This window comes from Zalophus californianus, chromosome 6, assembly GCF_009762305.2.
Source record: "Zalophus californianus isolate mZalCal1 chromosome 6, mZalCal1.pri.v2, whole genome shotgun sequence".
NCBI lineage: Eukaryota > Metazoa > Chordata > Mammalia > Carnivora > Otariidae > Zalophus > Zalophus californianus.
This window is the reverse complement of record NC_045600.1, coordinates 103,582,400-103,726,047: the sequence shown is the minus strand read 5'-3', so window position 1 is coordinate 103,726,047 and position 143,648 is coordinate 103,582,400. Positions and strand designations below refer to the sequence as shown.

The following is a 143,648-nucleotide window of genomic DNA, read 5'->3' as shown; positions in this document are numbered from 1 at the left end:
GCAGGAAGTCTGCTTCTCCCTCTCCCACTCCCCCTGCTTGTGTTCCTTCTCTCTCTCTGTCAAATAAATAAAATAAAATCTTTAAAAAAAAAAAAAAGAAAACTGGAGTGATTATATGAATATCAAACAAAGTAGATTTCAGAGAAAGAATATGGCTAGGGATAAAGAGAGTAATGAAATAAGGAAGGGATCAATTCAATTCAATAATCTTAACCATTTGTACAGCTTATAACAGAGCTTTAAAATATATGAAGCAAACCTGATAGAACTGCAAGGAGTTATAGACAAAGCCACAGTTATTGTTTGAGGTTTTAAAACCCCTCTCCCAATAACTGTTAGAATAAGGAGGCCAATACAAGATGGATTCAGTAACTCTGGGGCCCAAGAGAAAGGAAGTGTTTGGTAAACACGAAGCTCTCCTATTACTAACCATAGTCAGGTCAGAAGATTTCCAGTTTCCATAGTTTCAGGCATCCTTTTTATTTTTATATAAATAACCTATAAGGTTTTGCCAAAGGAATATTGTTGCTCTTGAATCACAGAGAACCAGTTGGGAGCAGAATCCTTTGAATTTTATAAAGTCAGACTGAGAGAACAGTCTATGACTGTTTACCATCAAGACGCACCCAGATCATTGTCCCTTCGGGGACACTCTGGCAATAACAGACATCCATGGCCTAGTTTGTCAACTCAAGCCTTCTCAAATCAGGCCCCCCAAACCCTGGGTCACCAGGAATTCAGGCCCAGTGGGAGACACACCTAGATCAAATCGTGTTGAAGGGAGAAGGAACCAGCTGGACAAGAGCAACCGAGATGGGTGGGAGTGGGCTTCACATCCTTCCCTCCATTTTCTCCATTCCTCTCCTGTTTTGGTCTCTCCCACTCCCAACCCAAAAGCATCATTTGGTTAAAAGCCAACTAGCCTTTTAATTGGTAGATGTGTGAACCTCTCTTGGAAAAATGCCAAAATCAACCCCCCTTAACCGGGAATGTGGAGTCCTGAAGAGAACATCAGCTTCGGGGTCTAGAAGCACCTAAGCCTGCCACTAACACTCAGCTCTAACACTTAGATGTTGTATAACCTCAATCAAGTCATTTAACTTCTCTAAGTTTTGGTTTTCCCATCTGGAAAATGGGGGTGATACCAACCTTGCAGGGGTGGTTGAGAGGACTAAACCAGCTAAAACGTGTGTGGGTATCACATTTCCTAGGCTACAACTTTGGATATCCAAAAAAGAAAACCTAATTTTGTTTTTCTGTAATGTAACTTTCAACACTACCAGGAGCTCCTATCTTGCCTTCTAGTGAAATACAACAGTAACACCAAGACAACAGTCAATTCAAGGCAAATTCAGACACTTGAGGGTTTTCTGGGTCTTTTTAGTTTTAAGCTCAGTGAAGTCAGTATTTTCTCCTCTCTCTTCTTTTCCTTAGGGTGTCCATCCTCCTTCATCCTGGGGGCTTATGTGTCATCACCAGAGTGGAGGGAGACACTGCCCTTGTTTACTCCCTGAAATGTGATCCATTTTGAGTAGGCTCTGGTGCAACACGTGCTGGCTTCTGGGATATCACGTCTCTCATCTGTTATCTGGTCATCAAGGCCATTCTACCTGAGTTACTCTGCACTCTCTGTGTCCTCCTGAGGGCCTCTGGCCTTCCTAGGCTTACTGCCTTTGAAACATTTTAAGTGTACCTTAAAAACCCCAATACATCCACACTGTTCGACATGCAAAGGATACAAAAAGAAAAACAGAAAATTCTCTCTCTCATCCTTGTCCTCAGCCACACCTCCTCTGGAGAGGCAACGATTTTTACCAGTTTTTTATGTGTGTTTTTCTCTTTCTTTTTTTTTTTTTTAAGGTTTTTAAAATTTATTCATTTGAGAGAGAGAGAAAGAGAGAGAGCCAGCGAGAGCACGAGCAGTGGGGAGGGGCAGAGGGAGAGGGAAAAGCAGACTCTCTGCTGAGCAGGGAGCCCAACATGGGGCTCGATCCCAGGACCCTGAGACCATGACCTGAGCTGAAGGCAGACACTTAACTGACTGAGCCACCCAGCTGCCCCGTATGTATTCTTTCAAAAATAATTTACACATTTATAAACATATCCCTCCTATAATCATATAATGCATATATATACATATATATATATATATATATATACATACATATATATATATATATATATATATATATATAAAATCATCTCCTATCTTTCATGGATCAAAGTTCACCTCATGTATACATACATACACACAAATATACATTCATATACACAAATGTATATATATTATACCTATTACCATCGTTTATATATACACATAATACACATAAAATATATATATAATATTTTTAACTGCCTTAGACAACAGAGCCTGAGGCAAAACTTCTGTCCTAACACTTTATGGAGGGACATAATCCCAGGACACAGCAAGAGCAAATGAAAAATGGTAGCAAGGCGAGGCAGTATATTAATTTCTTGAGACCACTGTAATGAAGTACCACAGACTGCGAAAGGGCAGTGTAAAGCAGGAACCTGCCTCTAATGGCCTCTGGGCCCCAAATCATCTTTCTTCTAAAAGCCTGGACTCTTTATTTTCCCTTAATTTCTGTCAGAAACTGCAGGGAACCACCAGGCATCCATCTGGCACTTAGAGACAGTCTCTGAAAAATTTAATTACTTTCAAGTGTATGGGAATATTAACCCCAAGTATTGAGTTGTTCCATCAGATTTGTTATCTTCTTTATTTTATTTTTTAAAAGATTTATTTATTTGAGAGAGCAAGAGTGCGTGTGCACAAGTGAGTAGGGGAAGGGGCAGAGGGAGAGAGAATCTCAAGTGGACTCCCGCTGAGCCACCCAGGCGCCCTCAGATTTGCTATTTTCACAGTCCTCAGCAGATTCTTACTGAGCACCTACTATTTGGCAGTAGGAATATAGCTGCCAAAGGCAGCCTGCCCTCCAGAAGCTGGTGCCCCAGCAAGAGGGAGAGAGACAATAATCAAACTATTCAGTGCAGTTATAATAGGGCTCTGAACAGGGAAGGATGGGGAGTTAGAGAATCCAGTTTTGCCTATGTTGTTATTTATGTTTTCCCTCTTTCTAAACTATTAGACAAGAAAATCTGGAAGGTACAGAAATGCACAGGGGCCGTGCTGGATGCTGGATGCTCTTTTATTAGCTGGCAGACAAGAGCTACACGAGGGAAGGGGATTTTGTTCATTGGAGGGGAGGTAGGTAATCGATACTTGGTGGCTAGCCCAGGCCTGGATGGCTTAAGGCATCCTAAATTCAGGGGCAGCCAGTCCTTCACAGAAGATGCAGACTTTCTTATGCATTCTCATCTCTTGGAGGGTTTGTAAAATATGATAGATTCCTGGGATCTATCCCCAGAGATTCTGTTTCTGAATATGGGACAGGGGCCGAGAATAGATACTTGGCTCATAGCAGCCCTCAAAATGCTTCTGTTGAGTGAATGAATTCTAATGCGGGTAATCCAAGGATCCCACTCTGATCTAGAAAGAGGTGCAGGAGGGAGTTTTGCCCATCCCAAAGATGTTACTAGGAGCACCCTGTACAGGAGAAAGCAGGAGGAAACCTTTCCCTATGTCCCTTCAGCATCCCATGGCCCCCTCCTCCCAGGACCCAAAGCTCAGGCTGGAAGAAGTATTTATACCCTAGTTTGGCTCTGCTTGGGGTTAAATAGGCATTGGGAGTTGGCCTGGGAACTTAACCATGATTTACAACATTCTTTTGGGAAGCGTAAGTGAGGTTCAAAGGCCAATTCAAGATGGCAACTTTTAGGATAAAAGCGTCTGGTGTGTTGGGAATTGCAGAGTGGAAAAGGAAAAGACAACATGTAAAATGTTGTAAAAAGTAACTCAAATGTAAAAGACTATATTATATGACTCCATTTATAGGAAATGTCCAGAAAAGGACAAATCTAAAGCAACAGAAACCAGATCCATGGTTGCCTCAGGCTGGGGGAGGGGGATGCTCTGCAACAAATGGGCATCAGGGGTCCCTTTGGGGTGATGGAAATGTTCTACAACTGGGTTGTGGTGAGGATTGCGCAACTCTGTTACTTTACTGAAAAAATCACCGAGTGGTACACTTCCAATGGGTGAAGTTTATGGTATACAAAGTACACCTTGTTAAAACTATTCTTTAAAAGTGACTTGATAAGATCTCCAAATTACCCAGCAACACTCCCTTACATCTGTGAAGCACTTTATGGCGTAAAACGTTTTCGTTTACATTATCTCCACGTATGCATCACAGTATCCCTGCGAGGAGATCTCTTTTTGTTTTATAGTCAAGAACCTGAGGCTCAGAGTTGTTATGTGACTTAAGTGGCAGGTTTCAAGACCTGCTTCTGCACAATTCCCTCACCCACGAAATTCCAGGTCTGTAAACACCTTTGTCGAGGTATTATCCACAGGAATGGAAGCAGGGGCTGAGCACCCATTTTTCTCGTCTGTTCTTCTGTCTGGTCTTTAGCCGATCTTCTCTCTGGTTGCTTCACCTTGTTGGTTCTGTGTGCTTGGTGGGGCCTCATGGGTTAAGCCTCCTGCAGTAGCTGCTTCAGGCCTAGATCCTTTTACTGGGGGGAGGAGGTTACTCCTTAATTAGAAACATGCTGGGAATAAGTTGGGCGCAGTGGGTTGAGGCCAACTTAAGGAGACTTTTTAGGTGGAGAGGGCATCCAGTCCTTCTGAGTTCCACTCTGGGGACTTCCACTGGGTCCAGGGATATGCTTATTGGTCCTCTGGGGCCAGGACAGCCAATGCTTCTCCCCTTGGTTTCCCAGCTGGGCTGGCATTGGCACCCAGTACTAAATATCGCCCTTGGATCAGGCAGTCAGGGTTCCTGTCCTATAGACTCTGCTTTACAGCACCATCTGCTCAGGCCTTCCTATGCCTGGGCTCTTTCCCTCAGAGTGAGAAGGAGCCAAGGGGGCCAGGGACAAGAAGCACCTTCCAGATCAGGCTCTGGGTGCCCGGGGCCCTGGGACTCTCTGTTGAAATGACCCCAAGCCCTCTTCTAGGGCCTTTGATGAAGTCTTCCCCAGACCCGTCCTCCCAAAGGCAGGCAGTGTGTCTGATTGCACACCAAGGGGCTCAAGAGGTTAGCCACGGGGCGCTCTGGTGGGAGCATGAGAATGAGGTTTGGACAGGATTATCTGCATACATGATACAAGGCCCTCTGCAGTGAGGAACAGAACAGAGGGTGCGCAGAGCAGCACCATGAGCTGTGGGCCAGGGAGCCCCCATTTACATCCTTGCTTTAGCCCCTGCAAATATAAGCAGAAAGGCTGCCCGAAGAAGAACAGATGGGAAATATTCAGAGAACGTACAAGAATCACGTAGCCAACACATTTACCAGGGCTTGGGTTTTGGCAGAGGGAGAAAGGTATCCCCGTTGCTTCACTAAACGTGGACATAAAGCTTCATTTATTTTTCATTGTAAAAAAAAAAACCAGGTAAGATGTTGATTATTCCAACAGCGGAGATTCATTTGTTTAAAAATGGCAATAATAGGTCCCGCCATTATCGTCAGGATAAAGGCAGAATGCAGGCGGTATCTAGCGGAGGGAAGCACTGAACACATGCTAATATGATTGTTCTTTTTTAATTTTCCTCCAGCTGGTCCCGAAGATAATGTTCAAGGCTTTACCTTTTCCTCCATTTGTCTTACATTGTCTGGTGGGATATAGTTAATAAAAAACAGATACCGAGATGTTTCTGAAGGTCAAGTTAAGACAAGTTAATAATTGCTCTCCCACAATAGGAGAGCAAACTGGAGGCCAGGATCAAAAGCAACTGTTTTTCTACTTTTTGGGGCTGCCAGAATTCCCCCTTAGGGGGTGTGCGCCAGGTAAGTGTGGGGACAAGCACGGAATCTGAATGATCTCATCAACACGGCTTACGCCAGACCCCAGCTGGGGGCACCTATCCAGTTTGATGAGGATGTGACTGAATCTGCCCCGTCTGAAAAGAAAGGAAGTGCTGAAAAACCGTGCTGGTGAACCATGCAATCTGCTGAAATACCACAGCACACCGCCTGCGAGAGTCTCTGGAGGTGAAGCCATAGGGGTGTGGCTCACGCCAGAAGTCACAGTTGGGACCACACTTGTGTGGCTCTTTGTTGTTTCCACAGTGCTGCCCCAGACATGATTTCACACCCTCCTCCAAGACAGAGTAGTGCTTGTCCACACAGAGCACTCCGGGGGCAGAACCCTCAGCATTCCCCCTCCCGTTTGGAGAGCCCCGGGAGAGAATGACATGGGTCTGTGGGTTGAGCAGAGCACCCTGTGCTAAGTTGCCCATCAGTGGCGCCTGAGATTGGGCTGTCCCACACGCCGCAAGGCTGTGCCACACCTAACCGGTGTGGAAGCCGAGATGCCTTCAGGGAAACCCCCACCTCAGGCCCCTGGGGGCAGCCCCTCCCATCAAGGCCCAGCTAGTGGGAGGGTTGTTGCTCTTGTGCCCATGGATTTGGTTTTGTCTCTTCTCTGCCTGCCCTGAACAAACAGTTGCTACTAACATGGGTGGGCATCCGCAGCCCCACATTTTGACCCACCACGGGTGTCTGAAAGGAAGCTCTGGTCTACAGATCTGGTTGGAGCGAATGGCCCTGGGCAGGTGGGCTATCTGAGGGCTTGGGACCAGATGCTCAACAACCTCATCATGGGTGTTCAGGCTGGTGCACGCAGAAGAGGCACAGAGGGAGGCAGGCAGCTGACCAAATCCACCCGAATCATCGTGACTACCATTTATGGAGTGTCTCCAGGCACAAAGGCCTCATATACATTATTCCATTTAATCCTCTCAACATCTTGCATCAGCTTTGTTAGTCCCATTTCACAGATGTGGAGACTGAGGCTTAGTGGGGTGAAGACGTTTCCTAAAGGCATGCAGCTGGAAGCGGTGGAACCAAGGGCTTTCTATCAAAAAGTCTGCTTATAGAAAGTCAAGAAGTGCAAGCCCTGGGTCAGAGGGTGCTCCCAGGCCACTGTCTAGGGAGGCTTATTTCACAGCTGGGATTTTCATACTTGCAAACACTATCACATAAGATTCCACAAAACTCAGGAACGAAGGCCTGGGTCCTTTTTCAAAGGATGAAAGCACTCCTCTCCTCCATAGTTCTGTTTCAGGCTGCCCAGTTTTCCTGGTAGACACCTCTTGCAGGACAGAGAGAACACGTCCCTGAGGGGACTGGGGTGGGCGCAGCAGGAGTGCAGAACTGGGGATCCAATGCTGGCTGCGGGGCTGGGCCAGATGGATAGAACCCACGTTAGAAGTAACGTGAGCCGCTCCGTGCGCTGAGAAGGAGCGTGGGGCGGCCCCCGAGGAGGCCAGGGTTCCCGGAGTATGAAGCTGGAGGAGGGGAGGCAGGTGGGCCCGAGTGAGGGAACCAGCAGGCCCCAGGTGCAAAAGAAGGGAGGGAGCAGGAGTTTGGCTCGAGGTGACAGGGGCACGTGGAGCTGGCCGCTCTGGATGCTGGTCCCGTGGATCCATCAGAGTTAAAAGAGACCATCCCAACTGTTTGCTCTTATGAGGCATTTTGTACAAACGAGACTCAAAACCCCACAGGATTCAAAGCAAACTTTTGCACACGCTGGACTCCGCTTTCCTTTCTAGCCTCACCTCCACCAGTTCTTTTCTTGGTCTACCTCACACGGCCCCCAAAAAAGGCCTGTGTCATCCTTCTACCTCTGCGCCTGCCCGAACCATGTGTTCTCCCCAGCGGGCCCTTTCACCGGCTCTCTGCCTACAGAATCCTGCTCCCCAGACCTGAGCAGGAAGTCACTAAGGGGTCCCACCAGGAAGGATATGGAAACAGAGTTACCACAGAAACGTGAATGAATGAAAATAACAAGGAGGCATCCCAGCATAGCTATGAAATCAGCAGATTAAACAAACAAACAAACAAAATCACCCAATGCTGACACATTGGTGAAACAGGTTTCTGGTGACATTGTAAATGGGTCCAACTTTTTTGGGGGGCAGTGGGGACCACAGAATATATTTCGAGAGAGAGAGAGAGAGAGAAATGTTCATGGTCCTTGACCTCCATCAATCCCACTTTGCAGACCTAAGCTTAAGAAATTGATACTGAAGGAGAAAACAGATGCATGCATAAAGATACCCTTTACATCATAAATTGTAACTGAAAAAACTGGAAATAGCCCAACTATCCTACAGTGGGGGACGGTAAAGGAAATTACATTCCCCAACAGATGGGAATTATGATGGAAACTATTGAGCAAAAAGAAATGCATATAGCTTGATGCTTAGGAGAGCACAAAACTGTATTGGGAATATACTATAAAAAAATCACAAAAATGTATGAATTTGGGATGTGTAAGGGAACACAGAGCAAGGAAAATCAGTACTTATTAGGGCATTATTTTGATTAGAGTGTTGTTGATCCGATAAAAATCTAGAGAAAATGCTACCCTTCCTTCAAAACCCCTGGCTTACTTTGTTCCTACCTGGTTGGTGGTCCTTGAGTGTGACTGTATCCTAAATTTAGCTCCCTCTGGACCGGAAACTCTCCAAGGGCAAGCACTGTGTTCTACTTTTCTTTGTCTCATCTGAGCACTTGTATTTGCCTGGCACATAGTCAATGTTCCATAAATGATTTAAAAAGTTAATTCAAGGATGACATTATGCTTAAAAGTAAAACTCAACAGATCATTTTCTCTACTCTCTTGTCTCCTGGCAAAAGGCACTCAGAGAAATAGATAATCTATATTATTTTTGAAGGCTTCGTGTGAAGGAAAATCCACATGAAAAAAGTTAGCATTTTACATCTGGAGTGACGCAGATGCAGAAATGCAGGCAATGGGGGGGGGGCGGGAATCTACTGAGGCTCTCAGGAAGTATTTACCTTTGCCTCTTTTTCTTTTTTTTTTTTTAAGAGAGAGAGAGGGTGGGGGAGGGGCAGAGAGAGCGAGCAAGAATTTCAAGAAGGCTCCACTCCCAGCCTGGACCCTGAGATCAGGACCTGAGATGGTGAACTGAGCGGAAATCGAGAGTTGGACCCTTAACTGAGGGAGCCACCCAGGCGCCCCTACCTTTGCCTCTTAAGGCAATAAGATGTTTAAAAATTGAAGCCATGCTGAAGTTTGCGCCTCTGGGCCCACTGGATCCCTACCAGAAGGAAAACTAGTCACCACTCCTACGGGGCGCCCCAAAGCTGCCCGAGTCAGGGTCCATGTAGTATGAGCTTAAATGTCAGGGTTGGTGTGGAGACAGGACGTGTGACAAAATGGCAGGAGCTGAGCCCTCCTGAAGAGAATAATGGGAATTCACCATGGAACAGTTTTTAAGCACCCAGCCTTCAGTGCGTGCCTGGCACGCTATGCACATCACCTTAGGCTCCCATTTTTACAGACTAAAACCTTGAAGTTCAGAGATATTACATTACTCACCCAAGGTCAAATGGCTAGGGAGCGGTGGCCCAGGACCCCAGAGCCCCCAACAGGCCTTAACTAACCTCTCTCTATCCGGCAGGCCTCCCAACCCGCTCTGAACAGCCCCATGTTGGCTGCTGGTCCTGGCTGCTGACGTCTCGGGGTCTTCCTTTTGCTTCCCTTTCTCCTTTTCCCCTTTTTTAGAAGGCCAGTTCACATGTTGCAGGATCACGGCGGGGAGGAAGCGAGCAGATTCTTGCATGAACAGCAATCTCCCTTTTCTGGGAGCCTGCGACTCAGATCATTCTCACCTGGTAAGCCAGGTGGTTCTCTCCTGTTTTCAGCCCGGCTCCCCGGGCCTTGGTTTTACTCCATACTCTGTGAATCGCTGTGGTCATCGGTCATTTCTCCCCAAGAAAATCGCCCACTCCCTTCCGCCAGTGACTTTCCCTGATGCCTGAGTGTGTACATCATCTCTGGGACATGTTTTAACTGAATTTAACTGAATACAGTCTCCCATATCGAGGAGGTGGTTTGGAGAGGAAAACAAGTGTTTTTCCAGGATAATTTCTTCCAAAATTAAATTAACTTTCTTTTCTCTTGGAAGTAAAGTTTTTCACAAACTGCACCTTTGAACGTTTAAGATTCTCCTCTCGCTGGTCCCCTTTCCTCTTTTCCTTCCATACATTTTGCCTGTGGGGCAAACCTGACACTTTCAGGCTCTCTTAATGTAACAACCCCATCTCATGAATACTCAGCCACGGGTAGAGCCCCTCCCACCTGCTGTCTCTGCTTTGCTCACTTATATTCCTCTTAGCTTATTTTGTGCCCTTCAAATTGTCTTCCGAGGGCGCCTGGGTGGCTCAGTCATTAAGCGGCTGCCTTCAGCTCAGGTCATGATCCCAGAGTCCTGGGATCAAGCCCCACATCAAGCTCCCTGTTCAGTGGGGAAGCTGCTTCTCCCTCTCCCTTTGTTGCTTTGTCTCTCTCTCTCTCTCTCTCTCTCTCTCTCTCTCATAAATAAATAAATAAATAAATAAATAAATAAATAAATAAAACCTTTCAAGTTGTCTTCCTAAAATACAGAATTCCACATTAACTAAAAACGAGTGTAGCAAATTGATGGTGCTTGGTGAGGTTCAAACTCTGAAATCCCACCCATTCTCATTGTCTGGGCTTACACAGTTAAATATTAAGTGGTAGCAGATGCTCCTGCTGGGACTCAACTTGCAAGTCTGAGTTTCATCATTCTCTCTGCAAGAAAGACACTTGCTAGTCCCCCTTTATTTTTCCATTAAAAAAATAATATTTTTAAAAAAGAATATTATCAAGGCTTAAATAGAATTAAAACTTTTGTGCTTGGATGGTTTAATGATAGATGCTTTTTTTCTTTTAACCAATTAAGGGAAATGGTGGAAGTTCAGCCAATGCTTTCTAGGTGTGTTGTGTGTTATGTATATTTCAAAATAGTAAATGAATATTTTAATACGTGTGTGGTGAGTGGAATCCAGCCACAGACTCTTTGCAGCTCCTCCCACCAAGAGGCAGAATCTCTTTTCTATCTTTCAATCAGGGACTTGCTTTGACCAATATTAGGTGGCTAAGCTGGCATACCGTGAGATCAGGGCCTAGACCTCAAGAGGACTTGTAGCTTCTGCCTTTGTTACTCAGAACGCCCTGAAGACGCCGTAAAAGGAAGGCAGTCTGCTCTCCTGGAGGGTGAGAGGCTGCCTGGAGGACAGCCCAGCACCACTGCCTGACATGAGTGAGGCCATTTTGGACCTTCCAGTTCAGCTGAGCTCCAGCTGAAACCAGCTGCTTGCATAAGCCCAGGTGAGACCAGTAGAACCCACCAGCCCACAATATTAGGAAAAATAAATCATTTTGTTTGAAGCCTTTAAGTTCTGGGAGTGGTTTGTTCTGTAGCAATTGATAAGTGGAATACTGTGGCATCCCCAAGTCACTGTGAGTGTGTATATAGTCCATATATGTGCCTTTTACAGGAAAAGTAATTTAAAGGCAATTGCTTTCTTTGGAAGTTCCCCATATTAGAAACGGGCTCCTGAGGGAATAAATAGTGGATAGCCTAGGAATTTGCACTAACAATATTAAGCAAATAAAACACATACTCACCAAAAATATATGTTGCCTCTACCAGTGTCTCACTAGTCTGTGAAAAGTATGCACTTTGAGCACTTTTGTTCTGAAATATTTCTGGTCTACACAAAGGATAGAAAATAAATATCAAACAATGCATAACACCACCTAGCTAAAGAAAGACTATTATAAGTACAATGAAAGCCCCTCCCCAATCACATTGTCCTTCCTCCCTCCCTAGAGGGAATCACGCTGTCCCTGTTTGGTATTTATCATTCTCATGCATGTCCATATGTAATATATTGCTTTGCCGTTTTATAAATTTATGTAAAGGGAATTATCTGTAGGCATCTACAACGATGTCAGATTTTCGAGCTCTATCCATGTTGCTGCCGTGCTCACCCAATGGGAGTCAAGCATGGGAACTGGGACCCCAGTGTGACACAAAGTCACCTGCTTTTTTCCCTCTAGCTCCCTTCCACTAGTGTAAGAACATTAAATGTGTGTACACCAAGTGATTCCACCTGAATATCAAATGAATGCAAAGCAGAAGGCAGGGTCTATATTGTTGTCCAACAGAAATGTAATGTGAACCACGTATGTCATTTTAAATCTTCTAGTAGCCACATTTTAAAAAGTAAAAAGAGGGTGCCTGGGTGGCTCAGTTGGTTAAGCGACTGCCTTCGGCTCAGGTCATGATTTCAGGGTGGTGGGATCGAGCTCCTGTGTTGGGCTCTGTGCTCAGCGGGGAATCTGCTTGAGATTCTCTCTCTCTCCCTCTGCCCACCCCCACGCATGTGCGCACTCTCTCTCTTGCTCAAATCTTTTAAAAAATAATAATAACTAAAATAAAATCTGACCTGAAAACACACGCCAAGTAATCCTCAGTGTGTCAATCTTCATATTAAGGAGTGGACACTGTGAAGGCGTTCACAGCCTTCCATGAGGCTAGAGGAAGTCTTTGCACGGAAGGCTTTAGGGATGCTGAGATGGTGCGGGCAAAGCAGAACTAAGTGGTTGGGGAGGCCTGGCGGGAGGCTGCTGCACTGTACTCCCCTTATATAATCTTAGGAAGGTCACTTGACCTCCCAATCTTTTGGGGCCTCAGTTTTCCATTCCATAAAATGAAGGATGGACTGGGAGTGTTTTAAGGGCTTTTGTAGCACTGATGATCCGGAGTTTTCCATTTCCTACAGCCAGTCTGCCTTGGGATAAGGACCATGCTGGTCCTGCGCCTAAGGGATGGGAGGCTTTTTGTCTTTCCAACACAGAGCACCATTAGAGAGGGACTCCTGCATGTCCCACGGAGCCAACACATACACCTCTGTTCTTTCAGGAGGACCACGATTCCGCCCCAGGCCAGGCTGGCACCACAGAAGTCCCCAATCAGAAGGAACCACAAACCAACTCCCCTGGGTGGCATGGTCTAGGCGGCACTTTATTTAGAGGAATCCACACAGAGATGTTACAGTTTGGTCTGGGCATATGATTATAAGGTTTTGATGTGAACTGGCTTACGGGAAGTCAAAAGTCCTGGCTGCAAATCCCAGCTCACATCACATTTACTGTACCCTGCCTCAGTCTCCCTTTTTCTCAAACTGGCAGTAGAACTGTTACTTATCTTACAGGTTTGCCGGTTCTGTCCTGGTTCCCAAATCCCCTTTTTTTTTTTTAAGATTTTATTTATTTATTTGAGAGAGAGAGAGAATGAGAGATAGAGAGCACGAGAGGGAAGAGGGTCAGAGGGAGAAGCAGACTCCCTGCTGAGCAGGGAGCCCGATGTGGGACTCGATCCCGGGACTCCAGGATCATGACCTGAGCCGAAGGCAGTCGCTTAACCAACTGAGCCACCCAGGCGCCCCCCAAATCCCTTTTTAAAGAAATACAAGTCTTGAGGCGCCTGGGGGGCTCAGTCGGTTAAGCGCCTGACTCTTGGTTTCAGCTCAGGTGGTGATCTCGGGGTCATGGACTGGAGCCCCGCGTGGGGCTCTGTGCTCGACATGGAGTCTGCCCTATCCTTTGCTCCTCTCCCCACTCGCGAGCGCACTCTCTCTCTAAATAAATAAATAAAATCTTAAAAAAGAAAGAAAGAAAGAAAGAAATCCAAGTCTTTACATAAGTCCTACATAAATCCAAGTTTTGAAGTAGTTTCTGGCTGAAGCCAGATTTGAAGTCAGGCAAGATCTCAAGATTCATCCTCCTTTCTTCCTTGAAATCCAGTGGTTCTAAGGAGGACACGTGGCCATACCTAGCCAGGGGAGCAGAAGAAAAGGAAGAGAGATGGTAGCTTTTACTTTGTTCATCAAGCCCTTACTGAGAGAGAGGTGGGGACCTGAGCTGTTAGCATTTTCCAAGGTCCCTTTTCAGGTGGGTGCCAAAGCGACAGGCTCTCAGTCATTCCTCTCTAATTAGGGGTGGGAAGGAAAAGGAAGGCTTTCTTCCTAATATAAATTTCTTTCAACAGTCAAGAGGGCCACTGGTCAGTGCATTCTGATTCTGGGCAAATTGCCATTAGACATAAATCTAAAGTTAATGCAGTGTGACATCCCTCCCACCCTCCTTATTTCTTTAAAGAGATGCATCACCACCCAAACATTGCAGGCTCATTCGGAAATTACCTTCTCTCCAAGAGCTCATTTTTCCTGGAAAGTCTTTGGTTTGATCCTCTCAGGGTTGTGACATTTATTTTCAGATATGGTTTTAAATTTCAAAAGTAATTTAGAATTCAATTTAATTTAAAAAGTTATACATGGAGGTAGATACATACACAGATACATATGTACACATATACACACATGCATAAAAATCTGGTAAAAATTAAAATATTATAAAAGAGTATTCAACAAAAAGTTTCCTATGTATTTCTTCAAAGCTGTTCTATGCATAAAAAAGTATTTTTTCAGGGTGCCTGGCTGGCTCCATTGGTAGAGCATGCGACTCTTGATCTCAGGGTTGTAAGTTCCAGCCCCACATTGGGTGTAGAGATTACTTAAAAATAAAATCTTAAAAAATATTTTTTTTCAGGCATTAAAAAAAAAGATGTCCTGTTTAACTTTAAAGCTACTTTAACTCAAGACAAAGGAGAAAGGCAGAAACCTGTGGATTAAAAAACAGAAGAAAAAAAAAAGCCTGGGCTATAATTGTTTCAAATGATGCGTTGATGTGTTGAGTTTAAAAATATTTTGGTGTTCCAATGCATGGAAAACAAGATGCTGTGAATCACTGGCTGTCCTGAATAAACTATCCAATATGATTATATATTTTTGTGTTCACTTGGCGAGGCCACCCTGACGAGTTTACATAATAATATACAGAAAATGGAAAGCTACCAAATAAACTGGAGTGGGAGAGGGAAGGAGCAGAATCACCACTTAGAGAAGAGGCTTCGAGAATGGACAGAAATGGAGGATGAGAGAGGTAGTAAGCAAGCTCCAAGCCCCGGCTTTCCTGTAGGGTTTTCTGCAATGATGGAGATGCTCATGGTCTGCATGAACAGTGGCCGCTAGTGCTGTTGAGGACCTGAAATGCAAGGGACCGAATTTTTCCTTTCATTTAGTTTTAATTCGTTTGAATTTAAATAGCCACATGGGTTGGCTATTTTGGCAACAGACAAATAGAAGAAGCAAGGGAAGGAGATGGGAAAAGAGTAAGACACACGTGGAAAAGCTGAGGACAATTGGCTTAAGAGACAGCAAGGGACCCTGGACCCCTGGGAGGGAGCTTCCTACCACTCTGGCCTTTATTCTGAGGCCCCTGTGACGGCAGCGCTGGAATGGCCTCTCCAGGGCTAGATTCTGGAACAACGAGCATCCCACCTGTGCTGACCATGGAGGCCTGTGGGCCTCGACTGCCTAATCTGTTAATGGACAGGAGCCCACCATCTCAAGGACTCCTCTACCCTAATGTATAAAACAAGAGTTTACTCCAAGGAAAACCCACAGTTTTGATGTACCACTAGGTGTCACCATTAACCAGAATGAATTATTATTATATTATTATTATTATTATTATTATTATTATTATTATTTTAACCAGCAACATTTGGTGAAAGTTTTTTCTCTGAATCTATAGCTGATCTACACAATTTATTTGGCTATTTTCTCACTTTTTCACACCAAAAGCAAAGTGGTTTGTGCTCTGGCACCTCACTAAATAGGGATACTCATGATAATTTGATTTTTCTTTCCAGTTAAAACTCTGCTAGGTGCCACAAACATGATGTATATGCCTGCACACATGCTCACTCACTCGCCTGCTCATTCATTCACTGAACATTTACTATGTGCCAGGCAGGGACCTCATGTACAGCCGTGTATGTTGTGTACTGCACAACCTGGGGGCACTATTCCCATAGACCTCAATGTGAATGGTGCTCCGGAAGCTGTTCAGCTCTGTGGCTCTGCTAGAGTCCGTTTTGTACCATGGGGACAAAAACATGGCCCTTGCTTTTCCTTCCTTTCTGTTATCGCAGGATAGATTGTTAGTCTAAAACCTTCTCTGTAACTAGAAATATCTGTGCCCTATATAAATTTTGACAGTTATACATACCACATGTAGCTTTCACCTTCTATCCTCATAAGAATTAAACTTCCATTCCCTTTCAGAAAAGTAATACTCTGTACCGAGCATATTTTATGAATAAAGCAAGGTACTAAGCCAACTGGAAAAATAAAGTCATGGCCTTTGCCCTTGAGGAATTCAGAAGAGGCTTGATCATACCTAAGATACAGAGGTTTTGCATATCTCACCTTGAATTTTGACTAGAAAAGCAGTAACAGCAATTAAACATGAGCCTGGGGACCAGGACATCTAGATTCTAGCCTGAATAGGCTTTCTTGGGGGAATGTATTGGTTAGGTTTTGCTGTGTCAAGAACCACCTTGAAACTTAGTGGCTTAAAACAACAACATTTATTATTTTTCATGATTCTGTGAGTCATTTGGACAGTGCTGATCCAGCTGATGTGATGGATCTCTGAGGTTGGTAGGTGGCTCCTCCAGCTGGGCCACCTACCTGGAGATGAAGAGGCTCTTTTGTTGCTGGGATGGCTTGTCTCTGCTCCACATGCTCTCTCAGCCTTGAGCCCAGGCGATCTCATTATGGGCGTGCCAAAGAGCAGCAAGACAGGGGAAGCTTCAATAAGCAAGCACTTTAACATTTCTGCTTGGGTCATATTTGCTCTTGTCTCTGGCCAAAGCAAGTTACATGGCCACACCTGGAGTCATTGGGAAAGGTACCACCCAAGGATGTGGCTGTAGGGAAATGTGAACAAATTGAGGGCCACTGCTGCAACAATCCACAGAAGAAAATGACTTTAATTCCTTTTTACCTCAGCTTTTGTATAATGACGATATATTCTATATAATAATGATATGTTATATATCTCAGCTTTTATATGTAGATAGATAAATAATACCTTCTTTACCTATTGCCCAGACATGCGAAAGGAATAAAGACACAGACAAAAGTGCTATGTATCACTCCAAGAAAAGCAACAATATAAACGTTATTGGGGCGCCTGGGTGGCTCCGTCGTTAAGCGTCTGCCTTCCGCTCAGGTCATGATCTCAGGGTCCTGGGATCGAGCCCTGCATCGGGCTCCCTGCTCCGCGGGAAGCCTGCTTCTCCCTCTCCCACTCCCCCTGCTTGTGTTCCCTCTCTCGCTGTGTCTCTCTCTGTCAAATAAATAAATAAAACCTTTAAAAAATACGTAAACGTTATTAATTTTACTTCACTTTCTTCATTTACCTTTCCCACATCTCCTATACAACGTGACAAGTCTCTCCCACTTACTGGAAATTTCTATCAAAAGCAAAGGCCATATTTCAAAAGAAATTCCATTTATCTTACAATTTTCACCTATAAATAGGTACACTTCAAGAGCTGTGTCTAGCACACGGTGTGAGTAGGAATATCATTCAGGAGCGGAGAACCAGGAGCATCTGGCCACATGCCACATTCCACAATTGCCCCGAATGTTAGGCTTTACAGGTACAATTTGTTCTTTCTTTCTTTCTTTTTTTTTTTTTTTTTTTGAGAGAGAGCATGCAGAGTGGGGGGAGGGACAGAGGAAGAGAGAGACTCTTCAGCAGGTTCCACATTCAGCACGGAACCCAAAGCGGGGCTCCATCCCATGACCCTGAGATCATGACTTGAGCCCAAAGGAAGAGTCGGATGCTTAACCAACTGGGCCACCCAGGTGCCCCAGGTACAATTTGTTCTAAATAGTTGCTCCACACCGCATAGGTTGAGCCTCTGTTACTACAGTGCCCGAAGGGTTTATCGCATAATAATGAGAATGACGAGGCATTTTCTGTGTCTCTTCTTGTTCCTATTTGCATATTGCTGAGTATTACTGCAGATAACAACACCTCTGCAAATCCACATTCGATCCTGCTGGAACGAAGATTAGGCAAGAACATTACTTCATCTTTACTAATGACTTCTTTTCCCTATAATTTGTGATCTCCGTCCTCTAATTTGATGAATAAGCATTTATTGAGAGTTTACTAGGTGTGAAGAATTGCTGCAGAGATAGAGATGAGTAAAGCACAGTCCTTGCCCTCTTCTAGGTCTCTAATGGGACAGCGGAGATAACTAACAACAAATTGTAAGGCAAATCTGACAGATAAGTGCCCTGGGAAGCCTGGGGGAAGGCAGGATTTACACCAATGAGATAAACTTGGGAAGACATCATAAGACTGATGACTTTTGTTCTGAGCCTTGATGAATGATTAGGCTTTCTCATTGTGGAAAAAGGGTGGGAGAACGCCCTGCGGAGGGACTTGTATTGTAAACAGATAAGATTTAATGCACACACAGTCAGAAAAAGATCACCCAGGATGGTCTGAGTGTGGGGTATGCTGTTGTAAGAGGAAAAGGGGGTGAGGCCAACTTGTCAAGTCCTTGAATGCTCTTATTAAAGAGTTTACAAGAGGGCCTTCAACGGCCTATGATTAAAGCATTCTCATGATGGTAATTATTTTAGAAATGTCACTCTGGCTTCTGGATCCCGATAAAATGGCAACCCATTTTAGGCTACTGGCTATCTTGCTCAACCCAGTTCTGGGAGTGCCTCAGAAATGGGGCAGCTGATGTATCTGAGTCCTCTAGAAGCTTCTAGAGGACAGCAAATAATTGGGTCCCAGGGTATGTGTGTGTGTGACTCTTGTCTACAGGAGAAGGGGAAAGGTGTGACAATTGGGAAAGCTTTTATCTTGGGCCCTTTCTCTCCCCCATATTTCCATGGACAGATTATAGTTTATCCCAACTCCACTGCAAGACAAAACAGAATCGCTAGTCCTGCACCAGTAGGAAATAGAGCTTGTAGCTACACGAGGGCAGGCTTAACCCCTGGGGATAGGAAGAAGGTAACAGGTGCAGGTAGATCCACATTCCCTTTAAGAACAGGAACTGCTACTACTCCAAAGAGTACTGGAGGTCTTGGCCAATGTGTTAAGAAGTAATAGGTATAAGGATTCGAAAGGAAGTGACAGGTGCCTGGTGGGCTCCGTTGGTAGAGCATGTGACCCTTGATCTTAGGGTCATGAGTTCAAGCCCCACGTTGGGTGTAGAGCCTACTTAAAAAAGACAAGACAAGACAAGACAAGACAAGACAAGACAAGACAAGACAAGAAAAGGGGCGCCTAGGTGGCTCAGTCGTTAAGTGTCTACCTTCGGCTCAGGTCATGATCCCAGGGTCCTGGGATCGAGCCCCAAACTGGGCTCCTTGCTCAGCAGGAGCCTGCTTCTCCCTCTCTGTCTGCCCCTCCCCTGCTTATACTCTCTCTCTCTCTCTCAAACAAACAAATAAATAAAAATCTTTAAAAAAATTTTGAAAGAGGGCGCCTGGGTGGCTCAGATGGTTGAGCGTCTGCCTTTGGCTCAGGTCATGATCCCAGGGTCCTGGGATCGAGTCCCACATCGGGCTCCCTGCTCCTTGGGAGCCTGCTTCTTCCTCTGCTTCTCTCTCTCTCTCTCTCTCTCTCCCCCCCCCGTCTCTCATGAATAAATGAATAAAATCTTTTAAAAAAATAAATTAAAAAATTAAAAAGTTTTGAAAGAAAGAAACAACAAGAAAGGAAGTGACAAAACTGTCATTATTTACAGATGATCTAATTATCTATATAGAAAACCCCACAGAATTAATAGAATCCTGGCAAGGATGTCAGGAACAAGATCTGCTTACAAAAATCAGAAGCGTTCTTCTATATCAGCAATATTTAACCAGAAAATGTAATAGAAAATAAGATACCTCTCTTGAGAGCAACAACATTATAAAGTACCTAAAAGTTAACTTCATGAAAAGCTCAAAATGATTTTTGGAGGAAAAATGTAAAACTATTAAAGGACACAGAATAAGACTTGAATAAGCAGAGAGATAGGCTATAATGATGGACACGACTTCCTAACATGTAGAGATGCCAATTCTCCCAAAATTAATCTAAAAATGTAAGGCAATTGCAACACATTCCTACAATTTCTTTGGTGGCATGAAAAAGGCATATTCAGAAATTTATATAGAAGAATAAAATCAAGGTCCCTAATTAGTTAGTTTTGAGTAAAGAGCAAAGAGAAGGGACTCGCCCCACTATACTTCAGTGCCATGTGATAAATACCACGATGCAGAAACATGCACATAGACTGAGGGCCATAAAGTACCCGGAAATGGATACACGTGCATTTAGGCTTCCAGGTGTGAGTGTACCTGATGGATGGGAAAGAGGGCACCACAGATCAAGAAGACAGGGTAAGTTGCTTAGTAGACAGGGAAACGGAGCACTACATGGAGAAAAATGAAGTTGAGTCCTTGACACCCATAAACAAAGGTGGACTTCAGATGCATTAAAGATATGAACGTGAAAGGCAACCGTACAAAAAAAAAACACACATAGAAATATACATAGGAGAATATATTTATGATTTTATTTTATTTTTTAGATTTTTTTTTCTTTGACAGAGAGAGAGACAGCGAGAGAGGGAACACAAGCAGGGGGAGTGGGAGAGGGAGAAGCAGGCTTCCCGCTGAGCAGGGAGCCCGATGCAGGGCTCGATCCCAAGACCCTGGGATCATGACCTGAGCCGAAGGCAGAGGCTTAACAACGGAGCCACCCAGGCGCCTCTGTTTATGATTTTAAAGTGGGAAAGAGTTCTTTTAAAAACAAGACCCTGGGTGGCTCAGTCGATTAAGCATCTGTCTTTGGCTCAGCTCAGGATCCTAGGGTCCTGGGATGGAGCCCCGTGTCAGGCTCCCTGCTCAGTGAAGAGCCTGCTTCTCCCTCTCCCTTTGCCCCTCTCCCTGCTCGTGCTCTCTCTCTCTCAAATAAATAAATAAAATCTTAAAAAAAAAAAAAAACCCCAAGACCTAAAACGTACAATCAGAGGCCAAAAAAATTGAGGGATTTGACTATTTCAGAATTAATGATAATGATGGATATTGTTAACAGAATTAGCTGACAGGTGATATAGACTGAGAAAAAACTATTTGAGACTTCTAAAACCAACAGGGATTATTACCTAGAATATATAAGAAAGTGCTACCAATCAATCAGAAAAAGACAGAACCCAATAGAAAAATGGACAAAGAATATGAATATGTGACTCACACAAGAGAGTCCACTAGTTTTTCTCAACCCCACCAGTTACAGATGCATGAAAATGAAAGCAGAGCAAGAGATCTCTTTTTAACCCCGAGGCTGGCAAAAATCAGGAAACCGGGTAACACCAAATTCTGGCGAGGTCTGAAACTCTTCTGCCAGCCCGCTGGGAAAGTACACTGCGGGCACTGTCTAGGGCAGGGCAAAGATAAGCAAAGCGGGACACTAGCTCAAGCAGTGGGGACAGGTCTTACTCAGTAACTATGTTGCAAGAGGGAAAAAGAATCGAGGGAGAATGGGACTCCACTTCCTCCAAAACAAAAGGCTGGCAACAGTTTTAAGGCAGGGAGATACTTAAAGGATGTGCAGAAGAGAAAGGTATTGAGGCGGGTGTTAAGAGGGCTCAGTCTCTGTGACGAGGCCGCCTGGACTGGCTCATCGGGGCTTATCTAGAGGAGAAGCAGATTCTCCTGTGTCTGTGACAGGAGCCGCCGCTCCAGGCTGCGGCAAGGTGATGGCTCAAGGTAGTCCCTGCCAGGAGAGGAGAGGAAACCGTTGGGGGTGGTAGATTTGATTTCAAAGGGCAGAGAAAGAATTTATCATTGCAAGAGTTCTAAAGCCACTGCTCTAAGGGGAAGTTCGGGAGCCTACCTGCTAAAACACACAGCAAATTCTCCTGGCCACACTGAGCTTCCATTGCAGGTGAACACTCCAAGGGGGCTGGGGTCACCCTAGGGATGAGCTTAAGCTACTGAAGCCGTGCTAGCCTGCTGTCAGGTCCCTCCGTGGAGGGGTTTGGATGGAGCATTAGAGGCCAAGAGCTCTATAGTTCTCAGGGATAACCTGATAGTACTTCATCGGCATCAGTTGGCATGGACGGGGGCACCTGGGTGGCTCAGTCGGTTAAGTGGCTGCCTTCAGCTCAGGTCATGATCCCAGGGTCCTGGGATCGAGCCCCGCATCGGGGTCCCTGCTCAGCGGAGAGCCTGCTTCTCCCTCTCCCTGCCACTCTGCTTACTTGTGCTCTCTATCTCTCTATCAAGTAAATAAAGAAAAATATTTTTTAAAAAAATTGGCATGGACAGTATAACTCAGCGATGCCCCTCCTGGGCCTCTGCTTCAGAGAAACCCTCGCTCAGGTCCTAAAGGATCAGGTCCTAAAATTCCTCTCCCCAGAGTGCAGGCTGTAGGAAGTGGCGGGGGGGGCGGGGGGATCTGCCAGGGGAACGGTGTTTAAAAATAGAAACCACAATAACATAGTGTATTTTATAAGTTCATATACATACCCAAGAACATGTTATCAAAAACAGGAGAGTAGGGGCACCTGGGTGGCTCAGTCATTAAGCGTCTGCCTTCCGCTCGGGTCGTGATCCCAGAGTCCTGGGATCGAGCCCCGTGTCGGGCTCCCTGCTTAGCAGGAGGCCTGCTTCTCCCTCTCCCACTCCCCCTGCTTGTGTTCCTGCTCTTGCCATCTCTCTGTCAAATAAATAAATAAAATCTTAAGAAACAAAACAAAACAGGAGAGTGAAGCCCTGCGGGAAGGAGGGAAATGGAAGCGTCAGGGATGGAGGGAGAAAAAAAGAAAATGAGAAAAAGAAAAGAGCAGCTCCTTACACCACTGGACGATGAGCGGGGCATAAACCGCACTGGCTACACTGCGGTCAGAGACGGGGGCGGGGGGCAGGAGAAAGGCTGTCATCCACAGGGTGGACGGGAGCCAGAGGCTGGAGGGCAGAGGCCGGTGGAGTCGCTGGGCGGTGCAGGTGGGGAGGGCCATGGTCAGAAGGAGAGCCAAGGCGATGGCAATAAAACCAAACTCTCAGTGTCGATTAAGGATCTGCTGTGTACCAGGCCCTGTCAGGCTCTTTCATCCTGTTTGGGATCCCAGAAGCTCCCAGAAGGAAGAAGCCTTTAGAATGGATGCTGCACGGAACGTGGGCTGGCGTCCAAGGTGACCCCCGAAGTTTCTAACTTGGGCGCCTCGGAGGAGGATGGTGCCATTAACCAAACTAAGAAGTAAGTGAGGTGGGAAACACAAAAACATGACCTGGGATCTCCCAATGCATGACTTTGGCAATCCAGATTCTAAGAAGGCATTCCTACTCAGGCAGAAGAGAAGTGATATTCACCCTGCTCCTAGTAATAATGGGTATTTTTGTAAAAACAACAAAAAATTAAAGTGCTTATTGCACATTAGATACCATGCTTCAGCTGTTTGCACCCATTAGCTCATTCACAACCCTCTAAATACTATTTTTTTAAAAAGATCCTATTTATTTGAGAGAGGGAGTGACCGTGAGTGGCGGGAGGGGCAGAGAGAGAGCATCTTCAAGCAGACTCCCTGCTGAGTGCGGAGCCTGCTGCGGGGCTTTATCTAATGACCCTGAGATCATGACCTGAGCCAAAACCAAGCGTCGGACGCTCAACCAACTGGGCGACCAAGGAGCCCCTAAAATACTATTATTATCTCCACTTTATTGATTAGGAAATGAGCTCAGAGAAGTACCTGTCTCCAGTCCCAAGGTCACAGAGCTTCTGCAAACCCACATCTTCTGATTCCTTAGCCCAACCATGTATCAGATACCATGCCACAGGCTTACTTTTCATGTAATTCTCACCAGTTTCCCATGAGATAGGCTTATTCTTATTCTCTTCATTTCACAAATGAGGCATGTGAGCCGCAGAGCCCTTCAATGACCGGTCCAGCCTCTAATTCAGACCCAAGGGCCGTGGTCTTTTCACATCCACAGCTGCACATCTGTCCGTGCAATTCCTCAAAGTACTCCTCGTGCTACTGATTCAAACCCCGCCCGGAGGTCAGAGGAGCCAACAGAGACGTATGAACCAATTGCAGTGCAGGGACCTTTTGGGAGCACAAATCGAACAAGTGGTTAGTAGAACCACCAAGAGGACAGATGGGAAAATATGATGTTAAGGAATTAGTCTAGATTCTTGTGAGTGGTAGTAACATTGTGATTATGTTTTCAATAACGGGGTCCTTTCTGAGAGAGAAGTATGTCCAGATGAAATCATACAGTGATTGTCAAAGTGTGGCCCCTGGATCTGCAGCACCGGTATCACCCGGGAACTTGTCAGAAACACAGATTCTCAGTCCCACCCCAGACCTGCTGAATCAGAAACCCAGGCTGGGGTCCAGCAATCTGTGTTTGAACAAGCCCTCTAGGGGGTTTCGATGTTCAGTCAAGGTTGAGAACGACTGAAAGAATGTTGAGTCTTGAATTTGTCTCAAACCAGCCCGGGGAAGGGGTGATGAGTTGGTGAGGGTGCAGAAGAAGAAGCAAGGTTGGTCATGAGTTGCTGATTGTCAAAGCTGGGAGATGGGTACATGGGGGTTCATTCTAACTATACTGTTGTTGTTGTTGTTTTTAAGATTATTTATTTATTTATTTGAGAGAGAGACAGAGAGTGTGAGATAGAGAGCACAAGCAGGGGGAGCAGCGGAGGGAAGGGGAGAAGCAGACTCCCCACTGAGCAGGGAGCCCAGTGTGGGGCTCCATCCCAGGACCCTGAGATCATGCTGAGCCGAAGGCAGATGCTTAACCCACTGAGCCACCCAGGCACCCGTACTCTCTGTTTTATACCTGTTTGGAAGCTTTCCCTGACCGTTTTTCTGCAGTAACCGCTCCCCCCCCCCCCCCCCCACCGGCTGCTCTCTCCTTGCTTAGCTTGGTCCTTTTTCTCCAGATCTCCTCCACCTGGAACGTTCCCTCCTGGCTTCAGAAATGGCAGCTCCTCTTATTCTCCTTATTTGCCTCAAGTTTTCCAAATTTTTGAGACTCTCTCTGCTCTTGCTCCGTCTCCTTGTCCTCCCTGCTGATGTTTTTAAATGACCCATCTCTCATCTGTTGTCGGTTCTCTCCTACTTGGCTCACTCTTTGTGTTTGCAGAACCGGGTTTCTCAGAGGCACGGACCAGGCCCGCCTGCCATCCAAGACCTTTTCTCTGCACTTGCCACTTGGGGTCCTTCTACTGCTTTTGTTGGCACTGTTGACTCTTCCTTGGCTAGTGTGACAAAGAACCACAGGCTCAACATGGCATCACTGAGGCCAAGTCTTGAAACAGGGACTTAACACCTAACCTAACTGTAGTTTCAACCTCTCCTAGAGAGGTAGTCTTCAGCAGTCAGGCAGGGAGATTCTGGTCAGCACCCAAGAGGCAATCTGTCACGTGGGTCCTCTCCATCCACCCCGACCCCCACCTCCACCCATCCAAGGGAAGATGAAATACTCTGCAGAATGAGACCCCTGCCCTCTCCCCTAAGGGAAAGTGCCCTTGTCAGGACTGATCCTTTCTTTTGCTAATAACCTCTTTGTCCCACCCTTTTTCCTATAAAAACCTTCCATTTGGTACAACTCCTCCGGGGAGCTCCCTTCCATTTGCAAGATGGGATGCTGCCTGATTCTTGAATCACTTAATGAAGCCACTTAGATCTTCAAATTTGCTCAGGTGAATTTTTTGTTCTTCAACACTAGCCTATGGCTTCTTTCATTTTAAAAAAAGAAGGGCGCCTGGGTGGCTCATTTGGCTAAGCATCTGCCTTCGGCTCAGGTCATGATCCCAGGGTCCTGGGAACAAGTCCGAATCGGGCCCCCTGCTCAGTGGGGAGCCTGCTTCTCCCTCTCCCTCTCTCCCTCCCCCCTGCTTGTACTCTCCCTCTCTGTCTCAAATAAATAAATAAAATATTTTTAAAAAGAAAAAAGAAAACATTTGCCTCTTTCAATGTTTTTAAAATTTAACTTGTGTGACTTTTTAATTTGTAATAGATTTATTTAAAAAAAAAAACCAACAACCTCAACAATGCAGAAGTGTAACAAGTAAAACTATCACCTTGTTTCTTGGGATACTGTTATCACAGTTTTTACTTCCTACTGCCCTAGCTAATCCCTCCTCCAGGTCTGAGTTCCTCCCTCCCCTCTTCCTGCCTTAGGTTCCCCAGGGCAGCCCTTCATCTATGGAGCTGCAAGACCACAGCCCATTGTTTCTTCAGACTGAAAGATGGAGAACGTTCATGGGGGAGGAAGAAGTGAAACAGAGAAGAGGAGAGCAAAAGCAGAACCAGTGAGTGGGAGGAGGGTGGTTGGCAGCCTAGAAGTGGGACAATGAATAACGTGTCCGTCCTGGATGTCTGGCTCTGATGATGCCCCAAACTCTTCCCTTCATTGAGTGTCCTTGGCTCTTGGGCTTGGCTCTTGGGCTCTTTTAGGAGCTCTGAGGCCCAGAAGCTTCTTTAGAGGGCCTATCGATGAAACACTGAGCACCATGGGAACTTGGAATGAAGACTCATTGTCATGCACTATGGCTGTCCCTGCCCTGGGCTGTGAACTTGGACCCCTCCTGGTGGGCTCACTTCCCAGAGGCCAGTGCTATGTATATAATCACTTCCCCTTGTCCCCAAAGCCATCAAGCCACTGACTTATAGACAATCTACCCATTGTCATATTTATCTGAATCCCTCGAATTATATCTTTGTTGCTCTTCTGGGAATTTCTTGATCTTCTTGAGGGAGTCCCTCAAGAAACCTGACTCCCTGTTTTAAATCGCTGGTATTCCCAGGTTTCATGACATCTTGAAACTTGTCTTAGGATGTTGTCAATGCAGGGGCGCCTGGGTGGCTCAGTCAGTGGAGCGTCTGACGCTTGGTTTCAGCTCAGGTCATGATCTCAGGGTCATGAGTCTGCGCCCCACATTGGGCTCCACGCTTAGCACAGAGTCTGCTTAAGACTCTCCCTCTCTCTCCCCCTCCCTCTTGCTTGCTCTCTCTGCCTCTAAAATAAATAAATCTGAAAAAAAAAAAGATGTTGTTGACGTAAAAATTATTAAGATCATGTAGAAATGTAGGAAAGTGCTATGACCCAATGCTAGGTTTTTATTAAAAAGGTGTGTACACAATATGGTATATTTACTTGATAGTAAGTAGATAAATATTTTTTTGTTGTCATGGACAAGAACTTGAGAATGGAACGTGCAAGAAGTTGTCAGCTAGGATGGATTAGTGGGCAATTTTTTTTCCTTTTACGAATTCCCTCTAAATAATTTTGTTTATAAAAATCATTTGGCCAAGATGGTTCCCTGTTCTAGTTCAATGTTGAGAGTTCTGTTTCCAGTCTTGGCGGGGCCTGCTTTGTCCAGCATCAGACTCTGTTGAATCTTCCCAGAATCAACATGTTGCTCACGCCCCAGGTGGAAGACAACGGAGTTATCTTTGACTTCCCTGAGCTTCCCCTTTGGTCTGGACAATGGCTACAAGTTAGCACTGCCCCTTCCATAACTTTTCTCCGCCTTCTTTCCCATTTCCCTTCTGCGGGCAGCTAGTTATAGACCTATTGTGATGGCATTTCTTTTATTCACGACCTCTCAATTGATTTCTTTCTTTTGAATTGTGTTAACATGGTTTTTCTCTCAGAGGTGTAATGACCTCCAAGATGCTTCTTATCACAGATCAGATGCCTTCACTATAAACAAACGACTCTACAGTTACAAGCGGTATACTTTGTAATTACGGCGTATGGAGTCCTCCCTAAATATCTCAAACGAGTCTTACAAATTCTCACTGGAATGAAATGGCACAGTCTCTGTCATAAAAATGGAATGACTGAGGTATCTGAGGTATTTCCCTTTCCTGTGCCCACCCCCCCCCAAGGGAAACAGAATTTGAAGGAAGAGCCCACGTTTCTGGGTTCTAATTTTCTAATTCTCTGAACATCCTTTAAGGACTTTCTCTGTCTCTTGCCATCATTTCTACCATCCATGAAATCCTGCTGAGTAGAGAAAACACAGATATGTCTATCAAAAACAACTTTTGCAAGGGCCCCTGGGTGGCTTGGTCAGTTAAGGGTCTGACGCTTGGTTTCGGCTCAGGTCGTGATCTTGGGGGTCAGGGGATTGAGCCCTGAGTTGGGCTCCATCTCAGTGGGGAGTCTGCTTGTCCCTCTCTCCCCCTCTGCCCCTCCCTCTGTTCTCTCTCTTTCTCAAATAAATAAATAAATAAAATCTTTGGAAAGAAACTAACTTTTGCGTATCAGTGTTAAAAACTGAAATGCAGATGTAAGTAATCTAGTTATAATTTATTCCACTGCACGGGGCGCCTGGGTGGCTCAGTTGGTTAAGCGACTGCCTTCAGCTCAGGTCATGATCCCGGGGTCCTGGGATCGAGCCCCGCATCAGGCTCCCTGCTCGGCAGGAAGCCTGCTTCTCCCTCTCCCACTCCCCCTGCTTGTGTTCCCTCTCTCACTGTGTCTCTCTCTGTCAAATAAATAAATAAAATCTTAAAAAAAAATAATTTATTCCACTGCAAAGTGAACCTCAAACGCTTTTTTCCCCCCTAGCTCACTCTTTTATTATAACAGAGTGTAACTTCAGGAACAGATGGAAGAACGGCACAGGGTGAGGTCTGTGATAGGGGCGCCATGCCTCTCCAGGGCCCACTGTCCCCACATCTCCATGCGCTCGCCAACCCATAAGTTCTCCAAACCCCGTCCCTTTGGTTGTTTTTTTATGGAGGCTTCATTACCCGGGCATGATTGATGAAATCATTGGTGATTGGTGATTGATTCAACCTCTAGCCCCTCTCCTCTCCCCTAAGCCCCAAACTCTTAATTTCAAGGATGGGGGATGGGGTGGGCATAAAGAAGCTAGCTCCTTAGGTAAGACTTCTTTACTCTGTGCGCTCAGCACGCCGCCTCTCCTTGGGGAACTATCTCTAGTTCACCGGCTGTGCTGTCCTGGATGAGAGAACTATGAAGGCTTGGCTGCCTATCCACTCTCCTGGCCAGTGGGGACACTTGAGCCCTTTTTCCAGGCTTGAGAGGGAGCTGGATCCTTGCCAGGGCTGGCCTCTGGCCAGAGAAGCAACTCAATTTGAAGGGTCTGTAAGGAAGCTCCCTGGCCCCCACCTGTCCATGCCATGAAACCAGCAATGTTAACTGCACCAGGGTCCCAGCCTACTGAGCTCTCTGTCAGACACTGGGGCCGAAAGAAGGTGGGTTGCTTGCCAGTTTTCCTCGAAAGGAACGGCAATGAAGGATCAGGTTATCGATTCCTGCAATGGTACAGAACAAGAGTATCTAAGCAAAGGGAAATTACCAGCTTATTCTAATAGCATGTGGTATCTCTGAGGCTCAGGAATACCTCCCAGCTCCAAGATTCTAGCGATCAGGCATTTCCTGTCATAAAGTAATTCTGAGTCTACTTGATTAAAAGGCATTATTGCCTCCGTAGGAAGACTGGTTTGTTAGGACAAAAGTGACATTCTTTGAAAGGCCGATGTGTAGAATTAGGGGAAAAGAAAAGTCTGAAGTCATCATTCATTCTTCTCTTAGGGTTCATGAAAGCTGGTGTGGTTGCCCAAACAAGGGAAGTTGGTGGGGTTGCCTAAACTAGAAACTATGGGTGAAACCGTCCCCCTTCAGCCATTTGAGGCCTTCCTACAGCAGAGAACTACCATTAATACCGTGCTCATTATGTGCCCCTGGGCTAAGTTCTTTACAGGCCAAGCTTGTTATATTTATTCTTCCCTATTGCTCTTTGGGGGGTATACTTACTCTATGGCCCTCATCTCTTTAAAAAGGAAAATAGGAAATTGAAACTCAGGTTAAGCGACTTGCCCAATTTACCATGAGTAGTGAGTGGTGGAGCTGACTTTCAAAACCCAGGTTCATGCGATGCCAAACTCCTTCCCCTTTGTCACTGGGCCTCCCTAACCCCAGGCAGAAACTGTCAGAATTGGTATCAGGAGTCCTCACTTTAGGTTGGCACCGTGCACTTGCTGGGATGTGCTCTATGACTGTCCTTTGGTTTGAAAGACAGGGGTGAGAGAGGGCAGTGTTTCACACTGAGAACAAGAACAGGATCCGGACCAAAGCCCTGAGGTTAGGGAAGAGTGGATCCAAGCAGCAGGGGTAAAAGGAGATGTGAGAAAACTCACACTATTGTAGTCTAATATGTCTCTTAAACAGTCTCTTGTCAGCTGACCATGGTTTTCAGAACAGTTTACCTGGAAAGAGGAACCATATTGTACCAACACTTATTTTCACTTAAAATGCTAACTTAACTTAGTCCCTGTGCATAGAATTTTAAATTATTGTCATTTTTTTATTAATCACGAAGAGGGCTTTATAAAAATCCTGGTGATGAGCCACGATTCCTCACTTGACAGAAGCAATCGCTATAGGAGTCGGTGGACAAGTAGTTGGACCAGAGTCACAAGTTGCCATGGTAACCGGTGGCACGGGCTGAAGGGGATCTTACAGTCAGTCCCTTGCTGGAATCCAGTTTTTGTTTTCTTCTTAGTAAACCGAGGCTGAGATCAAAACAACCTTTGTTTCGAGCCCTCTCTCAGGAATATCTTGTGTATGTCAAGTACTTTTATTTGATTTTCCAAAGCACTTCCACATCTATGGTCTCATCCCACACTCACAACCCAGCGTGGGGTTAGACCATCTTAGTTTGACTTAGGGATCCAGAAGCCGAGGCCGATGCAGGCCAGGAGATTTGCTATAGGCCTAGAGCTTGTTCCTGGCAGAGCTGAGTTCAGCATTCTTTCCTGCGGGTCACTCTGCCCTCCAGCTGATCCTGCCTGAAAGTGAGCAGGGTAGCCAGGGTTCACACACAGGCTATGACTCCAGGCCACGGCTTCACAAGCAAAGCAGCGGATGTGGACAAAGCTACAAAAGTGACTATATTTTCAAAGACCTAGACATTTGCACTAGGATCAAAGGGTCCATGCGAGACCTCAGTCACTACCCAGTCAAAGGAAATCCCTTGGCTTTTTCCTTCCTTCTTCCTCTCCTTCCCTTTCCTTCCTTCCTTCCCTCCCTCCCTCCTTCCCTCCCTCTCTCTCTCTCTCTCTCTCTCTCCCCCCCTCTGCTTTCCTCCATACCCCCCTTTCCTTGGTCAAAGCAGAGCTCACTGATATAACAAGGAACTATGTAGTCGGGCTCATATTCTCATTGGCCGGAGAACTGTGTCGAATCAGAACTCTGTGGTCTCAGGCTCCTTGTCCCACATTTTGGCAGATGTGTTGGGCATTGATCAGAGGGAGGGGCTCTCAGTCACCCCATGGGGACTGGGGGGGAGGACACAGCCATGTCCCATGCTGAGCGTTATTTCATTGCCAGAACTGGCACACTGTGCCCCTCATCAACAAATAAATGATCATAACATCTAGAAAACTGGAGAATCCTCATCTCAGCAGGATCCAGAAGGAGAACATCCCCATCTAAAGAATTTGCTAGGATAGCCGTGAAAAGGGCCCCTCCTGGGCTGTGGAGACAGAGAATCATCTGGTTGAGGATTCAGTCTCTGCCACTCAAAAAGCCTCACTCAAGGAAAGGATTTAGCTATTTCAAGCCTCAGATTCATGATCTGTAAAATGGCAAATCTAACACCCACCCCACAGGTTGTTGTAAGAATAAAGTGCCATGCACAGTGTCAGGCAAACAGTAGGTACTCAATAAATGTTAGTTCTCCTCCTACCAGTCCTTTCTTTAGCCATAAAAAGGTGCGTTCCCAATTGAGTGACGCTGTTTGAAGGGTTAACTCTTACCCTGAGAAATCAAAGTCTCTACACTAACACCATTATGCCTGACAGGCCAATGATTAGGGCGTGTATGGGCGAGTGGGGCCGGCTTTGAGAAAGAGGAGCCTGGTATTAGCTGTGCATTTCAAAGGTTTTATGAAGTCACAGAATCTAATTCTTACATGGGTGATGTCTCCCCTCACTGCCCCAGGACCAAGTGGATCCCTTCTGGTTATACGCCAACCTTGCATCACACTTAATCCAGTCTTAATTATACGGTTGTTCATGAGACCGTTTTACATACACACTCTCCAAGAGCCAGGACGAAGCCTAGCACAGTGCCTGGCACACAGAGGGTGAATGAATGAACAGAAAAGTTTCCACTTGCCTTATCTCATTCCATCCAGATCTCAATTCTGTTAGTGACTCAGGGGCCGGGATGAGAACCTGCACTTTATGGATGAGGAAACTGAAGTTTCAAGAAGTTGTACCACTGTCAAGGCCATTCAGTAAGTAGTGGTGGGGCAGGCACTTTGGCCCAGACCTCCGGACACCAAATCTCGGGCTCCTTCCCTCCACACTCCTCTGCCCTTTGACTCACCGGCCTCGCCCTCTTGTTAATTCTGACAGGGTGACACCGTACAAGAGCTCCTCTCCCTGGAACCTTCTGTCTGGGCATGTCATTTGGTGGCCAGTTGCCACATTGTGAGCGCTGAAGGTCCCTTTTCCACCTTAACCCATTGAGTAATGGCTTAGTTATTGGCTGGCGAGCACCCCATCTGATGACAGCCAAGCGAGCCCAGACATGTCCAGTTACGCAGGCCTCAGGAAGCCTCTGGCAGGAAAGATTCCCAGAGTTGGGAACTTAACCTGGTTAGTTTTGTGCTGTTTTTTTGAGGGGCCAAGGGGTGCTTGACATTTGGCTTCAGTACTTTAGAAGGTTGGTCCTTCCATCCATTCCTGTTTGCTTTTCCACCCTTCTAATCCCCTAAAATAAAAAAAAATAAAAAAAAAATCACTCAAAGTACTTAGGGCAATTGAATCTCAGTTTATATCCTCAATTCTCTTTTAATTGCTATCCGTTCTTTACTAATTAACCACATCTCTGATCCAGACAAGCAGTAAACATCCCAACCCTCTCCTATATCTCCATCACACCCAGTTCACAACCTTGCCTTACTGGTCTATTAAATCCATCCCTTTTTTTAACCGCCCCTCCCCCCCATCTCTGGGGATCCTTGGAGAACACTTAGACATGCATGTTCCAGGATGAATTGAACTTAATATTTAGCCAGACATAATGGGAAAACACCTGAACTGAGAGTAACCAAATGTGTGTCCGTGGCCCAGTTTCCCTGTATCTAGTCGTGAGCTGTGGGATGAGTGATTTCATTTGCATGGGTTCAGTCTGTGCATCTCCGAAGCCGCAGGGGCTCTTCCCTACCTCTTGTGTCCTTCAAGTACATTTCATCTTCTAAAGCCCTTGATGACAAATCAGAGACAGGGGCTCTTAAGAGAGCCCCAAGTGAACTGCTCACTCACTGCTCTGGAGCTTATTCAAGGTTCTTTATCAAGAGTTGCAGGCAGAAAAGGTCATCCTTAAGCCTGCTGTGGCCTGGAAGTGCTGGTGACAAGATTGTCTTTGTAACTACTTCCTTAAAAAGACTTCAGAGCTCTCTATTAACGCAAACAATTGCTGAGATAGGGACAGAACAGTAGCACCCCTTTTAATGTGGGTGGCGTGTGCTTCCTGGTGACTCTCAGCACAGAAGCTGCTCTATCCCTCCAAAATCTGCTTGGACAAGTGGTTTCCCTGGTCGCTGAGGCTGGCCTGAGAGTCCACACAGGCTGAGAGCCAGCACAGACCGGAGAGATGTGAGGCTGGTTGGGCTGTCAGGCTGCGGTGGCCAAGAGAATAGGGCAGGATGGGTCAAGTCGCAAAATCAGGGGTCATGTACCAGGGCTGCGTGAGTACCCTTCACGAGACCACGTGGTCCGAGCAATGTCTATAGGCAGCAAGGAACCAAGAGACTAGGCAAGGTCACAGAGCAGGAAGGAAACCGAGCCCAGCGTGGGGAGCAGAACAGACACTGGGAGGCCCAGGGAAGCCAGAAGCACAAATGATAGGGACAATGGAAACAGCAAGTGGCAGTAACATCAGGAGAAAGATTTATCGAGTATTGGAGGCAGCAGGTTAATAAAATCTTTAACAAGTGAACATGGACTAACTATCAAGGGGGATCAGAGCCACGTGTATATGACTAGATGTACGCATATATGTACTTAAAAGAATACACATATGTGTGGGGCGCCTGGGTGGCTCAGTGTCTGCCTTTGGCTCGGGTCATGGTCCCAGGGTGCCGGGATCGAGCCCCGCATCCAGCTTCCTAGTCGGCAGGAAGCCTGCTTCTCCCTCTCCCATTCCCTCTGCTTGTGTTCCCTCTCTCGCTGTGTCTCTCTCTGTCAAATAAATAAATATATATAAAAAAAGAATACATATATGTGTGGAAAGTGGGCAGAAATGAGCAACAGGTGATGCTAATATGTACTGGAAGCCGAAACCAGGACACAATGCAAAACGCCAATACAGTGCCTGACACATAGTAGGTAATCAATAATACGTCTTTTTCTTCCACTGCTAAACCCACAGAAGGGCTACCGCTCCCCCCAGCTTCCTAGAGAACGGATTGATACTGTGAAGCAGCTTACGTGTTACTAGCTAGGGTAAGTCTAATTGCTTCGGAAAGCTGTTCACCGTGTACCCCGCTGTGCTATTTAGCTATTCTAAATGAATTTCTTTGTGTCCAAATGAAAAAGCAAGACCTTCTCAGGCTGCACTGTACAATCGGCCGCGATTCGGAGTTGGAACGCAGCCTCTCTGCTCTCCTTTCCAGTCCCTAAAACGTGTGCCTGGCACACGAGGAGGAGGGCCCCTGAAGGAGGCACTGGCCCACACGGCATTATACTTGGGCTTCTCAGTAAGGGCTGCGACAGCCCGGGGCAGTGGGCCCTGGAGCCAGTCCCTAGGCGCACCCTCCCCGGTGGGGCTGGGGATAGGTGGCTCTCCCCGACCCCTGCCCGCCGCTCCCACGGAGAGACCGGGCTTCCCAGGCGAGCGCTGCCCCCGCCGAGCGCGGCTAAAGTCAGGCTACCACTCACCTCGCAACCGGGGCGCCAGACCTGCTGTGGGCAGGGCGTTCTCCCCCCGCGCACGATGACATCACGTGTTTGGGGCTGAGTCGCTCTATAAGAGCGGCCCGCCACGAGCCGGGCGCCCGAAGAGCAGATGCGCTCGCACGGCCGGGCTGCGCGCACGCGGTCCCCAGCACCCGAGCAGAGGCAGCGGGAGCCCCGGCCCACCCCCCACGGCGTCCCCGCCCCGCCCCCGCCGCGCGCGATGCCCCGCAGCCTGCACGCCGCCGCCGTTCTCCTGCTCCTCTGCTTAAAGGAACAGCCGGCCCGCCCAGCCCCGCTCAACGGTAAAGTGTGCGCCCGCTCTTTCCTCAGTCCCCAGCACGCGGCCACACCTGGCCGGAGGATTGCCCGCGGGGCTCGCTAATGCTAAAGCAAAGTCCTTTTGGCGGGGAGCATACTCTCCAATGGCGTATTTTTAGACACTTTGGAAAACGCGTTTTGGAAAATTCTTTTGCCTTTGGAATGCACGACCTGTTGCGGTGGGGGGAAGCACGTTGTCTTCGGATTAAAACCTGCTCGTGTGTTCTTGGAGCTCTCCCCAGCTCTGGAGGGGTGGGTGGCTTGGGAACTTGCTAAAGGGGGGGGGGGGAGAAGGGGAACCAGGATTTAAAGTGCTGTGCCGCGATCCGCGATCCGCGATCCACGTGCTGATGGTCGAGGAGAGAACGTGGCGTCAGAGCCGCGTCGGAGCCGCCTGGTTAGCAGGAAGGGTTTTGCAATGCCCCAGCTGCAGCACCTTCCCGCAGTGGTAGATGCTTTCCTTTGGAAGAGAGACTCTTTACCATTAAGTTTTACCTCCAAGTCAAAGGGATGATGCATCCCATTCTTAATCATTGTTTTTCTCCAGAAGGGCTCTACTATCTTGAACGTGTGTGTGCACTCGGAAGAGCATACACACCTCACTTCTGAGTGTAATTAGGGCTCTTAACCCCAAAAGGCTGGAGGCTGAGGGTGCCCGAGGGGATGGCAGGAGGAAGTGTGGGGACCTTGGGTCAAGGCAGTGAGTTTGGGTGCGCAGCCAAGGTCAAGGTTAGTTAATCCTTAGGAACAGCAAGAGGATGCCAAGCTCTTGCCTGCCTCTCCAGCTGCTGGCTGAGCACTTTTCTGGGGGTAGATAGTGAGTTTTGTAGAAACTTCCCTCGTAACTGATGGTAGCTCCTGCCCTTGACAGAGTGTGTTCCAAGTTGTAGGGACATTTGTAGGTGCTATCGGTCCTGGACCGAGGTTGGGCTATAACATTTGTAGGAGGGCTGAAAGTGACTATGATGGCTGGAAATGGATCCTCACTTGATAGACAGTGGTGTGGGAAATTGATCCTGCTCTGTAGCGTGAAGACTCAGAGCCTCCTTCTCTGCTGGAGGTCACACTGTGTCCGTGGGGCTGGGTAGGAGGGAGGTGGGGGGGCTGGCCTGTCACAGCATTGGGGTTGCTCTTAACTCAAATCCGCTGGCTGGGGCAAGATATGCTTGGTATTATTTCCGTCGTCTGGTCCGGAAGAGATAGAAGGTTGGGGACGCCCGGGTGGCTCAGTTTGTTAAGCACCGGACTCTTGGTGTCAGCTCAGGTCTTGATCTCCGAGGCATGAGTTCAAGCCCCACGTTGGGCTCCATGCCGGGCATGAAGCCTATTTAAAAAAGAAAAAAAAGTTGGTGGAAGAAAGGGATTATATGAAAGTGGAAATTAATTTTTAAAACTGCAGACTTTGACACGTATTCCCCTTTCCAGAAAGCTGCACTGGGACCTGAAGTTTTGTGAGAAATCTCCCTTGTAGTTCCAAGCTGCTCTGAGACAGGAGAGAAACAGCCATTCATTGGCTCTTTCTAGAAAGCCTGTTACTCCCCTCACTCTGGGGCAGCCCCTCCTCCCTTCCCTCTCTTCCCCTGCCATCCCTGCCCTCCCCTCCCTCTCCTCCCTCTCTCCCTAGCCCCTGCCCTTGCCCCTGCCCTTTTGCCTCCCTTTCCCTCCTCCTTTGCCTTCCTTCCCTCCCCATTTTCCAAGTCGGGGTGGGGGAGCTTGCAGTCAAAAAGCCACTTTCACCCCTACACTGAGTAGCCAGCCTGCCTACCCCTAGAGTCTTTATTCTGTTATTCCTCATGTAGGTTTCTTGACTGTTTGACTGCCTCAGAGGACAAGGTCAAAGCCAAAGTCACCGAGATGTAGAGTGTCAGTATTAACACAGGGTGGGGAGTGGAGGGGGGTTAAACTAGGTAATGAGGTCAAAGTGTGGTCTACCCTCCTCCCAGAACATTTAAACTCCCAGCATTTGGCACTGGTGAATGTGTGGGGGAAAAAAATGACTGGAGAGGGGAAGGAGGGAGCATAAAAAGGTGAGGTCACGTGTCTTCTGGAGAAGACCTTGGAATGCTGAGTTGCTGTGGGGAACATTTCAATGATTTCTCGCAGAGTCTGCTCTGCCTGAACCTGGTATGGAGAGCTGGGCAGTCTCTGGCAATGACGGTTACTCAGAGAAGGTTCTAGCACCCAGACCAGGAAGCAGGCAGGGCCCTGAACCCCTGGCCTGGATCCTCATCTGTCCCACTTCCTCAGTGAGCACGCTGGGCATTCTCCCCGCCCGGTACAGAATAGGCCTGCAGGTTCTAACAGGCATCCAGCTGGGCCTCCCAAGTCTCCCACACAGAAGAGGAAAAACGTAGGTTTTTTTGTTTTGTTTTGTTTTGTTTTCTCCTGGAAAAGCCTGCTCCCTGAGGAAGCCTCCAAAGCGTAGGTAGCCGCAGCGGTCTTGGCCCGGCCTGCCTCCTGCGTGTGGTCAGGACTCCTGCCCTAACCAGGAGGTGGGGAACCATGAGGCGCCACTTCCAAATAACACACACACCCCTTCAGAAAGTCTTCCTCGGGTCAGTTCTGAGCTAAAGAGGGACCAGGGGCCCTGACCTTCATCAGATGACCCCCCCAACATTCAGACCACCCTCCCCTTCCTTCTATGGTGCTGCTTCTCCCCAGCTTCCAGCTCCTGAGTCCTTCCAGAGGAAGGACTGTCATTTATACCCAAAGCACCAGGGCTTGAGGACCAGGCGGGCTTGCCCGGAGAGAGGAAGGCAGGGAAGTTCACTCTGGATGCTGCTGCGTTTTAAGAACGCGTCCCTGGTCCTTTGTCACCACCGGAGGTCTCAGTCCCCCATGTCCACTCTGTGACACTGGCCCCTGAGCTGCCCGCAGTATTACCCGGATGCCTCATCTGAGGATAAGCCTCGATCATAGGGAAGACCTCAGCTTAGCAAGCTTTGGTGGGGAGAGCTCAGAAGAGGTGGAATATGAAAGGCTATGATTTGATTTGGGGGCAGGTGCAATTAAACTCCTGGCCAAGGCAGGACTGCTCGGGGGCTGCAGCTGTTTTTCTGGTGGTCTCCAGGATCACAGAGAGTGGCCGTCTCTCCGGGTTAGCTGTGAGGATGAACTCCCCCATTACTCATGAATGTCTGTGTGCTGAGCTTCCAAGTGCTCTGCCCAGCTATGTGGCAATGATCTGGTTTCTTCTTGCTCTGAAATCCAGAACTGTATTTCAATAGCGAAGTCCTCAGACAAAACCCCTGAAGAGGTTTGAGGTCTCCTGTAGCTTGGTTCCAAGGCAAAGCCTTCTTTGTTCCTTTCCGGCGTCGTTTCGGGAAATGGGCTGGCAGTCCACTTGGGGCTTATGCACAGGTTTGGTTCTGCATGTCTTCATCTAATTGCTAATTCCCGGGAGGTTAATCTTGGGACTCTTAACTCCTGTGGGGTCCATAGCAGGTTTTGGGGGTTCTGCGGACCTCCTGAAATTAATTGTACATGAAATTTTGTGTGTCCAAGCCTATGGACATTTTTATGGGGAAGAGGTCTGTAAGTACTCATTAGATATTCTAAGGTGTCTGAACAACAGCCCCCCTCGCTCCTTGCGATTGAGAAGGAGGAGACGCGAAGATTTCCCAAGTTTGCTGGAGGTACTGGTAAATGTGGAGAGACATTTCTTAGCGGGCACTGATCTTCCACTTCATGCAGGGGACTGTCCTTGCCTTACATATAAAACAAGGTGATAGTGCTCGCTTCAGCAGCACATATACTAAAATTGGAATGATACAGAGAAGATTAGCATGGCCCCTGCGCAAGGATGACACGCAAATTCGTGAAGCGTTCCATATTTTTGCACAAACAATGAATCATGGAACTCTACATCAAAAACTAATGATGTAATGTATGGTGATTAACATAACAATAAAAACTATTAAATAAATAAATAAACTATTTGAAACTTAAAAAAAAAAAGGTGATAGGCTGCAGGTGGTGCACAGAGACCTCACCGTTTCCCTTCCAGCAAGGGAGGATAGTAATAACACCTCAACCTAAACGAATCATGGAGGAACCCTACAGGCCTATTTTACTGAGACATGGAGATACTACCCAGATTGAAAAAGGCTTCAGAGTGCTCTAGGGACCAGGAAAATAGCGAGGGGTGTCAGGGGACTGATATTTTATTAAAAAGCCTTGTAGAACCATCTGACACTTTAAACCATGCACAAGTGTAACTAGATACAATTACCATTTTGAAAATTAAAAACCAAATTCATTAAAAGCACCGAGGCAAAGAAAGGAACCAGAACAACAACAGAAAACCATGGGATTAAACTAACTTTTCAAAAGCAGCAAAATTCTCTTTTTGCTTTTAAAAATCACGTTGCCTTGAGTAGGAAATGCTCGGTTGCTGTGAAGGGTGCAGGTTGCTGGTCAGTTAGGTTTTGCTGCAAATCAGCTCCCTAGAGAGAAAGGGGCCGTGAGAGCCTTCCTCTTCTGACTGTACCCTGTGGGCCCCGCATCGTGGTGGCATCAAGAGAAGCCAGGAGAGGTGCTTGGGATGTGAAGAGTCCCTCTCCCTGGATATGTCCCCTGAGACACCCCGAGTCTCAGGGTCTCTGCGTCCTTCTGGAGATGAAGAGGGAGATGTCAGGCAGGGTACCAAGCATGCAACTCTGTAACATTTCTTTTTCCAAAATATGTTTGGATGTAGGAACAGGGGACTTCTTTTTTTTTTTTTTTTTAGAGATTTTATTTATTTATTTGAGAGAGAGAGAGAATGAGAGATAGAAAGCACGAGAGGGAAGAGGGTCAAAGGGAGAAGCAGACTCCCTGCTGAGCAGGAAGCCCGATGTGGGACTCGATCCCGGGACTCCAGGATCATGACCTGAGCCGAAGGCAGTCGCTTAACCAACTGAGCCACCCAGGCGCCCGGAACAGGGGACTTTTATGCGTGAAGGGTGTGCAGTGGGAGGTGGTAGGTGACTTTCATGATACTCCTGGCAGAACCTCTCCTACACCTTCTCTGCCCCCCTGGAATTCTAACTCGGGGGAGGGTGGCAGCTTCCTCAAAGAAAAACTTTCCTTTTGAGGGGAGTTTTCTCCTCTTTACGGACTGATGTGAACGGCTCTCCAGGGTGTGTTGTTCGATGGGAAAAAGCAAGAGGCCTACCAGTGTTTCCAGTATGCTGACATCTGTGTTGCAGAAATGGGGAGAAAGAATGTGATTACATATGCGCGTGTAGTCACTGTGAAAATGTTCCCAGCAGCTCATAAAACTGGCTTTCTCTCTCCTGGAAGCAGGGAGATCAGGTGGGAGGAAGAGCTTTCATTGTGTACCCTTTGGGAGCTTTTGGGTTTTGAGCCTTGTGAATTTCTTTTACGTTTTCAGGGAATAAAATTTGGCTTCTCTAGGATCTGGGAGGCTTCTAATGAAGAAGCCCCCTCCGTGGTCCGTGAGCCCCTGCACCCACTCATGGCCCCGCGCCTCCCCCTGGCGGCTCTGGGAAGCGGCCGACCTGACACAGACTCTGACAACGTCCGTCTGGGCATCTGCCTCCTTTCCGACTGCACCCATTTCAAAATCCAATCTGTAGCGTTTTCTCTCACTTGCTTAAGCTCCGTTGTACTTACTTTGCTTTGTTTTGTTCTTTGCAGGATCCAAGTGGAGCTATTTTGGTAAGTAGAGATCTTAAACACTTAAAAAAAAAAAGATTTATTTACATTAGAGAGAGTGAGCGCGGGGGGCGGTGGAGGGGCAGAGAGAGAGAGAGAGAGAGAGAGAGAGAATCTCAAGCAGGCTCCGTGCCGAGCACGTGCCCGACATGGGGCTCCATCTCATGACCCTGAGATCATGACTTGAGCCAAAATCAGGAGTTGGATGCCTAACCCACTGTGCCACCCAGGCGCCCCTTAAATACTTTTTGGAGGAGATGGCTGTGTTTAATGAAAAAGCCAGAAATGCCATGATCTGTGGAGGTTATTGTGGGGGTTGAGAAGAGGGACTCTGGTATCATTAAGAGAGCACAAAGGCTTCTCTAAAGAACCGTTCCACACGGGCTGCGTGCCGTACTTTCCCCAAGTGCAGGAGCCTGCTCTGTGCACTCAAACTGTGAATCCTAGCATTCCAGTTTCCAGATTCCTGCAAGGATGTCTGCCAGACCTCCCAGGTGAATGTGCCTCGGTTACCTCCAGGCTGCAAGGGCCTTGGGTGGGAGAGAGACCTTCTCCTCCGTGGGGCATTTATTCTACAATAAATAAAGCATAAAGGGCTCCTTTCTGGAAGTTTGGCTCAGACCCCAGAATTTAAGCTGTCCGCGTGTCTAGAATTAACGTCTTGTTGCCATGTTCATAAGCATGCGGAGTGCAGAGGTGGTGATGGCCCGTCCTTACTGAGAGAGGGATGCCTGCCCCGTGCGTGAGGAGGGAGAGGGATGTGAAGTATGCAGCGGGGTTTCCGGGGGATTGGGTCAAGAATGACATTAGCCATCTCTGGCAGGCCTGCAAGATAAGCAGCTTGAAATCAGCTCAGCCGGTGCGTGAAATGGACTGGAAATTTGGCCATCAGCTGGGGCGGGAACCGGAGGCAGAGTGCCAGGTCCACAGACGAGTGCGAGAATGTTAATAATGTCTTGGGAGGGACAGTCAGGAGCACTGGGCAAGATAGATTGTTCTGGAAAGAGGAGACTGGAACTGGCCTCCCTGGCACGGGAGGAGGGGTGACAGGCAGAGGATTTGATCACCACAGCGGAAGCAGAATCCACAGCAAGGTCTGACTTATATTTGCAAAAGCTAGCCTTTAGCTGTTTGTTAGCCCGGGAGGCATAGAAAAGTCACTGAGTTAATTCGCCAACCCCCTATAGGCCAAGGTCTCCTCGGCTCCGGCGTTGCATGGCTCCATCATTATGTACTTCCTTGTGCAGGACATGCTGCTAAGTGGGTGGGTAATTAGAAGGGGAGGCTGTGCTCTGTAGCTAGGAGTACTTACAGCTCCCAATTCAAAGCTGAATAGAGAATGGCAGATAATGAATAAATGGTTCAGTGCTCTGAGGGTTCCGAGGAAAGAGAATGCTAGGGCTGGATGGTCAAGGAAGGTGCCCTGGAGGGGGAGGGCTTTCACCTGGACCTTTGAGGATGGAGAGGATTCAGTGGGGGTAGGAAGGACGTGCTGTTGGCTGAGATGATGATGGCGTCACATGAGCGGAGGCAAGAGACAACAAGATGGTATCGGTGGGGGGGGGCAACATCTACAGAAAGAGTTCCAGGGGAGTGATTGACTCTTAAGGTCAGAAACAGAGGTTGGATCGAACAGGGGAGACATGGAGGGGCAGGCTGGACCCTTCTCATTTTGTCCCAGAGATGGAGGGGCAGGGCGGGGAGTAATCTGTGTTTTAGGGAGAGTCACGTGGTGGTGGGGGCTGGAGGGGGAAGGATGGTGGGGGGCAGGAAGGTGTCTGGCCTTTGCAGAATTCCTATTTGAGGTCTTCACATCCAGCTTGGGGATAGCAGTCAGAGGGAAGGAGAGGCCAGGCAAATGACTCGACCCAGGAAGACTGAGCGGGGTCTGGGCCTCAGGGCTCCTCGGGAGGGAGGCTCGCCGTGTGGCGGGTGACGGGAGCAGCGCAGAAGCATTTCTTCTGGACCGGCAGCTCTGGTCGGCCCTCCCTCCCCCTTGCCCTGCACCCCCCCCCCCCAGCAGTGCTCTGCTGAGGAAGCAGAGGGCAGAGTCTAATGGTGCGTGACATGTATGGGCTGAGCGCAGAGACAAATCTGGCTTTTGATGAGTGCACGGAGTGCACATGATTTGGGGTCAGCCGTCGGTGGGGGCCGGTGAAGGAGGACGGATGCAGGCTGGCCAGGGAGGCGGACAGGTCCAGGCCGGCAAGCTGGCACCCGGGGAAACAGAGGGCCTGGCATGGGTGCTACGGGGGAAATGGTTTCCAAGCCATGAGGGCCGCACTGAATGAGGCAAGTCCAACCAAATGCCACGTGTTGGTTTTCCCAGGGTGCAGACCTCAGCTACTTTGCACGTAGATGCTGCTGAGTCATCCTGTCCAGGGGCCTCCCGCGGCCTGGAACACGGGGTAGGACTTCTAGAAGCACATGGAAAGAGAACCCTATTCCCATTCCCCCTCCACAAAGTCACCAGGCTGACCTCCCTGCTGGCCCGCCTGGAGACAGGAGGACCATCTGATGGCCAAGCTGGGGCCCGCCCTGCCCCTGGGCACCCCTCCGGGGCGGCTGAAGCAGCAGCTGGAGGTGTGCTGGGTTTAGAATTGCTGAGCAGGCCCTCCCCACCGGAAATCAGTCCCAGATCAATCCTGCTGAGCCCCAGCAGCTCTGCCAACTCTGGGGGGGGGCAGTTGCAAGTCAGGTTGCCCTGTGAGGGAATGATCAACTCCAGCTTGCTGAAGTGAATCTCTGCCGTTAGAAGTCAAGGTAGCAGGGGCCCTCGTGCAGTGGGGGTGGTGGGAAGGAGGTGCGAGGTGGGGGCTGGTCATGTTTAGTTCCTTGGTATGGGGGCTGTGTTCAGATGTTGAGGAGTCCTCAAGCCGTTCACTGATGATGCACTGTTCTGTATGAGTATTATATGCAATAAAAGAGTTAACAAATTCCAGCTGGCTGGGAGAGTCATCCTTACCCTGGAAGTTTTTTGGCCCTTTCCCACAAAAACCAAAAAAAAAAAAAAAAAAAACCCCTTAGGATGTTCAAAACAACAGAGCAACCAAAAAGAATGACTGTGTTGGAACCAAGGACCTAAGAGCACGTCATGTGAGCAGAGAGTGGGCCCCGCGTTCCAGCCCCGAGCACACTTGACATTGCTTTGGTGCTCCCCAGATGTGAGCTCGCTCAGACACAGAAACCACTGTCTGCTAGAGATCTGGGAGGAATCAGATAAGCCTTCCAAAGGAGATGGGATGTAAGCTCTTGGAGGGGGTGGGCGTCCCACCTCTCCTGGAGTCCAGGGCCCTCCGGGCCAGCCCCTCCATCCTGGTGCAGGGAACTCTGGTGTGATGGTGGCTTGGCCTGGGGATGCAGGAGAGTAGCCTGCAGCCCCTCACCGACCCTCCTGCCCAGCTTCTCTGCGGTGGCTGGAAGGCCCTGGGCTCTGGCAAGACTCCCTGGGATCCAGGCACTGCCCCTGCATTCCTCGGGCTGCTCTTTCTCCTTCGTCCCAGACCAGAGATTCCCTGGCTTAAAGGATTTCCTTTGAGAATCAGGAAAGGATCCTCCACAGGGCCAAAACTCTGGTTCTCTAGGCTCCTACCTCCACCCACCTTCGGTCCCGAATCTGCTGGAATATTAGGTTGCCGCAAACTTTCCCTGGCACGTGACGTCCTTCCCAGACCCTTCCCAAACCCTTCCCAAGAATGAGATGCAAAACGTGGAGGGAGGCTGGGGGAAAATCTCTCTACTTTCTATTCTGTAGTTGGGATAAAGGCGCCGTGTGGCCTCACACTCAAATGCAGCCTGGAGAGCAGACTCAGAGCTCAAGGGCCAACTTAAGACTGCAGTGAGGGAACACGTGCAATTAAAAGGCTGATTTAATTACGAATGGGTCTTGTCTTTACCCAAGGTAGAGAGGCTCAGCCAACTCCAAACACCCCCATCACCTCTCCCCCAGTCCAGCTGCCGTCCTGAGGATGAATGGGAAGAGGCACAAAGCACTCTTGAGGAGAGAGGGGAGAAAAGCCTAGAACATGTTTTTCATACCAGGGAGCTGAATCCCTCTCCCTGTGCGTTGGGGATTTCTCTTGAGGCCAGCAATCCAACCCACTATCATTTCTGCAATCTGTGCTGTAGTTCCAGTTACTTCTAATTGAAGTTGTGACATCCAGGGTCTGTTAGGATGTGGTATGGTCCACCCACTCAGAATTATTTCTCAGCTCTTCTGAGTTGCAGAATTGAGGTTTGTGTGTTCTGGGGGCATCTCGGCCTGCATTTCAGTGTTTGCAGCCGGGTTTCCCAGCTGGGTGAAACAATAAGGAAGCTAGGGTTAGTTCCTAGAGGCAGGTGTAGCGGCAGGGGAGTGGGGGGAGGCAGAAGTGGAGAGTGTGCAGAGCCCAGAACCAGGCGGACCTCCACGAATATCTGTGAGGCCACTTTCTGGCTGAATGGCCTTAGGAGAGTAACTTAACTTCTCCCCTCTGAACTTCAGTGTTTCCAACTACCAAATGGGTGTAAGAGCATCTACCTCCGTGGTTCTCAGAATACGGGCCTCGGATCAGCAGCGTCAGGGTCCCCTGGGACTCAGGATGCCCTAGAAGTGAAACAGGTGGAAGGAGGCTGGGAAGAAAAGCCCAATCCCTTCACTCCCGTTCTTTAGCAGTCACAAAGGCACCCTGTTTCCTCTTGTCAGAAATGCAAATTCTTGGGCCCATCCCAGATCTAACTACAAATCAAAAGCTCTGGGGCTGCCGCTCCCCCCCCCCCCCCAGCCTACCAGGGGGTTCTGATGTTCCTGGCTGAGAAGCACTGGCCCGCTTCAGGGAGGATTAAGTAAGACAATGTAGGCACAGAGCAAGCCCCTAATACAGCTAGTCACCGTTTTCTTTCCCTCCACCTCCCAGGGTGGGATTATATTAGCTAATATGTGGGAAAATGCCTTGTAAACTCTGTAGCACCAAACAATGTGAGCTCTGTTAGAAGGGGCTGGCTTCTTCATGCTTTGCTGAATTACCTGAGTTTTTAATAGCAAGGAGGTTACTGAACAAATAGGACATTTCCTTTGTGAGAAAGAAAGGGATTAAGCAAAAAAAACACAGACTGCTCTTGGGGCCAGAATGTTCTTTCTAGCCATGTCCTTCAGGGCAGGGTGGGATCAGACCTTATCTTCCTCGTGCTTGCCAGACCTCTAGGGACCAGTTCCCGAGGCATCCTCAGCCTCCCCGCTCAGGCCCTGGGGAGCCTCAAGGCTGATCCTTGATTTAGGGTGCCAGGGTGGAGGCCTGAACGTGGGAAGAAATCTGAGGCTGGGCTGTTAGGATTCGGAGCTAAGCAAGCCGAGCCCCAGGCAGGAACCCTCACCCGCCTGAGGCAGAGACAAGCCTTGGGACTGCAGGCTGAGAGCGGGCTGACCAGAGCTAGGAGCGGGTCCTGTCAGGCCTCCGGCTGTGCTCCGACTTGCCCCTTCTGCTATGTGCCCCAGGCATCCAGGTGAGAGCAGAGCACAGCCCCTCCAGGAGCTGGTGAAAGCCCTTGGCAGCCCATCCCCAGCACGTAGAGAGACGAGCCCTGGGGTAAACTAGCTCCAGGAAGGAAGATTTAAGCCTGACTTCAGAGCAGGTGTGTGAAGGAGGCTCCCGGCAGGGACTGGAAAGTCTGGTTTTCCATGACGAAGAGAACGGATCAGAGATTGTTCCAGCAATCTGCTGGGAGGGAGCGAGGGCCCTCTTTCCTGCTCTGCTGCCATCCTCCTGTGCAGGGGCCACCACAGGGGTGAGGGGGGCAGGCACCACTGTGGAGCCCAGAAGCACAGCCAGACTTCCAGGGGCCACACCATGTGGCCAAGCGCCTGCCTTGGACAAAGACCATAATTCATTGATTCTCAGATACACATTTTTTCCTACATTTTAGCGTCTCTGAAATAGGGCTATATCATCAATGGTGTCTGGAAGCAATGAAATAGGGTAGTTGATCCACGAGGGCTCGCTGAGAAGCACCCTGTCCCACGCCAAGAACACAAGGAAAGGAGCTGAAATGATTAATTTCCACCATGAAATAGTGAAAACAGTGGGAGCAAAGAGGTCTAAGACTAATGGCCAGTACGGACAGTGTCCAACACAGTACATAGCAACGATGGGGAACCATATTTGATTTTCAACTATAATTTTTTCCAATTTTCAGTTCATGTATACTTTTTGGTAGTGTTCGATAGTATTACAAGTATTTATAAACAAAGTAAATTGGGCACTCTATGTGTGTGTGTTTTAACAAAAATTTTCTTTAAGGACCAAGCAAGCTCCCCAATTCCCTGACAAGCATTGGATTTTATGCCAACCAGGAAGAAAGAAATACAAGTACAGCACCTCCTTCTGTTTGTAAAGGTTGACTCAGAGCGGGTCTAGCTCTGCACAGTTTATTTAGCTCATCTTAACTTTTTAAACGATGTTGCAATCATTAACTTGTGACCAGATCAGCTCTGTGACTTCTGGGTGAACTGGATGAGACGTGTCCGGATCTCGGAAGGACACCTGCACAGTCAGGGCAAAGGGTTCATGCAGCCCCCACCTCGTGGGACAGGTGGCTCGGGAAAGGCTCCTTGGCTATGATGAAAGGGAGACTTACCTAAAGCGGGCAGCACTGACATCGGCCAATGGTGCTCAGTGCCGTGGTACAGCGACCCCTCCCTGGTGCTCCGTCTTCGGGGAAGTATGTGTGTGGAGTGGAGAAGGGAGGAAATGTGACTGAAGGTTGTAGAACAAAGATGTTTGGTAGCAAGTCTGAGGCAGTCATGCAAATGACTGTGTTTGCCTTTTAGTTTTGGCCACCAGGAAGCCCAGGGGTAAACTGATTAACTGTCTATTGTCCTATGACCTGCAAATCTAAAGAATCTTCCTCATATTGCCCTTCCAGTTTCTAGATTATTTTTCCTGCTCCTGAGCCAAAATGTTGTAATAGATTTCTGGAATTTTTAGCTAGAAGGGACCTTAGAAGAGTGATACTCTCATTTTCCACCACTCTTTTATTCCACCCCCCTCCATGGATACCATTGTTTCAAAGATTTGTTTTAACGAATTAGTCTGTTAGTGAAATAGTTAATTGTCCCCATTTGTTATTATTCAAAGACAGACATAGAAGCCAATCAAAGTTTTCAGTTAGCCTAAGATAATTGGCTTGCACTCATTCCACCGTATTGAGTGACTACCGAGGGCCGAGGATTGGACTAGATGCTGGAGAAATGGTGACTGGGGCATGGCGTCCTCCGTTGCGGGACTGTGAATCCCGGAGGACACCGTGAATTAGACAGGGCCTTCCAGTACAGAGAGAAGCAGCATGGACGAGACCTCACCTGGTGTCTAGGGGGAAGGACTAGAGAACGCTTCCGGGAGAAGGGACTATCTAAGTTGAGACCTGGAGGACACATAAAAGCTAGCCAGGCAAAGGGCAAGGGGTAGAAGGGCACCGGGGGCCGAGGGACAAATTGTGCCGTGACCACCTAGGCTGGGTCGTTCCGGGGACTAGCAAGGAACTCGATGTGAGGGGCTGGGGCTGGGGAGACGGGCCGGGGCCAGAGCGCAAGGAGCTTGTGAGCCAGCTGAGCGGGTGGGGTCTCATTCTGGAGGCAGCTGGGGACTGCTGGAACATTCCAAGTCGAAACCTGAGGTGATCAGGTAAGCATTTTAGAAGGATCACCACGGCTGCAAAGTGGAGAGTGAAAAGAGTGTGAAACGCTAGAGAAAGGGAATTCAAAGGGATGTGGGAGAGGGGCTTGGGGGGGGCGGAACCAACAGAGGGGTAATAGGGGTCTTGACCTGTTGGTAATTCAGCTGGAAATGTTGACACCTAATAGAAATGTAGACACAGTGCAGCCTGATTGTGGATGAGTGTCTGTCTCTGTTCAGACTGGCATTCAGACTGCCCTATTGCCTAGGAGGGACCCCGGGATGTGGGAGGGTTGGGGTGCGGACACTGATATAGCCAAATCCCACCCCCATTTACGAATGAGGCAAGGGAAACTCAGTTCCACAGTGATCCAAACACAGCATGGGGTGCCGAGCCAGGACCAGCAACTTGGGTCTCCTGATTCCCATCCCATGTGCTTTCCTGGTCGTTCGGTGGATGCTCATTATAAAAATTATAAAATAAGCAGGTGTTGCATGCCCTACACTGCACATCATGACATTGTGTAAATGCCATGGAGGAAAGGCAGTGATTTTTTTTTTTTTCAATTTGAGAGAGAGAATGAGAGAGAGAGAGAGAGAGCACGCACACATGAGACGGGGGAGGGTCAGAGGGAGAAGCAGACTCCCTGCTGAGTCGGGAGCCCGATGAGGGACTCGATCCCGGGACTCCAGGATCATGACCTGAGCAGAAGGCAGTCGCTTAACCAACTGAGCCACCCAGGCGCCCCAAGGCAGTGATTTTTTTTTTTAAAGTAAATAATCAAATTTGCCAGGAACAGATTATGCCAAATTAACTTGTTTTTCTTCCCCTCCTCAGGACAAAAGGCTTAGTGGTTGGAGGAAAACACAATAGACTTAATACCTTTTGGCATAGATAAACATTTGATCCGGTTCCTTGTGCTACACTCATGGGAAATGGAGATCAAAGCCCCGTGTGGTTGCTAGGGGGGAAAAATCAATAGAATCCAGCCATTGTTACTGTTGGCAACACGTGGCTGTCACTTGTGTCAGGGTTCCTCTAGGGGCCATCCTGAACCAATTTCCTTCTCAGGTTCTCAGGAAGAGGATGGGCAGCCAGAGAAGGGTGGTGATGGGGGCCAGAAGGGACCGCAGTGGGAGGGAGAACAGGAAGCAGAGGAAGAACCTGGCTGAAGAAGCGGGTCAGACAAGTGGATCAAAGCAGTGGCCGGGCGGCACCCGGGCGGCAGAGCAGAAGGAGCTTCTGGGGCGCGCGTGTCGTGTGAGTGCGGCTGCCGCAGGACCAGGGCCAGCCTGCAAAGACCGAAAGGACGGGGAAAGCCGGCTTGCGTGCTCTATCCCTCTGGTTCCTGGGGAAGGAGGGCGCGCGCACATACACACACACACACACACACACACACACACACACACACACACACAAGCACAGGCGCACGCCCACATCCACATTCACGTGTGTAGCTATGTTCTTAGGTGCGTCTACACTCACACACACTCACACTCCCATCCCCTAGCCAGGGAACTGGAGTGTGCCTCTCAGCCGGCTTCTGACTTACGGCATGTGCCTCACAGCTTGGAGAGGCACTCAGGTGAGATCTTAAAGTGACTCCTCGGTGCTTCCTTCTGGCAGCTCCCCAAGGGTCTCCCTGGCTCCTGACAAACCTTTTGGTGTGATGCTTCAACTTGTGCGCCAGCAAGGATGATGTTGGGAATGTGCCACCTTTTGGTGTGATGCTTCAACTTGTGCACCAGCAAGGATGACGTTGGGAATGTGCCATCAGTGAGTGAGACTGAGTGTGCAAGTCACACTGAGTGTGCAAAGCTGCTTGGTCAGAAAACTTGTTACACCTTGGAGAAAAATGAAGTGTAGGAACCTGACATTCTCCGCACGTAACTGCCCCACGAAGCATAGATACTTCTACTAACAGCCAAGCGCTTACTTCCGGGAGATTAACTTGTCCAGTTATCACTGGAGAAGTTCTTCCCTCAATGGCGTTTTTTTTGTTTTGTTTTTTTTAGCATAAGCCTGCTGCAGGCAGTGCTCCAGGGCCTCTGCAGGGCACGGGGTAAGCAAGGAGCCATTCCAGCCTCAAGGAGAGTCATCCAGAAAGAGGATGTAGCCCGCCCCACCCCACCCCCGCCGGCGGGGGGGGGTGCTGCTCAGGCAGATGCACTGACCCCAGCCCAGGGAAGATGCTCAGGAAACATTTGTTGAATGAACGAAGGAATGAATGGTTTATTTCTCTGTTTATTTTTGGCTCTGGGAGTCAGGGAAGGCACCAGAGAGAGGGTAACACTTGATCTGGGATGATAGGGTTTCAGAGGTGAAAGCAGGCTGAAATGCAATGCCACATCACCGTGCATATCTCATTCGAAGTAAAAGGAGACCCAGAGGGAACCCTGGATTTGTTTTCCGGTGAGGTGAAGGGGAGAACTTGCTCTAAAAGTTTGGCAAACAGCCCACAAGAGAAAAAGGAAGCATTGAGATAATTTAGCTCAGGAGGGCCTGGGGCCCAGCATGTCTTGGGAGCCTGTCACTTCTGGACAGTGATCTTATGCCACCACGTTCATTCCTCACAATGGGAATGGGAGGTGCAGGCTGCCACTTTCATTGTGTGAGTGAAGCTCGGGGACTCTGGGCAATGTGCCCGAGGTCACACAGCTTGGTGCATGGCCAGATGGCTCCAGAGCCCTTGACAATCCTTTTGTACTTCACGCTTCTCGGGAAAGGAGATAGGAGGAAGTAGCCTGGATGAAGTTCCTCAGGTGTGAGAGACCCATGAAAAAACCAGTTTTCTCACTAAAAAAGGAAAACTGAGGGAGTAGCTTTGCATAACAGCAAGACAGCGATAGGTCAGCTATCAGAAAGCACTTCCTTCTTGTGAAAGCTGGTAAGTGAAGAATTGAGTCACCATCGGGTCCATGGTTCGAGGCCAGTCATCCTTCACTTTAGTTCAGCTTCCCCCCGGGGTGACTGCAGAAAGTTCGAGTCTTTTATCAGATCTCTTTTTTTCATTATTTCCAGACTCCCCAGGGAATACTGATCAGGTCACAGATGTCCTCCATCACTGTTCTTCCCCTCTAGCTCTGGACAGGCAGCCAGGGCTTCCCCGTGGCTGTAACCGCAGCTGCTGCCTGGGCTCCGTGCCCACTAAAGCGCACTGGGAGCCACCTCGGTGGCCGGGGTCAGAGGCCCGCCTTGCTGCTTACGGGCACAGTGACTTTGGGCTTATCATCCAACCCCTGTGGCCCTGTCACCTCCTCTATTAAATGAGAGTATGCTGCCCATATCATAGGGCCCTTATGCAGATTAAATTAATTACTACACATTAAGCATATAGAATGAGGGTTGGCAAACTCTGCCCCATGGGCCAAATGCAGCCCACCACCCGTTGTTGTTGTTTTTTTTTTTTTTTTAGATTTTATTTATTTGACAAAAAGAGAGAGCGAGCACAAGCAGGGGGAATGGCAGGCAGAGGGAGAGGGAGAAGCAGACTCTCTACAGAGCAGGGAGCCCGATGCGGGACTTGATCCCAGGACCCTGGGATCATGACCTGAGCCGAAGGCAGCCGCTTAACTGACTGAGCCCCCCAGGTGCCCCCACCACCTGTTTTTGTAGATAACATTTTCTGGGCACGCAGCTGTACTCACCCATTTACACAGTGCCATGGAGGCTATGGTGAGGCTATGGTGAAATGAGGCAGGACTGGGTAGTAGTGACAGAAACTGTACAGCCCGCAAATCCTAAAATATTGGCGATTTGGCCGTCTGCCAGAAAATGTAGCCAAGCTCTGATATAGAATGATGCCTGGCACATAGTGAGCGCTCATTACATGGTAGCCAAAACAACAACAACAAAAAAACCTCATCGGGTCTTAGAATTTAACAAACAAACAAACAGTTCAGGCCCTGGGATGACACAAGGCAATTACAGTCTAAAAGAAAAATCCTAAACCAGATCTCTCTGTCCACAGTGCTCCCTGAGAGCAACGATCAACCCTTTCCCAAGGGTCCCTCACCAGCACATAGGCACCAGTCTTGCTCTTCTGGCCTGGAGTCCTCCTGACTATGTTCCCTCTTCCCTGTCTCCAGGCCTCTATTCCTCTTTCTGGCCCCAGGATGACTCACAATGAGAGCACCCAATCCTTGTAAGAAACACCTCCTCCACACTGTCTGATCTGGTCCGGACAAGGCAGTCACGATAGTCTAGTCCCAGCCTCCTCAGCCTCTGCACTACGAACATTCCGGGCAGGATAACTCTTTGTTGTGGGGGGCTGTCCTGTGCATTGCAGGATGTTTAGCCGCATCTCTGTCCTCTGCCCACTAGACGCCAGGAGCACCTGCCAACAAGGACTCCAAAATGTCCCTAGACATTGCCAAATGGCCCCTGGGGGTAAAATCACTCCCGTTGAGAATACTGACTTAAAGTTTGAAATAATCACAAGGGGGACAACATTCCTGTCCAGAACACCTAAGTTCACATTTAGAAAAAGAGTATTCTTTGCATGGAGGCAGACCTGTTAAAGATGCACCTAGTTTGTATCATTGGATCACTAAACAGAACGCTTAGCATCCCAGCCCGAAGCACCAGCATTTGGATGGCCTCAGCTGGGACTACGGTTTCGCAGAAACACTGGGTGGTGCCCTGCCTCATGCCCGGGTAGCTGAGAAGGCTGGTCCCAGCGCTCCATCCTACAAACATGGGGAGGGCCTCCCCATGAACACATTTCTGGTTCCTCCCCCTGAATCTGGAAGGTGCTTATGAACCCCATACCTGCCCCACCCCTTGTCCCAGGTCAGTTTTCCAGCTTCATCGGTTTGTACATCTGACTCGACCTCAAGTGACAGGGAGAAATGGCTGGTCGCTTTAAAAGAAGAGTTTATTCACCGATTCACTTATGCTTTTGACCTGTCCTTAAGGATTCCTTTGTGGGCTGGTCCTGGGATTAGAGAGACAAGCATGACGCAGGCCTTGCCTTCAACGAGTTGACAGCCAAGGGGCCAGCAGACATGCAAGCTGGCAATTACCGTGGAGCAAATTAAGAGCTGGGACACTGGGCACTGGTGCTGTGGACACCCAGGGAGCACAAAAGGCCTCAGTCTGGGGGCGAGAGTGGCTGTCAGGCCTGCCCGAGGAGCTGATTCTTGAAAGACAAAGGAGCAAAGCAGGGAGAGTGCGTGAATGTTTCTGTGCATGGGTGGGGTGCCGTTTAGCGCTGAGGATGGCTTTCCATGGGGGACCACAGAGGTCCAAAAAGCAGGTGAGAGCATGTGACGCAGTGAGAGAGAATCAGGTTGCAGCCCCCTCGTGTTGGAGGAGTGGTGTTGGGAGACTGTTCTCGCTGGGTCTCTGGTGTTTCAGCAAGTCTCTGGGCAGAGGGGCTGATGGCTCTGGTTCCAGACTATCATTTCAAGGATGTTTATGTAGCAAATCATTTTATAAACTAGAGACAGTGTCTCCCTCTAGGGCAGAGAGCAGATTTGTTTGCTATCCTGTAAGATAAAGACAGTGTCTCCCTGGGGCGGGGGGTACAGTTGGGCAGGTTTGCCCACTGCCCCTCTAGAAGATTGGGGTTTCCTAAAAGTGGAGTTGCTTGGCCGTGATGCTGAGTGGTTGGCATGTGCAAGTGTCACCTGGCCCTCATTGTGGCGCCCTGTGGAACCGGGGCTTGGGAAACAGGCACAAACGTCGCGATGCTCCTGCTGTGAGTATTAAACTGTCCTTGGTCTCAGACTCAGGAGTCTCGTGTCTTTGCAGTGAAGCTGTGGCAGCCTAACTTGTGAGTTTGGGTGAAATTTTAGCTGCCCCCCCCAAAACTGACCTCAGATTTTTGACAGGTGGCAGTGGGGAAAGCAAAAGCTGGAGAAGGGGGTGGGATCACGAGGGTCGTGAGGGCTGCACTAGAGACCTTGGGCTTAATCCTATAGCCTTGAGGAGCCACTGAAGACTGTTAGCAAAGTAATGTGCGGCTGCGGTGTGTGCATTAGTGTGGAGGGCGGGGGAGTGGGGGGTAAGCCTGGAGAAACAAGGCCAGGGAGGGGCACAGATATGCAGCTGCAGGACTGAACAAAGGCTGTGCCAATGGGGACACAGCAAGGCCAAGTTTGAAAGAAACTTCATGAGATCCTTGATAGCCCTTTTTCTGAGGCAGGAGTCAATCCAGATAACTCATTGCATGTTTTTGTCGTGTCTCTTTAGACCTTTCATGCCATGACATTCCTGAAGCATATAGACTGGGTATCTTCTAGAAGGTCCCTCAGTTTGGGTTTGTCCAAGAGTTTCTCATGAGATTCAGGTTGTAGGTTTTGGCTTGAATCCTGCAGAAGTAATGTGTCCCTGACTGTGCAATTCATCCAGAGGCACTCGATGTCATCGTTGGTGATAATTTTGATCACATGGTTAAGATAATGCCCGATAGCTTTCTCCATTTTAATGTTACCATTTTCCCCTTTTATAAATCATACATAATCTGTGGGAAGATCCTTTGAGCCTGGGTGTACAAAATATGAATATCGATTTTATACCAGATAACAGGATTGTATTAATTGTTAAACTTCCTGACTTGGATAGTTGTATTGTGATTATGGAAGGAAATGTCCTTGTTCTCAGGAGATAGACATCTAAGTATTTAAGTACAAGAGGGCTCGATGTCTGAAACTTTCTCTCAAAAGACAGCCCCGACTTACGAGGGCTCAACCTACCATTTTTCAATTTTAGGATGGTGTGAAAGTGATACACATTCAGTAGAAACTCTACTTGGAATTGTAAGTTTGGGTCTTTTCCTTGGCTAGCGATACCCAGTGTGATCCTCTCTGGTGACACTGAGTGGGGGCAGCGGCCCCAGCTCCCAGGCAGCCACCCCATCACGAGGATAAACAGCTGATACACTTACAACCATTCTGTACCCAGACAACCACTCTGTTTTTCACTTTCAGTGCGGTACTCAACAGTTTACATGAGATATTCAACAGGCTTTGTGTTAGATGATTTCGCCCAATTGTAGGCTAGTATCAGCATGCTTAAGGTAGGCTAGGCTAAGCTGTGATGTTTGGTAGGGTAGGTGCATTTTCGAATTACAGGATATTTTCAATTTACAATGGGTTTATTGGGACATAATCCCATCACAGGCTGAGGAAGAACTGTAATAACAATAACGTGTATATATCTATAGAGAGAGAGAGAGTAAGAAAGCAGGTGTGGCAAAATGTTAACAGCTAGTGATTTTAGGTGAAGAGTATATGCGAATGGTTTGTGCTATTCTTCTAAATTTTCTGTACATTTAAAATTTTTCAGAATAAAAAGTTTTTTAAAAAGACACGTAAAAGTAAAATCATTATTTCCCTGTGCCTAGCAGTGGGACCAAAGGAAAGGATGGGAAGAAGTAAATTGTGATTCTAGGTTTTGGTGCAGTGAGTGGTACCATCAGTTGAGACAGAGAACCTTGAAGGAAGTGAGAGAAGTTTTGGAAGGAGGACAGTCAGAGAGGAAAAGATGGCAAATTTGGTTATTCTTTTTTAATCGTTTGTCTGTCTTCTGCTCTCTCCAGCCCTGTCTGGTTTCAGGAAGCCATGGGCATCCAGTAGGGACGTCCAGTAGGCAGCTGGCCTGGAGCTCAGGAGGAAACTGGGCAGGGCAGAGGCGGTGTTGAAACCATAGGAGGTGAGAGGCTCAGCCCAGGGGCCTGTGCGAGAAAAAAGAAAGAGCCAAGGACAAAACCATGGGACAGCTGACATTAAGGGGCAGGGAGCTACCGATAGTGTGAGAGGAAAGGTTTCAGAAACGGGGTGGTGGGGGACACTGGGGCCAAGGGCTGCAAGAAAAACCAGGACTAAAGAGTCTATTTGAATTCAGTGGGATGGGGGCCTCACGTCAGAGTCACAGAGCAGCGAGTCTGAATGGGAAGTGAAGATGCAAAAGCCAGCAGCTTAGACAATTCTTGGAAGATGCTTGGCTGCAAAACAGAGGTGAGGGATCACAGTGAAAGCGAAAAGGGTAGGTACTGGTTCTACTAACAGACATCAAAAGTCCTTCAGCTCAGGTCATGATCCTGGAGTCCCAGGATCGAGTCCCGCATCGGGCTCCCTGCTCAGTGGGGAGTCTGCTTTTCCCTCTGACCCTCTCCCCTCACATGGTCTCTCTCACTCTCTCTCTCTCAAATAAATAAATAAAATCTTTAAAAAAAAATTCCACAGCTCAATACCTTACGGGGGTCATTTTCAGCTTGGATATCCAGCACTGTCCCTGACCTACTGTCTTAACCCCGAATGCAGTCACAGTTGGTCACCCCCAGCCTCACACTTTTAACAAAGATGAGTGGTGGTTGGTGGGGGGCGGGGTCATGAGCAGCCTTCTGTCAGCTAGAGGGGACAGCTGTACCGACAACTCACATTGTACTATGTGAAAGATGCCGGACACAAAAGCCATATATTGATTTGCTGACATGAAATGTACAGAGCAGACACATCCACTGGGGACAGAGAGTGGCTGAGTGGTTACCAGGGGTTGAGGGAAGGAGGGGAATGGGGACTGAGAATGGGGTTTCCCTGCGGGGTGGTGAAAATGTTGTGGAGCTAAAGAGTGATGATGGTTGCTCACCACTGTGAACATAGCAAATGTCACTAATGATAAATTTATATTATATACATTTTACCACAAGAAAACATTAATTAAAAATTAAAAAAGCAGGGCGCCTGGGTGGCTCAGTCGTTAAGTGTCTGCCTTCGGCTCAGGTCATGGTCCCAGGGTCCTGGGATCAGGCCCCACATCGGGCTCCCTGCTCCGCGGGAAGCCTGCTTCTCCCTCTCCCACTCCTTCTGCTAGTGTTCCCTCTCTCGCTGTGTCTCCCTCTATCAAATAAATAAATAAAATCTTTAACAAAAATTAAAAAAGCAGTCTTACCCTGGTGAAGGAGGGTAAAAGCCCCAGCTCCGACGTCAAGGCCTTTGATCTGAGGAGGGCTTTTCATCAGCTCCTCTCAACTTTGGCTGCACGTTAGAATCACCTGGGCAGCTTTTTGAAGCTTCCTGTGTATGGACCCCACCCAAGACCAATTAAGCAGATCTCAGGGGCTGGGGCCAGGGGCAAACTTTTAAGAGCCCTCAGAGATGCCAGAGTAGGTCCAGGGTTAAGGAATACGGCTCTAGGGTTCTCAGAGTGTGGTACCCAGACAGGCAGCATCAGCACACCTGGGAACTTGGTAGAAATGCAGATTCTGAGGCTCCACTCAAAACCTGCTGAATCAGAAGCTGTGGGGGCGGGGCCCGGCAATCTGTGTTTAACAAGCCCTCCAGGGGATTCTGATGCTCACTCATGTTTGACAACTGCTCTGAGGTTAGACTCAAGAAGAAATTACAGATAGCTTTCCTCAACCAGTGAGGGTTTACTGAGCATCTACCATAATTTTGGTTCTGTGACAGGTGTGCAAATATAGAGACCTACCTCAGCTCCCCTTAAACATCTACGAGGTGGGATTCTAGGAAAAGAAATTGTACATTAAAATGAGATGAGCCTTTTTATGGACAAATTGTATTCCATTGCATGTCTATGTAACATTTTGTTTATCTGTTCATGTGTTGATGAATAGACTTGGGGTATTTCCACCCTTTGGCAACTGGAAATAATGCTGCCAAGAACATTGGTGTCCAAGTATCTGTTTGAGTCCCTGGTTTCACTTCTTTTGAGTATACTCCTAGGAATAGAATTGCTGATCATATGGTAATTCTAACTTTTTAAGGAGCCACCACACTGTTTTCCATATCGGCTGCACCATTTCACATTCTCACTAGTGACGTATGCTTGGGGTGATGGAAACAGATCTGGAAATGGATACTGGTGATGGCTGCACAGTGGTGTGAATGTACTTAATGGCACAAATTCACTAAAAAATTGTTAAAATGGTAAACTTTATGTCATGTATATTTTGCCACACTAAAAAAAATTAAAAATGAGCCATAAAACCAGATTGAGAAAAGGAAGTTATGTTCCTAATAGTCAACATTGAATAATTACCGCAAACACCATTATTATGTTTCCAGAATTACACATCTACTAGTACATTTAACAGATGATGTCTGCAGACTTTTCTATTCAGAGATGCTTGAGCATGGAGAAAGAGTATTTTTTTTTAAAGATTATTTATTTATTTATTTGAGAGAGAGAGAGAGAGAATGAGAGATAGAGAGCACGAGAGGGAAGAGGGTCAGAGGGAGAAGCAGACTCCCCACTGAGCAGGGACCCCCCCCCCCCCGATGCGGGACTCGATCCCGGGACTCCAGGATCATGACCTGAGCCAAAGGCAGTCGCCTAACCAACTGAGCCACCCAGGCGCCCGAGAAAGAGTATTTTTAATATTCTTTTTAAGGAGGGTGGAGCAGGACATCTGGGCTTGACTGTGGACTTCACATTTTTACACCACAATTCGTTTGTGAATGAGTCAAGGAAGACCGAAGGGAAGAGCGTGGGCTGAGCACTGACCAGGGACCGGGGCTGGTTCTTGTTGCTCAAGAACCATTTGTTGGACACTTGAGTTTGCCAAGCTCTGGGGTAGAAGGCAGGGCCCTAAGAGCGAGAGAGGCAAGCTGAAAGCCAAGTGCAGTGTCCTCAGCTTCCAGGAACAGCGGCATCACCTGTGGGCTTGATGACAACCACTGGGCACTCCCCGGAGTGCCTGATTCAGGAGGCGTGGGGTGGGGCCAAGAATCTGCGTTTCTAACCAGTTCTTAGGTGACCATGATGGTGGTGGTGGTGGTGATGATAATACTTGCCCAGGGACTACACTTTGGGAATCGCTGGTCTACTGGGGTAGAAAGATATAGAATATTATTTTGATAAGCGTAGGTATTGCTAGGAAAAGAGAAATGCCAAGGGCTCTACAGGAGCACAGAGAAGTGGGAAACAGTCCCCTCTCCCTCACAACCCCAGCATTACTGTTTTTATCTGCTGGGGCAGGTTTTGATCTGACTCTGTGTGCCTCTAGATAGGGCAAGTGAAGGAGAAGGGCTGCTGAGGGCTAAGAGAGCTGAACTGCCGGCCAGTCTTAAAGTTCACCTCTCCTCCGCCCCCCGACCCCATGGCTAAACCGGAAATGATGCCCAAGCCCCAGTGTCAGCCCCTCCTCTCAAGCTGGCCCAAATACGAATTGCAATAACAAAGAGGAGAGTTTGACAGAAAGTATAGATGAAGTCACCTTCAGAAAACTTTCCCCTTTGTATTAACCTATAACATAAAATCCAAGGAAGCAGAACGCGCCTCCTTCGGCAATCCTGCTTTAAGCTTTGTAAATGACAAGTAACCTGGACTCTCTAGCCCTCGCTCACTGTCCTGTCTCTGACTCATTTGTAACGTTAACAAAGGAAAATGCCAGTTTGATTCCTTGGCCTCCACTTGTTTTATAAGAAAGTCATAAGACCTCATCCATCAATCATTAACCCAACACCGGCTAGCCTCCTTTCCTTCTGGGCAGGATCCTGGTCTTTATGACCATGCCTCTCCACTTGACCGGCAGGAAAACAGGTAGAATTGGCAGAATGTGGCCTCCTGCAGGGGGGCCAGAACCCAGCCAGCTGGACTCTGTGGGAACTCCATACTACCAATAGGCTGAACCCCCCCTCCCCGGCCCCCAACGTCTATGAGAAGCTGTATGTTTTTTAATCAACTTTGGAAGTAAACTGCAGGAGCTATGAAGTATATATTAAACATATTTTTTAAATGTGGCTTCCACATCCCAACAACATCCTGAGGATGTGTGGATTCAAGGTGGATTTAGAGGGGGCCCAAAGGCTGCCTTTCCCTCTGAATGGGGTCCTGTGGCTTAGCCATGTTTTGGGTGGCTCTAGGCACAGGCCCATGGCTAATGGCCCTCAGGGGGACCTTTCTAACAGACCGAGGAGTGTACATGAGCAGATGATGCCGCATGATTCTCAGCCTAGTAGTAGGATGATGCCCGGCTTGGGAAAGGGGAAGCCAGATGAATCCTAGGTTCTTTCTGAGTTTATACATCACATGCCTATAAAATATATAAGCTCTCTGCTGCAGCGAGGCCGCTGCACTTGCTGTGCCCTGTCCCTGGAATGCCATTTCGCTCATGGTTCGCTCAGTCCCATTCCTTAAATCTCAGTTTTACTGGCACCTCCTCTGAGAAGCCTTCCTGTAGCACCTGGTCCACAGTGATCCCTCCGTGTTCTCTAGCCTCTTCCTTGCTTATCTCCTTCATAGCACTGATTGCAGACTGGAATTTTTTTTATTTATGTATTGGTTTGCGTCTTTGCAATTTATTGTCTGTCTCTTCCACTGGAATGTAGGCTCCACGAGGACAGAGACCAGATCTGTTTTGTTCCCTAGCACATCTTCGGCGCCTAATACAGTGTCTGGCACATGGTAGGCGCATTTGTTGAAGAAATGAGTGAATTAACGTCCAAATTAAGCAGCATTCCAAGGAAGAGTATTTAGTCAACACTTGAATACGCATTTCATTAAATGTGTATTCAAATTTGATACTCAATCTGTGATCACTTCCATTTAAATATAAATGCCAGGACGTGGTCCATTTTTATTATATACTCAGATCCCCTTAGAAAACAAACTTTGGGGGACTGAGCAAAAGCTTTTATTGGACTGAAACTTTGACTATTGATCGAAGAAAAAGGTGTGTCAACATCCAGAATATGTCAACCTTGCCATGAGAGTTTTATCTGCTGGGGCAGGTTTTGATCTGACCTTGTGTTTTGGTAGCTGCTCCAAAGAGACATGGCCTGGAGCCCAGAGAGCTGTCTGCACAGAGATTCACATGGACACGGGCAGGAGGCTCCCTGGGAGAATATGACCACCAAGAGATGTCAGGGGCAGCAGTGGATCTGAGGGACTGGCTTAGCAAGGACCAAAAAGACAAACCTCAAAATAGGATAACCACGAATGCACTTTCCTGTGTGTGTCCAGACTCATCAGATATAGTCCAAGTTACAAACAATATTTTTATTAAAATGTGTATTATTCTTGAGCACATAAGATGTACAGTCAGTGAGAAAGAGTAACCAGTGAGAAACTAGCAGTTATTCTGTAGTTCTTGTCTTCTAAGGAGCTCTGGGTGCTTTTATTATTACAATGTATGTACTAGGTGTATAAGAAATTACTCAACCCATAAAGTTTTTTACCTACCCCATACCAGGTCTGCAAACAGGTTATAAAATAATAAAATGATCCCGCATTTACTTGCATAAATGGTTATTTGCCTGAGGCAGCAATAAGTCTGTACCTATATATGTACAGAGTAAACACACTCTGTTCACTCTGAAATCGGGGCACTTAGAGAGAAAGCTAGGAGCCATATTAACCAGTCACAATACATGTGCCTTATCTGGACCCTGATTCCAATAAACCATTCAGTGAGTTTATGAGACTACTGGGGAAACCAGAACACCATCACTGGATATTTGATGACATTAAGAAATTACTGCCAACAGTTCTTAGATGTGAAAATAGTATTGTGCTTATTTTTAAAGACCCCCTTATCTTTAGATAAGCATCCATAGATTTTCTTCAAAGTAATCCCGTGGAGGAGGGCAGACAAAACTAAACTAATTGTGGCTAGATAGATGGGTACATGGGGTCACTATACGATACTCTTTACTTTTTTAATTTTTAATTTATTTTTTAATTTTTTTAGAGAGAGGGGAGGTGGGGTAGAGGAAGAGGGAGAAAGAGAATCTTAAGTAGGCTCCACGCTGGGCGTGGGCTCGATGGGGCTCGATCTTACCACCCTGAGATCATGACCTGAGCTGAAATCAAGAGTCAGACGCTTAACCGACTGAGCCACCCAGATGCCCCGATACTCTTTACTTCTGTACCTACTTTGAAATTTTCTGTAATTAAATTTTAAAACAAGACACAAAATGTACTGGAGCGCCTGGGTGGTTTAGTTCGTTAAGCATCTGCCTTCAGCTCAGGTCATGGTCTCAGGGTCCTGGGATCAAGCCCCACGTTGGGCTCCTTGCTCAGCGGGGAGTCTGCTTCTCCCTCTCCCTCTGCCCCTCCCCACTGTTAGTGCTCTATCTCTCTCAAATAAATAAATAAAATCTTTTTTTCAAAAAACCCCACAAGATGTAGTAAGAAAGTAGTGATATATAAGTTCATTAAAAAAAAAAATCACACTGACTTTTTTAGGCTCATTGGTGCACTTTGGTGGCATGCATTGTGGAATGCGGAAAACCAGACGGCTTGTCTTCCCATAGCCAGTCCTCTCTGATCAGCTTTGCAGTCCTGCTGAGTTCCCAGATTTCTGACTGGGTTTTTACTTCATGGGCTTCATTTCCAGGCAGGCTTCAGTGTTCTTGATCCACATGATGAACATTTATCGAGTGCCTCCTTCAGCCCGGAGTGAATTTCTACCTCCGCTGGCTGGACCCTCCGCAGCCCGCTGTCTTCTCAGGGCCACGCTCCATCCATAGACTCCTCCTTCTCCTGGACCCAACCGTCCTTCTCTCCTCCCCTTTCCCTTCTGTATGGAAGTGTGCTTAAGTCTCCCCATTAAGAACAAAACCCTTCTTGTTATCCTCACCTTCCTATAACCATGTGCGTACACACACACACGCTCTTCTCTCACCCCTTTATGGCTAGATTTCTGAAACGAGCTTAAGAAACGCTCCAAATCAATTTCTTAAGTGTTTCGTAAGGGCCGCTATGTCAGACATGCGGGAGGGATGTGACACAAAGCTGTAGTCTTCAAAGGGACTTTGAAATCCGCAGACAGAGTTCTAGTCTGGAGCCGGTTGAGGTGCTGGCTTGGAGACAGCAATCATGCACGAGACTCAAACAAGCATTCCCATCACTGTACCACCATGCGAACCCCCAGCAGGTCGGGGGTTGGGCGCAGGAAGAAAGCACTGGAGTAGCTTTGGCAGGACTTGAGCTGGACTTTGAAGCGTGGACAAGATTTGGAAAGGTGAAGGGGAAAGAGGGAGGCATTTTAAGCACATTTTTAGCATAAGAACGTCTGTGAAGTTCGAGTTCATAACTTGTTCTGAGGATGGGGATGCCGGCCCGACCATGGGGGCTGACTGGGAAGGGTCTGAGGGCTACTGAAGGCCTTGACAGGCTGAGGTGTTTCAGGCCATGAAAGATGGCTACGCTCTGCTCTGCTTTGTTGGGTGGGGCGGGCACGCTTTGGAGACAGGGAGGGGCTATGTCTGGTTAAACTTGGTCACAAGAAAGGAGGCTGGCAGCCAACAGGAAAGGCTGAGGCAGGGACCCTGCAGGAAGCCTGTACAGTGTGACATGATGAGGGCTAGTCCTGGGGTGGTAGAGGTGGTGGTGGTAACAGAAACGTGCGACTCCATGACCGACTGAGGGCAAAGGATGGACAGAGCCAACCTGGCTCTGGGATTTTGAGCCTTGGAAGAAGTGGGGCCAGTGGTTCTCTGATGAGGCATCACACCATCAAATTGAGATCTAGGCCATAATACATCAACTAACTGCAATATATGGACCTGACTTGAATCCTGAAGCTTACAAATAAACCATTACAAAGTGATGAGATAACTAGAAAACTGAATTCTTATGAGATTTGATAACCTTAAGGAATTAATTGTTAACTTTTTAAGTGTGGTAATGATATCGTGGCCCTTATGTTTTAGAGGTACATACTGAAGTATGTACAGATGAAAATGATTTGGGTTTCTTTCAGAATTATCCAGGGATAGGGGAGAGTGGGTGCGATACAGATGAGGCTGATTTGTTTTTGCCAATGGTTAATTGTCCAAGCTGGGGGACATGGAGGTTCATTTTGCTCTTCTCTCTGCTGTTGTATGTATTTGAAATTTTCCAAGACAAAAATTCTGGTCCTTGGGTAATGCAGATCTTGTACCCTGGGCCTCATAACTCCCAATCAGAAATCACAAGAGGCATTTTGAGCTGTGCCATGTTAATCTCCTGTCACATTTCAGAACAGAAAAACATGAGCTGGAAAGAAATAATGCTTTGACTTTGTTTGGAAAAACAAACTGGGAGATACACATGATCTCCTCTATCAGGATCATGTGAGGAATCCAATTAACTGGAAAGGCAAAGTCAAAACTGAGAAAAGTGGAGTTTTTATGGTAGCTGGAAATAAACGCCTCTTTTGGAAGAGTTAGTCCCAAGTGAGGTTTCCTGGCACCAGGGCGCTTGGCATGAATGTGGAAGCTGAGACCAAGTTGAAAAGCCACAGTCTGGGCTGCCTGCAAAAGGCCAGCATTACTTCAGCGACAAGTCACACATCTCCCAGGCGGAGGCCAGGGGTGGGGGGTCAAAAGGGGTCTACTGACAACACCCCAATACTGGTTCCCTGGTGCCCACCCACACGGCACCGCACACCCCTCGCACTCACAAGCCACGAAGGTGGGAGGCTGCTCTGCCAAGGTCCCCAGCCGTGCAGGAAGGGGACACTGGCCATCCCGTGCTGGTGGGGGATCCTATGAACTGCTGTGAAGCCCTGTACTTGGCAGGCCATCTCCCAGGCCACAGCGCAGCAAAGCAGATTTCTTTCTCACTGAGTGCTCCCAAACAGAACACATCCTCATGCAGGTAAACTAGGAAGCTAGAAAGGTAAATTTTGAACCTGAGTAAGTGACCTAATTTTTCTTTTCTTTTTTGATGGGAAAAAAAATGATACGGGGTGGTAGGGAAGCTAGGGGGATTAATAGAGGGGCATGCTTCCCTGGAGAGGAACAAGCACAAAATTAGCATCAGAATGCAGCTCCGCAAACAGGTGAGGGCCTGCTCTGTGCCAGGCATTATGGGAGAGGCAGGGACGAACGTGACATGGCCCTTGCCTTCCTGAAGAGCACGGGAGAGGGAGGAAACAGGCATGCCCCAAATCTCCTGGATAAATACTAAAACAGGAGGGCATGGAGGTTCTGTGACCCAGGCAAGATAACTCTGTAACTAAGCCAAGGTCTAATTAGGGCAAATCATTTAATCTCAATTCTTCATCTATAAAATGGTACGGTTTTTGCCTTGCTGATCCTATAGAGTTGTAAGGATCAAAACTACTACAAATAATAATAATAAAGCAGGAGTAGAAAACGCTTTTTAGACCCTGTTGCCCCTAAGGGGCTGTGGCTGGTGCTCAAAGACAGGCGGGGATGGCAGCTCACTCCGCGGCAGGTACCTGAGGCCGGGGGCTCGCCCTGCCCGGGAGCAGCAGTGCCCTGCGTTCTCAGTCCCACAGTCGCTTCCCACCAGGCACCTTGTCACACACCCGGGAGCTAGCTGCTTGGCATGAGCGGCTCTCTGCAACCCGTTCAAACCTGCCTGATACAGAGGGTAGAGGCGCTTAGTCCTAGTAATCTCCATGCATCTCGGAGCTGAGAGCCAGAACGGAACTTCCAGAGCACAGTGTTCAAATCTCTCATTTGCATGAAGGGTAAAGGAGACTCAGGCAGGGAATGTGACTTGCTCAGGGTCCGCTCACTGAGGTGGTGGGACGGCTGGCGCTGAAATCTTGTTTTCTGGACTCTTCTCATCCAACATAGCCGCTTCTCTTTCCGAAGAAGCTTTTGCCAACACCGACTCTGTTGCCTTTTATATCCCATATCCCTAGCCTTTCTTGGCCCCAAATACCTAATCCAGTGTCAGTTCCAATAAAGAGTATCTAGGGCACAATGAAAAAGAAAAATTCCTCCTGATGACCTTTCCCAAGCTCTCTGTTCTTCGGGGTCTTTTATTCTTGGGGAAACTGTTTACCAAAGGCCTGTTATGTGTGTGACCCTAATCACCACATGAGTTCACAGTGGTCACAGTGAGATGCTCCTGTCCCCAGAGAGTTCTTAGTTTAGTTAGCACTAGAATGCCCTCTTCATGGAACCTTTTGGAACCTCTCTTTTGGGAAGAGAAAGTCCTTCTAACCCAGTTCCCTTCAGTCATGTGTCCAAGGAGAAATCATCATCTCATTGCTGTGCCTCTTCACTCACGGGGTTTTTCCTTTTGTGCCTGGCCGGCAGCTTCTGCCACCCTGGCCGTGGGTCCAAACGTCATTGGGAGCAACAAAAAGGCTGGCAGCCTCACTGTAGAAGGCTTGCCACCCCAGAGCTGTGCCTCTTCTTGACCTGAGGGTTTGCATACTACCTCATGATTGCGCCATCTCTGCTTCCTGCTGTCCCTAAGGAATTTGGTTTTGTCCTCCGCTGAGTAATGGTCTTACCTTGGTGTCCTCTAGCCACCCTCTCCCTCTGCCATCTTGGTGGGGTTGAGTTGCTTTGAGTCCAGGGCTCTGAGATCTTGAAAATTAAAATATAGCTCAGTGAAGACTCTAACATGCGCAAGTGAGAAAACTGGTGTCCATTGAGAGGTTGGACAGGAAATTTTGAAATCCCTTCAAGCTCTAACATTTCCAAGAAGGTATATCCAAAGGTTGACAGCCTGAAAAATTAGTAGGGTTCTACCGTGTATGTCCAGACCTTGGATCAACTCCTCATAGCAAGTTTTTCTTCCGACTCTCCTTACTCTCAGATGAAGTCGCCTGGTTAGAGAACAAGGGGTAGGGAGCCGGGATTCTGTGAGGCCAGTGTACACACGTCCACTCTTGTGAAATAGTGCTGTTGTCTATGGACAGGTTCCCGGAAGAAGTGGTGTTCCTTTCCCTTCCCCTCTGCTCCAGTTACTTTCATTCCTCGTGCTGAAATACTGATGAATGGACCCCAGATGGCAAAGCTTGGGTCCCAACTCACAGAGAGCCCACAGAGCACCATGGTTCCACCCTAACGAGCCATGACATGCCAATTACTTGCTTTTCTGGGGAAACCTCCGCCTGAAAATCCATTTAATTACCACAGGGAGATAATCTTTTAAACACAGCTTTACATTCTTTAAAGATTTTTTTTTTTTTTTTCCTGTGGGAGTAAGAAAGTTTATCTGAACATGGGATTGGAGGGTTTATTGCCATTTCCAGAGGAAGGACAATTACCCGGTAGTTAGCAAGAAGCCTGAGCCCTGGAGGATTTATTTTTTAAGTCTCTTCCTGCTCACTGGTAGTTTGGCATTAGTTTGTAGTATTGTCACACTCTCCCAGTATAAACTTTGCACTGAGCTCTGTGATTCCAGGCATATAATTACTTGATATTTTTCAAGCATCCTTATCAGATTGGGTTTTATATTTGCTCTAGATGTGGGTATCAAGAGTCAGTGTCCTCAAGGGTTTCCTATTAGGAAGGTCATACCTCCACCAGCCCCAAAGACCTATCTGGAGCTGTGGTCAGTCCCACACCAATTTTTCCAGCCTGAAGTATCCCAAAGGATGCAAGTTTGGGCAAGCAGGGGCCCTGTTGTTGTGTTCAACCCGGCGGACCCGAGACCCTGAGTAATTCCTGCTCATAATAGGTGCTCCATAAACCGATGCAAAATTGCTGAAAATCAGTAGGTCCTCACGTGGAGAGGATGTGTACTGCGTCAAAATATAAACAATGTAAAATTCAAACGGAGCTTGGTGGGCCTCAGTCCTTGGCATGGGGCTGCTTTAGTCCTTCGTTCCCCACATCACTTTAAGAGCAAGTGAGCGGTAGGCTGAGATCTCTGGGTCTTGAAGAATATCCCTGTGGGGGCGAAGAGGAGGAAAGGAGTGACTGTATTGAACACAGGCTTAGAGAGTGAGGAAAGAACGTTTGTGGAAAACTGACTAAACTTTGGGCTTGAATCTCCTCTTCCAGGTCCCGATGGGGAGAAGAGCTGGTCCAAGAAGTACCCGTCATGTGGGGGTGTGCTGCAGTCCCCAATAGACCTGCACAGTGACATCCTCCAGTACGACGCCAGCCTTGTGCCCCTGGGGTTCCAAGGCTACAATGTTTCTGCCAACGAGCAGTTTATCCTGATCAACGATGGCCATTCAGGTGAGAGAGATACCTCTAAGGTCTGCAAGGGGATGTCTGAGCATCCCTCAGCTCCTTGGCCTGCTCTCTTCCATCTGGCAGGGAGGGGCCCCCAGTGAAATACCCAGAAGGGGGAGGGGCAGGGCGTGGGGGAGAGCCCAGGGGTGCCTGGACCACTCATTCAGGGGATGCTGGAGGCAGCTCTGCCAGGGCAGCACCTCTCAGAAGAAGCACATCTCTTGGGAAGGGGGAGGGTACAGGTCTGTGCCCGTTGGCCCCTTGGCTCAAATATTCCAGGAGCCACGTGATTCATTGTGGGGTCCCCCAGGCTTTGGAGTCAGACAAACCTGGACCTGAATCCTGGCTTGACTCCTTAGGAGTCATGACACTCTGGGTAAGAATATTAACCTCCTTGAGCTTTTGTCTGGAAAATGGGCATATTGATGGGTACCGTGAAGACTAGAGATTACGTATGTTGGGATCTGTAATACAGTAGATGCTTCATAAATAGTAATTTTTATTGTTATTGTTATATTATTCTACAGCTTGGCGGATACTTCATTAACAGTTCTATCTTCCTAGCTGGGTGTGTAACACATGGGGATGTAAACCAAACAACCACCCGTTGGTCTAGTATTCGTGCTCCTGCTGTCCTTTTCCCAGGGGAGCCGAGAAGGTGCTGGTGCTGCGAGAATTGCTTTAGGGAAATGGGGCCGTTCTCAGAAGAGCCCAGGTTTCTGACCCTCAGGCTGTGGTGTCTCTCCGCTTGCTGTATCCACCTGCCTCCTGTCTGGGCCCGGGCAGGTGTTGCCTCCCTAACTGCTCTCAGGCAGTGCTCAGCAGGCCAGGGCTCTGAAGGCTCCACTCCCCACAGTGAGGCTGAACCTGACCCCGGACATGCACCTCCAGGGCCTCCGGTCCCGCTACACCGCCACACAGCTGCACCTGCACTGGGGGAACCAGAATGACCCGCACGGCTCCGAGCACACCGTCGGAGGGAAGCACTTTGCCGCGGAGGTGAGTGGGGCCGCAGGGCTGGCAGAGGCTGCCTGGCGGTGGGTGGTCTGGCACCCTTCCACCTGGCTGGTGGACAAGTAAGATCGGAGCACGAGCAAGAGCTGCCTTGAGGCTTCCCACTCCCACCCCTGGCGCTAGGTAGAGCCACTCCAGCCAGCCTGCAGCTCATCTGCGGTGTCCTGGTCCCCTTCCTCTCCTGAACATGCGGAGTTTGTCTCTCTGTCATTTACTGAACGATGCTGCTCAGAAGGCAATGCTCCCGGGGAGGGGAGGGGGCAGAGGGATGCACATGCCCCTTTTCTAGACCTCGCCCCTCTGCTTGCACAGATCAAGACCCCACCAGCTTGTCCGGCCGACGCAGGTCATCCCCGGCACATAATAACATCTTGACTACGGCATCTATGTACCCCAATACAACGGAGCCAGCCACCTATGGCCAAAGGCCAAAACCTATTAGAAGTGTGAGGTATAGCAGTCGATGGAAAAACAGAGGATAACCCTGGCTATAAGGGTTTGATCAGTGTTATAGAGCTTAGAGATCTCAAGATATCATCAATTGGGGCAGCTTCTTACCCTAGACTTGAGTTGGGATCTGAGGATCTGAGGATGTGCTTCAGGAAGCCCATTCTATATAATATTTTGTGTGTATCCCACTGCTGAATCATACTGGGCTAATTGCTCCCCCAAACTTCTCAGTCTTTCTTCACATGCTTGGAACCTTAGGACCCAGGGTTACTCTTCTACTTGGCCACAAGCCTAGGGATGACTGGCATTCCAATACACAGGACATCAGGGCAGTGAGAGACTCGTTGAGGACAGTTTGGGATGTTAGCACAGCACTGTGTTATGTCGCTCTGAGGCACTAACCGAAAAGGCCACAAGAAACCAGGAGGAAGTGGAGCATTGTGCCTGCCCCACAGGTGTGCAGGGGGGACATGGGGGTGCTCGAGTTGCTCCATTTCAGAACTCCCATGGGATAGAACTTGGGGGTGTGGTTCTGAACATTTACAGGGCAATAAATACAAGGAGGTAAATGCTACTGATCAGCCAGGTAAATAATGACATGACCATTCTCCTCTCTTCTTAACTGCTAAACTGCTTAATGTCTCAGGCTAATTACAGGTCAAGTTACAAGTGCGGAGGGGCTATAATTCTGGCCCAATAGGATGGCAGTCTTGGAGGTGCACGTACTTCAAACCAGGCCCATCTCTGAACCTCCAGGACTGCAATTTCTCTCAGGCTAATTGCAATGTGGAGGCTTCTACTTACCCATGGGGAATAAAGAAGGAGCTAGGGTGTAGGCTGGGAGAGTTTGAGCATTGAAAAATATTTCTAGTTATTCTGTTTTCTGCTCTTAAGCCACATCGTCACCAAGGGCCTGGTGAAGATGGAGCATACATGTCTATAATAGTGAAAATATATCAAGGTGACCCAAAAGTGGCAGATTCTCTATGGAGGGTCCTTGAAAGTGTAGCAGTTCTTCTGAATTGAGTCCTATAAAGAAGACTCTCTTAAACTCAGCAGGGAATTCTCCTCTGTCTGTATTAGTCTTCACCTCCTCTTGATTTAATCTGAACACAGTAAGAAAAGTGGTGAAACAGACCACGAGCTCAAAGGGCAGCTCTAACAAGAACTAAGGATCTAGGACCTTCAGGGGTTTCACCTTATAGAAGTCTCCATTTCTCAAAGCTGGGCCAAGGTAACACAGTATAGGGCAATATCCTATATCCTATATCCTTCACACAGAAAGATGGTGAAATAGGAACTCCTAAGAAATCTTTAATAGAGGACTACTTAAAAGAAGAAATAATTTTGTATAGTTTTTAAAAATTAGAAAGGGTCCCTTGAAATGTGAGGAATACTGAGCTGTATTCAGTAAAATATGCTTGAATTCTATTTACAACCACGTAAGACAGAAAAAGTGATGAAGAAAAGGAAGAGAGAAAATCTCAATGTGTTATAGTCCCAAGAGAAAAAGAATCAACAAAAATGTGTATCATGTATATAGACCTAGCTACTAAAATAATTTTTTGGAGGACAGGTGACACCATCTTTTGGATTAAATATTAGGTTAAACATTGTCAGAATTTGATTTTGTCATAACAATGTCTTAATACTTAGACTTTTTAAATCCAAGATTTCTCAGCAAGTTCTCTTTTCCTCACTTTAATAATGACAAGTAATTCCTGCTTTGAAAAAAAATGAGCTTAGAATTTTATTTTGTAAAGGTAAGAATCCACATTCAGGGAGTAACATTCTTGTTTTCTGCTATCTTAAAATATGGCTGATTAAATCTGTACAAGAGCCATGCTGTAATTTTTTTCCAGCTGAGGGATAAATACCTGTCCTACTGGGGATACAGTCGCAATTAAGTTACCACTGGAGGTTTCCTGCCTCAGCCCCTACTACTTCAGATCAAATGCAGAGTGGCCAGGCTGAGGCTGGACAAGCTACAATGAGGCCATTTTCCCCTAGGCTCCAGAATAAGTAGACAAAATCAGAGCAGGGCGCCTGGGTGGCTCAGTCAGTTGAAGTCTGACTCTTGATTTCGGCTCAGGTCATGACCTCAGGGTCGTGAGATTGAGCCTTGCATCTGGCTCTGCGCTGGGCGTGGAGCCTGCTTAAGATTCTCTCTTTCCCTCTCCCTTTGCCCCTCCCCCCCATCTTTCTCTGGCTCTAAAAAAAAAAGAGAGAGAGAGAGAGAGAAAAGAAACAAAGGAAGGAAGGAAGGGAGGAAGAAGGAAGGAAGGAAGAATCAGAAGAGAAAAGAAAGAGTCAGAAGAGAAAAGAAAGAAAGGAAAAAAGAAAGAAAGAAAGAAGAAAAAATCAGAAGAGAAAAGTGCTCCAAAGTACCCAAGCTTTTTTTGTGGCTATTATAAGAACCCATTCATTCATTCCTTCATTCAATATCTATTGTATACCTGGTTCCTTCCAAGCACCATATCAGACACGAATACAATGGGTGAATAAGATGGACAGTCTGCCCTGGTCGAGTTTTCGGTCTGGAGGAATGAGGGAGAAGGGAAAACTGGGGAGGCCATGAAGGAAAGGGTCTGAGAGGCCTGATGTACCTGGGGTGGGGATAGAGGGGTTCTGTCCTCCCCACTGGTTTTGAGTCTCCTGCGAAAGCCAAGGGTTCCCATGAGTCGGCCATCTCCTGTGAGCGGCTTTTCTCCCACTGCAGCTGCATATCGTCCACTATAACTCGGACCTGTACCCCAACGCCAGCTCCGCCAGTAACGAGTCAGAGGGCCTTGCCGTCCTAGCTATTCTCATAGAGGTAAGAGATGGTTAGAGGGGTTTTAAAAAATTGGAAGCCAGGGTGGTATCAGACTCGGCATTTGGTCCATGAGTACCTGTCTGTTGGATGTTGTGGGGCCCGCTGTCATTTCGGCTGTGTCCTGCCTCTAGAGATTGAGGTATTCCCCCATAGGGTACCTTCTCTTTTGGCCTGGAGGCAGCACTTAGCTGGGTAGCAGAAATGGGCATGTCCTTTGGAACACTGGAAAAAATGAGCCCCTGTTGCACAAAGCTCAGAATAGCCCAGCTGGATAGGACTTGTCTAAAGGGAGTTGGGGGATGGCGATCATTCAGTGCTGCCTCAATCCCTTACACAACTCCTGATATCCAAGTTCCATTCTTTCCTTAATTCCCAGAAAATGGGAATGTTTCCTGATTTGCTTGCATGTTTTTCCCTAATAAGACAACATGTACCTCGTTTCTCAACATGCTTACTTGCCTGACTTGGCTTGCGTGAACTCAAGCTCCCTTAAGTTCTGGTTAAAGAACACGCTAGTTGTGGCTTTCAGGCTCACAGCCTGATAATCAGGAGCACAAGCTCTATTCCTTGCCCTGGAACATGCAGGCCCCAGTGCCTTGATTGCTCAGCACCTTGCATCCTGAGATGCAAGAGGACAGGACCATCACCCCAAATCCCTAACAGCCCAGGGGTCTTTCACAGTTGTCCTGGTAAAGTGCATCCTCCAGGGAGGATCTTGGCAATGGCAGCTGTATACCCCTAGATGAGCCCTTCCGTGAGCAAAGGTCAAACAAGGCTCAGCCGACAGAATTCCGTCCCAGTTCAACCTGCCCCGTCTCTGTTGCAGATGGGCTCCTTCAATCCATCTTATGACAAGATCTTCAGAAACCTTCAAGATGTAAGATACAAAGGTAAGGGGTCCTTGGATGCATATTCACCCTCTGTTAGAGAAGGAGGTAGTCACTCCCATGTGACCTGAAGAAAAATGAATGCAGGGGGCAGTTTCATATTCTAGGCTCAGTCATAGGCCCAGCAGCACCTCTGCCATGGGGAGAAAGCCTGACACCATTTCTCCACCATGTCTCTCCAGGCCAAGAAGTGCTCATTCCAGGTTTCAGCATTGAAGAGCTGCTTCCTGAGAGGCCTGATGAGTACTATCGCTACAAAGGGTCCCTGACCACACCTCCTTGCCACCCCACCGTGCTCTGGACGGTTTTCCGGAACCCTGTGCAAATTTCCCAGGAGCAGGTAACTGTTGTGCCCTTCTGAGTCAGAGACCACGTGGCACCTCGGTCCCTGCCGTCACCCAGCTCATAATCACCAACTTGGTTTCCTCACTTAGAGTTTCATTGACAGCTAAGCCAAACCTCTTCAAATATCGCAGGTGCCCGGAAGCACGGCAGAAATTACAGGCTGAGCTTCAAAAGTGGAGTTACTGAGTTAAGCTAAGAAAATGAACCTGTCTCCACAGTTCCTTACAAACAAGTTGTTAAGCTGCATTTCCTAGTATTTCCCTCAGTGGCTGGATGGTGTTTCCTCTGTGGCGGGAGAGAGCACGGTTCCTTTACAGGGCGGAATAAAGATGGAGCCAGTTAGTGTAACAAACTAGAGGGCTGGGATTGCAGCAGTGAGTAAGCGGCGGTCTCTGTCCTCAAGAAGCTCATGGTCTAGTGCAAAACCGGGGGCACAGAATCCTCAGCAATCATCTCCGACCCTCTCATCTTACAGGTGATGAAAGTGAGGGGTAGACAGATGAGGGAGCTTGTGGGATTGCCCGCTGATTGGCCACAAAGCTAAGCCCCAAAGTCACACTGGAGTTCCTGGTCACTGCCCATCCCTCTGCTCCCCAGAAATTCATCAAGAAGAAAACTGGCTGTCCAGGAGACATGGCCAGGGCAGTGCCACACACGGGCTCCTGGCCCACCCCGCCCCTGGCCCCTCTTCCCGCGTCCAGGAAGGCCCTCACTGTTGCTCCTTCTTTTTACTATGAGCTACCGACCTGAGTAATGTAGATAAATGGCAGCAGGTAGGCGGACAGGAATAAAGTGATGAATCAAGAGATGAAATGTGTGGGGAAGCAGTAATACCCTAACCTAGAAACCACCTTGGAAACCGATTATATAATCTATGTGGGTGTATGAAAATTCTGTGGAACCAGTTGTCAGAGGATCTGTGAAACTCTTGCCTCCTCCTTTTTGTTCCTTTTGATAAGATCATCAGAATAAGCCTTAGGCCCCTCTAATTTAGAGCTGGGTTCCAAATCGGGCCCATGAGAGGAATGCCGTGTCCGTGAGAGGCCGAGGAGTCCCTCCACCACCCAGCAGCTAACAGCACTAACTTCCCTCCAAGCCTTGGGAGGAGGGGACAGACCAGCTCACCCGGTGCCCAGTCGACCAGACACCAGCAGGGGAAGGGAGCAGTTTTCTGGCTTTCCCATGGCTTTCTGATGTGCCTCCTGCCATGCCCCAGAGGTCTCTTCCCCAGTGAGGTCAGGCAAGAGAACATCACTCTGCCCATGGGGTATGTTTCTGCTGCTCCCCTTGCAGCTGCTGGCTTTGGAGACTGCTCTGTACTACACATACGTGGATGACCCATCCCCCAGAGAAATGGTCAACAACTTCCGGCAGGTCCAGGAGTTTGAGGAGAGGCAGGTGTACATCTCTTTCCGGCAAGGTGAGAAGATGCGGTGTTGTGGGGGGAGTATGGTGCCAAGACACCCACTGAATATGAAGTTGGGTGCCCTGCCCTCGGGCTTTGTCACTGATGCCGTTAGGAGGTGGGTTAGGAGCACTCTGGCTGCCAAGGGAACCAGGATGTGTAAGAAGATACTGTGTGTGGGTTTACTGAGGTCACCCTTCACTGCTCTTGACTTCCCTGAGCCTTTGCGGGGAAACACTAACCAGGGCCTCTAGGCGCCTGGACCAGAGCCTTCATTAAATCTGGGAGTCTCCCACAGATGGGAAGAGAGGATGCTCTGGGGGACCTCTCTGCTCTGGAGAACTACCCTTCTCCTAAGACACAGGATAGGACTATTTTCATGAGATCAAACTCCTAACTTCTTACCCTAGGCTTTCTTGGCATCAAGGCCCATCTTCAGCCTTGCCAGGTGATTCATAGCATCACCAACGTGCAGGGAAGGTGCTTCGTAAGGCTTCAGAGAGTGGGCATAATCCACATTTGTAGCCACAGCAGCTCATGGTCTAATATGGCAGGACCCATCAGGCAAGAAAGCATCTGCACTCGCGGCTCTTTTGTTTCATCTCCTTAAGCATGGGCACACAGGAACTGTACTGAATGAAGCGTGAAGTTTGGTTTAGTCTTAAGGCTATGAAAGCTCAGTTCTTCCTTTTAAATCTGTAACCATAACTCCCCAGAAGGACATTGAACATCTTTATTTGTTCAATACCTATGTTGATACTGTTGGAAGCCAGGGGTTCAGGGAAACAGGTAAGGGAGCCCTCTTGTGGCCCACACCCTTTTTTGAACCTCCAAGTTCACTTTCTCACTGTAGATTCTTGACCCACTCTCGATAAGGGAATGGCAAGCGGCCAGAAAGAAGCAGGGTAGGTCTGTGAAAGTTCTACTTTATCCCCTTATATCACTTGTGACTGAACCAGGCCAGGTGATCGTATCCAGAGATGACCCCACTGACCCACTATCCGAGAATCAGCTCTCCTGGTCTCACCTGGTGTACCTTTGTTGTTGTTCCTTTCTTACTGTGTGAGATTAGAACTACCACTGACTAAGCTTAGTTAAACATAGGAGGACTGTATTTCAGGGCCCTTGCCAGCAAGCTTTAGAAACATGCCCTTCTGAACAGACCCATACATATGGTCAGAATTAAGTTCTTCTGTCAGTTACGGAATCAAGAACTGCCCAAGAATTTGTCTTTTGTGCTCTCCTCTCCAGATACCACTGGTTAAGGTAATTTCTCTCTTTTCCTCAGTTTCCTGGTCTGAAAACTCAATCTGTGAACATTGACCCTTCCTAAAAATTGAGAATGTATATGATGATGACTGTCAACGTCTCTTCTAGGAAATGCCTCAAATGTACAGAATTATCCCTTTGTGATCTCTTTTGGATATAAATTTCTCTTTTCCTGTTCTTCAAAATGGAGAGTAGTCAAGGGTTAAATGGAAAATACTTCAACTCTTCAATAAAATAAAAAAAAAACATAAAAACTCTACCTGAACATTAAAGGACTGGGCCCACATAGATAAGGTTGAATTTTGCTTGTGATTCCAAGATAGTAATCAGATCTCCTCTCTGGGCTGGTCTACACAAGTCACAGGGGATACGGTGATAAATACTCCCTGTATGGTCAGAAGACCTAGGCTGGAGGCCTCAGTTTGTTTCCTCCTGGCTGTCTGATGTAAGCAAATCAATGTCCCTTCTTTGGCCTTGGTTTCTTCAGCCATAAAATATTAGGCTGGGCTAGGTGAGCTAACATGCTTTCAGTGCCAACATGTTATATGATTCTAAGCGGACACTAACGACTGTCCATCCGCACTTTACGTTGCAGGGACAGTGTTTGAGGACAGTTACAGAGGATCAGAAGAAACCATGCAGGAACTTGAGTCTGACATCCAAAAGTAACCTCCACTTGTAACAGTGGACTGTGGCATTGGGAATAATTAGCCATCTTCTTAGACTGGCTCGGCTCTCAGTTGGCACTCATGGAATGGGCAGTGTAGTCAGGCCTGCAGCAGAGCGCTTCACTAGACTCTCCTAGTCTAGCTGGGGAGCTTGAGGGGCTCCTCAGCAGAAGCCTGGAGACCTACTCCAAGCTTAGGACATCAGGATCAAAGCCCAAACGCAGGTTTGCCACTGCCTTTCCTGCACGGTTCACCCAGAACGGCTGTTTCAAGGAGCCCAGGCTGGGCCCAGCTCTCCCCTTGGAGTGAGACACCATGGCAGTCCAAGGCAAACCTGTTCATTTGGAGGGTGATTATAGAAACTTGGCCAGAATTGTCCCCTCCTGCTCACTTCTCAAAGACACAGGCAGCTAACAAGGGCTGTTTCCCAAGGAGCAATGGGGAGGGCAGCCCCAAAGGAGTGAAGCCCCAAATCTCACCCCTCAGGGGCACCTACATTCATGAGGGCCCTCTCACACCCACTTGGAGGGGCCTCAGACTGTAACATGCCATTTCAGGTTTATGGGGTGAGCCCGTTTGTCAGTGTGAACCTTGAGCAATTTGGACTCTATTTATACACTCTTCCTCTGAGGCATGCTTGTAATTAGGGTCTGATTGATTCAGGGTCTTCTCTGGAAGTTAACAGGAACTATGGAGTTGGAATATTTTTCCAGGAGAAAAGTAATGTAAAGGAAATCCTCCAGGAGAGAAAGGGCAAGGACTTTGAGATTAGGCTCTGAGGTTTAGCCAAATTGGAACAACTGAGACTGAATCATTTAAGCTTGACCATGCTTTTTCTCAACTGTGCTTAGAAAAGGAATGAAGAACTTGGTTTCTGTCCTTAAGAGGTAGTAGTCTGTCCTGTAGCCCTCAAAAAGAATGAAATCTTGACATTTGCAACGATGTGGATGAAGCTCGAGAGTATTTTGCTAAGAGAAATAAGTCTGTCAGAGAAAGACAAATACCATATGATTTCACTCATATGTGGAATTTAAGAAACAAAACAGATGAACATAGGAAGGAAAAATAAAATAAAAACAGAGAAGGAGGCAAACCGTAAGAGACTCTTAACTCTAGGAAATAAACTGAGTGTTGCTGCAGAGGAGGTGGGTGGGTGATGGGGTAATTAGATGATGCATTAAGGAGGGCACCTGATGTAATGAGCACTGGGTGTTATATGCAGCTGATGAATCACTAGATTCTACCCCCGAAACTAACAATATACTATGTTAACTAAATTGAATTTAAACAAAAAAATTTTAAAAATAATAAATAGGGGCGCCTGGGTGGCTCAGTCAGTTAAGCGTCTGCCTTCGGCTCGGGTCATGGTCCCAGGGTCCTGGGATCGAGTCCCGCATCGGGCTCCCTGCTCAGCGGGGAGCCTGCTTCTCCCTCTCCCACTCCCCCTGCTTGTGTTCCCTCTCTCGCTGTGTCTCTCTCTGTCAAATAAATAAATAAAATATTAAAAATAAATAAATAAAATAAAAAATAATAAAATGCTGGAAAAAAAAAAAAGTACAGACTTAAGTAGTCTGTACTAACTGCGATTTAGCCCTAGCTCAGGGTTTCTCAACCTTGGTGCTACTGACATTTTGGGCTGGATTATTCTCACTGGGGGGCTGTCCTGTACATTGTAGAATTAGCAGCATCCCTAGCCTCTCCCCACTAGATGCCCGTAATATCCGCCCAATTCTGACTGCCAAAAATGTCTCCAGACATTGTCAAATGTCTCCAGGGCAGGAGAGGGGAAATTGAGAACGACTGCCCAGGGATTACACAAACACTTTCCTAGGCTCAGACTGATTTTTTTTTTTTTTTCCACTCAGAGGATTTTGGAGTTTTCTGTCAAATGCCCTGGTCTTTATTCTATTACAGCATGACATTTTCTTTTTTTTATTGCCTTTTAAAAAAATTTTTATTTACTTATTTGAGAGAGAGAGAAAGGGAGGAAAGAGCACAAGTCGGGGGCGGGGAGCAGAGGGAGAGAGACAAGCAGACTCTGCACTGAGCGCGGAGCCCGACACGGGGCTCGATCCTACGACCCAGAGATGAGGATCTGAACCAAAATCAAGAGTAGGACGCTCAACCGACTGAGCAACGCCGATGCCTCTACAGCGTGACATTTTCAGTCTGGTGATGGTTACCCCGAAACCAAAAAGTTGTTGGATTATTAAGGTAGAGCAACCGAACTCAAGAGAAACCCTGTTCCCCATCTTCCTTTAGAATTTGAATACACCTTCTTTTTATATAACTGGGTACATCCAAGGCTAAGAGAAGCGGATGAGAGAGAACTATCTACCCTCAGGAGAACTATACAAACCACTTTATCAAGGGTCCAGATGCTTCTGAGGCAGCAACTTGCCTCAGAATCTCCTTATCATTTTTCTCCCTTGCTTTTGTACCATTTTTTTTTTTTCTCACGTGGGTTGTTTCTTGTTGCCTTTGGCTAAAATGCCCACTCTTTGTGGAGAGGTGAAACTCACGTGAGGCACCTTTTTTTTAGCTCTTAGAAAGTGCCTCTTCCAAGGGGCACAAATAGAAGACTTGAGCTAACGAGAGGACACAAAACTCATTGTCCTCAAGGAGGGATCCCAGAGAGGGGAACACACGCTGTGAGCAGACCAGACCTCACAAAAGTCAGATCCCTCTGGGAGGAAGGAGAAAGATGGCAGAGAAGTGGCAGATTTACAGACCAGGGGCCTGATTCTTGGTTCCTTCAAGTTGACCTCTTTCTAGCTAAACATACCAGCCCTGGGCCCTGATGGTGACGGGTCATAAAGGAAGAGCCTATCAAACTGAAATGCTAATGTTACCTAGCCCTATTTTTATTTATTTATTTTTTAAGATTTTTATTTATTTATTTGACAGAGAGAGAGAGAGAGATAATGAGAGCAGGAATACAAGCAGGGGGAGTGGGAGAGGGAGAAGCAGGCTTCCCGCCGAGCCGGGAGCCCGATGTGGGGCTCGATCCCAGGACCCTGGGATCATGACCTGAGCCGAAGGCAGACGCTTAACCGACTGAGCCACCCAGGTGCCCCCCTAGCCCTATTTTTAATATGCCAGGGCAAGGGAAACTTGAGGGACAAGGGGGAGCCAGAGAGTTTCTATAATCATGTCTGTAGTGGGCTTGCTCTGAGCAACTGCATGTCACCACCGCAGAGCCTGGAGCCAGCCGAGGCACACTTAGGAGTGCGGGACAGCAGACGGGGGGTGGGGGGGCGGCTTTCACCCACGGTACATCTGTGGAGTAGCACAATTAGAATCTGCTTGACTCTGCGGGACCTGGGTAGTTTTATAAAACCTTTAAAAAGGAGAAAAGAAATCTTACAAAGCTAAGATGGCTAATTATCTACTTTCTGAGACTAGAATGTATACTTCGTGGTTACTGACCTTGTGTTTCTAAAAGTTCTTATTTTTAAATAAAATCTATTAGATGGAAAATATCATCAAGTCTACCAAGGTATCCAAATGAAAGACCAGAGGAGTTCCCACCTTCAAATTCCCCTGGATACGGGGGTGGGGTGGGGGCTGAATAGTCGGGAGCAATTATCAAATGTGCTAAGAAGTCCCTAGTCCCTTCATCTAGTGCAATGTAATGGGCCATGTGTTTCCAGAGCACACCCCAAGTCAGGCACTACGGGGAACAGAAAACCCCAGTGTGGATGTTCTCTGGCTTCTAAGGGCAAGCCTCTGGCACAGAGCAGACCAGGGGGGAAGTCAGCAAGCTGGACGCCCCCCCTTGGTGAGGTGGCCCCAGCTGCCTTCCCAGCACTCTGCACCCCGCCCCCACCCCGGCATTCATCCACACCGTGTAGGGCCTCCCTTAGCACGGTACTGCTTTCACCCGTGCACACACGATTTCCTGCGCCTGGGATGCCCCTCACCTCTCCCACTTGAAAAATTCTTTCAAGACCCAGTTCTAATCATATCATTCCAGAAATCTTCCCTGTTCTCCTGAAGGTGACTTAGAATTTCCTTCAGTGCAGCTGGAACAACTCATTCATCTCTGTGACGGTTCTTAGCATACCACAGGGTAATGACTTACTGCGTACGGAAGAGAATAAGCATGTCGAGATTATCCACACGCGCTACCAGCCCCCTAAGACAGGGACGGTTGGGATCTTAACTCTTGTGGCAGGCACTGTGCCTGGTGCTCACTGCGAGTTTGAAAGAATGTAACCCACCCCGTCTCCCTGCCCCTCCCCTCCCCAGGGTCTTCTCTGCAGAATGATTTGAACATAAGCCTGGCCAGTTGTTACATTCCAGTTTCAAGTCCTATTTTGCTTTGTTTTCCATTTGCCAGCGGCATTCAAATCAATCCATTTGTCTAAGAAACATTAAAGATCTGTCAAGGCTAAGTTTTGAAGTCCTGAGAGGGAGTTGCCCTGGGAAGTTGTCAGGCTTTTTCTGTTGCTCTGGCCTGAAAGGAATTAAAGGCCCCAGTCCCACCACCTACCATTCCTTCAGCACAGACAGCCTGAGACTGGCCATGGAAGGGAGCTGAGAGTACTAAGCCTTAGTACTAAGCTCAATAACCCACGCCTACTGCTCCAGAATTCAGGCCCCCCAGAGCAACGTGGCTTTCTGTCCTGGGCCCGCAATCCAGCTCGCTCGTGTAATCTGGTGGTATCTCTTTGGCAGATTTATTTGTAGAAATTATTTCTTTTTGGGATTCCCTAGTGCCAATAAGAAAAGCTCCCCAGTTAAGTATGTTCTCCAAAGATAGTTCTATTCTGTGGTCACCGAGGGCAGCTTCCTTGCTTTTCTTACCAAAGCCTCGTCAAAGATGGGGCCAGCATCTTAGTTACTTCAGCCTATGACTTGTATTAAGCAGAATAATAAGAGCTTTTATCATCCAAAAGGGGATTTTATGTATTTAAACTATCAAATCGCTGCTAAACCAAAACTCTTCTTGTTTCTTTTATAAGACTGGAGACTGCTAAAGGCATAAACATATACATAAGATGTATACATATGTACATCCATACATGTAACTATGTAAGATGTCACTTACTAAAACAGTCCATATTTGAAAATAATATTTTGAAAGGAAAAGGATTATTTTCTGTTTGAATAAGTAGAATTGCAAATAGACCTAAAAAAAAAATGCTAGAATTGTTCCAGAAGCTGCAAGCTGTGTAAATGCGGTGCTTGTCCCTTCCGCTGGGCTGTTGTGTGTGTGCATCTGAGGCTTCAGAAGACCTCAGAAGCAGTTAACCGGCACCCCCGGGTCCCGCAAGAGAGCAGTGAGGGTGCAGCTCCTGAGCTAGCGAGAACAGGTAGCGAGGACCCTGGGGCAAACGGCTTGCCTGTCTTCAGGGATCTGTTAGGTTCTTCTGTATCTGTGCGATTTCCTTCTCTGCGTCAGACTGCCCTGTCTTTGCTCACCCTGAACCGTACTGGAGCGCTTTATGGAGAGCAGAGAGCTCTGCCACGTCTGTGGGGCATGTGCCCTCTTACCAACTAGCTCACAAGCCCCTTCACCGTGTTTTCATACTTGGCTCTTGTGGGCCATCGCTGTCAGTCAGCCTCTCTCTGTCGCTCCTGTTCTCAGTGTTCTTCAGTGGGAACTGCCTGTCTTATTTGCTGATTAGAAACAAACCATTTCTTTTTTTAATCTGCAAATGAATGTCCCTGGCTGTGTCCCTCCCTCCATCATCTGTGTTGCCTATTCTCTACAACACCCCAGAGGCTCTGCTGTGATGCAGGCTTTGGCTTCTCTCTCTGGGATCTACTGCTTCAGCTGCCCCAACGCCTATTCCTGTGCCCCCCCCCCCCCCCGAAGTCTCCCTGCCTTTCCCTCTCCTGTTAGTTAGCAGAATGGGACCCAAACCCTGTGGGCTGCATCGCTCTCTGCAGAGAAGTCCTGCTTCCTTGATGGCTGGTGCCATCTCAGCTCGCAGGGGACAGCATCCCAACATCGTCCTGCCCTGGGCTTCTTTAGGGGGAGAATTCTGATGAGGTGACACCCTCATTGCCACTCATCTTCCATAGTGGCTCATGCTCTTCACTTGCTCAGTCAAGGTGCTTTGTCCTTGCTGTATCAAAGTCTTGGCTGAAAAGCATCTGTCCCAGGCTCTGGGGCTTTCCTTGTCTTTGTGGCTGCTTGCTTATTTCATTATTTCCACAAAGAGGCAACTTAGGCCCTCACAAGTAGTCATCTAGGAGCCAGGAGCCCTGCTTAGAGCCTGGATTAAATTAGGCCGTTGTTTATAGGGCCTAATTCAGCCAAGGGCAGCCAGATTTCCTCCAGATGAGCCACCAACCTGGGCCACAGGCTCTTGGGAAAAGTCCCATCCCTGGGGGCCTTGCTTCTGGAGAGTTGGCTCTGCTCCCTGAGCTCCCTGGGGGCACTTCCTCCAGCCTGAAGTGGGGCTGCTCAGCTGTCTGGGGGCCTGTGTGGCTCTCCAGAGGTTTGAGGTGACTGTGAAAGAAACGACTTAGAAACTGTCCAGTTTGGATGGCTTAGCTAAGTGGTTAGGCTTACCAGTGGTCTTTTTTTTTTTTTTTTTTAAGATTTTATTTATTTATTTGACAGAGAGAGACATAGTGAGAGCAGGAAAACAAGCAGCGGGAATGGGAGAGGGAGAAGCAGGCTTCCCGCAGAGCAGGGAGCCCGATGTGGGACTCGATCCCAGGATCCTGGGATCATGACCTGAGCTAAAGGCAGATGCTTAACGACTGAGCCACCCAGGCACCCTTACCAGTGGTCTTATGTGGCGAAAACTAGCTGGTACCACCAGCATCTGGAGTTTTAGGAACAAAGAACAAAAGTATATTTCATCAAAAGGCTTGGAAAAAAAACCACGACTAGTTGCGGGGTTTTGGTTGTTGTTTTTAAGATCTTAGAAGCCTGGGTTGCCTCTAGGTACCTTAAAAAAAACACCCCAAATACCAAATTACAGTGTGCAGAGGCCACGGGCTATGCAGACAACACAGCATATGCTATACAAACACCGGATGCTCTCCCCAGGGGAGACTCCTATCCCAAGTGTCTCCCTAAGCCACACGCTTGTCCTTGTGTTCAGGTTACAAGAAGAGACCTGGGGTAGGGAATCAGGCCATGGGAGCCACTCTGCCACTTGGGAGGCCAGGGGCTGCTGATGGTGGCCAGCAAGAGCCAAGAGAACAGGCCACCCTGTTCTTTGTGGATAGCTCCTCTCCACAGCTGCTCTGCTTCTCCTTACAACAGCCTGGGGCCACCTGCGGAAACCAGACCAGAGACTCCTAGCGGCCAGCCTCAGATGAGGGAGGCTGCACGCTCCGTATGAGATTGTGAAAGAGGACAGTAGGGAAAGGGCACAGGGCTGAGGGCTCCAGGGGGATCAACTGGCCACACAGCAGAAAAAGGGGGTGAGCAAAACCTCATCCTGCAGTCTCTGGTCTGGTTCTCCAGGGTGTTACGTGCCCCAAGTGTGAGTCCCTGGCTCTCTGCTGGCGTCTCACAACTGGTCAGGGCTCTCCCAGGGTCTGAGTCAACACAGTGGGCTCTGTGGGCACAGGCTCTCCGGAGTACCAGGCTGGGTGGCCACTACCTGCACAACTCTGGCTTCCAACATGAACTGGAATAAGCACCCATACTACATATGCACATACATTAGAAGTTTCTCCTAGGTCAGAAAACCACCAGACAAGAGGGGATCTGTAACAGCCTTTCTTTAGATGGAGGACCTAACTGGGAGAATGGGGAGTAGTTCTAAGAACCTGGAAGAAGCATGCTGGGGTAACCCAGGGGGGCTTCATGACTGGGTTCTTCTGTGTTACTCAAGAAGATGGGCTCACCCATGACCGTCCCCCAGGGAGGTGCCTAGGAAGCTGACTATGGGATTTTACCTCAGATAGCTGGGCACTATTTCAGCCCCGCTGAGGACTCCTAACTCATCCCAATAATAATGCTCTGAGAGAAGCCACAATCTCAGGGTTCTACACAGCAGAGAAGGGAGGCGGGTACGGAGGGGTTTCTCCAGTTTGCCCAGTGAGGCCAAAGCAAAAACAGAACCATCACGACAACAAGACTGGATAGGGATAGGGCAGAAGTCTAGCGAAGGCTCCAACTAAGCCCTGCCAGCCCCAGCCTGCCAGAACCTGGCCGATTCCTTACCGATGAAGAGGGGTAGGGATGCGAGAAGCACACAGTAGCCTGCCCAAGTAGACTCTGATCCTTACCCTTCCTCATCTTCCACTTTAGCCATGTTGTACTAAAAACTGAAGTCTGGCCCTAGCAAAGAGACTGTTGTGATAAAGGAGAACTGGAGAGGGAGATCACAGTGTGAATTCCCAAAGTGCACAATTCCCTCTATACCATGGGGCACCCAGAAAATCTGCATAAGCCCTGTACTTCCAACCAGACAAAAGGTGGGGCTTCGCTCAACACACTGGGCAAATCCACCATGGTTTGACTTGGTTAATTTTCAACCTTTTCCTCTCCCCTTTGAAGTGCAAGACCTTACGTACGCAGGACTGAGTCTGGGTATGTGGCCTGCCGGCCTTGCATGCTGCAGCTGGGTGACTGCTGTGATTCTTGGTATGATCTGGGCCTGTGAGTCTTCTAAGCCCATCCTCCCTGCTTCTCTGTGCTGTCAGTCTGGCTCCTGGCCCTCTCCTTTCTGTGGGTCCTACCTTCAAACCACTCTATGATTCAAAGATGAACTGCCAATCAAATGCTTCCATAATGAAAGACCTAATCACTCTACAGCATGTGTACATTCAATGAGCCTAACCAAGACCTCTGTTGGCCATGCTGGGAAGCTGCAGCCTAAGAACAGGCCCAAGCCCAGTGTGGAGGTTGGGTGACTGGCTAGGTGATCTTGGCAGTGGGCCCCTGGTTGTTTTGGACTACTTAGGACTGTGCAATGGAGCTTGGGAGCAAAGCCGATAGAGGCTTCCCAGTGGTCCTTAACTCCAGCAAGCCAAGACAGAGTAAGTTCTTATTCTATAGCCCAGGGTTTCTCCCAAGTATGGTTCATGAACCATGTACATCAGGATCAGCTAGAGCTGTTTGGTAAAAATGCAGATTCCTGGGCCCTGCTCTAGACTGAATGAGTCTGTGATGCTTGGGCTCAAAAAAGTCTACATTTTAAACAAGCTCTTCAGATGATCCTGGTGCAAGTTTGCGAACCCTTGCTGGAGAATGACTACAGTTTGAAAATGGCTCTAAGTACTCCAACCAGTTCTGCTAAGCCAAAGACCAGAACCTGAGAACAGAAATGGGGAAATTACATCCTTCTGTGGCAGATTACACAGCTGTCACTTGACTTCGCAACCAAGTGCCATGGGATGAGACGGACGCAAAGGAAGGGGGAGTGTAATGCATGTTCACTGCCTCTTCCCCAGGCATTATCCTTTCAGCGGTCCTGGCTGGCGTTCTTGGCATCTGTGTTGTCCTGGCAGTGTCCATTTGGCTTTTCAGAAGAAAGAAAAGGTGAGCTGGTTTTGGTTCAAAATGGCATTCGGGTAGCTTATTTGTCCATGAGGACTGATCTGTTTGGGAAGGCAGTCTGCAGAATGAAGAGCCCCCAGCACCTGTACCAACACTTACCCTAGTAGTGCTGTTTCCTAAACACCATGGCCCCCAGCCTCCTTTGCATGAGACACTGGATCATTATGCTCAGAGGTGGAGGTGTGTCCACCAGCCTGCCGCCGTGGCTAACACCTTAAGACAAGTCTCTTGATTTGGGGATGGGGAGGTCCCATTTGCCTAAACATAAGCAGCAAGGCTGTCTTCCTTCTAACATCTTTACATCTGTTTTTTTTTTTTTGTCTCTGAATCCAAAAAGAAAAATGAAGGGAAATTTTTTTTTTTTTTTTTTTTTTTTCCCCTTTCAAACACCGGCTTGTTTACTCAGGCCAACAAACCCTCTGAGAGAGCTGAATGAGACAGGAGGAAGATTTTAGGCCGGAGCCAGGTCAGCTGTTTGCTAGAGACCAGGTAACGTCCACGTGATGCCTCTCATGAGTGAGGTAGATGGTCAACCTCTTGCTAGAGGTATCAGGGTGCCCACCCACAGCCCAATGGAAAAGGAGAATGATGTGCCTGGCGCAACAGCACGGGCGGGCTCGAGCACAGGGCTGATTCAGACACACAACGACCCACCAAAATGAACAGGTTGCTCCAAGAAAACTTAGCCTCAGGGAGTGGGACTCGTGCCCGGAGGCCTGCACACCACCCGCTTCCCTTGCTTCGAGACATTAGAAATCAGACTGTCATGGTTACCTACTTCCACAAGTGGAGTTTGCACCTGTCCTGCCCATCAGACATGTTTCATGTCGCCCTGGGAATCTGAGGGGTGAAGGGGTCGCTGGGAGGGTGGGTGGGATGGGAAGGTACAAAAGGGAGGAGGGAAGGTGGAAGGAGAAGAGAGGCTGCAAAGCAAAAGATTTAAAAGCAGGTGAAGTTTAAAATCCCATCTAGGAGCTGGGGGCAGTGGGAGCCCTGCGGGAGTGGGCAGGTGGGGAAGCGAGGCTAGTGGCCATTACTTCCCGTGCAAGTCACTGAGCTCCACATCATCCTTCCGGCGCTTGTGGGTGAAGAGCGAGGTGACCGGGTAGAGCTTTGCCTTGGCCTGGAACCGGTAATGGAACTTCCATTAGCTATTAATGGCCTTTGCTCATGTTTTTATTGTCATGTTTGGTTTTTCTAAAACCAATTTATTTTTCTATAATGTATAAAAAAAATTTTCCAGGAATCCTGTTATGGAATCAAAGGTTTAAAGTTGGGGTGGTAATGAGACCTTCTTCAAAATGCCGGTCTACTATCATCAGCTGTTATAAGAGAACAACTGGAAAATGAACAACAGGTTCCTTTTTGGTTAATACTTTATTTTGGGGGCATTCCTCCCAAGACCATCAGAACAGGGGAAAGGTCCCCACAAGAAGAATCTGACCCCTAAAATTCATCTCATTCCGTAGCTGAGTCAGGCTGTTCTCTGCTTGTCTCTTCTCTTTAACTGAGACTTGTGTGTTCTTCTTGTTCCAGTAGCAAAAAAGGTGACAACAAAGGAGTCATTTACAAACCGGCCATCAAGAAGGAGACTGAGGCCCATGCCTGAGGCCCCAGAACTCCCAGGCACATCCAAGGAAGGACTTTGCTTTGGACACTACACACTGTGGCTCCCTAGACATTTGAAATACCTGAGGGTTCTCTGAAGCTCAACCCACAAATGCCCCAGACCCATGGGGGGCCTTTAGGTGGGTGCCCTGCCATCCTGATGCCACGGCCACTGCCAGTATGATCTGTGGATGGCAAGAACTCGCCAAAGAGGCAGGAACTCTGAGCTGTCTGCTTCATCTGTCTGAGACCATGAGGTTGTCTGGATTCTGGGGCCACAAACCAAGTCACCCACTGGGGGCTGTGATTGGTTTGGTCAGAAAACACTTTCATCCAGGGATTCACTTGAGTGTGGTTTCAAGGATCCTGGAAATTCTGCCTCTTGTCCAAGCTTTCAGACCAGAATGTGTACTATCTGCTTAGATTTTGCTTTTGAGACTCAGTTTCTTTCCTCAGGGAAGGGACTGTTTTCTTCCTCTGATTTCTTTCTGCTATGACAAAACTTTTGGTCTGACCTTACACCTGGGAGGAAGAATGATACAGGAAGGGTCAAGGCGTCAGAGACAAAAAGAAAACAAAAGATATTCTTTGAAACACAGTAGAGGCATTTCCAAAGTCCTGTGCTTTGGGTCAAACGCATTGAATGGGCCCGGAGAAACAGAATGAGAAGACACATAAGGCCTGGAGGCACACACTTCGGAGTCAGAACTGGAGTCAGAAGTTGTCAAGTCTTAAGTGTGAGGACAGAATATTAAGCCCAAGCCCAACCTCCTGTCAGCAGCGCAGTTATGCTTTGTACTTCACAGACTTTATAAATAATTAGGCTATTCCTTGAAAAGTGTTGTTACTTTCTCTCTCCTAGAGTAGACACGAGTTCTGAGATGACCCAAACTGCTTTTGAATCTAGAGGAAATACGCAGAAGCAAAATCACTGAAGAGCTTTTTCTCTTGCCCAGATTTCATTTTGGCCACTTCGGTGGTGTCCCTACTGCCAATCTAGAATTGGGATGTACCTATTTCCCTGACTTGGAGGATGTTGAGTCCTGGCTTGGTTAAAATCTGTTTTCAAGCTATGAAAGCAGGAAGTTATCTGTGCAGGGTGGGGGCATCATGGTATGTAGGGACCAATAATAACGGAATGTTACAAAGATGCTTCATGATCTTCTACCCAAGCCACAGTTTCTGAGAAGACTTAACTCTTTAATAGATGTAAGAGCCCCTTGGAGACCAGTTAGTTCCATGACTGAGAAGGAGCCTCCACCACCAACTTCTCATGGCCGGCACCTTGCAGTTCACAGAGAACTTTCGATTCCTGGTCTCATTCTGACAGCATGGAATGTCCTATCAAAGCACAGGTTTCTTTATAACATCTTTTTCCTTCTACTCCTCCCTCTCACTCTGAGAACAGTCTTCTCCCTTCTCTACCATCATGACTTTTTGTAGTGGTGGCAAGCCCCATGGCTTTGTAGCTAGTTTGCTAAACAGAGTTACAGAAGACCTAATGAACACTCAGACACGTGTGTGCACAGGATCTTTGACAGCCTCGGAGCCTGGGGTGGCATCTTCACCTTGCCATTAGCATGCCTGATGCTGATCAAATGACAGCAGGGACAAGCCTCATGACAGAGCATAGTGAATTAGGTGATGCTTCCTTGGCCTTGGCCCAAAGGTGCCAATCAGAAACCAACATAAATCCAGAGTCCTGGGACTATCTCTCTACCTTTTATGGACAAATTTTGCAAGAAAACAATGAGATCATTGTAGCTGGCACAATGGCTGTTCATAAAAAGGGAGATTGACTAGGCCATGAAAACAGTGGCATTTTCTCCTGCCCTGTGGCTGAGATAAAGCAAAGCTAGGGAGGCAGGCAGAAGGCTCCAAGAATCAACACTGTCAACTTCCTTGCTAATCATTATGGGGCTCCTGGGGACCAAGCTTGGAAACTGGGAAGCCTTTCCTCAGGTTCTCACTCATTCCACCAACACCAGTCACCACTGAAGGAAACCAGCACTGTGGCGTGTGAAGTTCCTCTGCCTCACTTGCACCCCGTAGAAGGCCCAGGTGCTGTGCTGGGTGCACTATAGGTACAGATCACAAAAACAAAGCCCATGTGGGAAAAGGACAGGGAAGGCCCTGGCTTCTTTGTTTCTTACTAATGGGAGAGTTTGAGTCTCTTTGTTCTGTTTCTTTAGGATCATCTAGTAAAAATAGTAAAAATTTATACCTGTTTCCTTAAGAGACATTCTAGGATTTTGCTGCATTGACTATTAATCCCATTTCAAGTTCAGACCTTAAATTCTTTCCCCCTTCACTAAACTCTCTGAAGGCCTCCTGAGCACCACTGGGAAGCACCAGGGTCTACAGCATCCCTCTGTCCCTGTGCCTCGGATGGACCGTAGGCCACTATGATGATGGTCTGTTTAGCACTTCTGTATTTATTGTAAGAATGATTGTAATGAAGACATAAACTATAAATATGAGAAATTATAAATAAAATGTTTTTCACATCAGACTGATTTTTTTGGAGGTGAGGTTCAAGCATTATTGTTGGCAAAGCACTTTGTAGTCCCCGGTCTATGGTGACAGGTAACTGATCAGAGTAAGTAATGTCACTTGTCTATAATGTCTTAGCACCTGGCTCCAAAGGAAAATACACTGATGTACTTAATCATTTTATTGAGGACAGAGGCCCATAGTATGTGTAGCCCTGGAGTCACATAGCTGCTTAGCGAACAGAGCTGGGAAATCTGGAATAATCAGGGAAAGGCTCAGAGAGAAGGGGGTATCTGAGCTGGGCCTCAAAGAAGAAGTCAAATTTGAACAGAAGGAAGGAGAGGGAGGCATTCCTAACTAAGAGGACATGAACATAAAGACTGGGCCTTATGTCTCTCTACTTCACTGGGTATTGCACTTAGAGTATGTTGGAAGCCTCTCTTGGTTGCCTGTTATCTATTTTGGATTTTTTTTTCAAAACATGCTATCATGTTCCATACAATTTTTTATCTAAATCCAGATTTCACATTCTGGTTTGGTGGAAGAGGCAATCCTGTAGAGGTTACAAACAGGCACCATCACTGTTTGTTTATCTAGGAAATCTTCCAGTTTTCACTGCAGTTGCCCAAGGATGGAAACAGATGAACTGTCCAAGGGTAATTTTGCTCTAGTAGGTGATAAAACAGTGGGCCCAGCTTTAGAATAGAAACATTATAAACCGTCCAGGTTCTGATGGTCTCTTCAGTCAGAACACAGGTATTTTTCAGTTCGCCCCCTTTAACATCCTTCGGAGGTAAGGACAGGTGGAGCAAGGCACCCCCACAGTGGCTGTGCAACTCTCATTCCTTTGCACCTGCTCCCATCCCACTGGGGCTGGGGTGGCAGGGGGCGAGGTTGGAGTGAGCAAAAGAAATCATCTGCCCCCCTTTCATACCCTTGCTCCCCATTCCCTGAACTCAAGATTCTTTGGGGCTGATGATCAGGGGCATGTGGTGGCAAGAGCCATGGATTGGCAGGGGAGACTCAAGTCTCTCCTCAGGTTGGCCATTACCTCCTCATGTAAATGCAGCTATATATACAATCTAGAGCATGTAGTCAGATAGAATATAAGACGATACAATGCGAGACAGGTGAAAATTTAAAGTTATGGTAGCCACACACCCCAAAAAGGAAAAAAATAGTGTCATCAATTTTAGTAATATATTATAAAGCCCAGTAGATCCAAAATACTATAACTTCAACATGTAATCAATATTTTGATATGAGATAGTTTCATTCTTCTCTGTAGTAAGTCTCTGAAACCTAGTGTGTATTTTAAATTAACAGCACAGCTCGATTCGGATGCTAAATTTTCATTGAAAATATTTGATCTGTGTTTAGGTTTGACAAAATTACAGTGGAAAAAGCCGATTCACATGCCCGAGTTGCTCCAAACATGCTTAAAAGTTTTCCAAAACCTGAACCAATTATCAGCTTTTAAATTGAAATTGATTGAAGTAAAATAAATCAAGCTTTTTCTCACTTTCATCAGATACATCCTAAGTGCTCATAGCCACACGTGGCCAGAGGCCAGCACAACCACTGTGCAGATACAGACCGCTAACCTTCTCCTTTGACATACCCTTTGGGAGGGTTAAACCTAGAAAGCTTTCATGCAAAATGCACCTGAGAAGAAAGCTTTGGGGGCTGAGGGATGGGAGATGAGAGAGGATGGGGGAATTCAGGCAGCTGAATATGGAGGATGGAAGAAAAGAGGGCAGACAAAATCAGGCCAAGGTGAACAGACCAGCAGACCTTAGGCACAGCTCCCCCTCTCCTTATACCTCTTCTTGCAGCTCCATGGGTGTTCTCCAGCCCTCCCTGCCCTGGCTATGTCCCTTGGCCAGCCCCTGGGCTCCAGGTGCTCAGCAGTGACTTGACCTAGAGTATTCTGGTGCCTTTGCAGGAGCCTGAGCAACAGGCACGAGGGCGCCTGGTTAACTTGTTGGGGGACCTCGCTGCAGGACCCTGGCCAAGTGCCAGGTGCTAACTGTCCCCCTAACGGCCCCCTCCTGATCTCCTCAGGGTCTGAACATTCCCACTTTGTCTCCACCCTTCTGGAGCTGGCCAGCCTGAGGGAGCAAATGCCTGAAACCTGAGTCTCTTGAAATGTCAGCTGAGCTCAGTCCCTCAGTTTGGAAGGAGTTGCAAGTTGCCTTCCATCAAGGGTGGGGAAAAGTTATGAGGCAAGAGGAAAGGAGGCCTCTGCGGCTGCCTGCTGGGAAACTGGGAGTTGCCATCCTTGTCCACACTGTGCACGGCCTGGCGGGGGTGCATGACCCTCTATGGTCCTCTGGCTCAGGCTCAACTATGACAGGGTGGGGAGAAGGTGTGAGGCCCAGACAATGCTGGAGAGGAGGGGCCCCATGCTCTACCTGTGCCCTGTCATTTTAGAATGACTGGGCAGGGATAAGGGCCAAAGTGCTTCATGATATAGAATTATTCACCATAAAAAAAAAAACAACAAACTATTAGACCAGGCCAGCATATCGTTAGGACTGCAGGTCAATCAGGGATTCAGTGAGTCTCCCACTTGTATATTCTAGACTGCACCTTCACTCAATTATCCCACAACCCAAGGCAAGAGGAAACAGAGCCTTTATAAGTGGGAAACCAAACAAGGGCTCTGGCTCTGGGCTAAGTGAAGGTCTCACAGCTCCTGCAGCTCTCCAACCCTCAGTGACAGGATGGGGTCTGCCCTTCGCAGCTCCAGTGACATGGAAACATCTTGGAACAGAATTTTCCATGCTTATCTCAATCATGCCGCAACCTCACGAAGCCCCAAAGGCTAAAGACACTAAAGGCATTTGTGCCAATGATTTCTGGAAAGTCAACAACAACCTCCTGCCTCCAATCTGCTTAGTAATATTAAATCCTGGCCTCTGTTCAGGAAAAGTCTGACCAAAGATTACCAACTCCAAGTAGACAAAGGAGTCAGCTCAGCTCCTGGGATGTTACCCTCACCTTACCCTCAACAAACCAAATATGTCCCAAGGATACATTCATTGAACTTTCTCTATTCCTAAGGCTGAACTGGAAAGAAGGAACAAATACACACATGCACACACTCTATAATTCCATTTGTATAAAATTCTAGAAAGTGCAAAATACACTATAGTGATATAAAGCAGATTGGTGGTCGCCTAGGGATAAGGTGGTCGGGGAAGGCGAGGGATGAAGGGATTACCAAGGGGGTACAAGAAATTGGTGAGGTGATGGATATGTTCATTATTCTGACGGTGGTGATGGTTTCCCCCACATAGGTCAAGACAGTTCAAATTTTACACTTTAAATATGTGTCATTTATCTTACACCAATTATCCCTCCATAAAACTATAAAAAAAGGAAGAAAAAGAAAACCCCCTACACACAGCCAAATGACACCCTGCCCCGTCCTGGCATTTCCATTGAGAGCTTATCTCCTGATCCATCTGGAAGAAGCCTGGCTAGAACTGGCACCTGCCCTGGGACCCACCCTGTGGGTGGGAGCCCAGGAAGGAGTGTGATGTCTATTCACATGGTCAGCTATGACCTCTTGATACTGTAAGTGAAAGTCATTATTTCTGCTTGAGTTCACTAGTTTCAAATATTAACTTTTAATTATGTGCAATGAAGACAACAAACACAGGGCTATGGGTTCAAGGGCAGATTTAGATCTCTATAGGAACTCTGTGTCAGTGATGGCAGAGTCTACTGGCTTCTCTGCAAGAATCAAGGACTCCTGTGGTGAGGCACGTAAAAAACATAACCAGTGAGTTCATCTGCTGAAACTTGTTCCCCAAGCTACCTAGACATCCAACAACAGACCTCATGCACCTTAGCTTCTTTCCTTCCCAGCCACCCAACAAATAACCATTTGAAAAGTTTTCCTAAATGAAGTATAATCTTCCCATGGAGAACAAGCATGGTTAGGAGCTTCTCACTTTCCCTGGGTGAAATCAGAATTAATCTCCTGTGATACTGTGATGTAGTAAGAAATATGTATTTGGTATTTGTCCCCAGTTCCTGGCATAGAGCTCCCAAATATTATTCATAATAAGCCCCTTTAAGGTGTACCTAAGTTTATGCTAAACAGGTGATGTTTGGAGGATAGGGGGCTGGTTGCCAGAGGAACCAGCCATGTGATTAGAGGGCTGGAACTTTCAGCCCTACCCCCTGACCTCCAGGAGAAGACTGGGAATTGAATTCAATCGCCAATAGCCAATGATTTGATCAATCATGCCTACATAACAGGACCTCCAGAGAAACCCTAAGCAATGGGGTTTGGAGAGCTTCCAATACATGGAGGTACTGGGAGGGTGGTGCACCCAAAAGAGGGGATGAGAGCTCTGTACCCCTTTCCCATACCCTGACCTATATATCTCTTTATCTGGCTGTTCATCTGTATTCTTTATAATATCCTTTATAATAAACCAGTAAATATAAGTAAATGTTTCCCTGAGTTTTGTGAGCTGTTCTAGCAAATTATCAGACATGAGGAGGGAGTCATCAGAACCCACAATTTATAGCTGGTTGGTCAGAAATACAGGTGACAGCCTGGGACTTGAAACCGGCATCTGAAGTGGGGGCAGTCTTGTGGGATTTAGCCCTTAACCTGCGGGGTCTGTTCTAACTTGGGGCAGTCGGTGCCAGAAATGAGTTAAATTGTAGAATACCTAGTCAGTGTCCACAGAGAACTGAATTGGGTGGTGTGGGAAAACTCACACATCTGGTGTCAGAACAGCATTTTCCTTTATCTCTCTTCCATCATTCAAAGTAATTTCCAACTGACCTCCTTTCTCATACCCCCTTATTCAAAAGCATAAATATAATGAATAACTACTGTCTGCTGAGCACAGATTAAGTGATGGGGATTCAAACATGATTCAGAGAGTTCCCATATTCAATGATAAATGGTATCATAATCTCATTTGGGGAAGCAAGCAGAAACCACTAACCATAGTATATAGAAGAGCAGCCTGAAAACAAGACTATGTGCCCATCAACAGAAGAACGGCTAAGCAAATTGTATATCCAAAAGATGGAATGCTATTCAGCAAAAAGTTGTAAATTATTGATAAACAAAAAACATGGATGAATCTCAGAAAATTATGTTGGATGAAAGAAGTCAGCCACAAAAGAGTACATGTAGTGTTATTCCATTTATATAAAGTTCAAAACAAGTGAAATTAATCTATGGTGATAGAAGTTGGAACCAGCGGTTGCCTCTGTGGAAGGCGGTGTGGATCGACTAGAAAGGAGCGCAAGGGACCCAGCTGGAGATCTTGATAGGGGTGGTGGTTACACATGTGCATCCATTTGTCAAAACTCATCCAATTGTATACTTTAAATCTGCCCATTTTATTGTATGTAAATTATTCCTTGATTTAAAAACATTATGCTAAGGGGTAACAGTGGACAAAGCCACTTGCTTTGAGTCTAATCAGGAACGATTTCACAAAGGGTAACATCTGAGTAGGACCTTGAAGGAGGGATAGGATGCTTTCTTTCAGGTTGGAACTGAAGACAAGAGCAAGTATGTGGAGGTATAATAGAGATCTCAGGGATGTGCTTGAGACTGTCTGGGAGAGGAAGACAGGGGATGGTGGGAGGCAGGAAAAAGTGGCTGGGATCAGACTGTGAAAGGCCTCGAATGATGTGCATTTTCTAGTAAGGACAACAGAAATCATGGAAGCGCTTAGAGTATAGTTTTATCTGATTACATAAACAATGTATGCTCATTAAAAAAATACAAATAATATATCTATAAAGCCAAAAGTCCCCCCAATCCCAAAATAAGCATTGCTAACAATTTAGTTTTATCTTTCCAGCCTTTATGTGCCAGTGTGCATACTTCGATATTTTTAATAAAATGGACTAATAGAATACATATTGTGCGCTCCGTAAGGGCTAGGATCGTGCCTGTCTACTTTCACTTTCACATTCTCAGTATCCAGCACAATGTCTGGCCTAATGACAATGGCCTGGGGAATGAAAGAATGATCTATACCTTGCTTTTGTTTTCTAACATGTTCCAAACATCCTCGTTCTTTTTAATGGCTATAAAGCATTCTGTTCTTTGAGGCAAAGCTCTACTGACAGACATTGTTGCAAATTCCTTACCATTACTTGAATATATTTCAATAGGATAAATTCCTAGAAAAGGAATTGCTGGTTCAAAACATGAACATCTCAAAAAAATTTTTTTTCAGTTGGTTCTTTTTTTTCTTAATTTTATTATGTTACGTTAGTCACCATACATCATTAGGTTTTTTTTAAGCTTTTTTTTTTTATTTATTCATTCGAGACACAGAGATACAGAGAGAGAGAGAGAGACAGAGAATATGAGCAGGGGGAGAAGCAGGCCCCTGCTGAGCAGGGAACCCGATGCGGGGCTCGATCCCAGGACCCTGGGATCATGACCTGAGCCGAAGGCAGACGCTTTAACTATCTGAGCCACCCAGGTGCCCCACATCATTAGTTTTTGATGTGGTGATCCACGATCCATTGTTTTCATATAACACCCAGGGCTCCATGCAGTACGTGCCCTCCTTAATACCCATCACCGGGCTACATCTCAAAATTTTATAGATATAATGAATTATGCTAAATCACCACCCAAAGGGTTGTACTAATTTGCTTTCTCACAACATGCTGCTTCCACCATATGTTCAACAATCCTTGATATTATCAATCTTTTTCATCTTTGACAATCTGATAATCTAAAAATTATTTGCTTGTTTTGTATTTCTTTTATTAATAGTTTAGCATTTTACGTTATGTTTATTGGCTATTACATTTTATCTGTGAATTATCTGTTTATGTCCATGGATCACTTCACTAAATCAATCTTTTTTTATTTAGAGAGGCTTCTTATATATTACAGGTGGCAACTCTTTGGAGTATAAGCCATAGGTATTTCTCCCAGTCTTCTTTGTTTAGGGTATCTTTTGCTGTTTTAAATTTTATGCAGTCAAATCTGTCCATTTTTTCCCTTTGTGATTTATAATAAAGTGCTGAGAAATAGTCTATCCACCTTAAGATTATGAAACTACAGTTGACCCCTAAGCAACACAAGTTTGAACTGGGCTGGTCCACTTACCGGCAGACTTTTTTCAATAAGCATATTAAAAAATTTTTGGAGACTTGCAACAATTTGAAAAGCTTGTAGACAAACTGCATAGCTGAGAAATATCAAAAAAATTAAGAAAATGTTAGGTATGTCATGCATAAAACAGATGTAGATACTAGTCTACTTTATCACTTACTTCCATAAAATATGCACACATCTATTATAAAAAGTTAAAATTTATCAAAATTTATGCACATACGAGAAAGGTAAACAAACATAAAGATGCAGTATTAAATCTTCACTGCATAAAATTTACTGCAGTACATACTGCACTACCATAATAATTTCACAGCCACCTCCTGTTGCTATTGAGGTGAACTCAAGTGTTGCAAGTATCCACTTAAAATGCTGTGTGATAGTAATCATCTCTGCATGACCAATTCACCTCTCCAGTAAAATTGCATCTCACAGTAAAAAGTGAGCTCTCCCATTCTCACATATTTTCCATTATGTTCAGTGCAAAACTGTAAACCTTGAATAACACTATGGGACCCCTCTGCAGTGCCACTAGTGATGCTGGAAGTGCTCCTAAGAAACAGAAAAAACAGACATTACAAGAAAAAGTTGAACTGCTTGATTTATACCATAGTTTGAGGTCTGCAGCTGTGGTTGCCTGCCATTTCAAGGTAAATTAATCCAGCGTAAGGACCACTGTGGCGGGGGAAAGGAAATTCATGAAGCCGTCACTGCGGTTATGCCAGCAGGTGCAAAAACCTTGCACTTTTTTGCAAAATACCTTTATCTTGTATTGAAAATGCAGCTTTTATGTGACTGCAGCATTGCTATAAGAAAGGCATTCCTGTAGACTCTAATATGATTTGAGAAAAAGCAGTCATTATATGACAACTTAAAGCAAAAGGAAGGTGAAGGATCTAAAACTGGAGAATTTAATGCCAGCAAAGAGTGGCTTGATAATTTTAGAAAGAAGTTTGGCTTAAAAAGTGTCAAAATAACAAGAGAAGCAGCTTCTGCCAACCTAGAGACAACAGATGAGCTCCTACTCACCATTAAGAAAATCACTGTTGAGAAAGAATATTTACCTGAACAGGTTTTTAATGCAGACAAAAGTACCCTATTCTAGAAAAAAAAAATGCCCCAAAGGACATTTCTTTCTTTCTTTCCTTTCTTTCCTTTCTTCCTTCCTTCCTTTTTCTTTCTTTCTTTTTCTTTCTTCTTCCCTTCCTTCCTTTTCTTTCTCTCTCTTTTTTTTAAAGATTTTATTTATTTATTTGACAGAGAGAGACACAGCAAGAGAGGGAACACAAGCAGGGGGAGTGGGAGAGGGAGAAGCAGGCTTCCTGCCAAGCAGGGAGCCCGACATGGGGCTCGATCTCAGGACCCTGAGATCATGACTTGAGCCGAAGGCAGACGCTTAACGACTGAGCCACCCAGGTGCCCCCCAAAAGACATTCCTTAATAAAGAATTGAGCACTAGGATTTAAGGCAATAAAAATAGGCTAACTACTGTTTTGTGCAAATGCAGTCAGCTTTATGGATGAGGACTGTCCTTATCTATAATGCTACTAAGCCCCAAGCCTTGAAAGGAAAAGATAAATACCAGCTGCCAGTCTTTTGGTTGTATAAGAACGCCTGGATGATGAGAACTCTTTTTCTGGATTGGTTCCATCGATGAGCCTGAAGTCAGGAAGCACCTTGCCAGTAAGTGATTGCCTTTTTTTTTTTTTTTTTTAAGTTTATTTATTCTTTTGTAATCTCTACACCCAACATGGGGCTTGAACTTACAACCCCAAGATAAAGATTTGCATGCTCTTCCGAATGAGCCAGCCAGGTGCCCCAGTAAGTGACTGCCTTTTAAAGTTCTTTTTTTTGGGGGGGGTGGGCAGAGGGGCAGAGAGAGAGAGAGAATTTTAAGCAGGTTCCACGCCCAGCACAGAGCCTGATCAGGGGCTCGATCTCAAGACCCTGAGATCCTGACCTGAGCCAAAATTAAGAGTTGGACACTTAACTAACTGAACCATCCAGGCACCCCTAGAGTTCTTTTGATAGTGGACAATTTTTCTGGCCACCCGGAACCCCATGAGTTCAACAAAGAAGGTGTCAAAGTGGTTTACTTACTCCCAAACACAAACAATGTCTCTAATTCAGTCTCAGATCAGGGGGTCATAAGACCTTTAAGGCTCATACCGTCAACATTATGGAAAAGAATCCTGATAGGGAAAACATCATGAAAGTCTGGAAGGATCACACCATCAAAGATGCCATAATTGTTCTAGGAAAAGCCATGAAAGCATCAAGCCAGAAACAATAAATTCCTCCTGGAGGAAACTGCCCAGATGTTGTGCCTGACTTCACAGGATTTACAACAGAACCAATCAAGGAAATCATGAAGGAGACTGTGGATATGTCAATAAAGGTGAGTTTCAAGATATGGATCTTGGAGAAACTCAAGAGCTAATACACATCACATCAGAGGAATGAACAGATGACTTCATGGAGATGAGTGCTTCGGAACCAGTGCCAGATGATGAGGAAGGAGACACAGAAGAAGCAGTGCCAGAAAACAGGTTGACAGACAATCTGGCAGAAGCGTTCTGATGATTCAAGACTGCTTTGACTTCTACATGGACCCTTCCACGATTCAGGCACTGAAACTAAAGCAAATGGTGGAAGAAGAATTGGTACCATATAGAAACAGTTTTAGAGAAATGAAAAAGTCAGACAAATTATGATGTATTTGCATAAAGTCACACCGAGTGTGCCTGCCTCCCCTCCTGCCTCCTCTACCTCTTCCCTCACTGCCACCCCTGAGACAGCAAGACCAACCCTTCCTCTCCCTCCTCCTCCCCAGCCCACTCAGTGTGAAGATGATGAGGGTGAAGACCTTCATGATGATTCACTTCCACTTAATGAACAGTACTAATCATCATGGCATACAGTCAATAAACTTAACTGTTGTGTTTGCGTCTTCATATGAAAACCTACTAACTGCGGGACAAGAACTGTGTGAGACATTTCTGTGTCACCATTACCAGCATCACGCAAGGGTTTATCACAGAGAACATCGTGTATGGGACTGATATGGAAGTGGACAGCCCATCCTCACATAGGCGTAAGGTGAGTGATAGTTAATATAAAATTAACATTGTGTTAGTTTTGTTTTAGAACTTTGCTTTCAAGAATTACAGTATGCCTCTCATAATTGGAGAAACTGCTTATCAGCCTATCATCACAAGTAGTTTTTTAAAAAATATAACAATGTTTCTAATACTGTATTATGAATAGGACTATAATACTGTATGCCATAAAAATTTTATAACAATTCATTCAGTAGTGTGTAGGCTAGGCTACCATAAAGCAATCTTATTGATTACATAAAAATATGATTACCATAAAGCAATCATATTGTTGCTTCTTCATTATCAGTGCATTGTTATTCACTATCCATGAGTTGTTATACCTGAAATAAATATAACCTTTTCACATTATCTTTTCAGTTTTGATGTCTAGTGTTAATACATATAACATCTACAGTGTTTTTGTATCATATAAGAAAATACTGGGGCACCTGGGTGGCTCAGTTGTTAAGCGTCTGCCTTCGGCTCAGGTCATGGTCCCAGGGTCCTGGGATCGAGCCCCGCATCGGGCTCCCTGCTCAGTGGGACGCCTGCTTCTCCCTCTCCCACTCCCTCTGCTTGTGTCCCTCTCTCGCTGTCTCTCTCTGTCAAATAAATAATCTTAAAAAAAAATATTGATGTATATACTGACAAGACTATTCATCTTGTAAACACACAACATAGTGTTAATAAATATAGTACAGTACTATAAATGTATTTTCTCTTGTGATTTTTTTAAAGATTTTTTTTTTTAATTTGAGAGACAGAGCTAGAGATGAGGAGGAGGGGCAGAGGTAGCAGGAAAAGCAGACTCCCCACTGAGCAGGGAGCCTGATGAGAGGCTCAATTCCAGAACCCCGAGATCATGACCTGAGCCAAAGATAGATGCTTAACCAACTGAGCCACCCAGGTGTCCCTCTTATGATTTTTAAAATAACATTTTCTCTAGCTTACTTTAAGAAAACAGTATGTAATACATGTAACATATAAAATATGTGATAATCATCTATTTATATCAGTAAGGCTTCCAGTCAACAGTAGGCTAGTGGTAGTTGAGTTTTTAGAGAGTCAAAAGTTATGTGTATATTTTCAACTACACGCAGAGTGGGTAGGAGGATCAACGCGACTAACTCCCGCATTGTTCAAGGATCAACTGTATTCTAATTTTTTTTTAGTTCTTTTATAGTTTCACTTCTTGCATTTGAATTTTTAATCTTTACATTTTGTTTTATAGAAAAAGCAAAATAAGGACCTGGTTTTACTTTCTCCCCCTCAAATATAATCAAATAAAACATCAAATAGCCCATTTATTGAATAGCTGATTCTTCCTGTTAATTTGAAATGTCATTTATGTTCTATACTAGATTTTCATATATACATGGGCCTGCTCTGGAATCTTCTATCCATATCCATTATTGTAGATTTGTGGTATATTTTGGTATCTAGTAGGATAAACAGAGATTTATTTTTTTAATTAACATATAATGTACTATTTGTTTCAGGGGCACAGGTCTGTGATTCCTCAGTCTTACACAATTCACAGCGCTCACCATAGCACATACCCTCCCCAATGTCTATCACCCAGCCACCCCATCCCTCCCACCCCCCACCACTCCAGCAACCCTCAGTTTGTTTCCTGAGATTAAGAGTCTCTTATGGTTTGTCTCCCTCTCTGGTTTCATCTTCATTTTTTGTCTCTTCCCCTATGATCCTCTGCCTTGTTCAGAGAAGGACTTTAAATATGCTTTATTCTCTGAAAGCAGCATTGTATCAGCCCAATCTAGACTAGGTAAATTAACAAACAAAACATAAGTTTATCACATTAAAAAGTTTAAATATTGATATACTGGGTATTATTCTTTCAGAGTGTGTTAAATAGACATTTAATATGGAGAATTGCCTTTTCTTTCGTGACATCTTGTTCAGTTAAAACAGAACAAAAAGTTTTGTGTATAATACTGATTCTGTATTAATTGCCGGTAAGCACATTGTCAGTAAACATATACATTTTGCAGTTCTTTTTTTTTCCATGTTGCCTTGATTTTACTTACTGAACGTAATTTTATATCTGTTGACTCTAGTAAGAACAATTCTGGGTTTGTAATTTGAATGTCTGTCATCACATTTTCATAATAATTCATTTTTGTTGTATTTTACAAAAGTAGTGATCTGTGATGGATTAGAAAGTTTTTTTTTTAATGGCCTTTCACTATAGAGTTTGAGAAGCAAACTAGTTCTAGAGAGCCAACCAATTTCAATTTCCAATTGTTTGCTGCTATAAACATGATTGATTTGTGTCAAAAATTGAGTCTTATTATCCTATAACCCTGCTAAATTCGCTAAGTAGTTCCAGTCACCTTTTTGTAGTTTCCTTAGGACTTTCTACACCAATAATTTATATTATCTGAAAATAGAGAATTTATTTCTTCCTTTCCAATCTGATGACTTATTTCCTTTTCTCGCCTTTTTTGTACAGGCCCTTAGGACCTCCAGTACAATGCTGAATCAAGGTGGCGAGTATGGACATCCTTGCCTTATTTCCAATCTTAGTGGAGAAAGCATTCAGTCTTTTATCCCCATTAGGTATGGCCTTAGATATAGGTTTTACATAGATGTCTTCTTTTCATGTTAGAGAAATTCCTTTCTAGTCCTAGCTTGCCAAGAGTTGTTGCTGTTTAATAAAAAAATGAGAAGTTAGATTTTGTCAGAAGCTTTTTTTGTATCTATTGATATAATCATATGTTTGTTTTAGTCTGTTAACATGCTGAACTCAATGATATTTATATGTTAAACTAATCTTGTATTATTGGGATAAACTCCATTTGGTCACATGTATTACTGAATTCAATTTTCCAAAACATTGTTGAGGATTTTTACATGTATCTACATGAGAGAATGGTCTGTAGTTTTATTTTTGTTTTCATTTATAATAAAATATCTTTGGCTTTGTTACCAAGTAATGTTTGTTAACGCTCATAGAATGAATTGGAAAGTGTGCCATCTCTTCTATTTTCTAGAACAGTTTGTGTAGAATTGGTATTGCTTCTTTCTCTTTGGTAGAATTCTCCAATGAAGGCTTCTAAGAATTTCCCTCATGAAACTACAAATTCAATTTCTTTGATATAGGGGATTTCTAGTTAGCTCCAACATGTAAAGAGCTTGGAAGTTATCACTCCCATCCTTACAACAAGAAAACACTAAACAAAATAAAAATCAATAATCTTGCATCTGTTAGAGAACTGAGGTCTCAGGTCAAACCACCACCCTGAAATCTGGAGATAGAGGTGAATCCAGAGAGTCACAACTGAGATTTGCTTGCCTAGAGCAGAAGCCACTAGAGCCATAAATCCGTAGGGATACTTAAATGCTAATTTTGACAAATTGCTGGAGTCTGATTGTGGAATAGCATAACAGTTAGAAATTCCTAAGACTAGCACACAATCTTAGGAGGCTCACATTTTTGTAGGTTTTACCGCCAGGAACACTACCAGAATCTCAGAATCAATCCTCCATGGCTCTGGCAGGGTAGGGGTAAGAGCAATCATTGTAAAATATGTCCAGTGCTCTCCATAACAAAGACCTACTCTCCAGAGAAAAAGATCTTATAAGAGCCTTATCCTATCTAGGGGAAAGGGCATTTCTTCCACTCTAGGCCCCTTTGTCTTTCCTTTCTTATGGGGGTAAAAAGCTAAGAGACACTTAGTCTAAGGATGCAGGCCCACTAAAAAAATTGAAAAAATTTTTTTTAGAGAGAGAGAAAGCATCCGAATGCAGGGACCAGGGATGGGGGCACAAAGGGAGAGGGAGAGAGAGAATCTCAAGCAGGCTCCACGCTCAGCGAGGAGCCCAATGTGGGGCTCGATCTCAAGACCCTGAGATCATGACCTGAGCTGAAATCAAGAGTCGGATATCCAAAGGACTGAGCCACTCAGGTGCCCCTAAGAAACTGAAATTTAATCTTAAGATTATAGGACACATTCTTTCTCTTACATCTTACTGTCACACCAATAGATTTCCAACATAATAACAGTGGATTATAGCTGAAAGAGCTGTAAGACACAGACTTTTTTTGATGAAGAGCACACAGGGAAGCCCAAAGTCAAGGGAGCAGACAAAAACAAGGCCACTAGAGGAATCTGAAGCCTCTGGTACTGAGAGCTGCAACAAACATTAAATACACTCCAACTCTTGCCCAGATTAACATAAAACTTACACTAAAACCCTATTTCAGTTCCTGTTATTCAATATATGATGTCCAGCTTCTAATAAATAATTATAAGGCATGTTAACAAGAAAAAACATAGTCTGAAGGGATATTCAGATTTTTAATTTCTTCTTGAACTTTTTTTTAAAGGGACTTGTCCATTTCACCTAAGTTTTAAATTTATTGGCATTAAGTTGTTTTTAATACTCCATTTTTATTTAATAAATGTAGTATCTGTAGTGCTAGTCATAATTTATACCTTCTTTTTTTCCTTATCAATCTGGCCAGAGCTTTATCAGTTTTATGGATTTTCTCAAAGAACCAGATTTTTGTTTTATTGAAATTCTCCATTGTTTTTCTGCTTTCTGATTTTTGCTCTTCTCTTCATTACGTCCTTTCTTCCACTTATCTTAGCCTTAGTTTGTTCCTCTCTTTCTAGTTTAAGTAGAAGCTTAAGTCATTGATCTTAATATCTAATATAAGCTAAAATTAGTGCTAAAAATTTCACTCTACTCCCTCAGGTACTTTGCTTTGGCAACTATCCCCCCATCTCCTGCATCATCAATTTTTCCCTTTCCACTGAGTGATTCCCATCTTTACACATACATGCTGTTATAATGATTTATTATTGGGGGGGTAGAAAAACACTCTCTGTTGCCCCCTCATCCTCCTCAGGCTATCATCCCTTTCCCCTACTATATTTATAATGGTTATCTGTCCTTGATATGCTATGTCTTATGTCCTTATAATATACTCCATTTAGGTATTCACCCCTACACTAAAATTCTACCTCTCCATATGTAATCATCAATTCTTACTCCTCATCTTGCTCATTATTCAACAGCATTTGACATACTTTCCCCTCTCAGGCCATCACACTCTCCTGACTTTCCTTCTTTCCTCAGTGGACAACTCCACTTCCCCTTTCCAACATCTCAATTGGAGAGCCCCAGGGTTCAGTCCTCAGTCCCACCTTTTCCTCTGGATCTATATCCATTACCCAGGTGCCTTTCATCTACTGCTAAAATTTCAAGTATCATGCACTCAAGCTATTCTATATTATTTCATAATTGGTAATACATTAGGTAATATTTATGTGTTCTAATCCAGGCAGTTAGATTGTATGTTCCCGGAAGATAAAGATCTCCACCATTTTGTTCTTTTCCATCCTTTTAAAGTATCTAATACAGTGTTCTGTGCATGGTAGGCCCTGATTAAACACTACAAACCCCATCTCCGATTTTGCTCAAGCACTGAAAAATGAATGGTTTTACTACTAGGTAGAAGAAGAATTTACAGTGATCCACACTTACACAGCAAGTACCTCCTATTACTGAGTCTTAAAGCTGGGACCCCTGCTCAGGGCTCAGCATCTATTATGGTCACCTGAGAATGTGTCAAATCCTTAAAAATTCTTTTACTGCGACTGAATCCATAAGCCAGTTGAGTGGTTGAGTGGTTCATCTATTCAGCATTTTCAATGAGGTGAAGATAAACTATGTACTTCTTTCCACTGGAGGTTTCTCACATGTTGAGGCTGGACACAGGGGAAGTCCTTGTTCCAACTAAATACCAAACAAACAACAATTAAACTAGAGCCACAGTTTCAGTGGGGAAGGGCCAAACAAATTGCACACAAATCTGGGCTGTTACCTAAGAAATGTACACCTCTTCCACTGGTTTACAGTGAGGACTAAAAAGCTCTTGGTCCCTGAGGATATTTCATCTAATAACACAGTCAAGATAAACCTAGAGCAGCCTCATTTCAAACCAGAGTGAACAGGCATCACATGGTTTGAGTTTCAGGCCATAACAATTCTCTATATAGCCTGTCGGTAAAAGCCAAGCTCAACCCCTTCACTGCACTGTCTCCACACCAAGGGGAGAAAAAAACAAAAGGACTCCATGGGTTGCTCAGGGTCACTGGGTAAAAACTAAACTCTACTCTCCTTGTCAACCAACTGCCATCTTTAGCCACTATTATGTGATATTCTATAAATTCCCTGTTTTACAATTACTTAGAGTAGATTTTTCAGGGTGAGTTTCCAGGATCTTTGAGAATAATCTTCCACTTGGTTTGAGACATCTCAAAGAACTTCTCTGCACCAAACTGTTTCTGAACACACAAAAATGAAATAGGCCTTATGAATTTTAAGGTAACAAAGATTTCTCTTTAAAAAGTCTCAGAGCTGACCAGTCATAAACAACAGAATATATAGCCAAGTCTTATAAGAGACAAAAAGTGTAACAACAGATACTGAAGAATACACTGCTCCAAAGAAGAGGACACATGGGAAACGAGTAGTGCCAAACAATACTTTTATTGTTCACTGAAAAATACAGGTCTGGAAAGAGTCTACTGCATTGTGTATTGAATGCAAGGCCTGATATTACAAGTATATATGACATAACAGCATAACTTATATAAAACGATACATATTGTATACTTATATAAAACGATACATATAGCAGCCACCTCTCTAAACACTAGAATTTAATAGAAGTAATGCCTTTTATTAAATAAGAACTGAAAACATTGCAATCATAAACAAAATGCTCTAAGCAAAGCACTTTAAAATTGTTTTTTTGTGATATCTACTTTGTCCACCTGGAGTTAGGAACAGTAGGACCCAACAAAAAGTTAACCAATGAGAGCTAGCAATTTCAAGGAGCTCTTCCCAGGGAGCAGGCTGCTGCTGCTGCCCAAGACAGACTGCCACCCTGTCCTCCCTGGAGCCCTCAGGCCCACAGTGACTGCTAATTCTGCCTCGGGGCTAGTCGGAGGTGACTGCAAAGTAGAGGAGTACACATAGGAGGAAGTTCCTGTCACAACTGCTTATCCTGCACCCAACTCTATGGACAAGAACACCTAGTATTTTTGATGTGAATTTGCCACTCTCAGCCAACATTGAAATGTGCTTTAAAAAAAAAAAATTAACAATGAGAACAAAAGCCATTCTCTATGCAATCTGCAGTTTTCATCATTTCTTCCTTTCAGCCACGTTTTCATTAGATAGATGCTCTAAAAGAGGCTGCTACTACTATATTATCAGCCAGGCAGGCCAGGATTGAGGTAACAAAACTTCTCCAGTTACAACTAACTTAAATGAATAAAAGATAAATACAAATTTATTAGAGAGCAACAAAATCAATCTCTATTAATCACATGGCAAAATATTCAAGCACTGCAACAATATTCACATTCCAAGGTCAACTTTAACTATACCATTTCCTTCCAAACTGAGAAACCTTTGTGTGGAGGAGAACATAAAATATCAACACCACCTCTTCCTCTTCAAATACTATCAGGGCTCAGAAGGCTCCTCATAGATATCAACAAATGCGGAGAAAAAAAAAAGGCATCTCAGTCTATACACAGCAACAGAGAAAAACCATACTCTCCCTCTGGGCGCCCTTGGCATCAGGCAAAGCAGGGCTATTTGTAAAAACAGTGCCTAAACTGATTATGGCAATGCTCACATTTTAAGAGAAATCAGCAGTACAAAGTTCCTTTATTTAGAGGGCATCAGAGATTATTAAATAATTTCTTCAGACAAGAGTCTGACCAACAAAGAAAAATTTCCTCTTGCCTGACAAGTTTTTATAAATGAGATTTTACAGTATCCCAGCTTCTTTACTTAATATTAGACCATTAATGCTCATATTTTTCAATACTTTACAGATCAAATATTTTATCAGACTATCCATTTAAGAGATTTGTAAGTCAATAGTGATAACCAACTATACATTTTTCTTATTCTGTCCATCAAAGAACACCATGTTCCGACAGGATTAAAGCCCAGTTCCATGGGTATCTCATTCCCCTCAACTCTGCACAGTAAATTTCACTGTTCAGTCTCTCAGTCCTTGACTCTTCCTATGACTCTTCCAGTCTAAGGAAAATCCTGTAAAATGGTGAAAAACCACCAACTCCAATGGAAGCACTGGTATCAGTGTTGAGAAGTAAATTTTAGGGGAATAACTATAATTGCTAGGGACTGTTTACAGCCTTGCTGGAAATCCTATTTCTCTTGAATCCCTAGATTGAGAATTCTAGTTATTTAACCATGGGAAGGGATTTCACTGATAAAGGTCTAGTTCATGTGAGAGGTTCTGGCCCTGAAATGATGTGTGGCTAGCTCAAAATATTGGCCACTTTTCCATTTTAAACATGTTCATTATTCTTCCCCACCACAGTACTGTCAAATTCTTCCATCTGTCATGGCACTGGTGAGCCCTCTCATTGCTGCTCCTATTTCTTTTGGATGTTCTGTACACGTGGGATCCATTGAGCTTATCACTTTAATGTGTAGGGAATTTTCATTTCACACCATCCGCTCCCTAAAAGCTATCAACTGGGAACAATTTCTAGTTAGTAAAGGCACAATTCACTGGCATTTCCTCTTTATGAAAGAAATCAAAAGGGTTGCCTAGAAGCTGCACAAACACCTTGGGTATTCCTAGACAGGGAAGGTTATAGCTGCTACTAAAACCCAGAGACATTTGCTAGATCTAAAGATTATATGGATTTTGTAAAAGCATGAATTTGGCAGTTTAAGACATTTTCAATTTTACACTACCTCACTTAGGGGGAAGGGGGTGCTGGTTAGTATCACAGGAGCAAATTAGAAGTGTCAACATCACTCTCTTGGCTTGTTTTCCTCATGCTTTTGATAAGCTTCCACCCGCGCTAGTGAAGTCTGTCCCAGGGCACATCACTCAGCAACCGGCAGAACTGCTCAGAGATAGCACACAGGCTTCACGTCAACCAGCCCCGCTCCCTGCTCTCAGCTGGTAAACACTGCCTTGGGATACAGCTCATGAAAAGCCTTAAACCCAGAAAAGACTTACAGAAGTTGCACAAAAATTCTTGGTTTATAATATCTTCCCAGAAATCAGAAAAAAATTGGTTTTTAGTTAAAGAAACGGAATCGATGCTCACAAAAATGTAATGCCTCAAGAAGCAAAATCTAGAGTAAAAACTACAGAAAAAATGCAGCTTGTTAATCAATAGCTGACTTTGGCTAAATTATCATAGTAAGTCAGTGCAATTTACTATTGCATGTAGAAGCCAACCTGCCATGTTCTCATAAAATAGGGTACTAGTAAAGAACATGAAAACGGTTCATAGGGATGAGAGCCCTTTAGCCTTTTGTGACTTCATAACTTAACAGACAAAGGCCAAGCAGGATTTGACATTGACAGATTTCCCTGCTCAGCACAAGCTGAGTTGAGAGACAGCTAAACATCTGACTTTTATTCATTTATGGTGTTCTTAGAAAGTTCCTATTTGGACACCGATAGTTCTTAAATTGGCTGCATATCAGAGTCATCTGGGAAGCTTTTAAAAATTACCAAATTCCCAGAGGTGCCTGGGTGGCTCAGTTGGTTGGGCATCGGACTCTTAGTTTCAGCTCAGGTCATGATCTCAGGGTCCTGAGACTGAGCTCCACATGAGGCTCCACGCTCAGCGCAGAGTCTGCTTGTCCCTCTCCCCCTGCTTATCCCCCCTCCTCAAATAAATAAAATCCTAAAAATTACCAAATGCCCTGACCAAGTAAATGTGGAAGGCGGAGCCCAGATAACAATATTCCATGTACTTCCCTAGGTGGTATTCTAATGTACAGCCAGGACATGTACATCCGCTAACACATCCCTTTCAGAGAGCTGTTGTGTGAAAGTCCGATTTTATCTAGATGGTTTTGTTTTTTCTCAATTCTACCAGGAAAAGGAATTTTTAGAAAAAGGCACAGTTGTGCTTCCTCTAAAGATGCAGCTTACTGTTTGACAGGTGCTGGTTCTCAGAGGTTATCTGGAGCGCTGGTTGAAAAGGAGGAAGTCCTTGTCTTGGCAGAGTAGGCAAAATTTCAGGCTTCGGCAGCTGCCTCCAGCAACAAAGAATGCCCAGATGCCCATAAGTACCATAATTATATATGTTGACACCAGATTGATTCCATAATGAGGACTTATGAAGGTCTGCAAAAGAAAAATAAATCAGCTTGTGTAATAACAGTGAGCTTACTGAACATGCAGAGTAACCAAAGATAAAGGAAAATATAGGCTACTTTCAACAGCTGGGCTGTGTTTCACCAAACACATCATGTCTGTCACATACTGAGTACCACAAAGACACAGAACCAACCTTGTCAACAGACACTAGCCCATGGAAGTGTGCTTTCCTATATTCAAATGGAAAACCTAGAGAGTAACTAGAAGTCAGAATCTAATGGAATACCCAATGGAAGATACATGTTATACAAGCTGAGCCCAGTTTGTAATAACTTCTGTATTAACTGGCTCTTACAATTTGCAAGAAAGTAAGACAAGTCCAAGTTACTTTAGGATGAATCCTTAGTATTCAAGGGAACATGAGGGAATAGCATCTTTTTTCAGCTGCACAATTGCTGAGGGTTCTAAAAGTTCATTTAAAAAAACACTGATGGAATGTCAAGAGGTATTGTGTTACACAACACTGAAGACCAGAATATCTGGTCTAAGAGTATCTATCCTAGAGGACCAGAGTATCTAAGAGTACCTATCCTAATGGAGCTTATATGCTAGTAAGAGACAAGTAATGAATGAAGAAACAAATAAATGAATCAAATAATTACACATTATGATGAATGCTAGATAGGATAATCATAATTGTTATGGTGCTAGATAGGTAAGAACAAGGTGGTCTACTTAGATTGCTCAGGGGAAGTCCTGAGGAAGTGGCATTTAAACTGACATATAGTTGGAAGAGAGAGCCAGCCTTGTGTAGACTGAGGGAGGGAACCACAGGAGGGCAAAGAGCTTGGTGCAGCTGAGAACCTGAGAAGAATGTTATTAATGATGTGTAGAGATGCAGGGGCAGCACAGGAGATGAGGTCAGAGAGGAAGGCAGGAACCAGTTATGCAGCACATTGGTAAGAAGTGTAGAGACTTTATCCCCAGTGCAATGGAGGGTCATAGAAGGGGTCAAGGTAGGGGAGCTGAGTGACTTGATTTAGATGTTTAAAACTGCACAGAATGGGTTAAAGGAGGCAATGGTGAAACAAGGGAGACTCGTTAAGAAGATTTTACACTGGTTGAGGAGAGTATAGGATGGTGACTTAGACCAGGGTGGCGGTAGTAGAGATGGACAGAGTGGCGTTATGAACTGACAGGACTTGCTGATGGATGGAATGTGAGGGAAGGGGGCGCAAAATGATTTCCATGTTTATGGCTTTTGGTAAGTGGTGGTGCTATTTAACAAGATGACAAAGACTTGGGGAAAGACTATGCTCAGAGTGATGGGTAAGAATCAAGCCCAATGAGGACAAGCTAAGAGTGACATGCCTGCGAGATTTCAAAGGACAGATGCCAAGAAAGCATTAGGCATATGAATATGGGGCTGAGAGGAGAGGCTTGGGCTAGAAAAAGGAGTATAGAAACACAGCCCATAGACAGCCATAGCTCTGAATGCAGTTACCTAGGGAGCTATTACAGAGAGAAAGGAAAGGAGAAGTCAGGACCAAGCTCTGAGGATATTTATAAATTTTTTGTGCTGTTTAGTATCACAGGAACAAATTAAAAGTGTCAACACCATTTTATCGGCCTCTTACTGAAAAAGAGTCAGCAAAGGGGAGGGGTAAGAGGAAAGCCAGGACAGTGTGATGTAGAAGTCAAAAGGGAAAGTGTTTCACAGAGAGAGTGGTCAACTCCTTTAAAGGCTGCTGAGATGAAAACAAGAACACCAATGTCCACTGGATTTGGAGAAACAGAGGTCTTCTTTGATCTTGACAAGTGCAATTTTAGAAGGGTAGTTGAGCAGAAGCCAGATTGGACTAGAAGTATGAGAGGTGAAGAAGTGGAGACAAAATTAGTGGAGGTAACTCTGAGAAATTTTGCTGCAATGGGGCACAGAATAAAAAAAAAGGAGTGATGGCTAGATGGGGGAAAGGCAATAGTGGAGAGTTTTAAGATATGTCTATATGCTGATGCAGAGAGGGAAAAGCTGGCGTGTGGGATTGAGGGCACAATCAGAGTGAAGTCCTTGTAGCGGAGAACTGGATCTAGAGCCCAGGTGGAGGGACTGGCCTTCGAGAGAAGGAGGGATACTTCCTTTCCTGGGTGACAGTAATGTGGAGAGATGGGCTCCCAACTAGCCCAATGCTTACACTTAACAAAGGAGAGGATCTGATTGGATCAACCTGTCACCATAGACCCCTGCCGATAACATAGGGCTTCAGGGGGAGTGCCTCCATGGGAGTCAGTGTTCTTACTCTCACCCTACCTGCACATGCCCCTGGTTAAGATGCCGACCCTGCCTATCAGCTCTGGTCAGGAAAATGAGCTGATTTTGCAGGTGGCACCTTATGCAGAAAAAGTGCTTTTCTCAAGAGGCATCTGTGGGCATGGCAGGCACTGAGCATTTTCTGGATTCTTCAGAAATCCACTGAATTTTAATTTACTTCACAGGGTGCTAAGTTCTTTTGTATTTCTCTTTGGTTTCTTTAAAATTTTTTCTCCTTTAAACAATTACAGAAGCAATATGTGATTGTTTTAGAAAATTAAAATACACAAATGAGTAAAATAACAAATTTTAAAACCTGAAATTCAGACAGGTTAATATTTAGTGAGCAGAAAACAAAAACTGCAAATGATAAAGCAAAATTGATCAAACTACATTAAAAGAAGAACTTTTGCTCATTAAGAAAAACAACATAAAGAGGATGTAAAGATAAACCACACTGTAGAAGTTATTTACAGTAGGTACATCTGACAAAGACCTTTTCTAGAGAATACAGAAAAAACTCCTAAAAATAAAAAAGACAACCCAATAGGATTATAGGCAAAAGATTTGAACAGGCACTTCACACAAGAATTATCCAAATGGCCAATAAATATATGAAGACATGCTTAATCTCATTAATCACTAGGGAAATGCAAACTAAACCCACAATGTGATACCACCATATACCCAGAGGGATGAGTAACAATAAAAAGCGTGACATACTAACTGCTGGTGATGAGGGGGAGGAACTGTTACTCACAAATTAATAGTGGGGATGTAAGTTGATACAATTACTCTGAAAAACTGAGTGGTGCGAACAGTTGACATATGTCCACCCCATGACCAGCAATTCCACTCCTAGGCACATATCACATATATCCAAAAGAAATGTGTACATATATTAAAAAGAGACATACACTAGAATGCTCAAAGCATTACTATTCACAACAGTTAGAAGTTAGAGACACCATTTCTGCTGTAGAATGGACAAAGCAAGGTACAGTCCACAAAGTAGAATACTATACTGCAAAAAATGAGCAATTAATAGCTATATACACAGATGAATCTCACAAACATGATATTGAGTGAAAGGAATCAGGCACAAGAGCAAAGACTAAATGGTACTGTTTACATAAAATACCAAAAGGCAAGACAAGCTGTAGTGTTAGAAGTCAGGACCACGGTAGGAGGCTTGTGGGCGCTGATAATGTTTTAGTTTTCATTTGGGTTTGAGTTACATAGGTTACATTCCTCAAGATGTATGCTTCTGATCTGTATACTTTTCTGTATGTGTATTTTAATAAAACAATTACTTAAACATCCTCTGAAATATGCTATTCAGAGATAACCACTGTTAACATCTTGGTATATAATCTTTCAAATTTCCCAGGTTCTTTTTATTTTAGTTCATTTTCCAGGGTTCTTTTTAATCATTAAAGAGAAGATCAACTATTCAATATTTAAAAACATTTATTGGATTGAAGATAAAGATTGATAAGGTCCCATCCTTGATGACCAAACTCTAGTTGGAGAGATATAAGAACTACGTAAGTATAAAATAATGCTGAGGATAAGTGTTATAACACAGATATGAATTAAGGGCTAATGATTGTGCTGAGTCTGGAACATGCACCTTTTCCAGGGAGGTTTCACACTGAATGAATACTTTTCCAAACTGACCTAGGTTAAGGGGACATGAATCACTGCAGATAAAACATGGACAAGGCATGCCTGTTGGGTAGCCATAATGGATCAATTTAGATGGAGTGCGTGATGTGAACTGTGGGGAGCAGCAAGAGGTAAGTTTTGCACCAGTATGGTTGATAAGAGACTTAGGTCAAACAAAGAAGTCTGGGTTTTATTCCATAGGCATCTGCTACAGCTCATCATTTTCTCCTCAATACATTTGGCTGCCAGGACACCTGGCTCCTGATTTTCCTCCAACCTCACTAGTGGCTCCTTCTCAGTCTCCTTTGCTGGCTCCTCTTTCCCCAGTCTCAATGTGGGAGCATCCCAGGGCTCAGTCCTTGGGCGTCTCTTCTTGTCTGCTTAAACTTACTCCTTATAATCACCTTTTTTGGCCTGGATTTCTCTCCCAAATTCCAGACTTTTTCATCTAACTGCCCAACGACCATTTAGATGTCCAACAGGCACTTCTATTACATTTATAATGTGCTCAGATAAACTCCTGATCTCCCCATCCCAGACGATGGCAAGTCCATCCTTCTAACTGCCCAGGCCAAAACCCTGGAAACACCCTTGGCTCTTCTTCTTTCTCTCCTATGCTTTATCCAGTCTGTCAGGAAATACTGTTGGCTCTACTTTCAAAAACATGTCCTCAACCTGATCATTTCTCATTATATCTATTGCTATTTCACCCAAATTATCACCATCTTCCTCTTTTTTTTTTTTAACATATATTGCATTATTTGTTTCAGAAGTACAGATCCGTGATTCAACAGTCTTGCACAATTCACAGCGCTCACCATAGCACATACCCTCCCCAGTGTCTATCACCCAGCCACCCAATCCCTCCCACCCCCCACCACTCCAGCAACCCTCAGTTTGTTTCCTGAGATTAAGAATTCCTCATATCAGTGAGGTCATATGATACATGTCTTTCTCTGATTGACTTATTTCACTCAGCACAACACCCTCCAGTTCCATCCATGTCGTTGCAAATGGCAAGATCTCATTCCTTTTGATCACCATCCTCCTCTTGATGACTATAATCTTTTCCCCTGCTACAGTTTACTCTTAACACAGCAAAGTGATCCTTTAAAAATGAGTCAGATCATGTCCCTCTCCTTACCACCCTACAATGACACCCATTTCACTGAGAGTAAATGTCAAAGTCCTGCATTATTTAGATGTGGTTCTCACTTCCAACCTCTACTTCCCTCCCACCTTCAACTCCGTGATAGTATTTCCTACTAACTTTCCCCTGGCTCACTCTGTTCTGGCCACCCTTAGTTCCAAAAACATGCCAAGCAAGTTCTTTGATCTTAGGACTTTGCCACTGGCCATGCAGTCCAGGATGCTCTTTCTCCGGACAGTCACATGACCAATCTACTTCACTTCTTTGCTCAAATGTTACCTTCACAATGAAGCCTACTCTGACCACCTAATTCAAAAATTTGACATCTCCTGCCTCCTTATGCTCTGGATTCCTTTTAACCTGCTCTAGTGTCCACAGCGCCTATCACTATAAAATTTATTATTTATTATGCCTACTGCTTAATGCCTCTCGCCCCACTAAACTGTAAAAACAGATCTTTGTTTTGTTCACTAAACTGCTTTGTTTACCTAGAACAGTGCCTGGAACACAGAAGGCACTCAGTAAATATTTGTCAAATGAATGAATAGCCGATTGGGTCTATAAAAAGGACATCTGCTTTTTCATGTAATTTCCTTTCTGATTATAAAAGTGTACATTGTAGAAAATTTGAACATGCCAAAAACTATAAAGTAAAGAATCCACTCAGAGATAAATGCTGTTAATATTTTAATGCAGTCTCTTTCCAGTCTTTTTTCCAATAAAGACTTGGCTTCACATAATTGCCATCATATTAAAGGTAACTTTAGTATCCTGCACCACTGAAAGGTTTTAGGTAGGGGAAGCAGTAAGATTGCATTTTTATCTATCTATCTATCTATCTATCTATCTATCTATCTATCTATCTATCTATCTTTTAAGTAATCTTTAATGCCCCACTTGAGGCTCGAACTCATGATCCTGAGATCAAGAGTCACATGCTCTACTGACTGAGCCAGCCAGGCATCCTTGTAAGACGGCACTTTAGATGTATCAGAGTCAAGGAGCCCAGTATGAGAAAACCTGATACAAATTCTAAATGGATGGAGAAGAGAGAAACATGAGGCAGGACACCACCAGAAAGAACCTTTTCAATACTTGGAGGTGAGAAATCATAAGGGTCTGGACAAGGCAGTGGTGAGGATAATTCTGATGTAAATATCTGACAAATTACAATGAAAGTCAGACCCAAAGCATTAAATAGTTCTTAAAAAATATATCTAGTCAAGCTTTCCTTTTAAATTTTATTTTGAAAACTGGCATACTTAGAATTTCAGTGTGGAGGGAGTAAATTTGGCACTCTTGTTATTGATCAGAATGAGCAAAAATGGTACAACCTTTGTGGAGAGTCTTTTAGCAATTGACATCAAGGATTTTAAAAATATTCATGCCATTTAATTTCATATTTTCATTCCCTGGCATCTAAATATCATATTGAAAAACTTTCATGTACAAAGATGTTCAAGATAGCATTATAAGAAGCAAAAGTAGAAAAAGATGTTCTCAGTCAGTTAACTGTAATATAATTTTGATGTAATAATATAAGGCTATTAAAATTTACATACTAAAAGGATTTATAATATCATGGAAATTGTTTAAGATGTGTTACATAACATAATAATATAAGATGACTTCAGGTTTGACTATACCCATAAAAGAAAGATACATAGAAAAAAATTTTTAATGAAATCAACCAACAAATAGTTGCTTTTTTCTGTAGGAAGACTTAGATGATTTATTTTTCTACCATTCACTCATTCACGCAGTCAACAACTTTTTGGAATTTCTTCATTTGACCATGAGCATGTATTTCATTTAGAGTGGAACCTACCATTGTAGATATGGGAACTTGAGTTCCAAAAAACAATGCGAGCATGGTGGCAATACTCACCAGGGCTGACACCAGCAGATGGGTCAGAAGAACTACAAGAAGGGCAGACCACTTTTTCTTCTCGCAGCCATCAAAAAATATGATGCCCCAGAACACGTGCAGCAATATGATAACCAGCGTCATGAAAGCTGAAAGACAGTCATCCATTAGTGTCCAGTCATATAGACAACAGATGCCAAAGCCCACTGACCACCTGCTCATGATACACAAGCTCTTGGGGTATGCCACACCACTGTGAGAATTTAAACACCACCTGTCAGAACCAGGACCCTGACACACGTTTGCTCAAATAGTAACTTGGAAAGCAACACTTCTGAACACAGGGTCAGCTCTGCAGCAGCTTCTGATCGAGAATGTGAACGTGTTAAAGCTAAAGTCAGCTTGGATCTGGCTTTCAAGGAGTTTCTCCTGGGAAGGGATAAAACTAATGTTGTGTCCAATCAAATCTTTCCAAATTAGCCTTCTGCATTTTCCTCAATTAAATGGAGTATCTTCAATTTAAACAAGTCTTGGGGCGCCTGGGTGGTTCAGTCGTTGGGCGTCTGCCTTTGGCTCAGGTCATGATCCCAGGGTGCTGGGATAGAGCCCCTCATCGGGCTCCCTGCTCAGCAGGGAGCCTGCTTCTCCCTCTCCCTCTGCTGTTCCCCCTGCTTGTGCTCTCTCTGTGAAATAAATTAAATCTTAAAAAAAAAATTTTAAACAAGTCTTCTCACTAAAGTGGAATTTCTCCTGTGCTCTTTCCTTTTTTTAAAAAAAAAAAGGCCAATAGAAGAATAAAAATATTAAAAATTGCAATAATTATCTTAGATTCTTCTTAGGCAACCAAAACTTAATTTGATCAGCACACCCAGGTTTTTCTGTGGAATAGTGAGTGAGTGAGTGAGTGAGTGAGTGAGTGAGAGAGAGTGTGTGTGTGTGTGTGTGTGTGTGTGTGTGTGTGTGTGTGTGTGTGTGTGTGTCTCCTGTGCCCTGAAAACATTATTTAAAATGGGCATATCAATTTTCCTTTTCAGCCACATAAGATAAAATTAACACCCACCAATCTGGCAGAAATTCAAGTCTGAAAATTCTCTTTCACACTGCAGATAGGAAAACAATCTAGCATTACCTAGTAAAGTTGAAAATATGTATTCTCTATTTCATTCCAGCAATTCCACAGCTAGATCTATACTCTGAAGCAGCTGGTTCTTGGATCAATAGATCACTAGTACCTGAGAACTTGTTAGGAATGCAAACTCTTGGGACCCACCCCAGACCTCCTGAATCAGACAATGAGCCCAGCAACCTGAGTTTAAACAGACCTGCAGGTGATTCCAATGCACAAATTTGAGAACCACTGCTCTGGAAAAACTAACATATTTTGCACAGAGATATATACAAAAATATTTATATCAGCACTGTTTGTAACAAAAAATTTTCAACATTACCAGAATGGGAGACTTGTGGTGTATTCACACAATGGTATATTATATGATCTATAATATAAATGATCTCAAGAATATGATGCTGAGTGGGGAAAAAAACATATTGTGGGAAAACGCCTATTACTTATACAAAGTCAAAAACATCCAAAAACAATATTAAAAGTACATAACTACTGTGGCTGGAGGAAAGCAAGTTGTTCTGTCTAGTGATAGTGTGCTATCATTTCAGTAAATGATGGTACATACTTTAAAGTAGAGGAGGGATTTTAAAATATATAACTTTGGGATGAGGGTAGACTAAAACTCAAATGACATAAGGCACTTTCCTGCTAAAAAACGTCTTTGATGGATTGATACTGTGTCCAAAGTAAAGTCCAAATATCTCAGATTACCATCCAAGGCCCTCTACAACCTAGACCCAAATTATTATCCTTTACTAATCTTCAAATATAACCTATATGGTAGAAAACCGGAACTCTTATACTCTATGTCTCTGTGTTTTTACTTATTTTTTTAACTGATCGTCCCTTTTGCCTGAATACTCATCACCTCCCTGCCATTTCACCATATCCAAATCTTACTTTAAGATCTAACTTAATGCCATCTCCTTGGTGAATTCTTTCTGACATCTACTCTTCATTTTTTTAAGAATACTCAGCACACATTTACTGAGTACCTGGATAGTTTGGCCTGAAGATGTTGTGCAAGAGCTCAGGAGTCACACAATCCTGAGATGGAATGCCAGCTCCACGGTATGGCTTTGGGCAAACTCTTTAACCTAACCTCCTTCACTTTCTGTTCCCTTTATTTCTAAAATGTGGACAATGATACCTCATAGGGCTGTTGCAGGGAAGAACAGTGCTTTGTAAACCACAGCTTTTCAATAAATGATACTACTATGTGCTACAGTCCCCAGATTCAAAAATGAATATGGCAGGACCTTTAGTGAGTTGTACCATCAGGCGGGAAAGTGAGGCAAAGCAGCAAGCAATAGAAATGTGGGTAGTATGCTATGTTTTAAAATGCACTCTTCTTCACTCTTACAGATTATTTCTTTCTCTGACCTTGTATTACTTTTATATTTATTTTCTTCCTCCCCTCTTTCCTTAATCCATACAGCAAGTACTTATTCGATGTCCATTATGCGCAGGCACTCTTCCAGGCACTGGGGCTATCACAGTGCACAAAACACCTTCGCTCATCCTTTCAGTGTACTGTTTTATTAACACAGTATCCAAAGGGGAGCTCTCAGACATTTGTTAAAACACTGCAAATTCTTACTTGACTGCTTATTTATTCACCTGGCATTAATTTCTGGCTGGCTTCCATGTCATCATAAGTCTTTACCATTAGAACGTGCCATTTAGAATATTGGGATTCATTGTTTATTCCCTCTGCAACTGGTCAGAGGTCCAACAGAAACTGAGACCTGAATATCTATTCTGCCACATACATGTAGTTAGAGGTACATACAATTTTGATACTTTTCTCTAGTAAATGGAATTAATTCCAACTAGAAGTGAAGATTTGCTAACAGTATCTCTAGGATACTATCTTTTAATTACTAAAACTTCCTCATTTCATGTTCCTAACTACAAAATTCTAAAAGTCCTTCAGTAAATCTAACTCTAAAATTTGCTTTGTTCTAATATTCATAAAAGTAGAAAAAAACCTCTCCAAATTAATCATAAAAATATCAAAATTCATTTATAATCCAGATTAAGAAAAGGAGCTTCCCTAATTTCAAGTGTTTTGGAACATTAATCAGAAATCTGAACAATTCTGGAGCACCTAGGCAGCTCAGTCAAACATCTGACTTGATTACAGCTCAGGTCATGATCTCAGGGTCGTGGGATTGAGTTCCATGACAGGCTCTGTGCATACAGAGCCTGCTTAAGATTCTCCTCTCCCCCTCCCTCACCCTGTGCACTCTATCTCTAAAAGAGAAAGAAAGGGAAGAAAGAAAGAGAAAGAAAGAAAGAGAAAGAAAGAAGAAAGAAAGAAAGAAAGAAAGAAACAAAGAAAGAAAGAAAGAAAGAAAGAGAAAGAAAGAAAGAAAGAAAGAAAAAGAAAGAAAGAAAGAAAGAAAGAGAAAAGAAAGAAAGAAAAAGAAAGGGAGGAAGGGAGGAAGGAAATCTGAACAATTCTAACAAGTATTATACATGTTTGTGAAATTGTAGCTACTAATTTGATGATGGACTTCCAACAATCTTTTAAGTCAAATTCTCTTGGTAAAGAATGTTTTATTTTAATCTATTTCTAAGCAAAATATTTCAGGATTATCTTTAAGAAGCTACATTTAGGGAGGCCTGGGTGGCTCAGTCAGTTGAGTATCTGACTCTTGATTTCAATCTCAGAGTCCTGGGATCGAGCCCCATATTGGGCTCTGTACTCAGCATTGGGATTCTCTCTCTCTCTCTCTCCCCCTCTCCTTCTGCCCCTCTCGTTTCTGCTCTCTCTCTCTCTCTCTCTCAAACAAATAAATAAGTCTCTAGAAAAAAAAAAGAGGCTACATTTACTATTTGGTTCTTTTCTCCTTGAATATATTCCAAATGTTCTAACACACAGATTCATAAACATCCTCATTTTCAGGCTTGTCCCTCTCTCCCTTATTCCTAATATTTACTTTTCTGTCCTTGCAAAGACAACAGCCTAATATAGCAACTGATTCTAACACTGGATCCTACCAGTACAGAAACTGCTATCATCTGGCTTCCTCTGACAACTTCAGAGAATTGCTACCTCTGCCAGAGAGAGCCAAGGGCTGCTGCTGGGTGGTAGCAGCAACAGGCAGAGGAAGACTTTGCAAAGCCAAGAGTTAGCCTCAACTGCCTAGAGGCAGGATGTGATTACTAATGAGCTTCTGGCTTCTTTTTCCGAGAAAAGAGTCTGGGGTGTCAAGATTCTGTGCAGTGAGGGACTCTCCTCCAACCCTCTTGGTTGCAGAAACTCTCTGGATTTTTAAGAGCTCCCCAATGACCTAGCCCAAGTAGAAGTCAAACCACAGAACTAAATATTTTTGAAAATGCCTTTCCCATAATAGGGATTTAACTTAAAAATTTTGTTTTAAAAAACATGACAATTTTGTAACCTTGTTATTATAATATAGAAGTATATATATTACTAACCAAATAATATTCTCCAAGATTTAAAAAAGACATCTTGAAAACCATCTCATACTACATAGCAATAAGAAAGGTGTAATACTGTCCCCAATACCAGCCAGATTATAAGGAGGTGTTCTGAAAACAATCTGAATGACTACTGGTGTTTAAATAGCATTTATCGGGGCACCTGAGTGGCTCAGTCATTAAGCGTCTGCCTTCGGCTCAGGTCGTGATCCCAGGGTCCTGGGATTGAGCCCCGCATCGGGCTCCCTGCTCAGTGGGAAGCCTGCTTCTCCCTCTCCCACTCCCACTCCCCCTGCTTGTGTTCCCTCTCTCGCTGTCTCTCTCTGTCAAATAAATAAAATCTTTAAAAGAAATAAATAGCATTTATCATTTCATATTTATGAAAATGCTTCTAAAATATGTTCATAAGTTGAACAGACTGCCAAAAATATGATTTTGTTTAAAGTCTCCCTAGCATAAGTTAAAGAATGATGAAATTCTCTCTTCAGATTAGTTCATCAGTGTGGAGGGTCAGCATTGGGAGGCCTATTACATGTTTTCTGATCCAATCCCTGTGCAATGAAAAAGTAAATCCCACAGGATCCACTTCAAATCCAGTTTAGAAGCTTACTTCATTAAAGCAGTACTGTGGGAAAGCTCCTTCTCAAACTGAACCCAAATCTGCCTTCTAACTCAGTGATTCACAAGTGAGGCAATTTTGCCCTGAGAGAGCATTTGTCAATATCTGTAGACATTTCTGTCTACAGCTGGGGGTGGGGTACTTCTGGCATCATGCCGTAGAACACCCTACAATACACAAGACACCCCTCCATCTCCTGCCAACAAAGAATTATCTGACCCCAAATGTTAATAGTGCCATTGACAAACCCTGCTCCAACTGCTGCTTGTTGATCCTAGGAAGGCTTTTTGAAGAAACACAAGTCAACTCTTTTTTCCCTGACATGCGGCACATTAAAAACAAAACAAAAAATTGAACCTCTGTATTATTCAGCTATTGTGACAAAATGGTGTTAACAAACCATGCCAAAAGTTATATTCGCTATAGCTTGGGGCACCTGGCTGGCTCAGTCAGCGAAGCATGTGACTCTTGATCTTGGAGTTGTGAGTCTGAGCCCTACGTTGGGTGTAGAAATCACTTAAAAATAAAATCTTTGGGGGCGCCGGGGTGGCTCAGTCATTTGGGCATCTGCCTTCAGCTCAGGTCATGATCCCGGGGTCCTGGGATTGAGCCCCGCGTATCAGGCTCCTTGCTCGGGAGTTTGCTTTTCTGTCTCCCTTTGCTGCTCCCCCTGCTTGTGCTTTCTCTCTCTGTGTGTCAAATAGATAAAGTCTTTTAGAAAAACCAAATCTTTAAAAAAAAAAAAAGTTGTTGGCTATAGCTGCCATTGCGAGTATTGCTGGTCTAAGGCAGGGCCCACTGGAACATGGGGTATATAAATCTCTAGTGGGGAACCCATCTTCTAGCAGTGTGCAGGGAGTGTGGGCTCTCAGGATTCTACTGCTTTGTATCAATGCTGTGTTGACTTTATGAAATTAACTAGGACCTTTCCATGTTTGTTTCTGGTCTGGAATAATTTCAGCACCATCAGATTTACCTTTCCTTTAAGTGTTTGCTCCAAACCAGCTCTCAAACCATCTATTCCTGATGCCAATATAAAGCAAAACCAAGCACAAAAGAACCTGGATGGAGACTTAAATGGAAGTTGGAGATAAGATCTGCAGTTGGACTGGATGTGAGTTATAAGAAAAAGGGAAGAATCAGTAACTGCTCCAAGGTTTTTGGCCTGCACAACAGGAAGGATGGAAGGGCATCAACTGAAATGAGGAAGACTTCAGAGGTATATCACTTAAAGATGTTGCTCCACTGTCTTCTGTCCTCTAGAATTTCTGATGAGAAGTTAGCAGTATTTCAAATCATTGTTTCACTGAATTTAAGAAAAAATACCCCTAGAGATGGAAAAGCAGCCTACTCTCTGAAACCAGGACTTCAAGCTCAAGATTGAAATATTCAGTATTCAAAGTTAATATCTGAGTAAATCTTTGTAAATCAAAATATTCAACTGAATTTTTGGTGAAGAACTTTAGCATAATGAAAAAGCTGATAAAATCAAATAGATCTATCCTTTAAAATAAACTTCAAGGTTGATTAATTCCTTTAAAAAGAACCATAAAGATTTCCAAACATTTATGCATATAATACAAAAAGTCTGTTTTCAGGAAATTTGGCTAAAACATGGTCCAGGAATAGCAATGGAAAACCCCAGAGTACACCAATGAAACATATTACAGTGTGAATGATTCCCCCAGAAATTGTGCAATGCAGCAGCCCTGACGTGAACCCTCCAGTTCTCTTTGAAAGAACTGTGGAGGGGTAGAGGAGTGAACTGGTACAAGTGATCCCAGCAGTGAAGAGCATCCTTGCTGATGAAAAGTAGGCACAAAACAGATGTAAATGCTCCCAACAGAGCCATGGAGCTTCACAGGATCAAGCTTAGGTAGTTGAAGAAGGCCAACTGATCAATAAAATTGAAAACAAGGTGGGTTTTTTCCCCCTTTCAAACTGTAAATATTAGATGTAATGGATAAAAAATATATTCCTATGGGACCAAATGAAAGAAGATATTATGCTAGATGATATTCCAAAAATGTTACTTTTTTCCAGGGCGAATCATCCATATAGAGTAGTACCCTGCTCATCATTGCTATAAAAAATATCTCTGGGAGTTTCTCTAGGAAGAAAAAGAAACTAAACACAAAAAGCACAAAAAGTTAAAGGCAGCAGTGGATAAAGAAAATAAGGACTGACTCACACCTGAAGAAGAAACAAGGCCTGAAGAAAAATGAGAAGCAGAAGTCATCAGACTGCCTGAACTGCACAGGGGTCAGCAGGGGCTGGCCACTCGGCCATGTGACGAAAGAGACAGCAGTGCTTCAGAGAGTGGCCTGGAACGTATCTGAAGGAGCCACAGCCACAGCCAAACTCTGTGAAGCAATCCACTGAGCTACCTGTTTGCACCCTGCATGAGGCTCTACACACATGGTAACGAATCCCAGGCTGCTAGTCTCTAACAGGCCAAGATTTAGTGAAAGGACAATCCAAAAGTATAATTTTCCATTCTCAGCTACTTGAGCAGCTTGAAGGAAAGACTATTACACTACTGATATAATGAAAACACGTAATGAACAAATATATTTGATGATGACACTGATGACATACTACAGCATGTGGAATATCCCTGTGTCATAAGCAGTGGCAGTTACTTACGATCATTTATTACAAAAACTTAAGATTCTAATACATTCAGAAAAGAGTAAGAATTGCAGATTAAGCTCTACTGTTAAAAATTTTCAAACTGTAAGAGACTCTTAATCTCAGGACACAAACAGGGTTGCTGGAACGGAGGGGGCTGGGACGGATGGGGTGGCTGCATGATGGACATTGGGGAGGATATGTGCTATGGTGAGCGCTGTGAATTGTGTAAGACTGATGAATCACAGATCTGTACCTCTGAAACAAATAATACATTATATGTTAATAAAAAAAAATTTATTTGTATCACTAATAGATGTTACGTATTTTCTACCACTTTGGAATTGTTAAGGTAGCTATTTAAGATAATCTTGCTTACAATGAGCTTTCATTTAAAAGTCTAAACATGTGGGGTGGCTGGGTGGCTCAGTTGTTAAGCGTCTGCCTTTGGCTCAGGTCATGATCCCAGGGTCCTGGGATCGAGTCCCACATTGGGCTCCCTGCTCCACGGGAAGCCTGCTTGTGTTCCCTCTCTTGCTGTCTCTCTGTCAAATAAATAAAATCTTAAAAAAAAAAAATAAAAGTCTAAACATGTAACAAACTTGACATATTACAAAGATGATACTTAAAATATTGTTGCAAAAAAATGAATGTATGAAAAAAGAAACTTCACTGGGTTACAACACCAAGGATTTATTCTCATGCTCATTGGTCTGAAGGTCGACTGTGTTTTGGCTGATTAAGGCTGGGCTCAGCCAAGGCAGCACTGCTGTAGGCTGCTGGTACAGCTGGGTTTGACTCCTCACTGCTGCTGCATACAGGTCTGCCCTAGACATGTTCATTCTGGGGTCGAGGTCAAGTGGGCATTAATTATGTGGGACATAGTCTCATGGAATATGACCAGAGTCCAAAAGCTCAGGCCCAACCATGCAAGTGGTATTTTAGCTTCTGAGTTACCTTACATTCACTAATTAACCAACTAAAGCCACATAACTGAGTTCAACCTCAGGGGCAGGGAAGTATATCCTGGCCACCATGAGGCCATGCAAGGGTGTGGAATTCTATAAAAAGGAATGACAAATTGGGACAAAAATGGAATCTCTTATATTCCTCTTTCTTTTATTTTCCTTCAAGTTTAACATTCCTCTTCCTTCAATCAGCCCCCATAAGATACCACTTCTAGGTGTTTCACCATCCTCACACTGTTCTTCTGTACCAATTTTAGTTCTTCAGAATTCCTGTTAAATCACAATGTTCAGAACTGAACATGATACTCCACATGGGGTCTGACCTGTATTGACTTCTCCTAGTGAGTGGCTAAAAAGTTTAAAACCTTACCTAGACAGGAGCACTGCCAAGAAAATATAAATGAAATTATTTGGGGAAGTTTTGGTTTTTCTTAAAGATTTGAGAGAGAGAGAGAACGTGTGCACACAAGCACATTACAGGCATGAGCAGGGAAGGGGCAGAAAGAGAGGGAGAGAATCTCAAGCAGACTCCCTGCTGAGCACGGAGCCCAACGACGATTTGGGGCTTGATCTAATGACCCTGAGATCATGACCTGAGCTGAAATCAAGAGTCAGAAAGTCAACTGATTGACCCACCCTGGTGCCCCTGATTTGGGGAAGTTTTAAAAATAAAGTATTAGCTTCCCTTCTGACTGAGTACTAAAGACGTTTTTCTTCTAAAGCATAAGGGAGGCAATTCGGAGTGATAAACCCAAATTCCACATAAAGAAGTTATCCTCTAAATTCTGTTTTTTAATTTCAAGAACCAAATTCTCTACCCTGATAAGAACCAAATTTTCTATCTTTAGGCCATTTTAAAGTTTATTAGATCACTTAAATATATACTCTCTAAATTAATTTAATTCATTACAACTCTGAGCTAGGTATTATTTTTGTTCTTCCTGAAAGATGAGGAAATTGAGAGTTAGACAGAAGTCCAGTACTTCCTTTGCCCAATGAAAAATGTCTTTCTTACCTCTAGGCCAGCAGGGAAGACACCTCTTCCCTCCACGGGGAACATCCTCCCCGACAACCTCCTTCTTTTGCCTGCCTAGCTATTATTCATCCTTTCAGTTTCTAGTCAAATAGTACTTCCCCCATAAGCTGGGCCTAGCTTTCATTTTTTCAATCAATATTTGAATCCATCTAGCAATAAAGGACTCCACAAAGTGCGGGGGTGAACAAAACAGACACAGTCCTTGCACTTAAAAGGCTTAGCATCTGGCTGGAGAGACATAAATAACTACACAGTTGACCAATTAATTACAAGTGCAGGAAGTACTACAAAATAGAAGCATAATACCATGTGAGTGTGAGTTAGAGCTTGACTTGTGTGTGCTCATGGTTCTTCCTCATCATAGCATTTGTCACACTTTATTATAATTAGCTGTTTGTCTTTATTTCCCACTATGAGTGAAAGGTATAGGCATTAACTAAACTGTATTGTCATAGCTTGGTATAACTTCTATTTAATAAAAATACTTAATACTCATTTGTGGAATGAGTGATAAAACAATCAAATGGACTTGCCCAAAATACTAAATTAATGAGCCACAATAAGACTTGAACTTAGGACTCCAATTTCCATACTTTTGCCTTTATATTGTATTACTAAGAAATGGTAATGATTCTAAGAAAAGTTAATACTACACAACTACAAATAAAAAATAATTAACTTATACATACATATTATTTATAAACTATGCCTACCTGTAACATGAAAACCTATGTACACACAGGTATCATACAGTGTATCTCTAATACTAACATAAATACACTAATTAGTGACCCCAAAGGCCTTATTTATTCTGATTACTAGTTAGGCACTTGTAATAAAATACGCTAAACATATAAACTTACAGATTTAACTGACAAATTAAAAATGAGCTCATGCCTAAATAAGTGGTAACAATAGCAGTTATAAATAATACATACAACAAACACAAATATATACGAATTTGGGGTTACTATTTTAAAATGCAATGAAAAGTAATTTCTTAAATGTATAATTCAAAGTTTATGCTCCAAACAATGATGCTATAATAAATAAACTCTTGCATACGATAAAATACTGTTCTTTTAGTCCATAGGTATATATTCATAGCATATATTCATAGCCATCCTAACTGCTAAAGACATTAAACTATTTTCTTTGAATATTGAATTTTCCCTTGAATTTACAGAAATTGCAAATACAACCCCCAAACTGCCAGCACATCTTTCTTTCACTTTCTTCCAAAAGAATCATTTTAAGTTAGTCTTAATGAAAGGGAATTAGCACCATCTAGTGAAAGAAGCTAGCAGAAAAATAAATTCCATTAGGAGAATGCTACTTGAACCAAACGAAAATTGCTTATGTAGCAGTATAATAGACCAATTTCAGAAAATATGGAAAACTGTAGCAGTAATACCCCCTCCTGATTATGTTTTGTTAATTTATATTGGACTCTAACAGATGTTAGCTATTAACATTACATTTGTTCTAAAAACCTAACACTCATTACAATTCATCAAAAAACTGTCAGAAATATTCTAATTATGGAATGCTTAAAATGAAGAAAATTTGCTTTGTTGAAGGCACCACTAAATAATTCCAACCCATGAACTTGTAGCCTGATGTAATAGGCCTTGACTTATTCCTTAGAAAGGACAGACCTTGGAAAGTCATTATACTTTTTTGTACAGGGAAGATCATTTGGTGGCTGCATACATACAGGCCAGATTCACATGAAAGTGGGTTGAGGAAAGACTAACCAGTTGGGGGTTGATGGCAGTAATCTAGACAAGAGATACCAAGGCCTGGACTAAAATGAGGAACAAGAATCCACAGGGTTTAGGGATCACTATAACAGGCAGGATGACTGTGAACTACTACAGCAGTTTTTAAAATCTGGGCATACATTCCTATATCTGGTTCTATTATTATCTTAAACTGTATTAAAATAGTTACTCACTTTTGTTTAGTCTTGTTTTCTCTATTAGAGGGTAAGCTCCTTGAGGACAGAAATTCCGTTAGTATAGATGTTAAATAAGTAATATTTAATTAATAGGATATATGCATGAGGAGGTCACTTAATTTAATAATATAACTTGTAGAGATAAAAAAAATACAGTGGAATTTTCTTAAAGCCATTTTTAAAAGATTCCTCTTGAAAATTTAAGAGAAATTTTATGTTAATTATGTACAACTCTCAAATGCATGATCACTGCATCATGATGACAATTTTTCACCTGGTGGATGAAAAAGTAGTTTGAAATGAGCTGGTTCTTTTCTCCTGCATCTTTGGATAAAAAGGCCAACTCATCTATTATCATTTTTTCCTCTCAACTTCTTTTTTCAAAGAATATAGCATGATTTATTTTTAACTGTTTCAAAAGCAGGAAAACTATTAATTTTTTTCAGATACATACATGAAGGTAAAAGTTTCATGTTTTACCTTCAAAACAAGACATGTATATATGTTAAAAACCTAGCTTTCAAACCTGGTTAACCTAGGGAATTAATAACACAAAATCAGGGCAATAGTTACCTGTGGGGAAAAAACAATGAGAAACAAGGGACTCTAAGTACTCTGTTAATGTTCTAGTTCTTAAGAAAAAGGGAAGAAGGGGTTGTTATTTTTTAAATGATACAGATATGTTTAAATGTACATTTTATTTATTTATTTTTTAAGTTACAGCCTTTCTGTGTTCTTTTTTTTTTTAAGATTTATTTATTTATTTTGGGAGAGAGAATGAAAGAGAGAGAAAGTACATGACGGGGGGAGGGTTAGAGGGAGAAGCAGGCTCTTCCCTGAGTGGGGAGCCCGATGCGGGACTTGATCCCAGGACTCCAGGATCATGACCTGAGCCGAAGGCAGTCACTTAACCAACTGAGCCACCCAGGTGCCCCTAAATATACATTTTAGATGCATACATTAGTTTACATTAAATAAGAAGCATTTTCCCTCCTCTCAGTTTCAAAATTCAATTATAGTGCTTATCCCAAAAAGGGACCAAGATGACTAATTAAAGACTAAGGCTTATACTGAAGATAAATGCAAACCAATAAAAATAAAAAATCATATAGCCTATAAAAATTCACTTATAATACATCAACTACACATCAACTTTAGTATAGTAAAATAAAAATAAATTTTATATATGCTAAATTCCATCCCAAAATTCTAAAATACTCTAACCAAAATTTTTACTTTCCTATATCCTTTACTTCTGATATCTAACAGTACTTTGCCTTTAGAAGGTATCATATAAATTTAAATTTTGAATTGCTAAGCCAGAGAACTCCAATAAGGATGATTATTTAGACCAGAAGACTGAACATTCACAACTAGTAGGCACATACCTGAATTTAGGAAGAACTGGGGAGAATCTCCATGAATGCCCACTGTGCCTGGTCCCAAGGAGTCGGAAAGGGTATTTACAAAGGCAAATACTCCACTCATGATTCCAAAGCCTAAACCAGAAACTAAAGAGGGAGAAACACGTTAGACCCTTTTCAGGCTATGATTTCTCTTCAAATCAAGTTTCCAAGGACTAGAGAATACTATTTTAAAGGGGAAATGGTATGCATGCTGTTGGAGAAGCAGTGGAAGGCTGGCTCAGGAAAGGTGAGTGCTTGGCTAAATGATAAACAGAGAAGGGTGTAAAAGGAAGGGGAATGAACAATGGAATGTAGCAGAGAAATGAGAAAAGAAAAAGATCTAGAAAGGCACAGAAACAAAAGGCAAGACCGAGGACACAATGCTCAAGTTCTGGCTTTGATTCATGATAGAAGTCTGTAGAATTAAGTATGAGGGCTTAAAACTGGAACCAAGCTTGGGGGACGACTGCCTACAGTAGAAAGTAATCCCTGGGTCAAACTAGGGTGACTCAACTTAGGGATCTAGACACAACCTTTAAAACATAATTCTGAAAGAAAACCCTGCAGAGGTATTAACTGTATTAATATGAAAAGTCCTCCTACCACAGCCAAAGTCACGGTAACCACCCGGAGAAGATAACAGTAACATCACTTAAAAACTGTTAACTAGAGTATATGCATAGTAAAAGCCCAACTTTCAAACCTGGTTAATTATTTAATGGACATACAGGTCACCTATAATTACTTCCCTTTATATAATGGTCCTGGAAAGCTAGAAAAATAAACAATATACACCAAAAGGCCAAGGCAATAATAAAAACTATTTAAAATCTACAAAGATGGGGTGCCTAGGTGGCTCAGTCTGTTAAGTCTCTGACTCTTGATTTCAGCTCAGGTCATCTCAGGGTCACGGGATCGAACTCTACATTGGGCTCCCTGCTCAGTGGGGAGTCTGCTGGAGATTCTCTCTCTCCCCCTCTTCCTCTCCCTCTGCTCCCCCGCCCCCCCCCCACCGCATGCATGCAAGCACTCTCTCTCTCAAATGGGCAAATCTTTTTTCTAAAAAAAAAAAAAAAAAAAAAACCTACAAAGATACAAAAAATAAAAATGGACTTTATGTCAAATCGGCTTTTTCTCTAAATGACACCATGCAGTTCCAACTTACCATAGGCCAGCAATCGCATAGAAGGTGCTGTCTCATCTGGATTTATACTCTTCAAACCCTCACTGGCTTTTCTAAAATAAAACCACACAATTTTTTAAAAGAAAAAGCAGTATATCAGGAAAATATACAAAGTATTTCAAAATCTAGATACTTATTGAGGCTTCTGATCAGGTTATACCTTGAATCTAAAATCCATTTAAACACTCTTAACTCTAGAGAACAAACAAATGGTAACCCCAGGGGAGGTAGGTGGGGGGATGGGCTAAATAGGTGATGGGGATTAAGGAGTACACTTGTGATGAGCACCGGTGATGTATGGAAGTGCTGAATCACTGTATTGTAGAAATGAAACTAATATTATCTTGTATGATAACTGGAATAAAAGTAAAACCTAACAAAATAAAATCCACTTAAGCAAAACCCAGCAAATTCTCAATTAACTAAAATCAACCAAAATTTCCAACCAACTTTGCATTTTATCTGACTTTTCACATAGAAGAGAAAAAATAAGAAAAATATAAGTAAACAAGCCATCAGGGATTGAATTAGTAAGAAAAAAAGCAATGGTTCTGACTACTTTCTGAGCTCAGTAAATATTTAATTCAAGGGGCGCCTGGGTGGCTCAGTCGTTAAGCGGCTGCCTTCGGCTCTGGTCATGATCCCAGGGTCCTGGGATCGAGCCCCGCATCGGGCTCCCTGCTCAGCGGGAAGCCTGCTTCTCCCTCTCCCACTCCCCCTGCTTGTGTTCTCTCTCTCGCTGTGTCTCTCTCTGTCAAATAAATAAATAAAATCTTTAAAAAAAATTTAATTCAGTATCCTATGGCCTCCATCACTGTGAATTTTTCCCTCTCCCCAGAGTACTAGCTCTTCAATCCCAGTTTGTTGGCACTTTGTAATATCTCCCGCCTGGGTTATAGCTATTTTGCTACCCTCCCTTTTACCTTCCACTTCGCAGAACCTAAATTATACTCATCCTCCAAAGTCTCATTTACTCAGCAGTTTCTCAAAGAATTCACCTCTACCAATGACTGGTAATCGCTAATCTCTCCTTACTCTTAAATCCTAGAATGCCCATGGGTTGAGCTCTCATATAGGTACCTAATCATATGATCTTCAGATGATAAAATATTCTACATATTTGTTTCATATCCCCATCAGGCTTCAGGGGAGAATTAATCAGAGAATAAAATGCTACCCTCAGAAAAGGAGATAAATGAATACCTAAATGCATTAGAATACTGATCAGTAAGAAATGATCTTCAGTGATATCTGTGCTTCTGTTGGGAACAACTCACATACTTATCATGAGTCCCTGCTCCCATGCAGATGTGTTAGGTAAGAATGTAAGGTGTGGCTGTCAGTTTTATTACTGTCACTATTACTAACATTTGTTGGCTAGAAACTTTGCAACAATGATCCTGACTCAAAGGGTATTTACATTATATTTATGAGAAGGTATATTTGTTAATGCAATAAAAAAAACAAACATTTTAGATTGATTTTTCACTAAGTGCTGAAACAAAATGAGTTAGGTTAACTCTAAGAGTAGACAATTAAATTAACCAGAACATACTTACATTCTGGGCATTGTGTTAATTTAAATTTCAAGGTATGCATATTCAAAATAGCTGGCCTATTCACTACATATAAATATCATTGATTACTTTAAATTAAGGCAATGCAGAATTCAACCAAAATAGTAATAAGCATAATGAAAAGGGCCTTTTGCTTTTCTAGACTTGAAAGAAACAATTTGCCATTTCAGGGCTCTCCAGTTAGAAGCATTATTTAGTAGCAAGGACATTAATCAAAACTTGAGTGGCTATATCATCTTTTTAAAGATTTTATTTATTTATTCATGAGAGACAGAAAGAGAGAGAGAAGCAGAGGGAGAAGCAGGCTCCCCGCTGAGCAGGGAGCCCGATGCGGGACTCGATCCCAGGACCCTGGGATCATGACCTGAGCCGAAGGCAGACGCTTAACCATCTGAGCCACCCAGGATCCCATGGCTATATCATCTTTCTCTGGAGCAGTAACCAACTAAGATGTTCAATTTTCCTAAATAAAATAATCTGTCACAGGAATGTTGTTAAAGGCTAATTAAAGCTTGGAGACACATATGATAGTAATAATCTCTATCAACAAGTGGACATAATGGTACAACAGGATAAAATTTTGGAGGATTTGTTTTATATAAATTGCTCAATAATGAATAAAAGATTTCTTGCTATCTGGTACAGCAAGGTATTGCTATCACAAATGTATTAAATATATAAATTCAAAAGTTTAATAAACTTCCTCATTCTATGTTGCAAGTTTGTGAGAGGAAAGGTCTGGTATTAACTGTTCTCAACGCTAACATTAGGAAATGAAAAAGTAGAAAACACCATTACGGGCGCCTGGGTGGCTCAGTCGGTTAAGCGACTGCCTTCGGCTCAGGTCATGATCCTGGAGTCACAGGATCGAGTCCCGCATCGGGCTCCCTGCTTGGCAGGGAGTCTGCTTCTCCCTCTGACCCTACCCCCTCTCATGAGCTCTCTCTCTCATTCTTTCTCTCAAATAAATAAATAAAATCTTTAAAAAAAAGAAAAAAGAAAACACCATTACTTTCCATGTTCCTGATGGATATAGAACACATGATCAATGATGTAAGGTTACAGTGTTTTTAACTTGACCATTTTACTGAAATGGAAAGTTCTGTTTACATTTATTACTATTTCCAAGAACAAAAAAGAAAAAGTCCAATTATTTTTTTTTTTACTTACTTGAGAGAGAGAGAAAGCACAAGAGGGGGTACGGTCAGAGGGAGAAGCAGACTCCCTGCCGAGCAGGGAGCCCGACACGGGACTCGATCCCAGGATTCTGGGATCATGACCCGAGCTGAAGGCAGTCGCCCAACAAACTGAGCCACCCAGGCGCCCACAAAAGTCCAATTTTTAAAAAATATAAACTTTGTGGGGTACCTGGGTGGCTCAGTTGGTTAAGTGTCTGCTTGGCTCAGGTTGTGCTCTCTGGGTCCTGGGGTGGAGACCAGCCTTGGGCTCCCTGCTCAGTGGGGAGTCTGCTTCTTCTTCTCCCTCCTCCTTGGCCCTTCCCCCCCCACCCCCCACCCCCGCTCATACTCTAATAAATAAATAAAATCTTAAAAAACAATTGTAGTAGCACACCTTGGGAAACAGTGATAGTGAGAGCTAAGCCTTAGGCTGTCTTCCCATAGCCATAAGGGTGACTTTCCTGGTCACCAAGGCAGTGCATGCATGTTGGGGTTACCTTTACCTTTTCTATAAGTTGTACCAAAACATCTACTTAACTTCTTTCATTTGTAACATTCTTCAAATAAAGTAATTTGGTACCCCCCCAAAAAACAATTGTAGTAATGATTATCCTTTTTTCTATAAATGGAAGATGTTCTAAAATTAGGAAATATTTATGCTATCAGCATTATAAGACAAAACTGGATTTAATTACAAAAGCTTCAGGTCAAAAAATGTTTAATGTATGTTTTAGGCAATGTATGCAACCAAAATTTGGATTTTTAACGAAATTACTATAGGAAGGACTATCACTTGTGGCCACATGCCAGTTTCTCACAGTACATCTCTTTGCTACGCTGAAAGTTACAATTCATTTATTCATTTCTTCAAGATGAAGCACTTGTTCCCGAGGCCTGACCCATGAAATAAATCTATATTAGAGCAGTGATAAATATTTTTTTAAAGATTTATTTATTTATTTGAGAGAGCAAGAATGAGAGAGAGTGAGAGAGTACATGAGAGGGGGGAGGATTAGAGGGAGAAGCAGGCTCCCCGCCGAGCAGGGAGCCCGATGCGGGACCCGATCCCAGGACTCCAGGATCATGACCTGAGCCGAAGGCAGTTGCTTAACCAACTGAGCCACCCAGGCGCCCCAGTGATAAATATTTTGAATCAGTTTCATATATGTAAAAAACTGGTACAAACCTTCCACGTTTTAATCTTGGCACCAAATTCAGATAGCAAAAATGTGACTGAGGCAGTACTTTAAATTTGAAAACCTACTTTGGAAGTGGAGATAGTTAAAATAGTAATTAAACAAAGTTCCTATATTTGGATGTAGTACAGCATATGAGAGCAAGTTAAACATATTTATATGTTAGTCATGAATAAAGTACCATAATAATTCTCAAACTTGTTTTAACATACAACTACATGACAGCCAACATGTCTAAAATTTGCTAGAAAAATATTGTACAATAATCCAAAGACTTGGTGGAGATGCATTTTGCAATGGCAGTGTAAAGGCACATGTTAATACAGGTTTGTCCTATTATCTGTTTGCTAATTTCCAAAGGCCCTTTCAGAGGAATAATCATGGTTTTCCTAGAAGGCCAAAGAGGCTTCTCTGAACTGGGTGGCATGAAAGCCTTGACTGACCTGTAATTCCTTTGCCGTACAAATGGCAACCTATGTTCAGCTTGTAGTCCTTTAGAACTGTAGAACAGTGCCAATAAAAGGTTGCATTCCAGGTAGAATCCATGACAAAACAAGGTGGTAAAGAACAGCAGATTTAGTCACTCAGGGTAAGTCGGATTTTAGATCCTAATATCCTAGGGGTTATTAAACCCATGTCCCTAAACTGTGAAAATCTATTCAAAATTAGGTCTGCTTCAAAAGTAGGACCAACATATGTGAAAATGTAAAACCAACATGAGCCAATGATGTTGCTGACAGGAAAAAAACAGTGCAACCTGAGACTAAGAGTACAGTGCCCAAGCAAGGGTGCAAAAGGCCACTGATCTCTGTACTACCTCGACCACAGCAGGGTATTGTGCTGGGTCCTAAGCACAGGTAAACTCCAGGCACTAACAAAAAGGGGTGTCTAGGGCGCCTGGGTGGCTCAGTTGGTTGGGCGACTGCCTTCGGCTCAGGTCATGATCCTGGAGTCCCGGGATCGAGTCCCACATCGGGCTCCCTGCTCAGCGGGGAGTCTGCTTCTCCCTCTGACCCTCTCCCCTCTCATGCTCTCTCTCTATCTCATTCTCTGTCTCTCAAATAAATAAAATCTTAAAAAAAAGGGGGGGATGTCTACCGACATAAAAGAGATGGAAAAGGTTTAGAAGCCACATCTATGTCTTCTGAGGGCCAGGTGAAGAAATGAGGTATGTGTAGCCTTGAAAGGGACAAGATGACAACCATGTAACAGGGATTTCATTTGGCTATGTGGGGCAGGGGTCAGAAAGAGGGAGATTTTGATTACCTGAATATATTCTACCGTTAAAATTAAATTTTGGAATGAAAGTAACTGCTACATACCAGAAACATTCAACCACAGCTGAATAGATGGTCCATCTGTTAAGGATTGTATTCTTGTGGAAACTTAAATGTAATTGTTGGTATTTGGTTGTTGCTCTTTAATATTTCCAAAAACTAATGGAAATTTCATTTTTAAACATTTTCTAAGAATTTTGCTTCTAAGCAATGGCTTCCTGGTTTGCTATTGTAATTAAAATTGCTTCATTATTAAGTTTCAATATCTGTTATTAAAAGCAACAAGTAAGGGGGCGCCTAGGTGGCTTAGTTGGTTGAGCGTCCAACTCTTGGTTTTGGCTCAGGTCATGATCTCAGGGTCATGAGACAGAGCCCCATGAGATCTCTGCTCAATGTGGAGTCTGCTTGAGATTCTCCCTCTCCCTCCTCTACCCACCCTCTCTAAAATAAATAAATGAATCTTTAAAAAAGAAAAACAGCAACAAGTAGGGGCACCTGGTAGCTCAGTCGGTTAAGCCTCCGATTCTTGATTTCAGCTCAGGTCATGATCTCAGGGTTGTGAGATGGAGCCCCGCATCAAGCTCCACATCGAGCATGGAGCCTGCTTAAGATTCTCTCTCCCTCTGCCCTTCCCCACCCTCACACTTTAAATAAATAAATAAATATGTAAAATCTTTAAAAGCAACAAGTAAAAAATACAGAAGGCCTGGCATATTGGCAGGAACAAATTATCAGAAGCCTATTATAAGAGATGTTGTTGAGGTTCTGTCTTGATTACATACATGAAATCTGTGGAATGCCTTATCTCATTTTCAGAAATAAAAAGAGCACACTTATCACTTTATAAGCCTTACTACATAATCAAAGCCAACCTCATGACTGCCTGAAAGAAAATATGGTTCTAAGTTCAAGCTGTGTTTCAAATCAGTTGTTTCATGTGAGGTCCTCATGGATCCTACAGATGACCTACATCCTGGCCTAAAAAGGGAACTCATAACCATGGCTTTTTAAATGTATTTTTCTATTATAGATATGAAATCACATGAAATATCACAAAATAAACTGTTATCCCCTGATACAGTCAAAATAATGGTAGGTATAATCTCCATAAGAATGATTTATTTTCAGTGGTGGCAAAGAGAAGCACACATTAATTCTAAGCTGGAACAGTTTTTCTTGTTGTTTCAATGACTATTTCTCTAGCTTATTTTCCTGCAGGGCACTTACTATCTTCTAGCATACAATGTATTTTCTTGTTCATTCAGTGTTGTCTCTTTCCACTATAACCTCCATGAAGACAGAGACTGTCTTTTAATCATCATATATCCCCAAAGTGCCTAGGACAGTGCCTGGCACTGAGTAAATTCTCAAGAAATATTTTTTGAATGAGTGAAGAAAGAAATGTCCACAAGTTAAAATACTCAATATTTGCAGGGCACCTGGGTGGTTCAGTCGGTTGAGTGTCCGACTCTTGATTTCAGCTCCAGTCATGATTTCACGGTTGTGGGATCAAGCCCCAAGTTGAGTGGGCTCCACTCAGCAGGGAGTCTGCGTGAGATTCTCCCTCTCTCTCTCCCTCTGCCCCCTCATGCGCACACTCTCTCTAAAATAAATCTTAAAAAAAAAATACTCAATATTTTCAGGCTGGGAATGTACAATCACTTGACTTTCAACTCTGTAAGGCACAGGCCCTCAATACTACACTCTATTAGTGTTTCAAACTACTAAATCGTAATTCAAATATAAATGAAAAAAAGGTAAAGCAAATTTTAACTTACTTTAAAAGTTTATAATACATAAACCGAAACATTTCTTGGATAAGGACTGAGACTAACACTCCCAAGATCAGCAGATATTTCTGTATTGGTCCATCTTTGTTGTCAGTAATGGTTCTTGCCATGAACCAAAAAAGGGAGGAAAACAGCAGAGACACCAACCAGAAAAAAGCTCTGAAAATTAGAGGGGGAAAAAGGTATAAGTGAACAGGATTAATAATGATTTAAAAGTGAAAAAACTCTACTTGAGAAGGAACAGATTTCCTGACTCTTTAATAAGAGGGGGGAAAAAGTCCTCATAAAGTGATGCCCTGGATCACTTGTTCTTAATCAATGGTTCCTTTTCCCTGGTGAGATGAACATGCAGTCCAAGAGGAATGGGAGATTTTTTCCTAACAATCATTTTTTTTTTTTTTTTAGTGGCCCTGCTGTTTCTAAAGTACACCTGGAGACTATCTGCTAAGGACTATCTAGCTAGAAACCTGGTTATTTGCTACTCTTCCTAATTAATGCTTTGCCCATGCCCACTGATGGCGTAAATATGTGTCTTTTCCAAAAAAAAAAAAAAAAAAAAGGTCTACATCTCTATTAACAGAGTGATTGGTATAAAATTCAGAGGTTGAAAACCTGTTGAAATCTAAGTCACCTTTCCAGGCCTGGCTTGTACAACATTACCTGTGGATTTTAATGATTATAACAAGCTTTACACACTTTTTGCCCAAATCTCTATCGTGTTTAAAATGACACACATCTGATGCGGCACTTTCAATACAGTTGTGAGAGGTGGAGCAGCTCAGAAAAGGTGGTTAACGCTGGCCTACGGTGGCTGTTTCTCCCAGTACTAAGTGAGACTCAAAGGTGGAGGGGGACGTAGGGAGCCCCGGAGGAGCTGCCAGACAATTGAAAAATCGGGATTATGACCACATTCGCCGCAAGAGTTCAGTATTTACCAAGCTCCCGCAAAGAGATGCACTGACGGGTGTTTCGGTGTTTTCACGGGTTTCCACCCTTTAGCTGTACACCTGAATCACCTGGGGAGCTTAAAAAAAAAATCCGTAGCCGAATCCCACCCCCTAGATATTACAATTTGGCTGATCTGGGGTAGGGGTCGGGCATGGGTATGTTTTAAAGCACCTAAGCTCCGGGGCTGATGTGCTCTTAACCCCTTTGGGATTGATTACAGATGCCTGTGAGAATCTGAGGGAAATTAGGGACTCCCTCCAGTGAAATAAGAGATGAATATTTGAACTTACCCACAATTTTTTCATACAATTTTAATGGCTTCACAACTCACCAGAGCCCACCCACGGACCCTCGGCAAAAACTCAGGGGCCATGCATCAGGGTTTTCTGAGACCCACAGTGTGAGCTCCTTCCCCAAAGCCCGCCCTGTGGAATCCCGGGGCTCTTTTTCTTTTCCCGCAGACCCTCGGAGGACGAGGAATACCAGGAAAGCGGGATCCCGGCTCTCCCCCTCCCAACCCTTCTCCCCTCAAAAGCCCAACAAGGTCGAGCCGTTTGGCGGGGACGCCGGGGGTCGAGAGCCCCGGGTCCGGGTTTCCCGGAGCAACCGCCTCACCCGATGATGAGGAAGATGACGCGCAACGGCTCGGTGGCGATGGTGAAGATGTAGAGGGCCAGCGCAGGCCCGAAGGCAATGAAGGCGCAGCCGAAGAACACGGCCGCCGTCATGGCGACCGCGGAAGCCGGCCCGGAGGCCTGACCCGGACGCGAGGTGCACCGGACGCTGACAGAGCTGAGCTCGGCGCGGGGGAGCGAGCTGGGAGGGACGGAGCGGCTGGAGGAGAGGCGGAGGGGGCGGGGCGCGGCGGAGGAGGCTGGAGGCGGGGCGGAGGGGGGCTGGACGGGCGGGGTGGAGCGCCGCGGAGGGAGTGGGAGGAGGGGCGGAGGAAGCTGGAGGAGGGGCGGAGGCGGCTGGAGGAGGGCGGGGCGCGGCGGGGCGGGCCGGGGAGGGGCGGAGGGCGTGGTGGAAGAAGCGGGTGGTTGGGGCGCCGCGGAAGAGGTTGGAAGCTGGGCGGGGCGGGGCGGAGGGGGCTGGAGGCTGGGCGGTGTTCCTCGGCGGGGTTGGGGCCCGGCGGAGGGGGGTGTGGCGATTGAGGCTGGAAGGCGGGGCGGGGGCGGGCCTCACCGCCAGGCTTTCTGCCCCACTTGGCGTCTGGGGCCACCGTGATGCCTAGGCCGCGTTCACTGGCGACTGTAGCTGAGGGCCTCGACCCCCGCCACTACCAACACCACTCACTGGTACACACTGATCAGGCCATCGGTGCCGGCGGGAGGTCACTAGGAAGACAGGAGGTTCCTCAGCCCGCTTTGGAGCCAGAACAGGGGACGACTCCAGATCAACTAAAGAAAAGCCCCTCTGGACAGAAGGAGGATTCCGTTTCTAAATAAAGTTGTCCTTTCTATTTTTTAAGTTTTATTCTAAATAAAATTGTCTTTTTCAAGGCATATTTTGCCATTTGCACAGTTGCAGGAACTGTCGTGCTCTGTCATATACCATATGACATACCCATATAACGGTAACCCAGGCGATAACTCATAATAATAAAAGTATGTAATAGTAATAAAGGAAGCTATCCTTCTCAGGGTTGTTTTTTTGTGTGTCTAGTCCCCACACCCCCAAGTCTTCAGAAAAGTCGTGGTTTTTTGAGAGAGGGGGGACGTGGGAGAGGGAGAGAGAATCTTAAGCAGTCTCCATCCCGGCCCAGGGAGGAGCCCCATCTTGCAACCCTGAGATGAAATCAAGAGTCTCATTGAGCCATGCAGGCGCCCCAGAAATGTTGTTTTTGAAGGCGTTGTCCTATCGCCCACCCTATTAACCATAAAATCTCCCTGCTCTCTTTTCATTTGCTTATTTGTGTCGCCAATTGAAATGTAAACTTTTGGAGGGTAGGGGCTTTGTTTTGTTTTGCTGTTTCCACAGCACCTAAAAGGTGCTCACTAAATATTCAGTGAATGAAATAATTTTAAAAATGGAGCTTATAAATATTTGCTATTTTATATTAATTTAACAATTTCTGAGAGGTTTAAAAATTAAAATCAGAAGGTTACCCTGATCATTCACATCTAAGATTTTTCTCCATGTTTAATGGGAATAATGATGGTAATAATACCTCAAGGGTTATTTTCAGAATTGTACCTGCACAGTAAGTGCTGTATAAGTGTTAGCCATTCCTACTCATTCTTTAATGTCTATCATGAATAAAGCTCTTGGAAACCAACACTCTTTTGAAAAGACAAATAACAGTAGGCCAAAGTTGAGACCTGAATGAAGATGTTTTGCCTCTTACCTCTGAAAATGGGCCTTCAAATAATACAAGAGTTTAACTCTTATGGTAAAATTTCACCTTTGCCCATTGAAAACAGACATATATATTTTCCATTTACTCCACAAAATACTTCATTTTGAAATGAGCACCTATGGAAACTCATGAGAGTGCAAAATGGTAGAGTGACTCACCATTACATAGATTCTTTTGGTTCTATCCTGAATCAAAGTTATCAAATGCAGTTCCATTACCTCAGCTCCATGCAGAAATGCCTTCACAGAAGCATAATGTACTCAGGTCCTTAGCATAAATTAAGATTTTTATACAACAAATGGCCACCTACATTTTTCCTGCACATTTTATAAAACTTTAATTATTGGGCGCCTGGGTGGCTCAGTAGGTTAAGCATCTGCCTTGGGCTCAGGTCATGATCCCAGGGTCCTGGGATTGAGTCCCGCATCGAGCCACCTGCTCAGCGGGAAGCCTGCTTCTCCCTCTCCCTTTGCCTCTCCCGCTTTCATGCACGTGTGCCCTCTCTCTCTGTCTCTCTCTCTCTGTCTCTCTCTCTCTCTCTGTCTCTCGCTCTCGCTCTCTCTCTCCCCCCCACCCCGTCTCACTCTCTCTCAAATAAATAAATAAAATCTTTAAAAAAAACTTTAATTATCATTGTTGAATATCTTTAATAGATCCATGCTTTACTATTTGAGTTCAGGGCTAGAAAAAGGTTTTGTTTCTCCTGACAAATGCATATGTTTAGCTCTGAGTGCTAACTTGTCATATTCAGGCTTTATCTTGACTCCCAAGAAGCTTGGAGCTAAACTTATCTTCCGGGTTTTGGTTATTATAATTACTGCCATGACTTCAGAAAATGACTTATTCT

The 143,648-nt window shown here is 45.0% G+C and overlaps 2 protein-coding genes, 1 long non-coding RNA gene and 1 other non-coding gene across 18 annotated transcripts; 3 read left to right on the top strand and 1 right to left on the bottom strand.

The window, feature by feature from the left end:
* The first annotated feature begins 34,825 nt into the window (after positions 1–34,825).
* On the top strand, positions 34,826–90,746 carry CA12 (carbonic anhydrase 12). Of its 7 annotated transcripts, none has more exons than XM_027572129.1 (11): positions 34,826–35,124; positions 40,781–40,801; positions 68,119–68,298; positions 69,152–69,294; positions 72,479–72,574; positions 73,401–73,464; positions 73,644–73,801; positions 75,100–75,226; positions 85,625–85,657; positions 86,521–86,608; positions 87,033–87,426. In XM_027572129.1, the coding sequence occupies exons 1-11, from the start codon at positions 34,932–34,934 to the stop codon at positions 87,079–87,081; spliced, it is 1,152 nt and encodes a 383-aa protein (XP_027427930.1). In that variant the 5' UTR covers positions 34,826–34,931; the 3' UTR covers positions 87,082–87,426. The 7 variants fall into 7 exon arrangements, with proteins under 7 accessions (XP_027427930.1, XP_027427926.1, XP_027427928.1 ...); XM_027572127.1 differs by lacking the exon at positions 87,033–87,426 and adding an exon at positions 88,166–90,746 and having other exon boundaries at positions 34,827–35,124; XM_027572126.1 differs by lacking the exon at positions 87,033–87,426 and adding an exon at positions 88,163–90,746 and having other exon boundaries at positions 34,828–35,124.
* On the top strand, positions 38,871–38,977 carry LOC113910592. The gene has a single exon (XR_003516105.1). It is a non-coding gene; the product is annotated as a U6 spliceosomal RNA (small nuclear RNA).
* Positions 62,444–141,307, bottom strand: APH1B (aph-1 homolog B, gamma-secretase subunit). Of its 9 annotated transcripts, none has more exons than XR_003515959.2 (9): positions 141,058–141,303; positions 139,483–139,653; positions 132,459–132,529; positions 131,276–131,398; positions 129,885–129,923; positions 118,119–118,246; positions 110,937–111,131; positions 106,542–106,720; positions 62,444–68,004 (listed from the first exon to the last, which is right to left on the bottom strand). XR_003515959.2 is itself a non-coding variant. In XM_027572132.1 (8 exons), exons 1-7 carry the CDS (start codon positions 141,168–141,170, stop codon positions 110,964–110,966), a joined length of 813 nt encoding a protein of 270 aa, XP_027427933.1. In that variant the 5' UTR covers positions 141,171–141,303; the 3' UTR covers positions 102,896–106,720; positions 110,937–110,963. The 9 variants fall into 9 exon arrangements, 6 of the variants coding, with proteins under 6 accessions (XP_027427933.1, XP_027427935.1, XP_027427937.1 ...); XR_003515957.1 differs by lacking the exon at positions 62,444–68,004 and adding an exon at positions 97,222–97,929; XR_003515958.1 differs by lacking the exon at positions 62,444–68,004 and adding an exon at positions 99,753–100,489.
* LOC113910199 lies at positions 136,988–140,002 on the top strand. The gene is made up of 3 exons (XR_003515961.1): positions 136,988–137,016; positions 137,097–137,284; positions 139,900–140,002. It is a non-coding gene; the product is annotated as an uncharacterized LOC113910199 (long non-coding RNA).
* Positions 141,308–143,648: the final 2,341 nt, after the last annotated feature.

Excerpts from the sequence above, each read along its gene's own strand:
- CA12 (XM_027572125.1), top strand. The coding sequence starts at position 34,932 with ATGCGCTCGCACGGCCGGGCTGCGCGCACGCGGTCCCCAGCACCCGAG. Across the intron at positions 68,299-69,151 it reads GATCAACGATGGCCATTCAG|TGAGGCTGAACCTGACCCCG; the intron begins GTGAGAGAGATA and ends CACTCCCCACAG. Across the intron at positions 69,295-72,478 it reads GGAAGCACTTTGCCGCGGAG|CTGCATATCGTCCACTATAA; the intron begins GTGAGTGGGGCC and ends CTCCCACTGCAG.
- APH1B (XM_027572132.1), bottom strand. The coding sequence starts at position 141,170 with ATGACGGCGGCCGTGTTCTTCGGCTGCGCCTTCATTGCCTTCGGGCCT. Across the intron at positions 139,654-141,057 it reads GTCATCTTCCTCATCATCGG|AGCTTTTTTCTGGTTGGTGT; the intron begins GTGAGGCGGTTG and ends TCTAATTTTCAG. Across the intron at positions 132,530-139,482 it reads ATGTATTATAAACTTTTAAA|AAAAGCCAGTGAGGGTTTGA; the intron begins GTAAGTTAAAAT and ends GTTTTATTTTAG.